At 35.5% G+C, this 144179-nt stretch overlaps 3 protein-coding genes across 3 annotated transcripts in view; 1 reads left to right on the forward strand and 2 right to left on the reverse strand.

Annotated features, from left to right (window-relative positions):
• Positions 1–1305: 1305 nt before the first annotated feature.
• LOC145663761 (pickpocket protein 28-like) lies at positions 1306–6183 on the reverse strand. The gene is made up of 3 exons (XM_081729849.1): positions 6046–6183; positions 5191–5282; positions 1306–1465 (listed from the first exon to the last, which is right to left on the reverse strand). Exons 1-3 carry the CDS (start codon positions 6090–6092, stop codon positions 1323–1325), a joined length of 282 nt encoding a protein of 93 aa, XP_081585975.1. The 5' UTR covers positions 6093–6183; the 3' UTR covers positions 1306–1322.
• A 4352-nt stretch (positions 6184–10535) lies between these two features.
• LOC145665480 (pickpocket protein 28-like) lies at positions 10536–76493 on the reverse strand. The gene is made up of 5 exons (XM_081732790.1): positions 76261–76493; positions 37264–37387; positions 13918–14188; positions 13713–13772; positions 10536–10552 (listed from the first exon to the last, which is right to left on the reverse strand). Exons 1-5 carry the CDS (start codon positions 76452–76454, stop codon positions 10536–10538), a joined length of 666 nt encoding a protein of 221 aa, XP_081588916.1. The 5' UTR covers positions 76455–76493.
• Positions 76494–92044: 15551 nt separating this feature from the next.
• The window catches only part of LOC145663762 (pickpocket protein 28-like), a 55309-nt gene continuing 3174 nt past the window's right edge, over positions 92045–144179 (forward strand). The window contains exons 1-8 of the mRNA XM_081729850.1: positions 92045–92281; positions 96565–96673; positions 103727–103863; positions 127570–127765; positions 134396–134666; positions 139014–139073; positions 140533–140716; positions 143167–143258. Coding sequence (XP_081585976.1) covers positions 92088–92281; positions 96565–96673; positions 103727–103863; positions 127570–127765; positions 134396–134666; positions 139014–139073; positions 140533–140716; positions 143167–143258 — 1243 coding nt within the window. The 5' untranslated portion in view covers positions 92045–92087. The remainder of the gene's footprint in view (positions 92282–96564; positions 96674–103726; positions 103864–127569; positions 127766–134395; positions 134667–139013; positions 139074–140532; positions 140717–143166; positions 143259–144179) is intronic.

Below are 144179 nucleotides of genomic sequence, written 5' to 3' on the forward strand. Positions count from 1 at the left end.
TATATATATATATATATATATATATATATATATATATATATATATATATATATATATATATATGTATAATTATGACATATTTGTTTTAAAATTTCCTAAAACATTATTTCAACTGGTAACAAATATTAGTTAATTCTCATTGATATTAACGTTATTTATTTCTATAACGGTTTTAAATACATGCTGCATTAACATTATGTTTGTTGTGTGTTGATTAATTTCAATCTTAACTGTTTAGTTATAATTTAACAAGACACAAGAAGTGAAAGACATTTATTTAGAAACAATTCTTTGGCAATAACATTCAAGTATTTAATACAAACATTTAAATATAATAATATTTTGTATATAAGAATATTGACGATACAAAGTAGAGTTTATGCCTCTTACAGAACTTTATAAGAGGTTGAAGAAGATTTTATTGTGTATATTTCTACTACATATATAATCGAATTTAATGTATATTATAATTTTCAAAAGAAATTTTAATCGAAAAGGCTGAGCATTACCGTTGACAGATCTGGAAGGTAACAACGACGGGGTGGTATCCAGAATTCAGACTATGGTAAGTATATCATGAGTTTACTGTAAACTTCCAAAAATGTGTATATAATAGCTTAAATTATTTTTCTCATTCAAAAACCGGGAGGGGGGTTCTAGGCCCCTCTGGTTCCGGGCTAGATCCTCTACTGAGCATTACATTACGTTAATACAAGAAATAATACGACATGAGTTCAAAAGCCAATGTAATTGTTGTCTTAAGGAGGCAGACTACTAAATATTTTTCAAAAGCTAACAATTTTTCTTTTGCCTGTTTTTCGTAAGTGAAAAGAGATAATGAAAGGTAACTTATCGCAATAGATAATGTTATTCTACACCTAAAAATACGAATCGGAAGAATAATCAGTGTTGCCATCCATAGAAATAACAGTATGGCCAAAATTGAATTACCCAAAAATCTTGATTAAGTCAGAGACTAGAAAAATAAACTCAACGATAATTGACGACTTATCATGATATCTCTTTTTCTTGTTAACTACTTTTTAAATAATAATTATATTTATTTTGTAATAACTTGCATAAGTTTTTACAAAATAAATAAGTTATTACAAAATAAATACAATTATTATTTAAAAAGTAGTTAACAAGAAACACATATATCATAACATTATCTATTATTGTGGTAAGTTACCTTTCATTATTTCTTCTCACTTACGAAAAACAGACAAAAGAAAAATTGTTAGCTTTTGAAAAATATTTAGTAGTCTGCCCCCTTAAAGTTTATACGCACTGTTTTTTTTTCCTTTTTTGGTAATAAATGGCTACTTTCCGCATGACATATTTCTACTATTGGTGTGTGTTTTGAAGACTTCAACGGGTATTCGTAACACCAAAAAGTAAACCAGCTCCAAAAGACTGAGTAAACTAAATCCAAGAAACAGGCTTAGTAGTCCACCACAGTTCCCTGTAACGAAAAATAATATTTTTATACACTATGTAACTGCTCCTGGATTCCATATGTACACTTGTGTCCAAAATTATTACCTCATGTCTATAAATACGAATTCGTCCGGTATTTCTTATAATGTTAGCATGTGTATAATCGGCAAAGCCATGTATGTAGTGAATTTCATGTCGAAAGATTTGTAAATAAGAACAATAAAACGAAAATAAAACTTTCTTGTCCATTTAGCAAAATTTTGTTTTACTCATCCTAATTTTCGTATTTATAATTCTTTTCCTATGAAATTTATCACAAATATACATTTACCGATTATACACACAAAATCAGTATTAAAAGTACCCTGCAAAATCATTATCAAATTATATTTTTACAAGAGGAAGTTATAGATATACGACAATAATTTTGGACATGGGTGTACTTTTGTTCCCAACTGTACACACGGAAAAGAAAGTATTTGATAGTTGACATTTTTTTTGCCAATAACCGGGAAACAAATGAATTAAGTTGGATCTTTTTGTTGTTATCCTTAGAATAGTTATAACTTGACAACTTGCCAAAGTCGGTACTCTAATAGATTAATTTATTGTTGAGTTATTAGGAAAAGAAATTTTGTCAACTGAAGAATACTTTCTTTCGTGACTGTACAAAGAAAATATGGAAAAATCCATTTTTTTTGTATGTTTGGAAGCCATAAATTAATGCACTTAATCTTATGTTTAGCGTATAATAATGAGAACTCTTTGTATATCTTGGCAAACATTGATGAGTAACCAAATCTTTAATTCATCGTAGCCACCCTCTTGATTGCAATCCTGCTTTCTACTGAACCAGATGTCCCAGAGAGGGATAGGCACTAGTCAGCAACATTGCTAATTAAAATTTATTTGAACTGAAATCTTATATATTGTTATCTATAACATTTAATGATTTTTTCTGCATTTTTATATAGTGAGTTAGAAACATTTCAAAGTAAATGAGAAACCATGGCAAAGAACCATACCATGAAATGCAGTTCTTAGATAATAGAAAATAAATTGCCGTCAACCTTTTGGTACTTTCTGGTTTGAAGAACAATGCATCAGCTAAATTTTGAGAAAGCACTCTTTGGTTTCAGTGCACGTCGACACCTCATCACATGACCCACGTTCACTTTTTCTTCTATGATATAGAGACTAGCTTCTGAAGGATAATATCAAACAAACGGTTATTGCAGTTTCCCTGTATTGTGAAATTGGAATTTAATTTTTGAAAAGCTAAGGTTATTTCAAAGAACGTTATCAATTGCATGAGAATTGTCATTTACGACAGCATCAAATATTGATTTCTGCATCGCCAATGAAATAACTATGTGTAAAGCTGTTTCCACCTTTTGTGATGTGAATAGTGTCAAAAAGTGGGAAAAATGGAATTGTAAGTGCAACCCATTATAAAAGGTGATTTCATTGGAAGTCATGAAATATCCTATTATTATTATTATTATTATTGTTATTATTATTATTATTATTATTATTATTATTATTATTATTATTATTATTATTATTATTATTATTATTATTATTTCATTTTTGATATTTGTAATAAATGTTTTCAGTGGAAACTTTCGCATATTTTTTATTTATGTGATTGCAGATGTTCCATGTTCATATTACATTGCATGTGTAAAAATCCAGGCATTCCGAACAAATTCGAGTTGCTTTTTTGAACCACCCGCGCCTCTTAAAGAACCACAATTGCGGACCAGGAACGAAAAGCAAGTGAATGATTGGTGAAAAATCAAATATCGTCCTCTAGGAAGCAAACCCAGAAGAAAGTTATAATTAATGGTTGTAACTATGTAAATAAAATTTTGAATATAATGAATGAATTCTTAAATATACATTGCAAAACGAAAATGATATATTAACGCTTTTTAAGTTGAGAGAAAAATAATCGTGAAACGAGAACAACAGACGGTCTCGTTTCGTGAATGTGTATAATAACCAAAGGATGATTCTTAGGCTAGTTTTAGACGGAAGCATTTCTCGTAGCAAAAATCGTATCATCGATATCCCACCGTGTAAAGTAGCAAATGCTATTGCATTTCCTATGTCATGGCATATCCTATGGCAATCGATAGAACCTGCTCCATTTCGTAGCATTTTCCCCAGCATTTCTGACCCGATTGCAGTGCCGTGGTGTGTTAAAAAGAAGCGAAAGATTTTGTGCCAAATATCCATGCTCTCTGTTTTGTATGGGAAATTGAATTGTAGTAAAGAGAAGTGAGTTGGAGTAGGGATGCTATTATTATGCTGATTGAAAAATATGAGGAGCATCCTTGTTTGTACAAAATTAAAAGTCCTTTGTATCATAATAAGCATATGCGGGAAAGGGCTTTAGAAGAAATAGTGACTGAAATCTCTGTTTTTAGTTTCGGAGCCATAATTGCGCTCTTGTCCAGTGATTTGTTTGCTACGTCACGACAAGATGCTTATCAAAATGCTACCGTGTAAAAGCACCATATACTTTTGATGCCATAGAATATTATACGAGATTTTTGGCAGCACATCTGCTACGAGAAATGCTTCCTTCTAAAACTAGTCTTAGTCTTTAAGAAAAAAAAAAGCTTATTCCTACTCTTTAAGAAAAATATTGATTTCCGCTCTTTTAAAGACAAAGATGGTGATTAGAATCTCTAATCTGTGTGATATATCATGAAGTTTAACGACTGTGTTCTACTCGGAATGGGCCCCAATCATGATACAGTTAAAGTGTAAACCAAGGGCCTGCGTGGTGGTATTGGCCAAATGGATGTTTTAAGATCAGAATCAACTCGAAATTAAATCTGGAGTAACAGTGGCGTATTTAGGGGGGCTTCCGGGCTTAAGCCCCCCCCGAAATCTTACTTACTATAGTAAAGTATATGAAATATCTTGCAGAATTTTCACATTTTCAGGGAGAGGCCCCCCCGAAAGTTAGCAAAGCCCTCCCCGAAACAAAATCGTAAATACGCCACTGCCGGTAATTATCTTCGAATGTTGTTCACTGTATCATTGATGAGAAAACTCCTTCTGGATTACCCCAAGTTATTTCGGGCACAGTTAAAAATACTGCAAGAATAGAAGAAATTTGCACTGAAAGAATATATATTTTTGGTATTATTTATTTGTTTTAAGTCCTTATTTATTTGTTATTGAACAGAAATAAAAAATAAAAAGTGCAATTATTTTAGAATAATCCAAATAAAAATGCCCGAAAAATTGGGTTAATCCATTTTTACATATTACCTGTAAACGCAATAATTTGGGTTAATCCCACAAGTGGTTAGTACGTAACAGCCCATCCCCACTGAAAAAGTTATTTCCCTTTCCCTATATATATATATATATATATATATATATATATATATATATATATATATATATATATATATATATATATATATATATATGTGTGTGTGTGTGTGTGTGTGTGTATATATATATATATATATACTTCATCATGACCACTGAATCATGATATTTTTCAATGCGAGTTTGTGGGAGGTAATATTATGTCGATGAAATATTGTCGTAAATGTTTCTCACTGTATTCAGTTCACTTAATTCCTTCATCACCATTAATTAGAATTTATCCCCGTTTGATTAACCACGTAAGATTTAACTTACTCATCGTATTTCTTGATACATGGAGTAATGTGACATACAATGTAAAATGTTTGCTGAATTCAAATAAATACTACCACTTACCAAAAAACTCAGTTTGGCCATAAACTTCTCTTCTGTTGCTAGCAATAAAGTGATCTTCTTTAAAGAAAATATTGACGATACCATAAGATCCCCTAGAATTAAAACAATAATAACAATAATGTACTTGGTAAACATATTATTAAGCTTCTAATATTTAGATTGGTACTTTAAGTACATTTCCAAGCAACTTCTTTCTCTCTAAAATGTGTGTTTTTTTACTGTGTCAATTGGGTAAAGATATCAAAATTCGCAATATGAAGATCGTCGGTAATTTCAAGGGCCAGAGGTCTTTTGGTTCTTTTCTTCAAATGAAAACCACTTAACCAAGTAACAGAACACACTTTCAGTATGTAAAAGTTTCAATACCTACAAATACGAGAGCTATTCATGAATGTCTCCACAAGTGATTATAGTGGCATAAAATAAAGTGAATTACACTTACTGTTTCTAGTTGTTTTTGCACGCTATTGTAACAAGTCTCCCGGCTTTGAAATCTTTACTAGAAGAAACGTTATCATAGAAACTTCAACGTCCCGTATATGGATAGGCATTATCATAAAGAAAGACCACAATTCAGTAACTATCTGTTTTATGTTGCAGGACGAAATACAGTCAGAAACCCAATGTCTCTCACGCTCCCAGAAAGTAGATTATAATATTTGACTACAAAAATCGGACGAATTACATTCAACTGACAAAAATGATTTTAAAAATCTTTGCAATTCTCCAGTAGCACCAACGAAACGCTATAGTAATGACAAGATAGCTTTCTTTCGTATTTATTTATTCAACGAACAACGAAATTATTACTTGAAACTAAAAGTAATCTGTAGTCATTAATGAACAAAATCTTACACTCGGTATCGCCTGTGCTTTGTATCTTTATCTCCTTGGTACTTCATCCAGTTGTACGTGGAAAGAGACAGTTCGAAGTCGTAATTAATCTCCACGCAGGCAGGGAAACAGTTGCAGAAGATGTTGACAGAACTATCTTTTCTTTCTTTCTTGAATGTCTCCGAAAATGAAATTTCTCGAAGATGATCTGGAAACAAACAAGTTAATATACAATAACTATTTTAAAATATTGCTAAAACCTTAAAAAATAGGTTCGCAATCTACTTAAACGTGACCGGTTTTGTGACTTAAAAGGCAGTTAGAAACTTCCGGAGGCATGTCGAACGGAGACCTTTAGTTTGGGTTGCGAACCACAAACAATTCTCATACATGAAATTACTGAATGGCCTTAAAATCCACCCAGTTCCTCCCAGAAGTAATTTAAAATAATGCAAGTCTTGGAGGCGTAGATAGCGTAGCTCAGAATTAATTAGAAACATGGGAGTAGAGATTCAAAGATAAAATTCGATAACACAGAAATAATTTAGAATAAGAATTTAATGAACTGATCTTGAATAATTGAATAATCACAGAGCATGGTATGGACTGGCATGACTTAAAGACTAGAGAAGACAATGCATAATCACTTACTTTCAGTAACGATGATGAACAGAACCTCTGATGGACAGAATGACGGAGTGACAAAACTAATGATGAATGATCTGACTTCGACGTCAAAATAGAACTTCCCATACCCGGAAGAGAATCCAATCCGGTAGTATTTATATGATTTTTCCGTCATGTCAATATTCTTGCACATTCTTTCTGAGTCTTCCTAGTTCTAGAAGTCATAGCCGGTCATTTGCATTGTAGAAGTCAAGGCACTCTAAATTTTCCATTGGATTATGAATCCTAAAGAATATTCAAACTGTCTCCACTTCATACATTGCCTATTTTATACACATTTAAAAATTCAATTAAATATTTTGTTTCATTACACATTGTGGTACACAATAATATGTTTCATCTCTATTTTTCATCTATTTAATATTACTAATCATTTGATTCATTTGAGCATAAGGTGTAGTGAATGTGAGTTTTCACTACAAATTCATATTTTTAAGTTCGCAGTTCTTACATAGCTACAAGTTCAGAGCATTCAACTACACTGTGACAATTACCTATTGCCTCGTTGCTGTCATCCTCATTAAGGCTACACTTAACCGTTGTTTTACTTATTTATGTACAGGGGTACCACTAGGTACATTCATGTCCAAAATGATTGTCGCATATCTATAACTGTCTTCTTGTAAGAATATAATTCGATAATGATGTTGCAAGGTTCTTTTAATACTGATACTATGTGTGTAAACGGGGAATGTATATTTGTGGTAAATTTCATAGGAAAAGAATAATAAATACGAAAATTAGAGTGAGTAAAACAAAATGTTGCTAAATGGATAAGAAAGTTTTATTTTCGTTTTATTGTTCTTATTTACTGCTCTTTTGACATGAAATTTTCCACATACATGTGTTTGCCGATTATACACATAATAACATTATAACAAATACCGTGCGAATTCGTTATCAAATTTATTCCTACAACAACATATTTATAAACATGCGACTATAATTTTGGACATGAGTGTACATAAGCAAGCATTTTGTTAACACATTTAACGAGACAGGCTGCTGGAGGTATTATAGCCGCACGTGAGCGCATGAATACTAAATAATCTATTATTGGAGATAGAGTCTACGTTCCAGCGTTTATCTCGTAATATTACGTCTGACACCTGCTCATTACCAAGAGTGGCTTCTGTATTGTCAAGGAAGATAGCAGTAGTAAGACGAATGGAAGGGTTAGTACTCATCTACGAGAATCGCATCTGTTTGAATACAATGATCATCTTATGCTTCTCCGTAAACACACGGGTGAATGGAAATTCAGTATGTATTCCCACTCATCACACATGATCTGCATCTAACAATTAGGGATTAGTTAAAACTCGACTCGACTCGAAACTCGAAGCGAATTCGAGTTGAGTCAAAGGTAACTTTCTCGAGTCGAGTTCCGAGTCAAGTTACTGTTTTGAGGTCGAGTTTCGAGTCGAGTCACTGTTTTAAGGTCGAGTTTCGAGTCGAGTCGGGTTTGATAAATGACTCGCTCGTTCAGCTCTTTTTAACTCGTTTTAAAATCATTGCTTGATTAGACTGGAAAGCGAAAGCCATGAGAAATGTAAGCAGTAATGTGGAATATTTTTAGTGTTCCTTACGAGATTGTATTTTTAGTGTTGTTCGCATCTCGTCTCGTCTTGATTAACAACATGACAGTGGATTTTTATAATGAGACAGCCTCAAATGTCATGAATATCAATATAAGTATATCGTTCTTATCATCAAGACTGAGACCTGCGCGCTCGAAGTATTGAACCAAAGCAGAAGCCCAGCCTGGGTAGTGATGTCAACCGACTCAACTCAATTCAACTGAGCGAACAGCTCGATCTGGCTCGGTTAGGATGAGCTACCGACTCGGTTCAGGTGAGCCATCGGCTCGAGCCAGCTCGGTTGGGTGAGCTGTTGGCTCGCCTCGATAGATAGGGAATGAGCTGTGAGCCAAGACGCTAGAGCCGTTGACAACCCTAAACCCGGGAAGAACAGTTTTGAACATGTTTGGCCGCCCCCTATAACTTTTAACAAATTTTGTCTCGAGCCCGAATACTTGCTCCTCCGGAACTCAAACCCAGAACTTCGCGAACGATGTCCTTGCCTCCTAGACTTCACGACTACCGAGGTCAGCAGTCAACTAGTTTTTAGTATTCAGACACAAACCAAATAATAATAATAATAATAATAATAATAATAATAATAATAATAATAATAATAATAATAATAATAATAATATGATGATGATGATGATGATGATGATGATGAAGTTGTAGTAATAGTGGTAGTAGTAGTAGTAAGTATAATTGATGATAATTGTATTGTCTATGTAGGATGCTTGAAGTACTTGGACCTACACACAACATTTGGCTCGTTTTGGCTTGACTCGATTCGAAACTCGAGTGAAATTCGAGTCGGGTTGGAGGAAATTTTTTCATCCGAGTTCTCGAGCTCAAAGATGTCTCTTTCGAGTCGAGTTCAGTTTCAATGAAAACTCGCTCGTGCCCATCCCTACTAACAATCGGGTATGGGAAAAATAAGCTATACATTCCACTCACATCTAATTTTCATTCAGAAAGATTTACGTACTAATGCATTTCCGTTCGTGTTCTTCCCATTTTCTGATCCTATGTGGAAATGTTGCATGATAATCCCCATCTTCTAGCAGAATAACTTACCTCCTCATGTTACCAGGGTGTTCCAAATGTGCGCTAATCAACACGTTCTTTTTATTTTGTTAAGTCTGCGAATCCAGGCCGCAAACTCAATTACAGCTATGTATTAATGAGTATCACACACTCTTAGCTCACAACGCCAGTCACATATTCTTCGATGTCGATACTCTTCTTTGTATCGCTATCACCCCAATCGCAGAGGCATGACGATACATTAGACTAGAGTGTGAACTGGTTAAAGTTAACACCTGATACTATATTATTTTGGACATACCAAATTCATACAAAACCAAATGTAGTTTAGTCAATGAAGCCGCCATTATAGAATTATATCTAGAGATACACTCCTAATTCTTTAAAACTAAAGATTCTTATGAATACAAACACAGTAAAAACAGGTAATTGAGTCGAGACGTCGGAAAATCAATCATGATATCATATGCATATATTATTGTGAAAAATCTTATAAAAATCGACATTACATCAAAAAATAAAACTAAGTAGAATATTAGACAGAGCTGGGAAACAAAATTAGATTATAAGATTATATAGACATTCAGAAAACTTTATATCACCAATATGGAACAATCTCATACGAGTCAAACATAACAGGAATATGTTAGTAACAGGAATAAATATTGTAAATATATTAATAAACACACGAAGACAAAGCTATAGGATATAGACAAAAATGAAATAAAATGGCAGGTAATTAAGGTATCTATTCACATACAAAATAAATAGTTTTCGTAGAAAAGGAAACGAATAATTCGTACATTCACATGAAAAATACACTACAAAAAGCTTCGGTTATGTATAACAATCAAATATGTACGCACATTCAACATTATATGATCAGCATTCGATAAGCACATTAATAATTAGCTTGATATTTATATTCATTTTAAATTCTTTAGTATAGTCTTTATCATAATCCAATGTAATTTCATTATTATAAATAATAACTTATCGTGGATTATTATATTTATCAATCTCTTATTCCCTGATAGCTTACTTACTTATTTCATCCATCGTATCATAGTATTATCATAATTATATTTCCGTTTCACTCATTAGAGCAGCTGGTATAATATAATTTGTCCACGGGATTACGAGAAAAATGACCTCAGAGTTGCAATATTTATATTTATTTTCATTTCCCATCTGAGATCATTTTTCGAGGAATCCTATGGAAACATAAGCTTAAACATAGTTTTATTGAATTCAGCGTTCACAAATTAATATGAAAACTGCAGTTATAAGTGTATTCAAGTTGTAGATACTTTTACTATTGTTATGAATGTTACTTTAAAGGCTCCAAAGGGCCTTTCCTAGTAAGATAGTGAAATTAGCTCTTGATACAAATTAGGTCGTTATTGACCAAAAATGTTAGTTTTGACCTAAAACCACCCTCAAAAATTTCGATCCCTATTCTCATCCCTTACCGAATGAGGGTATCATACATGCTCAAACTTTAATCTTTTTTTAAAAAAATTCTGATGGAGATGGTGTAAATAATTTGAAAGTTTCACAGATTGTAGACACTATGTACCTAGGCGTAAATGTGAATATTTTTCAAAACAATCGATGGATATTTTCTTGCCTTTTTTGCGTGTTGAAAAAAATCGTAGAAAAAAATTTCTGGGGAACACGTCGTTGATTTGTTTTGTTAAAATGCTGTAATAGCATTAGGTACAACATATATTTTCAAATAAATAAATAAATAAATAAATAAATAAAACAGAAACACCGTGTTTTCATAGTTTTTCCTTTTTTTTTAACTATTTTAGCACAATCAAAGTCAAAACTTCGAACATTTCTTTTCCAGAGTTCACGACTTTCCTTCTTCTTTCGTCACTAATTTAAAACAGGATCTAAAGTTGACAATATTCCAATCAACGAAGACAGCGACGAAGATTGAATGAATTAAGTTTTGTCTTAGTTTTACGTCCCACGATTATGCCGGCTATTGAATGAATTATCGCAAATTATATGGTGTTTTGTTTTTGATTTGTTCTTATTTTCAGAGAATATTTATGTGCTTTACTGTAACTTATTGTAAGTTATTGTACTGTATGTTAAAATAAATTAATATGTGTAGTAAATATGTTTATTCAAACGTGTAAAATGAAAACACATTGATATAGCTATAATCCAAATATCATTTCTCTTGCTTTTCATTTAAGTTAAATGTGCCCTTAATCTTATTTTTCAACTCTTAAACTATTTTTGTACATAAAGCTTTGTTAATTGGAATATTTTCAACTTTACACCCTGTTTTAAATAAAATAGTGACAAAAGAGAAAGGAAAATACTGAACTCTGGCAAAGAAACGTTCAAATTTTTGAACATGAGGATACTAAAATGGTCAAATAACTCAGAAAACACGTTTTTTCAATTTTACTTATTATTATTATTATTATTATTATTATTATTATTATTATTATTATTATTATTATTATTATTATTATTATTGACAATATTTCCATCACTTTCAGACACTGAAAAAATAGGGTAAGGGGAAAAACGAAGGAATGTCACAAAACTGCATTTACGAGAAAACGGCGTTTTAACATTCAAAACCACGTAAAAAGAATAGGGTTAGTTACATCTTTTGCCCCTTTCTACATGGATATTTTTACATCTACGCATGCATGGCATATACAATCAAATAGTACCAAGAGTCACCAACAGATAGGACAAAGCACCCGAAAAACCTCATACATGGACATTCCTTGTTTTTTTCCCTTACCCTTCATATGTTGTACCTAAGGGTATTACAACATTTTTAACAAAAAATTAGTGACGTATCCCCCCCCAAAATTTTCTGCATTTTTTTTTAAATTTTCAACATACAAGAAAGAAAAGAAAATACGCATTTACACCTACATAGTGTGTACAATCTGTGAAACTTTCAAATTATTTGGACCATCCTCTCCAAAATTGAGCATGTATGATACGCTAATTCGGTAACGGGTGGGTATAAAGGGTCGAGACATTTTTAGGGTGGTTTTAGGTAGAAATTAACATTTTGGGTCAATAACGACCCAATTTGGATCAAGGGCCGATTTCATTATCTTACAAGGAAAGGCCCTTTAATGTCACTTAATTTTATTCAAGCGTAGACACTGTTTACACGTAGACACTTGCACAACTTAAGATCGCTATAACTTTGAGATATTAGGCAATTTGTGCAAAGGAACAAGAACTGGATTTCTATCCGTCAACAATAAATTACTGAAAACGCCACGAAAAGGGCCCAAATTTAACATCTGTTAACATCTATGATTTAGTGTGTCCGTTAGGAAAACAACAGAAAATTCACGTTGGATGAAGCAACTGATGCAAGAAATTTATTAGTGACGTTTGTTTTATCTGAACAACTTAAAATAATGTTTATGTATGTACTGTATATACCTAAGAGAAAAGATCACTCTCACGTATTTGAACTATAATTATTGTAAAACAACCTGGTAAAACAACCTGGTAAAACAACAAAATATGTTACGTTTGCAAATGCAATTTACACAATAAATGACACGAATAATGGGACAAGCAGGGTAAGCAGAAAAACTGTAATACATATTAATTAGACCAATCAAAATATATGATCTGATTTATTTTATGTTAAAAGTATTGCACTGGACATACCGTACACATATAAATAGTAATTATTATTATGGTGTTATCACGTGCCATACGAAACATATATACACAATTCCTGAGAGTAATATTGAGATGCACAAGGCCGCAACTAGCTTAGAAAGTATTTTAAAGTCTAGTTGGGTGAAAAGAACTTAAAAACGAAAACACTTCCAAACTTGCACAGAACTTTTTTACTCAAAACAGGTTTTTTTCTTTAAAAACAATAAATAAAGACAACAACCATGTTAACTCACCCTATTTACTTCTGTAATTGAATATCAGTCAATGTTTATTAACTTCAATGATAACTTATAATTACTTGAATTATACATGCATCTAGTAAGTAATACTACGTATGTTGCCAATGTACGCATTTCTCGTCACTTGTGTAAAAACAGGGGTCTTATTCCATATTAGTCTTCACAAAAATTTTCAGACCGCAACGGAACACAAAAATATGTATTAATTTTTTTTTGAGAGTCTGTGGAAAAAATGAGCAAAATAAATTTTCGCACAACAAAATTTGCGTCAGTGACATTACATTCCGAAATAAGTATATGGTATCAAATATCGCAAAATTTCTGTTGCGGTGATGTAAGCTGATAAGGAATGAGGCCTCTGTACAATTTATTTTTAACGCCATTTTTGGAAAATATGTGCGACTTACATAAGCGTCGTGTAATTTTAGTATTAACAACGTACCTTTTGCCTTATTTACACACGGTAAATCTTTTGGTGTACACAACGAAGTTTGATTATCCCCTGCCAAAATAAATAACATCTTATATTAACTATATGGTCTAGTATTGCCTACAACAAACACACATATCAGTCATATATACAAACTGAAATATAAATCTATTACATAAAAATATTTCTTTTGAAAAATTGAGGAATTATAACTTACTTGGCATGTACCACATGGCACAGTTGCACAATTGTAGAGTGTAGTTGGTGAGGCATTCCATTTTGCAATTGTCTTGTGTATAGTAAGTAAAGAATCTGAGTTGTCGCTCTGAGTTAAAGAAACAACGGCGCCGCTCTGGTGGATAACTCCGAAGATTATTACTTGTCGTCATCACTCTGGGTTTCACAGCTAACACCACATAGTAGTCTAAAGGCACCCGAAAATACTGCTGCCCAATGCGCGGGAAACTTACAGGATTATGAAGAAGCATCTGAAAAATAATTATTGTACATTTGAAGCTGGAGATATTTGATACATGTATAGTTCTGCAACAAATGTTATCATTTTGTGATATGTACTCATGTATGTCTCTTTTTTTTTGCATAAAAAGATCCAATATATTTCAATCAAAATTTTTCTTGTACGCCTTATATCTGGAGAACTACATATACTGTAAACAAACCCAAACTATCACTTAACTCAATATGATGTGCTTTTCCGTAGAAAACACGAAAACTCGATTTAGGAGACGTTCAATAATTTTGTGGCCCCTGATCCAAAAACTAATTATTGGGCAAAATCGCAATCTTTTGATGCATTTCTTTATCATTCCTAAAATTCTTGGCCAAGATCGCAATCTTTTGATCCATTTTTGATCATCCCTAAAATTCTTGTTATGTCTAATGGGTCGATAATTCGCAGAAATAAACGAAAGCTCAAGTTTTACGAAAACAAAATATGATTTTTTAAAACAAATAACACGAGAATAGATCACACAGAAAAGTGGGACTGTTACACAATGTAAACCTTGGTAATAACTAAGGGTTATGAAATATTATACGGGCAACAAGATTGTGATTTTCATAACGAGGACACACATGGATATAGTGGTAAAAGCGTATGTGATATGTAAGATTGTGGTTAAGAAATATTTTAAATATATCTCACAATTCTCTCCTTTTTTTCGTTTTGTGTTGCATCTATATAGCCACGTTTTATATAGGCTCGGTGCTAAATGTGACGTTATACTCCAAATATGCGTTTTTTCCCTTCAAAATCTTATTTTCAAAAATCAAGAGTATCTGTTCGTCCAGAAACTATACTCGAAGCAAGTAAGAAAAAATGGCATTTGAAGGAGCATGTGCTGCTCTGTTGCCTTGTCATGATTATTTTCCTGAAGCGTTTGCCGTGGTCATTCCGCCTCGATTTACAAACGCATCTGAATGTGCGTTACAATGCGGCAAAGAGCAACATGATGTTGATCCTTTCTTAAGCTCTTTTCTTGTAACTACCACCAAACGTTTAAGGTTAACTCGTGTGTCACTGGCCTTAACAGCATTATAAAGTAGATTCCCTTCTAAACATAAATTTCCATGTGTCTGTGAGCTGTCAATTCGTTTGTGCCTAGTTTAGCTTCGTATATTATCTGTCACATAAAACAATGCCATGATTTTTTGCGGAATAGTATCTCTTGCTCCTTGAAGCGATGGAAGCTATGAGAAAATCTGTTCGCTTAACAATGTAATTGACCTGGTTAATAAGTTGCCCGCATCACTAAAAGATGAACATATTGATAGATTTAAAAGTAAGTTATACAATTGGTTAGTTGCAACGCCCTTTTATTCTTTACAGGAGTATTTTAATTGTTCAATAGAAGTGTAACGTATTTTGTAATCTCGTGTTGAGCTTGTATTTAAAATGTATATTGTTATTGTGATTTATTTTGTAATGTCATTTCATCATTAATTTTTTAAAATTACATTCTAAATTTTAATATGTAACAACCAGGTATTGTTTTTTCTAGTTATAACCACTACAATTTCATGAATATCAACCTATATCAACAACTATTTGGTGCATTAAGTTAAAAACGGACATATATAATATGAAAATGTAAATTAAATGACAAACCAAAGAACATAAAATAAATTAGACATGCAAAACATTAAAAGAAATATCCTCAACCTGTCATAGATAAAAAGTTAACCGAAATATACAAAATGATGTACAAAGAATCAATGCATTACATAATATACGAAATTCCAGGCAACACTGTGGTGTGAAATGTGATATAATTGAACCTTCATATAACAGTACTTGATGGTAGATGTGGCTAGCGTGGAACGGATTAACTATTTAAGATAAAAAACTTCTTCCATAATAGGAGCAGAGGGGAATGATTTAAAAATGCAAGCTGCGTTTCCCTGCTGAATTGCTGAACTGAGTCTCTGTATTAAAAATTGTTTGCTCTGCGGATCTCCTGTTTTCACAACCAGCTGTGAACCTATTTGTTTCACTAGATTCTTTGCCTCTTTGCTGAAAACACCCATTGTTTCAACAGCAAAGGGAATGAAAAAATGGTCTTCTTTTAAGCATTTATATTTTAAATGTTTTCGTCTGCACGCTGTTTCTGCCGCACTTCCAGCTTCCTTAGATGTTGATACGATATGAGAAGCTGCAAAAGTATCAACACAAGTGACATCCCATACTAGACATTGCCCATTTTCCCAGGGGATTAACGTGATTCCATCTGGTCTTTTCCCATCATCCCTTGATAAACCTGATGGTTCTAAAATTGAAGGCACGTCTATGCTGGCCAAAGCACGCTTTAGGATATCATTTAATTCAGCGTGACGGGACACTCTGCCTGCGTTTTTGGGACAGCTCAATGGAAGCAAACACTTTTCATTGACTTGCTCCCGACAAATGCATGTAAATTTTTTACACATATTCATGCCAAGGCGTAAAGTAACACAAAGACGAAAAGAATTGTTATCCATGAAAGTTCAAATATTCCTCGATGGAATTGATTGCAACCATGCGCCAGATTCTTTTTCTTGTAAGGCCTTAAAGCGAGCTATATCAAATACATTATCCAAGAATAGCTCTTGTTCAATAATTGATTTTAAGATTATTTTGTCCCAGCTTTTCTGTACTTCCAATGTGGATGGTATATCTTGTCCAAATAAGAACTTCCATACGTCAATTGCCTTTATCAAGTGATGAATGACCACATCAAAACAACCTGGTAAAACAACAAAATATGTTACGTTTGCAAATGCAATTTACACAATAAATGACACGAATAATGTGACAAGCAGGGTAAGCAGAAAAACTGTTATATGGTAAGACAACAGAAACAAAAATCACTAGCTGAATGTTTAAAGTGTATAGCAAGAAAACAAGCACCTGAGTATGTGACGTAGTGAGCAACGTTCTAACCTACTGTTACCTTATACTTTAGTATAATGTAACAATGTCCGAGAATTTGGAACATCCTGTATATATTCGCAAGATTTCGGTTAGTAGAGATTTCAAAAATATATGCCTCAATTTATCGTAGAAGTATAGGAGTAAGTCGCAAAATTTGCATAAATTTTGCCCAAACAATAATATTCATTTATATCCCATAAATATATATATATATATATATATATATATATATATATATATATATATATATATATATATATATATATATATATATATATATATATATATATATATATATATATATATATATTTAGGATTACCATTTCAGAATTTCGCCTATTTAATCGAAAACATTGCATTATTTTAGAAAATAAGAGAATATTTGGTAGTTTTAGTGGGTTTTAGTTTATTTCTAATGATATCTTGAAGTAAGGAATCTTCTTAAGAAAATCAAAAATTTTATTTCGTATATTCTTCAAAATTTTTAGTTCAGAAAAGTCAACCATAATGTTTTCTTGAAACATCTCTTTGTTTCAGTCAGAATTATCTATCATTGGGTCATCCGCAATCACAGCTGCGTTTCAGATTGTGCGGTTCTTTCGATGTCTAGTAGAAAAATTAGCGTCATATAGTTACGTCATCGAAAATATCCAATTACGGATTTTCTTCCTATTATCTTTGTTCTTTACCGGAAGCAGTGCTAGAAGTTAGACGTGAAGTTATTCTCGTCTGTAAAAGAAATAGTTTTGGGAATTTTAACTAGTGTCAACGAATAAAATTATATTTTTGGACCGTCACAGACACAAATGGCTGCAGTACAATAGTAAATAACGTTGTGTTGCTCAACAGACATGGGTTTTTCCTGAGTTCAAGCAAGTCCTGTCCACATAAGAACGCGAGTGGTTGAGGTAAGCCATCTTGCGCATATCCGAATTGAATGGCATGGAAGCAAAGGCCAGGAAAATCTATTTTCTGTGCACCGAAGTAGCCATTTAGTTAATAAATGGTGGTGTAATTTCATTATTTAAGAAGCCCTGCAGTGATTGATAGAAGAGGTACCAAATGAATATTTTTTTAAAGGAAGAATTAAACAAGTGAGTAAAGTAGAGGTAGTCCAACCAAAATTTCCTTCTGACAAGTATACCTTCAAAATTGTGGTGTTTTGACAGTGAAAAATGGTCTTCGTTTTGGAAGAATTTAACGTAATAATGTTGCACTAAGCTCAGTAGTTTCCCTAGGGATTATCCATATACAGAATCATAATGTGAATGTCATAGCACATTCAATGGGGGGGGGGGGGAGGGTGGCATAGCATCAGCAGCGACTGTCATAAGAATAACAAATGCATGTACAAACCCGTACATATATTTACCCAAAAGTTTAAAGAAATTTTAGTTTATAATTGGTAGAAATATTTTTTTTGTTTAACCTCGAAAGTACTGCTCATGATGTAATTTAACTTTCTTTTTTTTCGCTTATATGCAGGAAGTATAACCACTTCATTTTGGAATCTTCCCGGCTCAAGTAGACAATATGGGTGCATTTTCTTTAGCACCGCTAATGCGAGATTTTCATCAGTAGTTCGAACCTCGATCTATATTCTGATACCCATCTGAAGTTTATAGTATTTATGGAATAATTTTGTAAATTTCAAATTAGAAACATTAATAGTAATCAAATGAATAATCTGATAACTAAACGTCCTTGTACGGTAACTGGAAAAGATATTGTGCTATCATAAAATGAAGCACATGTGATATTGTGCTGTCATAAAATGAAAATATTGTGCTAGTATAAAATGAAGCATAATTATATGTGATTGTTTGTAGATTAAGTTAGTTTAGTTAAGGTTGGTTAGGTAGGTTAAGATAGGTTAGATATGTTAGGTTAGATGTAAGATATCTCTTTTCTCTCGAGGAACATTTTCTGAAAGAAATGTCAGTACAAGTTGTAACATGGTAGGTTGGGAAGACCGTGTTGAAAAATGAGGTAGCTAAGAAATGCGTAAAATCTTCTGGCCGGTCATCACCATGCAGAACTGACATTAATAAAAGAAAAAGAGAGAAAATGCATAGAAATAGCTTAATAGAAAATAAGAAAGAAAATATATTGTGATTTAAATACTATTGAAGTGTTGCAATCTCGGTATGATTTTATTTTCAACTTTTTATTCTTACTTTTTATCAATGTCAACTTATAATACTAATATATGCTGATTAAGTAACTTTTTTTAAATTTCAAAAGTAAACGACCTATATTGAATGAGACTGTCCAAACCAAAGAAATTTTAATAGTAATTTGTGAAGTTGAATTCTGATGGGTATGCTGATTTATGATATATTTGATTTGTTATTTTTAAATAATTTCCTGCAAACTTAAAGTTGTGAAAATTTTATTGATTATAGAAATAAAGTGATGAGCCGTGGATAGAGTATTTGATTTTTCTTTCAAACAGAGAAACATTTTACTTAAATTTAAGTAGTTGAGAATAAAGTAATGTGCAATGTGTATGAAATATTGATGAGGTTCAGAGCAGTACATGAACAATACACTCTCTAGAAAATTTGAATAGTACAGCTGTGAAGAAAACAAAAGAGGTGTTTTCTTAGTGTGACCGGAGACGAAAATATCCGAATTCTGAAGAAATTCATTCTTTCAGTTTATAATCATTTTCCTTTTCCAAAATTTCAGTTTGGAATATATATATATATATATATATATATATATATATATATATATATATATATATATATATATATATATATATATATATATATATATATATATATATATATATTTCCGTTGCGCTAAATTGAGTTTGGTATTGTATTGAAAGTATTTGATTTTGTCTGGTAAGGCCATTATAGACTAATTTTAAGATTTCCATAGTCCTCATTGCCAACTCCACTGGGAGGTCGACTTCCTGTGTCGGTAGTTTGTGGTTCACAACCTTTTACTCGAAGGGGTGCGGATGACGTACTGCAGGCCTGGATGCCGGGGTACGACTTGAGATGAAAGAGGACCTGAAATCATATTATTTGGGCAAATTTGAGTTCTATTTTCCAGAGACAACTGGGTTGGTGAATGGATCGGTGATTGTTGGTAGCATGCCTGCACCGGGCTCAGTAGGTTCGCGACCACCAGTCAGTGATACATTTACATAATCCACAGTCCGAAGGAAAGTGAACATCATACAGAAATCACACTACATTCATCATTTTACATTTATTTCATTCCACATTATTTCATTTTATATTTTATTTATTTTAATTTTTTTATTGTAAAATTACCAATGAGCTGATCCATGTTCTAATCTTTTACAAGTATACTTTTTCTTTCGTCGAAGGAACAGCCATTACTTGTAGTATTTACTTTTTTCTTTTCGTCGAAGGAACAACCATTACTTGTAGTATTAGAGTTTTATATATGGTTTCATTCTGTTAGATTTTTCTTATTCTTGTCTAAGATAATAATATAAGGCTGAAAATATGATTCTACCTAGGTAGATCAAAAGTAAAGGTGTTCTAGATTTCTTTCCATTAATAAAATATATAAATAAGCTTACATCCGAAACTAAATATGCAAGTAATTGAAAGTAGCAAGTTGGTGAGTCACCACTGAGCAGGACAACAAAGCAATATAACCTGAGGGTATTTCAAGTACTTGTCTTATCTCTGTCTTAACTGTAAACTGAACACACCATTTTAAAAAAAGCACACACAACATTATCAATGAAATACAGGTCTGTGTGACAACATAAAGAGAAGAGGAAAGAAACAATATTAGTACATTTTATTTTTATTATTAGATGTTTCAATATGTTGAAAAAGGAAATCATATTCATTATTTAATGAGAACATGATCAATAAACTAGTGTTCATACCAAGTGGAAAGACAGTATTATTCTGGAAGGTCATATTCTATTTGGGAATACTCACTTCAGAATGAAAAGAATGTAGCATTTAGGAAACCAACCCTATCAAAAGATTGATTCATGATGGGATTCATTTAGTTTTAGGATCCCAAGTTAAGTTGTAAAACCATGTGTCATATAGTTTCGGTACTGAAAGGGATGTTACATTCCCAATGAACCAACTGATCTATCTTAGAACTATCAGTTTGAGGAATGATGATTGGTTTGTGAACTGTGAAAAGTCTCTGTTAATCTATAAGCCATGCATGGAGCAATTTCTAGGTAACCCGAAATAGATTAAAGTCACATATCTGGGTATAAAAATTGACCGCTCGCTGAACCATTCTCCCCCTTAATTAAAGTTGATTTTCAGCTTCCTAAATTGTGCTTCTAGGTTCCTAATACAGGTTCAAAAGATTCGTAAATAGATTTAAAAAATCAAAAACATAGAATACACAACTCGTTTAAAAATAGAGGCTGAATCAATCTTTAAATGTCAGATACGAACTAGTTGAAATGCTCATTCTTCGAACCAGAAGAATAAGTTTATGGAAAAATTTGCGAAATATTCAAAAGTCTTTCCCAATAGAATAGCATATAAATCGAAGTAAAATGAAAAAGATCCAAGTGAAACAACTACTAAATATATTTTAGATTTATTTTGAATAACTAAAATGCTTACTCACTTTGGCCAGTTTGTGAACAAAAAATGGGAAATTAAGATATTGTAGCAGTTGCCTTTCTTTCTTTGCTAGAGTGAAAGCTTTGCTATCCGAAAACGATAGGTTTGTAAGGATGAGTTTAAATGCCGAGTTTCATCTTCCTATGATGAGAGATTCGTTACTAACTCTCTTTTTTGGAGTATATTTTAATACTCCTTTCTTTGCTTAGAGCATGTATTGTATGAAAGTAACATGAGAAAAGCCCGGAATGAGAAAGCAGACAGTAGTACACATTTAAAGTGTTAATATTACAAACTGGAGGAGTGCAATAGCCAGAAATAGTGGGGAAAAAACGTCTTAAAGATTCCAACTCGCCGCATGACGGCATGGCATAGGTAGGAGGATCCACGTCTCCCGTGGAAAGGGACCTGGATTCGATTCATGCTCGAGTCGATTTCTTTGTTTTTTGTTTTAACCAATAAAGTAGTCATTTGTAATTACAAGTAAAATATTAATTCATCATATATTTTATAATACATAGTTCAAATCAGTTTTAAAATCTTTGAATATGCCAGGTTAACTAGCAATAAAATGTAACCTATTCCGCGTTGTATGAAGATACCACGAGTTGTATTATGGATAGCATAGTCGTTGTGTAAAAATGTTCTTGACGCTTCGTGTCTATATCTGTGAACAGTATGCAAATTGAACGGACTTTTGCAAGGGGGATGGATTGTGCTTCAGATGACAATTACATGGCAAACTATGACAGTTGTAGCCAGGGGTACCATTTAGGGAGAGCAGCAGGGGCAATTGCCACTCAAGAGTATGAGGATTAAACATACTTTAATCGATTGCCTACTAATATAATAGTACAAAACGTGGAAGTCTTATTTCGGTGGTGCTCTTGCCCCCCGAAGCGAAGTCTGAAATGAAGCCACTGGTTATAGCATAAATCCAGTATTACCAAAGAAAATTCCTTCGTCATCCTCCTTGTAATTGGCACACTGTCCACAGATATAGACACGAAGCGTCAAGAAAATTTTTTACACAACGACTGTGCTATCCATAATATAGCTTGTGATATCAATATACAATGCGGAATAGGTTGCATTTTATTGCTAGTTACATTGAAAGACTTACAACTGATTTGAACACTTCTATTGTTTTATGCATAGTAAGCATATGGTGAATTAACATTTTATGGCTACTTTATTGGTTAAAACAAAACACAAGAAAAGTTGACTCGAGCGAGAATCCAACCCGGGACCCTTTGCACGGGGTTGGTAGATGTTCCTAACTCTGCCACGCCGTTGCTTGATAAATGTACGTGTCGTATCATAGATGCGCGAGTCGGAATTTCAAAAATGCTTTTCTTCAATATTTCTGGCTATTGTGCTCTCCCAGTTCGTAATATTAACACTTTGAATATGCACTATTACCTCGCGAAGGATGGACCCGAAGTTGATTTACCAAAGTCTTCTTTTTCCTTGTAAGAAATGGTCACCTGGTGCCCGCTGGTGAACTTGGACACCATTTAGAGAATGATCAATTATGCCTGAATGTAAAAAAAAATCAGGTAGAAATACACACGAGGAAAAGTTATGGGTACTAATGAAACTCAATAAGAAACAAATTTTAATGTAGCCGCAATCAGTTAGCACCAAGTGAGAGCGCAATTGAACACTTGAGACACGTAAGAAATAGTCGATCCGTTGGGATAAATAATCTGTTAATCCTGTCTTCAAACCTTATAAAAAGTCACTTTTGTTGTTGTTGTTGTTTGCGCGCATCTCATTCTGTTTTTCAATTACTTCCAATGCTAAACTTATAACCCGTATTACTTCTTTCCTCATGTTCACTTCCACCTGAAATGTATATTTAGAATAGTTCACCCTCCTCTAAATTGTATTGAAGTTTTGTCAAGTTTCCAGTGGACGTCAAACGGTTCATTCGATTTCCCGTGATGATTAGACAGACAATCACGATGCCACTTTTACATATTGATCAAATATTTAGAACTTGCTCCCCTTTCCCCTCAAAAGCGGATTTTTAAGGACAATGGAGGGTGGGTTCACATATTTTAAAATAAGATGTTTATGTCCATCTCTTCCTCTTATGATATACGTGTTAATGAATTATAAAAACCCGAATGCGCCAAATGGTAAATACAGTATGTTAAAAAGATAATTTCAAGTGCTTCATCCGTTTTACTGTGATGACAAGACACACCTCGATGTCATCATTCTTAAATACTGAGCAAAAATTATACAAATTGCCCCTATTCTCCACTTGATATCGAAATTTTTAAATATGGTCGGACACATACACACTCTTTTCAAATAATGCTTTTACTCTATATATCAAGTTTCATATCACAAACGTTATTATTCTGTTTTTGGCATATTTTTAACCTCTCTCCTGTGTTAGGATATGCAATTTAATAAAAATGGCGTTACAACAACCCTGTCCGAGGTAGGGGAAAAGAAAAATCTATTAAGAAGTAAAATGTTGGAAAGTAACACATGTTTCATAATACTAGTTAACAAATTTAAACTTTTTGTTTGTTACATGAGAAAAATCACCTGATCTTGAAGGAACTTTTTGCGCTGAATTCGAATATGCACTCGGTTTCTCTCCATCACGTACAGTTTTCCCGTAACAGAGGGATTTTCGGGAAATTACCTCAAAAATTTCCCTTTTTCAGATATTTTATTCCCTAGCTCCTGTCCCCTTACATATAGTAACATGGAAATTATACCTAAGTATACCTTGATTTATATTTAATAAACCCTAAAAGTTTCGTAAAAATCGCTTTGTTCTTTCTAGAGAAATAAATATATTTGTATGTATACTGTGTGCACTGTTTATTGCACCTTATAGTAATGCTTTCAGATCTCCTGAGTTGGGGTAAAAACGATTTGCTTTATTACTACAAACACAGACATAAAAAATGAATATTTACAATAGTCAACAACACACTTGTATTGCTCTCTGTAAATTAGAAACGTGTATAAAAATAGAATGTACTTCCAACGTATATTTTTTTTAAACGTACAGTATATGTATATCTTAATACATATATATACAATTCTCCAAGTTTTTTCGTTTTGTTCATGAAATGGTTATCAATATTTGTTATCAAATGTAACAGAATGCAAAAGAACTTCCACTTCCCGAGCCCCCTACCAACTGGGAAGATATATGGCCAAAAGACTCTGATGATGATCATGACCTTGATGAACCATCGACATCAACATGTACATTCAAGGATCCAACGTTCATCCCTGACTGTGTTCGCGAGCCACATTTCATCCGGCAATGTGAACTTAATGACCTAGTCCGTGATTTGCACCTGACAAAACAAGAGGCGGAACTTCTGGAATCAAGGCTCCAGCAGTGGAACTTATTGGATGCAGAAACGAACATATCAGTGTACAGGAAAAGGCATGTTCAATTTTCAAGCTATTTCTCAATGCAAGATAATGAGTGCGTATGTACGGATATAAATGGGTTGATGGCGGAGCTAGGAATTCCTTACGTTCCAGAAGAATGGAGGTTATTTGTCGACGCGTCAAAGGTCAGCCTTAAAGCTGTCCTTTTACATAATGGAAAAAAAACCTTCTATACCACTTGCGCACTCAGTGAAGATTAAGGAATCCTATGACACCATGTCAACTTTGCTAAATCTTATAAATTACAAGGACCATTGTTGGCAAATATGTTGTGATCTCAAGGTAGTTGGTATTTTATTAGGACTGCAGTGCGGTTACACGAAGTACCAATGTTTTTTATGTTTATGGGAAAGCCGAGCTGATGACAAACATTATGAAGTGAAGGAATGGGAACCTAGAGTGAATTACGTACCTGGAGAATGCAACGTCAAATACGCTCCTTTGGTAGATCCTAATAAGATATTACTACCGCCACTTCATATCAAGTTAGGACTTATGAAAAACTTTGTCAAAGCCATGGACACATCTGGTGAAGGTTTCAAGTATTTGCGAGATAAGTTCCCTAACCTGAGTGATGCTAAGATTTCAGCGGGAGTGTTTATTGGTCCCCAAATTAGGAAATTAATGCTTGATGATAGCTTTGATAGCAAGTTAAACAGTGCTGAGCTAGCTTCCTGGGCAGCATTTAAGTGTGTTGTGCGCAACTTTCTGGGCAATAACAAAGCTGAGAGTTACACAGAAATCGTAGAGGACATGATACAGAAATACAAAGAGATGGGTTGTAGGATGTCTTTAAAAATCCACTTTTTGCACTCCCACCTCAGCTTCTTTCCTGCTAACCTAGGTGCTCTCAGCGACGAACAGGGGAAAAAATTCCACCAAGATATAATGGCAATGGAGAAAAGGTACCAGTGACGATGGGATCCTTCAATGATGGGGGACTATTGTTGGGGTCTTGTTAGAGAATGCAACATTTCTTACAAAAGAAGGAAGTAGTGTACGTTTTTGTAACCCAATGGAAGTTTCATATATTGTGATAGTTTTGATTGTCTTTTCATGACCTTCTGGTACATTTGTATTATTGTTTATTGTAAATTGTCACACTTGTAAATTATATTGTATTATATTTTATATGTGTTTGTGGTAATAAAGCAAAACGTTTTACCTCAACTTAAGAGATCTGAAAGCATTACTATAAGGTGCAATAAACAGTACACACAGTATACATACAAACATATTTATTTCTCTAGAAAGAATAAAGCGATTATTACGAAACTTGGAGGGTTTGTTAAATATGAATCAAAGTATACTTAGGTATAATTTCTATGTTAGTATATGCAAGGGGACAAGATCTTGGGGTGTAAAATAAACGAAAAGGGAATTTTTGAGGGATTTTCCCGAAAATCCCTCTGTTACGGGAAAATCGTACGTGATGGAGAAAAACCGAGTGCATATTCGAATTCAGCGCAAAAAGTTCCTTTAAGAACAGGAATATCCTTTTATGTAACAAAACCTTTGTTAACTAGTGATAATTATTTTCTTTTGCATTTATATGTATTACTTGATCATTTGTTTTGTTTCACATGTGCGCAATATTTTAATTTTTCGTTATATCTTTTCACATTTTAAGAAATTATCTAAACATAAACAAGAATAAAAACTTACGTGAAAAACATTCTTGAAGAGAAGAAACGTGAAATGCAAAACTATCAAAATATTAGAACTTGAAATACATGTTTATGTCGGCTAGAGTACGACACTGTTTTAGAGCACGAAATAAAGGATTGCCAGCTAGAGTGCAATACCTGTGCAGAAAAGAAACTGTTTTGATATTTTGTGTTCATTGTTGAGAATATTTTGTTACAAGACGCGTTTGTGCATTAGTAAAAGTATGAATTGCTCGTATGAGAAATCACGTATTGACATTAATTGTAAATAAGCTTTAATTAAGTGGATACCAAATAAAGTTTTACTTTGTCATGTATGCTATTACAGTTTGAAAAATAAAATATATACATAGTTGTGTCTTAAAAAGTAAACATGTGTTGGACTTGGGAGCTTTTAGTATTTTATCAGAGGACGATACGTGCAAGGAAATTATGAATATATATATATATATATATATATATATATATATATATATATATATATATAGAATAACATAATATTTATAGTAAGAAGGAACATGGTCTTATACAGTATAATTTTAATAAAGTTTATGAAAGCGTTATGTTTCACTTGGTACTGTCTGATTTCGATTTTCCAAGACAAATATTTTTACATAAAGATTTTTTACACGGAATGAATATGAATACAGATAAATAATGTTAACTTTTGTAGGAAACTTATACGCATGCGTATTCGTTGAAAGTTTGTGCGCTTGCGCAGTCGTTTCTATATTTGTAAGAAGAATACTTAAGTAGAACAGTATTCGTGAAGATGTGTAGTAGACGAGTATATTTTCCCGAGAGGAAGGGAGAGAGAAAAATTAAACTTGCTAACCGTAAGAAAGCTATTTTTGTAGATCCTGACATTCGTGAAGAAGAAGAACACGATAAAGAGAACCGTCTCCCATCTGGTTCTCAACAGCTTCAGCACAGCTAGGACAGATTAAAATTTTGTCTGTTTCCCAGTCTTTAATAGATTTCAGAATGCATTTGGGGTCCACTTTGAAATTGCCGCGTTCTACCGCGATGGAATCCAGAAAGTTGTCAGAAGATTGTCGTTGCTGATGGGGACTATTTTTGAACTTCCAGGTACGTCGTAGGTGACATAGGGATGTTCGAAGGTGGTGGGTGAAAAAGCGACAGAACTTTCTTGGTTACTCTTACATTTTAAAGAGTATCACAGAGTGAAGTCACAATAGCGAAGCCTAAGACTATTCGAACTTCAGAATAAAATTGTATTTTTAGGGAGAACTATATACTTTCCATTTTTCTTCACTGTCGAAGCTTTCTATCCATTATTGCGTTTCTCAATTTTTCCTAAGTCCCTTAAAATTATTTCAGGTCCCTTAATTGTAGGTTTGGCAACAACGCATCTGAAGTAATAGGAGGGCAAGTCGTAGGGGTAAAATAATGAGACCTCCGAACATAGCTTTCAGTTCGCTGTTTGGAACAGTCAGCTTCTCATCTTTTTAACTTAGTGTAATAAAACCTTTGGAACAAAATAGTACCCTGACAAATGCAGAAAGCTTGTTTGTAGGTAATACCTATACGCTTTTCGACCACAAAATTCGTTAAAAAAAAAAAAAAGAACGAATTGTTAAGAAATTCGTTATCTATATGCATAACTGGAGGAAACCTTTGTAGTTTCGATAGCCATGCGTGTTAAATTGCTTCGTTCTGTGGGGATCTAATACTTTTGAACGAGGTTCGAATCCCACTGGGTGATTTTATTTTGTAACTTTTCAGTTATTCTTGCCGCACACTTTTAATGTATATGTATTAAACGGAGGTAATTGAAAACTTTCTAACCTATAGAAAAATAAGAGGTTATACAGGCGTAAAATCTATTCTGTATATTTCAATGTGATTCCTCCTTACAAGGTATATTCGCGAAGTGTTCCCTCGGGATTCGCATGAAATAGATTAAAATGGAAAGTTCTCTGCGGTCCAATGTGTATTGTACTAATGTTAGCGGCCTATACCGGTAATATGTATATTTATGGGCCTTCATATATATCCGGAATTCAACCATACACTACTATAACGCTCGAACACAAAAATGTTTTTAGTTTATTTAGATGTAACTGGACATGAATGGGGCGTATGCGAACAAATTGGATCAAGTACTGCTTTTCTGACACAAGTTACCCACCCGGGCCGCCATCTTGGATTCGCCATATTGGATTCAACTTTCGATTTTTCAAATGAGAATAGTGATACATCAAATTCATGTACAGTGCGCGGCAAAAAACCTTCAACATGAACGGCTAAGTTCATCGCGAAACTACGCCTAACAACCTAGGCAACCAACTAAACGTCTTCATGTCACTAATCATTCTAGGTAAACCTCGGCTTCCTCCCCCTGCTCACTTCTATTAGAGCAAGAAATGCGAACATCACATGACTACAAACCACTAATTTCGCACCAGAGGCATTAAAAGAATGCGATTTTCCTAATTTCTCTTCTCATCTCACATCTCGACTTTAAAGAGAGACGAAAAGGTGAAAGTGACAAAAGAAATAATAAACATAAGAAATACAAACGGAAATGAAATGAAGTATATATTAACAAATTACTCATATGCTTCAAAGAGGGCCGCGACATTTCTTTTAAATGAAAAGAGTGTAATAAGTGAGAGAACCAGCAAAATATAGGAACATAATTACATATAGTGAGTGTTACATTATACATATTTATTTAATCGAATAAAAGTGCTCGGAGAAAGCTGAAAATTTCTTTAAAATCTCAAACATAACTGATAGAAGAATTTACTTCTTTATTGTTTATTTTCGTAGCATCCATCTACATGGAGAAATGAGACAGAGATTCACGCTTACACAACATTGGAAAATTTTGAATGTAAAAATTACTGTCCTCTCCTGGGATTCGAACCCAGAACCATAACATTAGTAACACTAGCGATGTAGCTATTCTAACACGAACAAAATACACCTACGTCGTTACTCATGAAGAATCGAATGGACTCTGTAAAAAAGCTAAGTCTTAGATGTTCATGATAGGTTCAGAACTATATTATACATACAACGTCATACAATGTATTGAATGTATTGAATACTTTTTTCTATATTGCTTGCTATTGCACAAACATGGTGTAAAAGAATATCTAATGAACACGTTTTCTTGTTTTCTTACCTTCTTAGTAATGGGTTTAGGATTTAGATCACTGGGCTTTCGGCATCGATGGCTATTTAGCCCGTCACTTATGAGGCATGACGTCTCTCGACGAGCACACTATTTTCAGAAATTGATGGAAGTGAGCGACGTGAGACTTATAAGTTAGGTATTATCTGTCATAAAAAAGAATTCATGGTTTTCCCGGATAGTATCCTTGGCCTCTTACTATGAGAATGAAAGCTATACACTTTCATTTCTACCACTTCACAATTTTATTAAAGGTTTTAAAGGCTTTAAAAGCCGAATTCCCAACCAATCGGTAAATGCATGATATTTCTCTTTGCAGTTCACACAAGACAATATAGAAATATCGTAAACGTTAATAAAAAGCAGAAAAACGATGTTCATTCACAGCGTGAAGCTTACAGTTATTTCTATATATTACGGAACAGAGGACTTGAGTTATTTAATTCCGTAGCTCATTGAATCTGTGCAGAATTCCTATTCCCGCCACTCGCTTTCGGATTTTCGTATTACTTCGCTTGTACTTTTTTTTTCGATCTGGTAGGACTCCAATAAAAAGTAAAAATATTGTTACAGTTTAAGGTGTGATTCAATATTCTGGAAGTGTTTATTTATTTATTTACGGTCAAGTAAACAAGATGAAGTAGAGTTTTACAAGCGCAAAACTGTTTTAGATTTTACTATTAATAAAAACTATGAATAAGTTTACAGCTGAAAAATAAATTGAATTCTCTTCAATTGTAGTCCATAATTTGTTACGGTCAACGAGATGGATTTCAGTTATTTTGTGTGTGGTCAGCACATTAACTTCCATTATCTTTATTTCTGGAACAGAATATAATTATTTTTTTTTTCGTTTAGATATAAAATACTCACCTTTATTTCTTACAAAACAGTGAGAATAGTTCGAACAAAATGTCACTATGCCATTAGATTTTATTATATAAAGAAGTGAAAAAATACATTTATACTTGTAAATGTTGAAGATAATATGCCAAATATTATGAAAAATTCAGTAATAAATTTAAACAATGGTTTATAATAAACTGCAATGAAATGCAGAGCATTTGAAGTTAGCAAAAATATTTGCCCATATCTCCTGAAACACAAGTTTTTGACTTGATCGGGACAATTTACCTTGAAATATATATACCTTGAATTTGATTCTTTGATTCTTAATCTGAAATATATTAAGAACTTTAAACCTTGAAGAACGCAACACAAATCTGACGTCCCATGGTTATGATATTGTCCTTAAAAAGTGTTTAAAGTAGCGATAAATCCAGAGAGTGCCTTATTGAATCAGCTCGAGTTTCGCTATATTTTATATAAATCAACGTATCTAACGCTGGATTTTTGGTCAAATATTTTTTCCTTTGTATGTACCTAGATATTTAAGAAACAACAAGTAATGTCAACATTTTAGTAGTAAATATAGCTACCGATCACATTTAATAATGCCAAAAATAGCATACTTTGCTTGCTAGAATCTATTTTTTGTTGGAAGTTCCTACATATTTTTATGGCATTTTGTTTCGTCCTTCCTCTAGGTAGAAAGGTGAGGTGACATCTTAAATAGGATTATTCTCGTGACTAGAGTTGTAAGTTCGACCACTATTTGCAATTTGTGCACAGTTAAAAACAATTCCTAGGAACTCGTTTTTGGCCAATACTACAGCAGTAAGGACGTGTTTATCCCTTATGTGTTCATCAATTCTCTTCCAAACACGTCACGTTCCAAGACATTTACGAATGAAGGTTGATACGGATAACGTACTTTTGTGTTGCTGACATTTCACCTGTGAGGAAAGTCGTCTCAACTCTGAGATCCAGAGAAATTGAATATTTTTCATGTTAGTATACATCAGAAGTATCGGTTTTGTAAATTATTAAAAATTTTCTGAATTGCCACAGCCGGAATCAAACCCGTGACCCCAACATTGTAAAATTAACGCTTAAGCCACTACTCTAAGACAGAACTGTTCTATGAGAAGGAAAGAACTAGATGTGCAGTGAATTCACTAATTACACACTTTTACGATTACAATGTTATAATGATGAAACTTTCTGATTTCAGTCATAATAAAATAGTAAAGTATTATGCAGAACGAATAGTCCAGAGAATTCAACTTTAAATTGGTAACTAAAAGGACATACAAACACGCAAGACCATGAAGGAGAAATAGTCCTTTACAGTGCTTCGAACCCTTGTCAGGCAGAGTGCCGTGCCGTGAGGGGAGCTAGTGGGCCCACGGCTTGAGGAGCCAAAGTAAGGGAGTGCAAAATTTGGGAGGAAAGGAAAAGAAAACAAGGAAAAAGTATTGAAAGTGCTAAAAATCAGAGAACAACGGTTTATTTTTGAAAATGTTCTTGCGCCAATCATGGTGGCGCTTCGTAGCTTTTCTAGCGACCTCACTCATACGTATGTAGGCGCTACCGTATGAACTAGCCTTGGGCTCTAATTTTTCACGGCACGGCACTGGACAGATACTCATATTGATTGGAATCTTGAGTTTCAGGGCACTGGATTATTTTTTTAAAAGTTAACTAATTTGACGAACTTTTCTTAGTACCTTATGATTCCTATTTTTACGCTGGTTAATTAATTTTACTCGTTTTACACACTTTTACACTTTTTCCAGTAGCTCTTTAAGAATAGGGACAAAACCACAGAAACATTGAGGACATTAAAAAATCACAAACACTATTCGCGCTTTCTTCCCTTGTTTGAAGTAAAACACTACAATATGGTGGACACTCAACTTTTGGTCTTCAATTTTTTATGTGTTGTCAAATCTGTAAAACCAAACCAAATAAAAAGGAATATTAATACCCAAAACGCTCAATATCTTAGCTATTCATAACATCATGATTGCATGATCCGAATAACTAGTATATCTACATATCATCATTTTTCATATTTTACCCAAATACGTCATGACTTCTCCGACAACGTGATAGTTTAAATTTTGTTAATACGCAAAGTTCATTGATCTCATCACTTATTCACTTACTGTCTTATGATCATCAAAACATTTAGGGTACTTCCCATAGATATAGAAAGGTGAAATATAATATCCAAGCTTGGTGTAGCGTACAAATAAACAAATAAAAAGCAACAGGATATTTCCCTCCCCCAAACCCCCTATAATGGAGTGTGTTAATTATTCAACCAAAAAACTTGAAATCAAATCAGAAAATTCATAAAATATGTAGCCGTCTCGAATTGCATTATTATTATTATTATTATTATTATTATTATTATTATTATTATTATTAATATTATTATTATTATTCATATTAATAATAATAATGTTAAATGTTAAATGTTTATTAGGGACAAACAGCTACAGCCACAAAGTGCCCCCAAGAAAGATTATGCAAATATAGGGCGCTTACATTTAAATAACATAAAAATGAAACATGCAAAAAAATAATACATGCAATGGGTATTACAGATAGAAATACAATGAAAAGCATAATGAGAAAACAAATAAGCAGAAATATCATCTTAAGTACATCTCAAACAAGTACACCCTGTCATGAGACTAAAATAACATATTGATATGAGTATACAGTAGGAAAAAAAAAGTATATAACATATTAAAAGGAACATACATATAGTCAAAGTTACAAATGAACATACATGAAAATCATAAAATAATATAAGCATGATTTTCAAATCAATTGACTCATAGAAATAAAAATAAGATAAATTTACCAGAGAATACAAAATTAGCATATGGCATGTGAAACTCATAACCGAGATAATAATGATAAAAAGAAGTGCAGTATCCAAAAAAAAGCAAAGATTAAAGAAAAAAGATGATAGGAAAAGAGAAAGAAAGTTAAAAGAGAGAACAAGAAAACAACCTAAAAAAATTTAAATTTTCAAAATTAAAAAAATTCAAAATAATAATAATAATAATAATAATAATAATAATAATAATAATAATAATAATAATAATAAAGGAATGACAGGATTACAATATAAATTACGTAAAAATACCTTTCAATAAAGAGAAAATAATAAATGCCACGACGAGATTCGAACCTGGGTCGCTGTAATGGCATTTCTCTGCTTTCACAGTTTGCTATCAATTTCTCATACAAAGATAAGAAAATAAACTAGTAGTTATATTAGATAAACATAACACACATTATTTCTACAAGTCTTGATATAAGAATGTGAAAATAATTTCTACCGTCTTTTCTTCTTTGGAAACTAGAAGATAAAGAAGAATTATAATGTATATCGGGACCATCGCTGAAACTATGACGTAGCCTTAACTTGAAGAACGTTTCGTGATATGTTCCTGATTGAGGAACGTCTATATAACTTGTTTTTGGGTTAAAAGAAATCTCGAGTAAGTCATTGTTAACACTCACATAAGCAACGTCTCTTTATAGAGGGATAAATCATTGAGTCTTTTTAATTTGACCAACAGCGTGCTCCTGTAACCGTGTATATTCAACGATAACCGTTTGGGATAAGATGAAATGCGTTCGCCATATAATTTTATAATACAAGTAAAATTGCGAGTACATATTTATTTATTTCATAGTTCTCCCATATTTACTTGCTAATATTCGGTGGCAGTTGCCATCGAAATTCATAAATTATACGAATAATAATAATAATAATAATAATAATAATAATAATAATAATAATAATAATAATAATAATAATAATAATAAATATTATTACTAGGAATACAATTGATGTATCCCATTGCAATGAAATGAACTGAGCGAGCTTAAACTACGTAATCATTCCTGGCCATTATGCAATAATAAATGCCATTTTTAATTGTTGACAAAAAAATCGCGTGAAAACTTTTTCCCCATGTTAAGTCTATGCAAGCGTTTTTCGGTGATTATTCCTCGATGGTACATCGGATTTTTTATTTCGACCTATGTTGTCACTCAGCACGACATACTCTATCAGCGTGCTAAGTTTGGTTGAGATCGGGCAAACGGTCTAGGAGGAAGCGTTTTTCGGTGATTATTCCTCGATGGTACATCGGATTTTTGATTTCGACCTATGTTGTCACTCAGCACGACATACTCTATCAGCGTGCTAAGTTTGGTTGAGATCGGCCAAACGGTCTAGGAGGAGTTCGCGGACAACCAAACGGCTAACCCGAGTATAAGAGCTTCGCTTCGCTCAGCTCAATTATTATTATTATTATTATTATTATTATTATTATTATTATTATTATTATTATTATTATTATTATTATTATTATTATTATTACATACTACCAGTGAAGTAGAACTAGTTCCATTCGAACAGATATGTATGTTAGGGTCACCTTGGGTACGGCCACGGCTGTATGGACCCTTATAATTTGTTTTATCGAAAGCCTGGCTACGCTCTTCTAAAACGCGTAGCTCTTCCTCGCTCTTCTAGGAAGCATTTGTGCATCCAGGTTGGTCTGTACTTTTCATCTTTTCTTGGTGCCAGGAATCACTTCCCAAACGTTGTCGGTGTTTTTGAAACACCCTGTGTATATATATATACAGGGGTAAAACTGGATCTGAAAAGGTGAGGGGACGGTAGGTAGCGGCATGACGTCACGCCATCCCCTGCCTATCTTTGTATTTTTGTATTTTTTTTAGGAATTGGGGGACGCCGTACATATTGTTAGAGATGAGAGGACGGCGTTTGAAAATATGATTAACCGATTATTTACCCCAACCGCTCGGCTATTTCTTACGCGTGTTTGAAGTGTTTAGTTGCGCTCTCAATTAGCGCTGTCCATTGCGGCTACATTAAAATTTCTAATTGAGTTTTTCTTTTACTAAACTTCACTTCAATTCCCGTAACTTCTCCTCGTGTATTTCCAACTGATTGTTTTCATTTAAGCATAGTTGTTCATTCTCTAAACAATGTCCAAGCTCGCCTGCAAGCGCCAGCTGACTATTTCTTAGTTAATTATGGCCGGGCTTTTATCATGTTACTTACATGCAATACATATTGTAAGCGAGGAAAGGAGGATTAAAAATATACTCCAAAAGAGAGAGTTTCTGACGAATCTCTCATCATAGGAAGATGAAACTCGGCTTCTAAACTCCTTAAAAATCTCTGACCACGTGCTTCATCGTCATTCCAACTTTAGCAAAGAAAGGAATGCCACTGGTACAATATCTCAATTTCCCATTTTGTGTTCATTAACTGGCCAAAGTGATAAACCTTTTAGCTGTTTAAAATACATCTTCAAGAATGGTTAGCAGTTGGATTCACTTGGATCTTTATCACTTCACTTTGATTTAAATGCTATTTTATTGCGGAAAAACTTCACAAAAAATATTTCCATAAACTTATTTTTCTCGTTCGAAGAATGAGAATTTCAACTAGTTCGTGTCTGAAATTTAAAGATTGCTCCAGCCTATTATATATTCCACTTTTTTATTTTTAGAATATATTTACGTGTTGTTCTAAACCAATATTAGTAACCTAGAAGCACAATTTCAGGAAGCTAAAATCTAGTTTAATTATTGGTCACAATAATTCAGCGAGCGATCAACTTTTATACGCAGATTTGTGACTTTAATCTATTTCCTCCGATGCATGGCTTGTAGATTAATAGAGACCTGTCACAGTTCACAAACCTAGTGCTATGCCGGGGGCATATTTGCGGATCCCGAACGTTTCAAATATCCTATGATCTTATCGGCCGATATACATAAGCCATCAAGAGTCATTGCATGCATATAGAAGAAATCAAACGCAAGATGCTTTTGGCCCATGTAACTGAGCATACTAGTGAGCATACTAGTAATAAAAGTCTATTTTGGTGAGGGTTCAAACCCGATCCCAACAATTTTTTTAAATTTTCATAACACTTTTTTTCATTAGAATACTGAAAATAATATTAAAGAAAGTGATTTACTTAGTGGGATAGTAATGAAAGTCGCTTTTGGCGTGGGTTCAAACCCGGCTTAAGTTTTTTTATTTTTTAAAAATTTCAGAACACCTTTTTTATTTAAAAAATGGAAAATAATAATAATAATAATATTGGTAGTAGTAGTAGTAGTAGTAGGAACGGATTAAAAGACCCGCAGGGGTTGGTTGGGATTTGTTCTAGACATCAAATGCGCACATTGGGGGAAAAATTGGCAAGAACTGTAATATGGTATTTGCCACAAACTCACTCGTATGCGTATCTGACAAGCAAGAAAATAGAAACAGGTAGAGTGAAATCGAACTAGATGTGGTTGAACGGTTTAGTAGAATAGTATACTACTTAGAAGTTCTCGTGTTGGAACCCACCTCCCGATATTTATTTTTTCTATTATCGCGTGCTTCCACAACAAACGTTGCAAGTTCGAGTTCAGAGCCAATACATTTTTCTATACTTCTTTCCATAATCCCCATAAAATATGACTCGGAAAATCTAAAAAAAAGATACACTTGTTTATTGTAATATTCTAATCTGAATTTTTATGTTATTCTCTTCTTTCTTTATGTTATTCTCTTCCTCCACCGGGGCCGCGGTGGCAAGTGGTAGAGTGTTCACCTCTGGCAAGTGGTAGAGTAAATTCTTCTATCAGTTATGTTTGAGATTTTAAAGAAATTTTCAGCTTTCTTCGAGCACTTTTATTCGATTAAATAAATATATATAATGTAATACTCACTATATATAATTATGTTCCTATATTTTGCTGATTCTCTCACTTATTAAACTCTTTTCATTTAAAAGAAACTTCACGGCCAAATTTGAGGCATATGAGTGATTTGTTAATATATACGTTCATTTCATTGCCTTTTGTATTTCTTATGTTTATTATTTTGTTTTTGTCACTTTCACCTTTTTCTCTCTCTTTAAAGTCGAGATGTGAGATGAGAAGATAAATTAGGAAAATCACATTCTTTTACTGCCTCTGGTGCAAAATTAGTAGTTTGTAGTCACGTGATCTACGCATTTCTTGCTCCAAAAGAAGTGAGCAGGGAGAGGTAGCCGATGTTTATCTGGAATGATTATTACGTTATGTTGGTTGCCTAGGGGGTTAGGCGTAGTTTCACGATGAACTTAACCGCTCATGTTCCTGGTTTTTTGCCGCGCACTGTACAATTTTCTTGGAAATTCATGGGTGTAGTGAGTTTTACCGTAGCTTGCACAGTTTGCAACGTATTGCATGTTAAATGTCAGACTGTTCGAGAATACTGAACCAAATAGAAAGTTGTGCATGGCCCCGTGTGTATATGTAATCTATTACGTGATTTATCGTTGACGAAATATTCTCTGAATGTACATACATGCAGACACACAGACATCAATACAGAAATGGGGGTCTTCACCAAATCTTGTCGTATCTGGATTTAGGCATTTTGACCTTAATACTTTCTTGTTATAGTGCTTATGGAAATCCAGTTTCCATTAAATTGGCTGGTATTACAATATGTTGAGTATTTTGGTCGCCTACTGAAAAGTCTCAATGGGCACGAAGCTCTAAAACCCCACGCTTTTTAGATATCCGCTGATTATTATCGCCACTTAAAGGCATACGCTCCCTCGGAAACTGAAAATAATAATTAGATCTGCAGTCTACCTATGGAGTATAAGCGAGTATCCCTAGGGTATACTAGTGTTTTTGGGGTCGCTGATTCCAAATCCGAGGTCGGTTAAACTCCATCACGTCAGGTTCAAGCTCATTTGAAGGTCAAATCGAGAGGGAACATTGCAAATATATGAAAAAAAAAGTACATGAATGTTTATTGCGTCGCTAGATCCGATTATGTCATTCTCGTGACCCGACAAGATTATTTCAAGGTCTTTTCAAGGTCAAACTTGAAAAACTGTAGAAGAAATCTGAAAAAATGAGTTTTTTTAGTGTAGTTGATTTTGAATTCAAGCTCGCTGTTAATGGAATTTACCTTTAGTATTGTACTTTCCTAAAATTCTTCTTACTGGAGTTCTACCTAATCATCGAAAAAAAAAGTAGTATGACGAAGAAGGACAGCAGATAACCAAGAAAGTTTTGTCGCTTTTTGAAACATCCATATGTCACCTACGACGTACCTGAAAGATCAGAAATAGTCTCCATCAGCATGAACAACCTTCTGGGTTCCATCGCGGTAGAACTTGGTGCTTCGTGAAGCGAAGAAGGTATTAAGTGCATTTTGCACCTCTACTATAGAGATTTGAAGTAGCGTCCTCTAAGGTGATTGCCCAAGGAATGGAACAGGTGATAATCGGACGGTGAGATATACATGGCGGATGCAATAGTGTTTTGCATCCAAGGCGTAGAATGGTGTCCCGGGTCATCCTAGCCACGTGGGGCTTAGCTATATTCTATAACAGGAGAACCCTTTGGAAATTCAGCCCTGCATGTCACAACGGTTGGTGGACCAAGTATGGGCAACTATCGAGTTCTCGTTGAAACTTGGCGGCCTCCCAGCGATGATCTGTGATAGCCCCAATTAAGTTTTGAAAATTATACAACCAGCGGTAGAGACACGACGAAATGCCAATAACATATTTTGGGGAACAAACCACAAAGTTACTCCCCCAAAATATGTTAAATCACTTATATGTGTAATTTGTTTAGGACGAAAAAGCATGAGAAAAAATAAAATATTTCGATATTGTTTTGCTTTATCCGTATATAAATAAGTGTGCTAAATACCCTGTAGGACATCCTAGAATTTATCTACAGGGTGATGAAAATATACAGCCAATAAATAAAGTCAACGGATTGATCAAAATGACGATATTGCCAAGTCGCTATCTTTATGGTTCCTCACATGTCTGGTGACTGTTCGCCTCAATTGCTGCCTGAAAATCTTCATTTTGTCTTCTGGCATGTGGTGCATCTTTGTGTGTTTCGTCACCGTCCTTAAAGTTGTTAAACCACGGCACGGGCGGCGTTTGACCCCAGTTTGAACTCGTACAGCATGTTCACTCTGTCTTTACGCAAGTTCACGATGTGACTGAACTGCCACTACCAGGTAGTATGTTGGATATTGACCTTCGCCTTTTCTCCATTCGCATTCAATTCACGGTGTGAGGGCCAATTAAACACAGACCTCCACAAAAAGCGATAGAACTTCCTTGGTTACGTTTATAATAGAGCATACTTAAATACGAGAGGTTGTTACTACTGATGGAGGTTGTAATTAAGGAATTCTCTGTGTCTTTTTAATCCTGGGAAATAGTACTGCAAGTTCACTTGCTATACATATAGCTTGGTAATATTTATTGAACATTATTTCAGTTTGCGTATTGTTCTCTTTGTGGAAGAAGTGACTAACTCCATCAGTATTTCTTTCTTTTTGTTTGTTCATTTGCTTGTTTCTTACACACTACCCTTCAATTGCCATTTTATTCTGAGGCTAGAATACTCTGAAGCTTCGCTGTTATGATTCCACTTTGTGATACTCTGTTTGTGTGCGTGAGTGTAATTTTTCTTCTCTTTCTTTCCTCCTCTTCTTTTTTCTGCCGAATTTTCGCCCCTTACTTCAGTGCCCGGGGCCGTCGTCCCGCTCGCCCCCTCACGGAACGGCACTGATCTGCTATGTCGTAAAACAGAACAAAAATGTTACATAAGGTCATAGCCATTCTTGCAGAAACTCTATATGTAATTTTTACTATGTTAATAGAGGTTAAAAAGGTGGTCATAGACTTTCTTATGTAGGCGTTGAAAAATAAGTCATACTCTTGTATTAGCTCTGCCATGTTACATAGAAGTTTAAAAAAGGGGTTGTTCTCTTTTAACGTATTATCTTTACTAAATCGGAACTGGAACTGGAATCGGAACTAAGCAGTGTTGTCAACTCAAAGAAATCACTAAAAATCCGATAAAAATTAAGCTAGATCGGTTATTCTCTATCCTACTTTATTTCTTTAGAAAAGGTTGAAATTCCACTCTCTTACTTTATACAAGGTGTCCCAAAAGAAATGCAACCCTAATTTTGATTGAGTATACTATATTTGTTGAAGTAAAAATGATAGATACTTGATTTTTATGAAAAAGTTAGCGTTGTCTATAGAGATATTTTGAGAATAAAGCAAATGAGAATTCATTTCGTTTAATTTTAGTAATTGATTAAATGACTGAAAGTGTAATTTAAAAAAATTGCAAGTCGCTTATAAGCAATTGTGAGGAACAGAAAAAAAAGAATTGCGGTAATTCTTAATGTAAATGTTTAGTAGGCATCAATGTTTATAGGATGGGACAAAAAAAAACTGAATGTTGCTTTGCAGCGTTAATAGTTGTAAACGTTATTTTTAATGTATTAAGAAAAAACACGTTTTTGTAAAATAACGCACATGTTGGGCAATGTAATTTATCAATTACAAAATAAATTGATCTTTTGCAAAAGTAAAGAAAATAATTCTGCTCATAAGATGCACTATTGTCATTCTTCTTCCCGCTAAAAAATAAATGTTCCATTTAACTACCGAAAAATTGGTAATGTTGTATAAGATTACCTTGACTGACATAGGGGTGAAACTCGTACTGATATGTTTTATTTTAATTTATTTATTTCATGGTAATCGCCTTTGTAACACAATGTAACATTGTGGCGACATTTATTCAGATTTCTTTGATCCAAATTTAATTTTGAATCAACCTAGATATTACAACAAAATAAAGTGAGGTATGATCGTAATGTTATGGATACTTATGATATTATGTGCCCGCTTTCGAAACCAGTCAAATAATGAACTCTTTTCTGCAGCGTCATTGTCAGAGACCTAAGCTGGCGAAAACCTGTCAATTAATGAACTCTTTTCTGCAGCGTCATTGTCAGAGACCTAAGCTGGCGAAAAACTGTCAATTAATGAACTCTTTTCTGCAGCGTCATTGTCAGAGACCTAAGCTGGCGAAAAACTGTCAATTAATGAACTATTTTCTGCAGCGTCATTGTCAGAGACCTAAGCTGGCGAAAACCTGTCAATTAATGAACTGTTTCTCCAGCGTCATTTCTAGAGAACTTAGTCTATAGAAAGTGGTACCGTGGTGCTCACATTTCCTTAGTAGAGTTGGCGGAAACTAGCGTAAGCTACAACACCACCACTATCGTTTAAGATCCAATTCCTCAGATGTTTTGATATGGCATTAAGGGACCCCCTAGCAATTTAAAGGATTGCCAAAATACCACCATTCGGTAAAATATCATGCATATTCCTTCTGTTTTGAGTATGTGAAACAAGGCTTTATAAAGTCAAGATCAAATTTGGAGTACCCTAAGTGGCAATTGCTTGCAGAGGAGGGTGCAAGGTTCGGAAGATGTTGAACCAGCGTTGCCTAGTTGGGCTGTATAGCGGATTGGGTGACTTTCTCGTTACAAAAATTTCGAATTGGGTGACACTCTACTTTTTGGGCTACTATAATTTACCCTGCAGAAAATTCTGAATCGTAAGCTTCTATTTTATTTAACTCAATGGCCTATGGAGCTCGAAGGTTCAATGCCGCGTTCACGAAAGCTCTCAACTGACTTCTATCCTTAGCCAGTTGGATCCAGTTTCTACTTTTTATTCCTATTTCTGCGAGACCTATCTTAAGATTGCCCTCCCATCTGCACCTAGGTCTTTCTAATGGTCCTTTTCCGATTGGTCTTCCAGTTAAGATTATGAAAGCGTTCCTACTTTCTTTCATCCTGGCTACATGATCTGCCCATCTGAGACTCCTAGATTTGATGACCCTAGAGCCTTTCTGTTTCAAGTATGCTCCTTCTGTCGATATGTGGTTTCCCGTACCTCCCTCGAAAGAGGAGGAACAAGTTGCTATGGCGGAAATCTTTCGATTGTTGAATACGGAAGCGTTGATACAATGTATTACTTCTTGGACTTCGCGCTGTGCTCTGTCTTGTTAGCCATTCTAAATAGCTTACGATCTTCACTCAAGACGAAACGGCTGAATGACAAATTGGCAACACAGCTGATGTCATTCACTTCTTCTGTAAACAAAGGGAGGGTTTCCTCCATCAGAGGTTGGCAGGGGTAGGGCCGATGTATATTTCCCATATTTTCCGAGGGCACACCTGAAATAGACAGGCTCTAAACAGGTAAATTATGCAGTTATTCATATAAATTATGCAGTTCTCGTTATGAAGTTTCCGCCATTCCTGATTCCTTTCCTCTTGGGTCCGAATATTTGTCTCAAAATTTTATTCTCCAATACTTTCAGTCTACGTTCTTCCCTCAGAGTAAGTGACCATGTTTCGCTACTACACACAACAATAGGCAGGATTATCGTTTTATATACAGTAGGAAGTCGATAATTGGGACCACTGGTAGTTCGGATTTTCAAAAATGATCAAGAAAATGCGATTTAGGCTTCAATATACTGAACGGTGAGCTCTTTTATCGATACAGTACATACAGTAATTACAATAATGTAAGTTAGATAACTTCTGAAGAACCTGCTCGTACACTAAATTACCCTGTACGTTTTGTACAATGATGGGAAAAAAAGACAATTGACTGTAGGAAAGGTGAAATGCAACATGAGATGAGGCATTTAGAAGTAGAGGAAGATGGATCAAGAATTTTGAGGCTTGATGGGATTAAGACATTGTACAAACCGAATATGGCGGAGGAAACTCTACATTACCGCAAACAGCCCGGAGCTGCGGTCGCCACCTCACAGTTGCCACTCTTCATCTGGCGTATTTCAAGCTCCAAGTATAACCTATGGTATCATTATTCAAAATGCGAGTTATTAGTCTTAGCAATATAAGTCTACCACAAAATTGCGTTGCCTAGTAACGAATCCTATTGTTAAAACACTTGGGAGTTTATTATGCATTGTTATGCAATTTTGATTGTTAGCAAGAAATGGATATTGTTATGCACTCGTTCTTTATACTTTGTAAATGGACACATCACTGATCGCAAAGTGGTAAAATGTTTACAACAATTAGTACTACGTTTCTATGGTGATCAACCCGTCTCTATTAGTAAGATATGCACGTTTTAAATTTGGGACTTGAAACCTAATAGGAAGTCATTAAAATAAATTGATATACAACAATAAACCTTTAGAATGGTATACAACAATAAAATGTGCATATTCTTTTCACGTTTTTAAAAAAATAGGTTAAAAATTTTTTTCGTGCAAATTATTACAATGCAAAACAAATTATTTATATTTAAGCACTATTCCTCAAAGCATAAGAATAAAATATTAAGTTATAATGCACAGTTAAACTTTTAGAGAAACATCAAAATTAACATATTTAAACCAGCAAACAGTAAAAATTAACTTAATATTTTATTCTTATGCTTTGAGGAATAGTGCTTAAATATAAAAAAATATATTATTATTTCTTACACGTCTTTGTACGTTTTGCGCTTCTGTTTTTGTTTTACTATTTTTTGCTTTTTACACATTAAAGCTTTGTTTTTAGTTTTGTAGTTTGGCTTTTTGAACCTTAAGATTGTTACCCCATATTTGTTCCTCTGACTATCCTTGGTTTACCAACAATTTTGTTATTACCAATCATCAATATCAACATTTTTTCTCATTTACTATGGGCCAATCCTACCATCTTCTGATATCTGTCTGATATAAATATCCTCCTGACATTTTTCCGATAAGTGTTCTACAATGTCCTGATAACAATCAGGTGACTGATAAACCCTATCAGCTGGTTGGTACTTTGACAGGAAGTTCAATTGCCTGTTAACAACCATCAGCTTCTTGTTAGTTATCGTGTAGTGAACCATGGACGAAATCGAAGAATTGTTGATGGTGTCCGAGGACGATGAGGAGATTGTTCAATATATAGCGAGGCCTAGAAGACCATTTTAGCTCGAATATATGCCAATTTATAACGATAAGTAGTACCCGTTGGCTACAAGTGCCCGCACATAAGCGCCATGTAATTTGTGTAGTTAGAAGATGAAGAAATATATTCTATATAAAATATAGAGTTTAATTATTGAAATTGAATGATAGGGCCTATATAAAAACATATCTAAATTATTAATCTAATTTACATATTTTTAGAGGTGGAATATCAAATAAATGAATTAATTGAAAGCTCAGATTGTGTTATTACGTGTAGTATTATAAAATGTAGTTTATTACTTAAGTTTGTGTTTGCCTTTACGATAGTGTACCCCTAGACAATAACGTGCATAACAAAAAATACCGGTATTCATTTCTGTTTCCCATGTTTTCAATAGGATAATTTAAACAAGCATACCGAAAACTTACTTGACGTTTCAATTGTTTTCAGTATGAGCAACAGAAAACCAACCAATCAAATGGTCCGTTAAAACCTTGCTTCGGGTTAACTATCTGACAGAGTATATATCAGGCACAGTATATTGTAGAACGAACCACGGGTTAAAGTAACTGACAACTTCCTGATATCTAATTCTGACTGATAGTAATCAGAAAGAATATCAGGATATTGTAGGACTGGCCCTATGAAAGTTAACGATTTGAAATTTTTCAGCCATATTTGACAAATAGCGAATTACGCAGTGCTATTTTTTGTCTGATTTGGCCAAGGTGTTGCTACCCAATTCCTAAAAAATATTCGAAAAAGGGAAAATTTTTCGAGAACTTCAAATGGTAACTTTTTTTCCTTTCTAACGAGCTATATCATTTTCCAGAACGACAGTTATAATTATGTCTAGTAAAAATACTTTTCACTGGGGAGAAGTTTAAAATGGTTAACAACTTGAAGCTCGCAAACCGTTGAGAGTCGGACCTATGTTCATGGGAACGTTTTTGCTTAGAATCACCCATACTAGCCAGCAGGAGCGGATTAAGAGTAAAGCCAATGGAGCCCAGGCTCTGGGGCACCCAAAATCCCTCTCTTTAATACTAAAATACAGCAATCAACGTATCTATTGAAGCTTTCCTGGCGACGTATTGTGGACAGGTCTTCTCGGGCTAACAGCCAGGTAAATTCTGTTATATCTTGCGACGTTTCGAAGGCTGACATCGTCCTTCACATTGCAATAGAGTGTATGGAATATATATACTCATGTATGTATGATTGGACTCTTCTGATTGGTGGTTGAAATGGTGGCTTCTGATTGATGCTTGAAATGTCGGGATATGATTGGTGTCCATGTTTTACTCAGTTGAAATCCTGTGTCTCTATTAAGGTTCGTTTTTTTCTTGTGCGATTGCAACGGCTTCTTTTATCCTCCTGTCCCAAACTCTTGAGCATTTTGCTATTATTTCGGTATCTGTGAACAAAATCTTATGTTGCTGTTTGATGACATGTTCAGCCAGTCCGGATTTTTCTGGTTGGTTTAGTCTGATGTAACTGTTGTGTTGTTTGCAACTGTCTTCAATGGTTCGTCCTGTTTGTCCAATATAAGACTTACAACATTCACATGGAATGCGGTAAACTCCAGGAGTTCGGAGGCCCAGGTTGTCTTTGGTTGGTCGTATTAAGTTTTTTTTTTATTTTTGCTGGAGGTTTGTGTATTGTCCTGATGTTGTACCTGACAAATAGTTTGCTGACAAGGGAACCTTCCGAAAATGATAGTTGCAGTGAAAGATGTGGCCTATGCTAATTGAAAGAGCTGTAACAGAGATGAGTATTCCCAAAAAATTACTTGCCCATAGCAATAGGTTCAAGAAATATAAGGGGTGGAAGTTCGGGAAACAGCAAGGTTGGACAAGGGGGTAAAAGTGCAAACTCCGCAAAAAAGGGAGGCACGGCAAAATACAATGCTGACAAGTGATGTATAGAAAGAGACTTGCCACAATAGGGAACAAATGAAGGCCACCAGTGTGGTTAACAGTGTTGCCAACTGCAATGAAAAGTACATGTTTTGCAAAGAGCACTATATGAAGTGAGTGTAATATTCAGTGTCATGTAGAACATAAAATATCGCGTGTATAATCAGTGGTACAATCTAACAAAAGAGAATAGAAAAACAGAAGTACGAAAAACACGGAAAAGACGAAGTTGGCCATAATGCGCCATATTTGATCACGAGCTACGCATATTAGAATGAACAAAACAAGAAAACACCAACTATGCAGGAAACCCACGTACCTAGAGTCGAAAAGAAAAACGAGTTCCAAAGTTGGAAGGACTGGCCATGAAAATCCAGATAATTCTAATATAGTTAGGCCACTCGCTTCACAAAAGGAAAATTCCGGCAAGAGGCATTAGCCTTCGCATCATTTGTACATGCTCGTCCACATTGTACGTGCAATTGTTAGATGAGAGAATGGTCCAAACAGAAGATACATTTGCAGTGAGCACAGCGGAATACTGCCAATCCGCCACACATGGCACAATGATCGCCTGTGAATGTCTCGAAACAGTACTCTAGAGGTGTCGGAACCTTTGGTTGTCTTTCTATCACATATCCACACCTGTAGAAAGCAAACATAATCAAAGGCTTGATCTGCTGTGTGTTGCTGTCTGCAGTACTATCACCGCCTATATGATATATCCAGAGTGTCCCACCTAACTTATAACGTGCTTACCAAAGGTAATCGTCAACCCTGGTTCGGCTAATAATTTAAGTCAAATTTTTGTGGTAGTAATTATTCACACCTCAAAATATCTTCTGTGAGTACATTTACTTGTATTCTCACCTTTTATACTGAAATTACAAAACGGTGATACGTATTAAACAGTTTTATTCGTTGATTCTCTATGAACGAATATGCACATAGACTGTCTTCCAATCGTACATATTTGTTAGGTAACTATAAACAACTACATAGCAACTAATTATACAATAATATATATTTCTTACATATATTAAAAACATTATTCTTTTGTTATTTTTAAATTAACACTATATCAGGTATAGTGCTTGTGTATGAGCACTTTCTGCCCAAGGTACAGGTAATTATTAAACGATACAAAGTATCTCGTTGTATAAAAATGTCGCCCGACGATGGGACTGAATATAAAAGTTACAAGGAAGCTTGGCTTTTATATTTAAGAACCACTGGTCCGTTTATAATAATGGTATTACATTACTTATGTCCTTTACATTTTGATCGCCCCTCGTATATATCTTCATTAAGCTTCATATATATAAATACATTTATAATAAATCTTTCCTTCCATTATCATTTATCTTTTATTATAAAAACGTCGTCGTTTAATAATCTAATCAATGAAGGGTGCGAAGTCAAAATCGGTAAAAGGCAAATTACTTTTTAAAACATAAATCTCAATGACTAACAGTTTCAATCATTATTACAAACGGTGATGTAAAGGAAAAAAATGTTTGATCTTTCCAGGGCGCATTATATAATAACTACATTAGATGATGTTTTAAAATATACATTGTATCGATAAAGCGTCAGAATATAGAAGAATCTTATTCGAGTAATATGTAAGGTAGCGCATAAAGACAGTCGTCGGATAAATAGCTTAATAGAATGAACCTTATTCTTAACATAATCTTTGACAACAAATTCTCAACACAAATCCATATAATATAAATAACCTTTGCCTTTAATCACTTACAAATCGAATTATAATTCTTCACATTAACAAGAGAGAATTAAAATCATTTGAAAATTATCATTGGTTAATGAGAATTAAAGAAAATTAAATTGAATAAAAATAAAATAAATGTTCATGAAAATCTATAGCTGATATGGGTTTAACCCTTACTTCATCAATTGTAGTCAGCTTAAATTCGTATTTGCATATGATTCTAATAAAGTACATTGTACTGCACAATCATGATTAGGTTCCGTACTATTTTGTACATGTATTGCGTCGTGATTCTGATTTTGATACGAAGTGCCATCTCTTGAACAACGATTATGTCTATACATAGGATTTGTAGCATTTCTAGAATTTCGCCATGTATTTCGATTGTTTTTGTGTCTACTTCGGTTGAGTGATCTGACATAATTATTGTCACGATTGGTTAGGTTAGGTTGATTCCCAACATATCTTTGCCTATTTTGCTCGTTCTGATTGCTTAAATTCACTCGATTTAGGTTGTGTTCGGTATTGTTCACACTACGGATATTTAGATTTCGAACAGGTACAAAATGATCTGAATTATTTTTACTTTTACCTACTCCTGCTTGTTGGTTCAGAGCATGGTATTGAGTTTCATAACATTGAACAAGCATTAATAAGTGGTTGAAACTCATACACTGTGTAGAAAACAGGATCTGTTGTAACTTGAACGGTAACAAATTTCGAATTGATGCTATGATTCTAGATTCTGATTGTAATGGATTTACGACTTTTAATTCATTGTATGTATTTACAACAAACTCGACAACGGATTTGTGCAAACGAGGATTGAAATGTTGGTTTCTAATCGTGGCATCTCTATTTGCAAGCAAAAAGTCATTTTCATAATTTGCGATTAGCGCTGCTTTAAACTCCTCATACGTACTAACGTGATCTCGTACTGCTTTAAACCATAAAGAACATGGTGGGAGTAATAAATGAGGGATTAATTTCATATATTGTGATCTATCTATACACATTATATTGCACTCGTCCTGAAATTTTTCTAGGAAAGAAGTAGCATTTTCATTACACTTACCACTGAACTTACTCATGGCACGTATTTCACTCATCTTTACGCTTAACTTTACCTTCCTTTTATCATTCCGTGTTCTTCTTGAGTGACAATTCCTATCTATGGTGTGATGTGTAGTTACACCGTCTCTTTTCCGCCCATCTGAACTCCTCGGATGATTTTCTTCCAAAATAATGTCCTCATCAGATACGGGTGAAGGCGAGGTCATCTCTGGCGAACAAGGGAATTCCACACGATCATTAATCGTGTTGTTGGGGTACGTGTTGTCCTTGATCTGTAGTGTCCTAATTTCCTCTTGTAAAATAGCTATCAACTGCGTGTTCGCACGTATCTGATTGGAGTTATCCGTGACCTGGATCTTTTGTTGACGTACAGAAGATTCTATTACTTCTAAATCCCTTTTTACACCACTGACTTCTTGGATTAGATGGCTGTGACTATCTTGACAATCCTCAGATATTCTTTTTAACTTTTCGTCAAACTGCGAGGTGATGTCATTCATCGCCTGAATAATAAATTGTTTCGTCTCATCTGACTTCTGCTCCATCGTCTGCTTTATGACTTCCATATCTTCTTTTCGGCTTTGTTCTTGCCGTTCCATATCTTCTTTTCGGCTTTGTTCTTGCCGTTGTAAGAGTAGTAAGATTCGGTCTTCTAGTGACATTCCTGGTGCTGCACTTTGTTCACCGTTATCACTATCACTGATTTCTTTCTCCATTGTTTCCCCGTTCATATTTCTTGAGATTATTCTACCACTTCTCAGTCTTGTCAAGTTCGTATTCATTAACTTTTTTGCAGAAGTAAATTCACCCTTACTTAACTTCGGGAATTGAATTTACAAGTTCCCGGGTGAGGTAAACCAAATTTTTTTACAACGATTCACTCAAGGTAATCGTTAACCTGGTTCGGCTAATAATTTAAGTCAAATTTTTGTGGTAGTAATTATTCACACCTCAAAATATCTTCTGTGAGTACATTTACTTATATTCTCACCTTTTATACTGAAATTACAAAACGGTGATACGTATTAAACAGTTTTATTCGTTGATTCTCTATGAACGAATATGCACATAGACTGTCTTCCAATCGTACATATTTGTTAGGTAACTATAAACAACTACATAGCAACTAATTATACAATAATATATATTTCTTACATATATTAAAAACATTATTCTTTTGTTATTTTTAAATTAACACTATATCAGGTATAGTGCTTGTGTATGAGCACTTTCTGCCCAAGGTACAGGTAATTATTAAACGATACAAAGTATCTCGTTGTAAACTCTGCGACTGAAATAGTTTCAAAGCGAAAAAAATGTGATACATCCAATTGTGCAGGAATGTACCTATGTCAGCGGGCAACAAACTTCTGTGAGACGCAATTGCCCCCAAGTCCCCCATCATAGGGTCCCAGGGGCCAACTTTAAAATTTCAAATAGCACCATCGGTCGAGTTATATTTCTTTCGATAAATCATGGAATATGCAACAACGCATATCAGAAATATTTACTATATGGGATTTCAAAGTGGCCGCCAAAAATATCTGCTCGGTGACAAGAACAACGTGCATTTTGGCGACCATTTTGAAACCCGTGCTTCATATGGCAAATGTTTCTTGTAGGCGGTGTTGTATCTATCCAGAGAAACATCATCCCCCTTCTGTTCGCATTTGAAATGTTGCGGCTGACCCCTCGAGCCTTATGATGGAGACCCTGGGGACTTGCTTCTTACAAAGTTTTCTTGGCCCTCGACATGAGTACATTCCTGTGCAATTGGATTTGCAACATCTCTTTTCGCTTCGCAGCAATTTGAGATCACAATGTTCGATGCCATGTTAAGACACAACATATATTTGTGGCGGCCATTTTGAAAAACATGCTTCATATAGCAAATGTTTCCTATATGTGTTGATGCACATTCCATGATCTATCGAGAGAAGTACCACTCGGCCCCTGTTGCCATTTGAAAGTTTGAAGTTGGCTCCTGGGGCCCTATGATGGGGATCCTGGGGGCACTTGCTTCTCACAGACTTTTATCACCCCCTGACATTGGTACATTCCTGCACAACTGGATCAGTCACATTTTTGTTCGTTTCTCAAATCTTTCAAGTCACAAAGTTTGGTGGGGCACCCTGTATATTCCCACATACGACCCAACCATGACATAATTTTACTCCTATTATAGGTTGTTGGGTCAACAAAACCATTTCATGTTCCCCGACTTGGCATTGCCTCAATCACTCTAGCATTGATGCATTCCGAGTGATGCTTGTTGCTGGAATTTTCTTTTTGTGAAGCAAGTGGCCTAACTATATTAGAATTGTCTGGATGTTTATGGCCAGTGCTGCCAACTTGGGAACTCGTTTTTCTTTTCGACTCTAGGTACGTCGATTTCCTGCATAGTTGGTGCTTCTTGTTTTGTTCATTCCAATATGCATAGCTCGTGATCAAATGTGGCGCATTATGGTCAACTCCGTATTTTCCGTATTTTTCGTACTTCTGTTTTTTCTATTCTCTTTTGTTAGATTGTACCACTGATTATACACGCGATATTTTATGTTCTACATGACACTGAATATTGCACTCATATAGTGCTCTCTGCTAAACATGTACTTTTCCTTGCAGTTGGCAACACTGTTAACCTCCTGGTGGTCTTCATTTGTTCCCTATTGTGGCAAGTCTCTTTCTATACATCACTTGTCAGCATTGTATTTTGTCGTGCCTCCCTTTTTTTTGCGGAGTTTGCACTTTTCCCCCCTTGTCCAACCTTGCTGTTTCCCGAACTTCCACCCCTTATATTTCTTGAACCTATTGCTATGGGCAGCTATTCTTTTGGGAATGCTCATCTCTGTTACAGCTCTTTCAATTGGCATAGGCCATACCTTTCACTGCAACTATCATTTTCGGAAGGTTCCCTTGTGAGCTTTCCAGAAGTGTTCTTGGTGTATGGGAGGCAGATTGTGTTCTTCCTTTCTTAATTCACCGTTTGTTCTGCACTTTTGTCCTTGTTGTCAGTGTCCTTCGTTCTGGTCCTTTGCAAGGCCATATTTATATCTCCCATTGAGTGTCCATTCTGTAGCATGGTGTTGCGAAGGTGATTGAGTTCCTCTATTAAACAATCCTTGTCGAAGATAGAGAATGTTCTATGTACTAAGGTGTTGAGAACTCCAAACTGTTGACCTTTGTGATGGAAACTGTTTGCGTTCAGATATAAATCTCTATGTGTTGGTTTCCTGTATACCGTATGGTCTAGGCTGCCATCCGGTCTTATGTATATCATGATGTCAAGAAATGGTAGATGTCCTTGTTCAGCTTCCATCGTGAATTTAATATTCGGATGCTGGTTATTGAGATGCTGCAGGAATTCCTGTAAGACGGCGTCCATGTGGCCAGATGGTGTAGGTGTCATCAACATATCTATAGAAATGTACGGGTGCAAGTGGTGCTTCTTCAGTGCTTCATGTTCAAAGTGTTCCATATAAAAATTGGCTACTGCAGGTGAAAGTGTCGACGCCGTCTGTTTGTTCATAGTAGTGACCACGGTATAAGAAGAAGGTTGAAGTGAGAACGTGTTGAAAGAGATGCAATATCTCACGCCGGAAGTGTTTCCCAAGAAGCAATATTGTGTCCTTGATCGGAACTCTGGTAAACAATGGTACCACGTCGAAACTAAACATAAGATCAATGGAAGAGATCTTCATCGTCTTCAGGCTTTTTACAAACTCTGTTCAGTTTTTCACATGGTGTTCACACTTGCCCACGTATGGTTGGAGTAATGTAAGATACTTGCCAAAGAGTAGGTTGGACTTCCTATTGCACTAACAATAGGTCTATTGATTATCCCCGGCTTATGAATTTTTGGTAAGCCATATAGTCTCGGAGGTATGCTGCAGTATGGTGTAAGTTGTTTGCGTGTATCTTCGTTCAGTCCCGACATCTTCAGTAGTGAGGCTGTTCTTCTCTCTACTGCAGGGATCTCATGACAAGGTGGTATATGGAACAGGACGAACCATTGAAGCCAGATGCAAAGAACACAACAGTTACATCAGACTAAACCAACCAGAAAAATCGGGACTGGCTGAACATAACATCAAACACTAACATAAGATTTTGTTCACAGATACCGAAATAATAGCAAAATGCTCAAGAATTTGGGACTAACTAACTAACTCTATGGCCTATGGAACCCGGAGGTTCAGTGCCGCGTTTACAAAAGCTCTCCACTGACTTCTATCCTTAGCTAATTGCATCCAGTTTCTACTTTGTATTCCTATCTCTGCAAGATCCATCTTAATATTGTCCTCCCATCTGCGCCTAGGTCTTCCTAATGGTCGTTTTCCTATGGGTCTACCAGTCAAGACTTTGAAAGCGTTTCTACTTTCTTCCATTCGAGCTACATGACCTGCCCACCTAAGCCTCCTAGACTTGACGACCCTAACAATGTTGGGTAAACCGTATAAACTATGTAGTTCCTCGTTATGAAGTTTCCGCCATTCCCCATTCTCGTTCCTCTTGGGTCCGAATATTCTTCTCAGGATCTTGTTCTCAAATACTTTCAGTCTATGTTCTTCCCTCAGAGTAAGCGACCATGTTTCACAACCATACAGAACAACAGGCATGATTATCGTTTTATATATTTTAAGCTTCAAATTCTTCGACAGAATTCGCGACGACAAGAGATTTTGAACCGAATAGTAACACGAATTCCCTGCTTTTAGTCGACATTTAATTTCTTCGTGAATATGATTTTCATCTGTTAATATTGATCCTAAATATCTGAAAGTATCCACTTTATCAAAAGTATTATTTAATATTTTAACGCCCCCACAATTTGCCGTATTACGGTCCCGACGCACTTCCATGTATTTAGTTTTCTCTGCATTTACTTCTAAACCCATGTCCCTGCAAGCGTTTAATAAGATCTCTGCATTTATTTCTACTGTTCTCCTATCATCCCTTATTAAATTTACATCATCAGCATATGCCATAACCTGGTGAATGCCGTTCAACTCTAGGCCCTGGTTGCTATCTTTGATTTTCCTTATGGCGTATTTCAGCACAAAGTTAAATAATAATGGCGACAACGCATCTCCTTGTTTCAGGCCATTTTCGACGTGGAAGCTCGTGGACAAAAATTTTCCTACCCGGACTTTACTTTGGGATTCACTTAAACATATCTTAATTAATCTAATTAGCTTTCTCGGTATTCCAAGTTCTGTAAGAACGTTGTATAATGTTTCTCTCCTAACCGAGTCGTAAGCCTTTCTAAAATCAATAAATAGTTGATGTACCGGGGTATTGTATTCCCACTTCTTTTCGAGTATTTGGCGAATGGTAAATATTTGGTCGATAGTTGATCGATTTCGTCTAAATCCGCACTGATAATCTCCAATAATTTCATCTGCGTATGGGGTCAATCTTGCTAACAGAGTATTTGAAAGGATTTTATAGGATGTTGACAGAAGAGAAATGCCTCGATAATTATTACAGTCAGTTTTGTCGCCTTTCTTGTGAATTGGAACAATGATTGATTCTTTCCACTCTTGTGGCAATTCTTCCTTGTTCCAGATAAGGAGAATGAGTTTGTGTATCTTGTTCCACAATTTTTCGCCTCCAGCTAAAATTAACTCAGCCGGAATTTCATCTACACCCGGAGATTTATGTTTCTTCAATTTCTTTATAGCGGCTTCCACTTCTATTCGATTGGGTTCTGGAATATACGGTTCTGCGGTGTGTATCTCCTTTTCTCCACGCATATTAGTTTTTGGCTGCGTGTTCAGCAAATCGTCAAAGAAATCTTTCCATCTATTTAAGAGGCTATCCGTATCGGTGAGAACTGTTCCGTCAGATTTCTTTAATATATAAGCACGAGGTTGATAGCCTTTCTTAAATTCGCTGATCCCCTTATACATGTCCCGAATATTTTTATTTTTTACTATTATCTTCAAGTTCCTTAATTTTAGCTTTCAAAAAATCCCGTTTCTTTGTTCTAAAAGTTTTGGAAGTTTCCCGCCTGATATCTGCGAAATTTTGTGCAGTTGTTTCATTCGGGTTTTGTAGCCACCGTAATTTTGCCTGCTTTCTCTTCTCTGCTAGTTTAATGCATTCTTGGTCGAACCATGGTTTGTTCCTACGTATTTCCGCGTGTCCCAATTTTTCTATTGCTGAACTTTTAATGCTATCTCTAATTTCAATCCAAGTATCCTCAACACTAGTGCACTCCGAGTCTTCTAAAACCGCGAATCTATTCGAAACTTCAATCTGGTATTCCTCTCTTACCTGGCTCTCTTCTAATTTCTTTAAATTAAATCTCTCCGTTTTCGGACATTGAATATTACCTTTATTCAACGATAATCTCTCCCGTATTATCGCTACTACCAGGTAGTGATCAGTGTCACAATCAGCCCCTCTAAACGACCGGATGTCAGTTATGCTAGATTGTCTTCTTCTATCTACTAAAACGTGATCAATTTGATTATGTGTTTTTCCGTCTGGTGATGTCCAAGTGTATTTATGAACGTCGCGATGTGGGAATTTTGTACTCTTCACGATTAGGTTTTTGGATGTTGCAAAGTTCACGAGTCTAACACCGTTGTCATTACTTTCCTTATGCAAACTTTCGTTCCCTATAATCGGTTTGAAAATATCCTCTCGTCCTACCTTCGCATTGAAATCCCCTAATAGAATCTTCATATGGTATCGCGGGAGTTGGTCAAATATCCGTTCCATTTCTTCGTAAAAACTATCTTTTATATCGTCACCCTTATCTCAAGAATTTGGGACAGAAGGATAAAAGAAGCCGTAGCAATCACACAAGAAAAAACGAACCTTAACAGAGACACAGGATTCCAACTCAGTAGAACGTGGACACCAATCATATCCCTTCATTTCAAGCACCAATCAGAAGCCGCCATTTCAACCACAAATAAGAAGAGTCCAATCATTCATACATGAGTATATATATTCCATACACTCTATTGCACCATCATATTCGCCTGAAGATGAGGACGATGTCAGCCCTCGAAACGTCACAAGATATAACAGTATTTACCTGGCTGCTCCCGAGAAGACCTGTCCAACAATCAACTTATTATATTATAGGCTTGAAACCCATGCTATTTTTTCCCGCTCGCAACTCTCGCGGTATCGTTAGAGTTAAGTCTTCTTCTACCAGCGTCCTCACGATACTTATTTTGTGAAGGAGTGAACTATACTGGGATTCTATTATAAACCAAATTATTAGCTTGTGGTGACATTCCTTTGAAATATCTCTGTCATTAGTTAGAGCAAACCTACGAGGTTTTCCAAATTTCCTTTACTTAATTATTGTTTTTACAGGGACTGTTAACCATTTGGTTTGTATCTGGCATTGTGTTACACTGCCGTATATGAGCATTTAACTGTTAGTAATGAATGTAATTAAACTAATTATTGTAGACTTGGAGCACATTAAAATATTACAGCATAGTTCTCGGTGTTTGGATAAACTTATGAGGCTGTGGAAGTCAGCAGAGAAAATTTATGTGCTGGAATTATTCATAACATAGGGCCCCTTTGAAATAGTCGGCTCCAGGGCTCCAAAAGCCTTAATCCGCCCGTGCTAGCCACACCTAAAGTATTCTCACTTTCTCGTAAATCATCCTGTATATAGTACGACTATTAACATATGTTACAAGCTGACAGTTTATAATCGCTGAATATTTTTTTTGGTTCCCACGAATGAATTAGAAACCGTGAACTTCTTCTTTCGAACTATCTGATATTTTGCGTTATACTTGCCTATCCACTGTAAGCCTGCCTTCAGTTAAAGAACCGAGATAAACATTTATGTTTGAAAGCACGCGAATGCATTTCCAAATGCATATAACGTTTAGTTCCTGCATACCAACATTAAGAATAAATATTATTAATTTTGATTTGTTTTAAAATATTTGTACTCAATCTCCTCATTTCAAAGTTTTTTTCGTGCAGTTTTCGATGCTTAGGTTAAATCGTCTGTAAGTAGACAATGGTTGGCTTATTGATGAGAGTTAGCGTTCTTTGCAGCAGCAAGGATGTATGAAATGTGATCCTACTGGCTAACGTGGGATCCGTTCACACAGTCTCCCACGCCACGAATACGTCATTCATATAGCTACGAGCCTTAATCTTTATTTAGCAGTCAGCAGCAAGACTAATCCTTCTTTAGAATCCTGGTGATAAAACTCGGCAGTCGTGGATGCAAAGAAATCCGCGAGTGCATTCCGCACGTCTCCTTCATTTGCGAAGGATCCAGTGTGGCCATCCAGCAAAAATATTTCGTATTAACATATGCAGCAAAAAAAGTACTAGGCTAGATCTGGGGGAAAAGTACTAAAATTTTATCTGCTCCCGTTTCACCCTATTTATGACATTTTACAACATTAATATATTATTAGAAGGTTTCCGGCAGCTCCCCTCCCTTGTGGGTGGGGATTGACTCCCTTGTTCTTTCGAGAACCTCCAATTTTAAATTTTTTACAGTCAAAATTCGATACAAACCGTGCAAACCACTTACACCATTCCAATTTTGACTTTACACCCCCAAACTAAAAATCCTGACGGAATCTCTGCTTAATTGTCGTAATAGAGCTCACTGTAAAACCACTAAAGTAACACAGGTGTGACAAATATAGAGGATGTCGGGAGAAAACAAGAAATATCATAAAATAGACTTATTGAGAAAATCGAGTTTTAATTTCTTAATAATCTACTGTTTAAAAAGATCACTAAATATGTAATATTGTGTACGGTGGTCATTCATTAGTTGGAAGAGGCGACCGGACGGTACCCATGTCCTACTTCCGCTCTTGTAAATACCACTGTTGAAAAATAACAGGCAGAAAAAGTTACCAGAAGCAGTGAAATTTTCGTATATTGCCGAAGTTTCAAAAGTTTCTTTTTCTCTCTCAAATGGATTTATGAGAAAAGAAGGGGAGAATAAAGGTACTAGATTTGTTCGTGAACGTACTAGAACACTTAAGTATTATAAAACGTACTAGATCTAGTACGAAAGTACTAGCGGTAGTCACACATGAAATTATGTGTATTGAAAATATTAGTTTCCACAGAAGTGAGAAATTTTGCTATATTCTTATTTTATGGAGCATCTTTTCATTGTCTGTGCTAATACAATTATATAATCAGGATAAAGTTATTGTCAGAAAACTTACCTTAAACCCGTATTTTCGTTCGGCACATTTCAAGTCAAATTGTTCAGGCCAAAATTGTAATTGAAATCTTAATCCAGCTGAAGAGCCAGCTCCCCACGTCCTTCTAGGGTAAACGTCATCTAACGCAAACGATGGGAAATATCCTTCTTCCGGGTCCCAGCCTCTTAAATTGGTCCAGCTCGGTTGTGGAAATAAACTATATAATTAGAAAATATTACTTTATTATTAGTATATATTTTAAACATATTACGCGTACTAAAGAACAATGCGTGATGTAAAATTATGTGTTCCTAATTATTTACTATAGGGATGTTTACACAGAGAAAAATCCGTTCTCCGGACATAAATATATCGTACTAATATACGGTATCTTCTTGGTTACTATAGAAATCAGCACGGAGCATACGTTATCCGTATGCTACTTAGGCACTGCCCTTAGATGTTACATCATGTCATTGCAGGATGTCTGACATCTAACAGTTTTCCGTATATCACATGCATATACTTAGGTTACATTCGTCAGCTATATGTTATATATGTCCATTTATATGTGAGATCCTGACCGCCTACATTGTTTCATACGGAAAGTATGTATAGATGGAACACTTATACAAAAAGTATTATAAAACATGCGTTTTCAGTTATACGTCTGCTGTACGTTAAATCCAAAAACTACAGGAATTACGCATGTAACCTATCTTTTTAAGTACGCCACATACATTTTTTTCTCAATGTACAGCAGGCCATATTCGTATAATTAATTCTTATTTAAATAATGAAAACATCACATGTTATTAGATTTACATCTTTAACACAGAGATTATGTAAGACAAGATCTAATTAATTTTATGTGCTAGCAGCTCTTAGATTCATAGCCGCATTCACAGAATATATCCTTTGACTTCCGTCCATAGCTAATTATATTTAGTTTCTATTTTGAATTCCTATAACTATTTGGTTCATACTAGCTTTGCAATCTTAAATAACTTAAACTAGAGACATAAATCGCTAAGCAAAGCAACTATTTAAAAATAATAAAATGTGTAACAGTTCCGCCAACTTACTGAACATATTGGCTTCATCAGACACTGTAATGAAGACAAGAGGGAGTTGCGTATAAATATACCAGTAAAAGGATCCTATAAGCTAGTTCTGAACGCTGAATGGCTAATCAGATCGGACTAAGCCAATTATAATAGAAGTAGCGAAAAGTGAAACTAAACATCATAAATCTCTTTCCCCTCCCTGCTACTGCAGAAAAATAAGCTACAAATTAAGTTTTTCCAATAACTTGCCCCACTGTCCATCAATTTTAAGTATTGCATTCCAATTCATAACACAGCTTTGTTCTTTTTCAATAAATTTGGCCTCCTTCCACTTTCTCATTAACGGCCTTTGTTCCAGTCCTAACACTTCAACCTCGCACCAATTAAGATCATGTTTCGTGTCCCTCACGTGCTTAAAAATTGGCATTTCTTTCTCTTCCCAATCTTACATCATCTTGTTGTTTAAACCTTTCTTTCAGCTTTTCCTTCTTTCACCAATATAACAACTGTTACATTCCCTACACATTATCTTGTAAACCACTCCTCTTCTTTCCATCAGGTCTTCTCGTCCGATTAAGGGGGTGGTTAATAAATCGCAATAATAAAAGACAATCAACATCAGTGTTGAATGCAAAGGTTTCAGTGCCACTGAGATAAGGAATTACTTTCCCGATGCCATATTGTGGAGGAAGGATAACTCTAGTCCCCTTGGAGTGGGAGAAGGATACGTAAAATAGTCAAAGAGTTGAAAATTTAAATTTACAAAATTACCAACATTAGTAATTTTCGGGGTCATTACGCTGATTGGTGACAGTTTCGATTACATTAAGACCAAATTTCTTCAAGAACGGACATGTCAGCTGGCTCAGTTTGACTTCCCGAACTACACTGGGCCTCGATTCCCTAACAACTCCATAACGATATCTCCAAAAACTAAAAACTTTCTCTAGACTATAAATATCGTTCATTATTTGTTACTGTATGACTATTCACTCATCCCAAGGCAAGATGTTGTGGAAAGTTGTCATTGATCGTGATGATAGATTTCTCTCAGAAGATCATATGTTGCTTTGTTTCGAGTCTGACAGCTTGAAGACATCTTATTCCAACCAATGTTCCTTTACAGAAGAATTTGATTCCGGCACCCCCAAAATGTTCAAATGTCAGGAGAGATACTACGACACATTCACAAAAACTGTTGGTAACTTGAGCGGTTTTATCTTCAGACTCGAGCTGTCAGAATGTAAACCTTTTGACTCTTAGTTTAATAACAGTAAGCACGACACAGGTTTCAAGTAAACTGACAGAAGAGAGAGTATTTGTAATTCGGACTCTCCATCTCTAAAAACTGCCTGTGCAATTACAATTACACAATCGTGAGATCAAGTTCGTAAATGAAGAGATGATGACAGTGTTGTATAACTGAATTCCAACAACAATCTATTCAATTCGAAAATCCTCCTAACACATTCACGTTATGACCTCTTTCGATTTGCACGAATTGATGACTGTTAGTACTTTTACTGGGAACTCATTTGTTGACTTTTATGACAACATGTTACAAGCAACAGCGTCAGGCAACCTTCAAGTTTTACATTCGCTTGCGTCTCTTTCCAGTGTTAGTTGGTTAACAAGGCTGGGATTATCAAAACCTTGACGGAATACTTAACTGTCAAATCATACTTCATCCATACTTTGAGGGTGGAATGCAAGGCTATAGGTACTTTGTGTCTTGCGACAGAAGAACTCTTCTGTTGAATGTACATTGAATGTACAATAAACGGGATTCAGGAAAAATCAAGTAAAACATTTTGTATGATTTCCGTGATTTCTTGAGAACATGTTGAAAGATAGGGTAACATATGTCTGTGTTTAAACTCAGTTTCAATAGCCGTAACACACCATAAGAAAGACACAATCCTGGTCGGGGTTGTTGCAGTTGATGACGTTCTGTATAATAAACCTTTCTGTTTACAAACATGCATCAATGGTCGAAGACGTGCCTGAATTTCGTGCTTGTTAGCTTATAAAATAATATCTATAAAAATCCCAATATTTCAAATTAAGTGATTGAATAACCTTCTTTTTATCACACTGATGCTCTTTAATGAAAATAACTTTCCAGAAACTTCTTGGAAATGTATAATATACATCATAAATAAAAATTGCGTTGCTTAATTGTTTCACAGTTATATTCTGCTTTTTTTTCTCAAGATGTTCGTGTCTCACTTCCCTATCATTGTCTTCGAGTCATGAAAATGTAGTCGGATCTCAGGAGACGGAATACGTCTCTTCCGCAAGTTCCTGGTTCCTAGTTATACATGGTACGAACTTCTTCATCCCTGCTTTTTTTTAAATATACTAGCTGAACTTGCGCTCTTTACACAGCGCATCATTCACATATAGGTATGAATTTCCTTGTCATTCCTCACATCTGTACATCTCCCTTTATAGACTCAAGTGAAAGACGTCTTGATAAAATTTGGGAAGCGGTACCATAAAGGGGAGACTTTTTCAATACCTCGCACTGTTTGCAAGATTGAGCCTACTTCCGGTTGGAGTTTCTAATTCATGTATGACCAGTGATTTCTTTCTTCTTGCATGTAGTACGTAATAAGTAAATACATTACACACACAATTAATTATAATGTAAGCAATGTATGGTGTTCATTGGACAAAACACTACAAACAATAAAGATTCACCTTAGACTGGAGAAATGGTTATCCGTCATTTTTCATTATCATTTGGCCATGAAACAAACGCCAACCCCTGTATACAACCAAGTTGTTTTTGGAATGTATAACTCGTAGGATATGATACTTTGTTTTTTTTAAAAAAAAAACTTCAACACTTCCAGTGTACCCTAAAACATGTAATAAAGAAATAACGACCACGTTTTTTAAATATTCATATAGAGCTGAACAATCTACACAAAATTTGGAATCGACCAATGAAAACGACACGTTTCTAGCACTTGTGGTTTTTCAGATCTCATTGTCGAAAGGATTGGAGACAAACATATAAGCTTATCTTTGGAGACAAACATGTAAACCTAGAATTTTAATATAGAGATTATCCACTCACAACTATCAAACTCTCTAGATTATTTAAACATCGCTAATCACTTAACTTCAATTTTTGTATGTGATTGAATGTTAGCATTCACCATTTCGAGTTAGATATTATTACCTCTTTTACTGCCTTTTTCTTGAATTATAAGAGACTATTTGCTTGCCTATTTCTCATGATTATAATGCCAAAATATTCAATATCTAGCTAATTATTATTTTTTTTTAAAAAAAAGAGAAAAATAAATAAAAGGAGAGAAGTAGAGAATATACTTACACATAATTTCTAAACATATCAGAAGGTGAGAGTGAGTTATATGTTAAGCACAAACCATTTTCTGTATAAGCTAGTTTTGCGAAACCAGTCTTTCCTTGCCACTTCACTCCGTACATAGAAGAACGATAAGCAGTCTAAAAGAAAAACGAGAAAATATGATCAGATATTTATTAACTGAAGTGTTGGCAGGAACAACGTTTTAAGCTCTATTTATATTTTTCTATGTTAAGTCATTATCGTAAATCATTGAAAGATAATAAATTCTAAGTAACGGACGGATAGACGAATGGCTAAAATAGGGCTATATTATGGAGTTCGGCGGCGGCAGTGGAAATGATAACATCGTTTTACAGTAGTACTATGAAGAGGAAGAGGGATAAGTGGAAATTTTACACTTTACACCACCTATAAAACTCTTTACAAATACACATCCACACATAAACAAATACATCACACTTTTTATTTCACTAATTTTTTTACATTTCCACATTTTTGTTATGCCGACCTCTTTCACTGCTTGAACTCCCTCATTTAACACTTACACATACCTAATTTTGACAATTTCTTTTTATTTCTATTTTGACATTATCTATACATGATTCTGACTCAAATGAATCATTATTTCTACACTCTATCAATTACATAAATTCATAATTCAGGCAATTCAACCTTATGGTCGGCCAATAAATGCAAATGGCAGTGACTGCCACTTGTAAATTTTCTTACAATTTTTCAAACATATAATGCATTTTTTTTTCAAAACACAAAATCCAAATTACATACACTTGTAGCATATAAGAACATCGTATCTGGTGCACCTAATTAACACAGTTAACGGTGATGAGGAAAAGACAAAAATATGTTGTTTACTGTATACTTCATCCTGAGAACTTGGCTAGAAGTTGAAAAGCGTGCGATGCTTAGTGTCGTTACGGAAAATATTTTTAATTCTACTCAGGGATTACATTGCAATTTGCACTTATATACGTTTAGAATTAGTTTTGGAGTATTACAACTATTCATTTAAAAGACAAATTACAATATTTACGTATATGTGTTCAGTGTTCTTTTTGGAGTATTATAACGTTCCATTTAAAGGATTGATTAAAATTAGTTCAATTAGAAGATACATTACAACTGACTAATTTAAACAAATTGTACATATACAGGGTGTTAATGAACTATACCGACAAACTGTAAGAAGTGATTACTAGCATCAAAATAAGATAAAAACTTCATATGGACTTGTGTAAATAAGTGCATAGTTTTAGAGCTAGGGCTGTCCAAAATTCTGGAAAAGATAAATTTCAACATATACTATTTCGAATTCAAGTTACCATGAAGTGGCGGTCGACATCAGCGTAAAAGAGGTCATACATACTCAATTCAGAAAAGTAAATTTCATTAACATACAATGAGTGTATATTAATTTCGTCGTTTGTCTGGACGTTTCAGAGAGTATAGTTCAGTAGCTGATTTTACACGATCGTGAAGACCGCGTTCCACAAGAACACATCCAGTAATTGAACAGGTTCGGGGAAATGTCAAAGAAACACAGGAGATTTCCTCAAGAAGGCTTGTCGCTTTGAGAGATTGAGTCGGATGGCACTCAACTGCATTTTAAAACATAATTTCCACCTGTATCCATACAAAGTGCAACAAGTGAAACAAATAGATTATGCTTAACGCCTCAGATTTGCTACCAGTATTCAGGTGTTGGTTCGTGAGAACATGGATTTTCTTGACAATTTGATTATGAGTGACAGAGCACATTTCAAACTCCATGGGTATGCAAACAAACAAGATACAGATTCTGAGGTTCTGAGAATCCACAGGTTATCCACCAACGTTCACCACACCTTCTGAAGTACGTATGTGGTTTGGTGTGCTGTTACGTCCCAGAAAATAATTGGGCCTTTCTTCTTCGAAGATGGCAATGACCATCTACTGATCACCGATGATCGACACAAAGCGATGATTCAATAAATTTTTACGCGTTCTAGTGAAGAACATGCCATATGTTTGGCTCCTCCAGATACTGACACAACGTACACATTCAGAGATATAATCGCATTTCTATAAACCGTATTTGGGCATCGAATCATTTCACAAAATCCAGACATTCCCTGGTCACAACGATTGCCAGATTTAACACCACCACACATTTACTTTTGAGTCCAATTCAAAGGACGGGTTTATACAAAAAGACTCAAATAATACAGCAGCTCAAGGAGAATGTCCGTGCAGAAATCCAAGCGATAACGTTAGCAATTTTGAGAAGAGTAATGGCGAATGTTGTGGCAAGAGCTTATGAGTGAGAACTGCATCATGCAAACATTTACGTGAAATTATTTTACACATGTAGATGACAGAAGCCTCCCATACGTAATGTGTGTTATACCAGCAATGCAATACATATTGCTAACTTACGCAAGGACTTACGCTGTTTTAGAATCCCTTTCATGACTTATAGTCTACCCTGAATAATTCACATGTCCTACCAGTGGTGTATTTTATGGACAACCGGGGCTACCGGCGGCAGCCCTGCAACATTGATAAAGTTGATATAACAAGCATAAAATTTAAAAAAAAAAATACATTTACACTTTGTCATCTTCTTTTCATGGTACTAGTTTCTCTATATTTTCGCAAACGTAAATACGTACTAAGTCAGCCGTTAACGCTTAGAACGCAATCACTCTCGCTTACGTAGATACTGATGATTTGGCAACTTCTAGAATACAGCTGTCTACTGCTACCAACAGAAAGAAACGTATAACTGCTGCGCGCAAACGTAGATTCCTCCGGAACAGTGTGCTAGCGGCCCACGGACTGGCAACCAAGTAGATTTCCTCTCTGTGCATCGGTTTCTGTAGGCGGAGCGAGTAAATCGAACTTAAGAACAATGGCATAGCAGTAATTTTGGGGCTAGCTGAGAATTTCAGTGCATCATTTCGTAGCGCTTTGCGTCAACGCAGTGCAACATTTTTGTTTTACTTTGCGATTCTTGTTATTGTAGTTATAATTACTTATTGCGTTATTTGTATTGAGTGAATCCGTGTATTTTGTACCAACCGTAACTAAACTAGGCCTGCAGACAGTAATGTAGGTTGGAGAATATGCTAACGTCTATTACTCTGGTGAGCATTGTGAAAAATATCTAGCGGGAAAACGAAATGCTACGAAGAAAATTATCAATTTTTATTTTTGTTACAAAGTAAATTGATTATATAATGTTTTTTGTAAGGCTAGAATCAATACACTAATGGATTTAAGACCAAATAGAAAAATCACTATACATATTACGTGATGCAAATTGATGAACGAAAAATATTGTATGTGATAACTGGACACATTCCGTAACCGTTTGCGTTAACACAACGCAAAATATGTGATTTGGCTAGCTATAAGGGACATAACAATTATAATGATTGTCTGCATTTTTGCGTTACGTTGCTATACTCAGAATTTTTGCGAAGATTGGTACGGAATGACAACCACGTCAGTAACAGAGGCGACTCTTGAGGGAAGTGACATTGGTAAAAATTAACATTTTACGAATGCAATCCACGAGAAGTTAACTACGCAAATGTATGATGGAATTTCATTTACCGTTTGAAACATTAATGGTATCAAAGCAAACATTTAAACAAAACACACGAACCACTTTTTGTTCATTGTTATACATATTTCGTATATTATTATTATCATTATCATTATTATTATTATTATTATTATTATTATTATTATTAATAATAATAATAATAATAATAATAATAATAATAATAATAATAATAATAATAATAATAATATACTAAGTTCGTGGTAGCCCATGTCTTTAAACTAGTATACGCTACTGTGTCCTACTAAAGATATACACTACCAGTTACTTTCTTAGGTATATTACTTCCGTAATAACATCCACAACATCGTTCTTTCTCAAACAATTGAAGCGCTTAAGGTGTTCTATTTTTCAAAATGTTGAATTCTGGCGGTCCGTGCACGTCTTACATGTTAGTTATGCTATATAACACATCATTTAGTGAATTCTCGTCCCAAGAACGAGATTTACAAACAGTTAAGGGTGTATGTTAATAGACGTAGTTGTGAAAATCAAATTTTCCAAAATGTACAATATGTTACATACTACCTTTATCCTCTAACCGCTTTAATTTATGTGACACTTATCGATTTTTTCTATTTATAAGAAGTTTAAATTAATTTATTTGTAATCTTTATCAAAGCTTGACTTTTTTGCTTCTTAGAAGAACTTTAATTCATTCGTAATCTTTATCAAAGCTACTCCCTAAGTAATTAAAAGAACACGAAACATTCTAAATGAACTTGAATATTTCGTGACGTTAAAACTACTGAGATCGAGAATTTGTCCCGAAAAATTGTGAACAAAGAAAACAAAATGTTTCGAATATGTAGTCATCAATAATTTCATATCACACAAGAAATGTTTTCTGATAACTCTTGTTATGTACGATTTCACTAATACTTTAAAAATATTTGGATTTTAAATCAAAGAAAGAAAATCAGTTATTTATGAATTAAAGAAAAGTAAAATATCAACTTACACTGTACAAGAAATGGAAAAAATCATAATTATTAAAGGTAATATTTTTGTGCCTTAATTTTGCAAAAGTATGTCCACATATCATTGATGCCATAGCAAAGTTGTTCCACCTGAAACAAAATTTCCATAGATTGAAAGACAAGTAGAAATTTTAGTTTACGTTATAAACAGTTTTGAACTGAGTTAGAAGTTAACTCCTTAAACTGTCAATATCAGTTAAAACTTCCAAGTTTTACAACATAAGTCTGTATAGACAACATGACCAATGGAAGTACTTACTATCACTGCCCAAGTATGACATCTTTAGACTGGTCTAATATTCCTTAGGTATTCTGGGCATTCGACAAGGATTTCCGAATACATAGTGGCACGACACATTTAAAACAGTATGAACGGCCAATACTAAGAATCAATTAGGAGCGTAACATATATAAAAGATAATAAATATAAAATTGATTTATAACGGTGTAATGGGTAAAGTGTATTAGTATATCACAATAATGGAACGGGTAGTATAGTGGGATTATAGTTATAGTGTATTGCCTGTCACACGGAGACCATTACCCAAATAATCCATGACATTTTATTCAGATGTGACGGATAGTAGAAAAGAAGAGATTGAATAAAAATAAGAAGAAGAATGCATAATGTAATTAATTAATATTTAGAATAAAAGAAGGAATTATATATAAGTCAAATGCACAAATATATTACGGTACTAAAAGAAAGAAGCATGGAATAAGTACAAAAGCTTGTAAATTGCTTCATTTATTATATGATAAGCGGGTCAGATGAGACAAACATGCTAGAAACACTTTGTCTGTGCTCTAATACGTCAGGGTGTCTGTCGATTTCACAAAAGACACCTTGCAGAATAAAGATTATTTTCCTTGACCTTAATCCAATTTGCCAGCCAGTAGTGATGTCAACCCCTTTTAAAAAACGTAGGATTTTTTTCTTTTTGCAATTTTTGAAATAGGGAAAAAGTTAATTTTCGTTATAATTTGCAGCATGTACGGGATTTTTCATATATTTATTTCATCGACATGAACAACATTCTCTTTGAGTGCATATTAGGCTAATGACGCTTCAATAAACGTGAAATCACTGCTAATTGTCAAATTTTATTATTGAAAAGTACAAGTTAGTGTGAAAATGATTTATGGAGGAACTCGTAAATCTCAAAAAACGATCAACAAGGAATGTTAGTTGTACTCTATTAAAAAAAATCATAAACGGAAAATGTAAATTATCAAACGAGAAATTGCTAATTTTTAAAATGTCCCAGACAAAATTAACTAGAGAATGAAGTTCGTTAAAAAAAAAAAAAAAAAAAACATAACGTTCAGTAGAACATTATAGCACAAAAACATGATGGAAATACTAAATTCTGACAAAAAAATGTACTTGTTTTTATCAAAATTTCAATAGTATTTTTTAATTAAGAAAAATACTTATTAACAATTTTAAAGATCGGAATAAGTGGAAAAATCACTCAAATATTGGAGAAAGTAAGTAACATAGATCTACAGTAATTTCCATTTTCATATTTTATAAATTTTGAAAATTTTGTAAGTAGTAAAAATGAAATGAAATAAAATCTTTCAGTTTTACGACCCACGGTTATGCCGGTTAGGCTAAAGGAGACGGTAATTATGAGAAATGAATGAAGTGGTGGAATGAAGAAAGTGGAAGGAAACGGAAGAACCCCGAAGAAACCCAGGCACACGGTGTTTCTACACCACAAAGTTCACTTGGTGGGGGCTGGGATCGAACTCGGGACCTCAAGCACCAGAGGTGAACGCTCTACTATTGAGCCACCGTGGCCCCTTTGAAACTAGTATAGTATGTCTGAATTTTAAAAGAAAAATGGAAAGTACCCGTCTTTTTAAATGACATTTTATAAGGCTCCAAGTTGGTATCACTGCTTGCCAGTAACAACTTGTACACCAAAGAGATCGGGGAAAACAAGAGAATGCTTGAATGCAGCTTTGTTACAGCGGCATGCTTGGTAGCTGTGACAAAAGGATCATTTCTTCAATGTCAAGGTGTAGCGGCACACAGCAAACAACAACAGAGACAAGTACATTTAACCCAACTATCTTGAACAAGGCTGAATATATTCTTCAAGCTTATACTGATTGTTTGGGACAGTGTAAACAAGCCACGACATAGAAAAACTAAACTGGAAGGAGGAGGTAGGTTTGGCTTCTGTTAATTCAGTAGCCAAACGTAGTGTAAGCAAACTAGAGTTCTTACCTAACGAATGCACAAGACAGTGAACTGTCACCTAAGGCATCGTCCTATGGAGCACATTGACATTGTAATCAGTAGCGAAGGGTCGTAAGACGCCCTGAGGCTCGGCCTGCCCATTTACTTTCAGAAATTATAATTTATAATTCATTCATTTTCCTTGCAAAGAGTGTACGATAGTTTTCTAATTTCAAAAAGAAAATATTGTTCGATAAAGAAATCGTGGTTAGCACCACTGCCGGGAGGCTCACCCAGCAGTGTCTCAGGCGCCAGTAGAACTACTGCCAAGCTACTCAGAAAATTCCGCGAGAGAACGTGTTGGTAACAACGTGCGAAAGAGACCGGCCTCACCGCTTATCGACTTTCGTTTCTTCATAAAGCGTTTCTCCCGAGACCTTCGATTTCGTTTCCATTTGTCAAACAAATAAAGAGCAAGAGAACGTGGGAACCATTCCATACCAACTTTCATTAAAATTTGCGGACTCATAACGTAACGCAAAAGCTGGAACAAGCAATTGTAATGGTGCTACGCCTATTATCACAAACTAATGTTCCTTCATTCCGTTACGTTAGTGCAAACCTGTACGAAATCAGACTCCATGAGTTTATTAGAATTGATTGTTGTTGTTGTTGAGTTGAGTTTAGCGTCCTTGCAGCAGCGACGCTATATGAGACAGGACCTATTGATTAAGGTGGAATCCGAACCACATGATCTCCCGCTGGGAATTGAACCCGAGACTCCCACGCCAAAGGCTTAGCCACGAAGGAGCTCTTCATTGGAATTGAGTAGAGAGTGTGCGTTTTTGAGATATTGTGAGTGACATTTTTTCTTAGATTTGCAAAAGTGAGTGAGAAAAAATGTCAGTAATTGGAGCATAATTCCTATAAAAGAATCTTCTATGTCAGTGGTCTTTTGAAAATTAATGTGTTATTAAGGAACGAAGTGCGTTGAAAATAGAACAAACAGAGGGCAAGAGAGTTCTGCATGCATTGGTACAAAAAAAAAAAAAAAAGTAAAATGAAATAAATATATAAATAAAAATAAAAATTTGTTGTTGTTGAAATAAAGAGCAGCATATGAAAAAACATTTAGGTCTGATTCTGTTTTTAAAGAGGAATTAAGTGATACAGAAAATGGCTTGATTCAGGATCGGATTAAGGGAGGGCCTTAGGGAAGCTATAACCCTAAGTTGACAGGGACCTCCACTCTGTTCAATATCTCAACTGGCTATCTGAAAAGAATCATGAAGATACAATCATCAGCATAAAATAAAACATGACCAAAAATATGAAACATATTCCCTTAAGTTTCCTACTGTGTTTTCACAGAAATGTGTTAGGTGAAGTCAGCAGGGGCCATATATTTTTTCTAGTCCCGGGCCTGCAGATGTGTTAATCCAGCCCTGGGTTGATTGAATGCTTATCATGTGTTTTGAACAATATAATTAAAGACGAAAGTTTACAAGCTGAGTTTGTTTCAGTACAAGTAGAGTAAATTACAAATGTTTCTTGTTAAGATAATGTGATTGTCCATCTTCCCCACCCGACCACGCCAAATTAAAATTATTAAATTGCATTACGGCGAATTAAGATAAACTATGAGTCACATACGTGAATTTCGTTATGAAAATTGAAATCCGGATCGAATAAGTGCTGTCGATGGACTACAATTACGTTAAATTTATGTGAATTTGTCTTCTTGTGTTTCTGTAGTAAAATATTTATGTCTAATCTGTTTCATTATTATTATTATTATTATTATTATTATTATTATTATTATTATTATTATTATTATTATTATTATTAGTAGTAGTAGTAGTAGTAGTAGTAGTAGTAGTAGTAGTAGTAGTAGTAGTAGTAGTAGTAGTAGTAGAAGAAGAAGAAGAACAAGAAGAACATTGGGTCTACCCTCTTGAAACTATCACTTTTCGCCATTGATTAGAATACACTACTACAAATGCTCTCAAAATATTGTCGATAGTATTCCAGGATACTTGTGCGGCGTTCGGCGTATGAAGGTAATACAAATTCTTCATTCACTCATACAAACTGGATATGAGTATCCATTGGTTGAATTGAAGTTTAGTATCTATTTCCAACACAAAGATTATATGAGGCGCAGACTACAGTGTTTAAGGTGGGTTCCAAATCAACATAATGCGTTCAAAGTTCACAGCCTTTTAAACGGGAATCGAACCCGTGAACTCCTGAGACAAAGGTATGCGTGCTAGCCACTAGAGTAAAGTGACGACGTTCAGTAAGTTATGTGTGTGTGCAGTTGCAGTACAATATAATTGGAGTACTCCTTACTAATTTTCAGGGGTATTTCGCAGTAGAATAGGGATTAATGTTTCAATAAGTAGTAATAAACAAAATACAATCAATATTATAGTGACAAACTCAAGTTATTCTTTTTTTAATTTGTGAGGTATGTAAAGAATATTTTTTTTTAAATGTTGTAGTTTCCCAAATCCCACTACTACCGTGTGTCCGAAATCGCACCAGTGATATTTTGGCTCCCGTGATGAATTGATTTTCCTGGTCTCTTTCTCGTTACAGTTCACACAAGGTGGGCACATGGCAATATGGAAAATGGTCCCCGGTATCTATGAATCTTGCTTTGAAAAAAATATATAGAAAATAAAGTGACATTGCCCAGCCCAGTCGCAGGAGGAAATAGAGCTACCAACATGCAATAATAAAGAACAGAAGTACTCTCATCAAGTTCTTACAAAAAACATCTTGAAGAATAATGGCAAAGGCAATCAAGAGTATCCAAACGTGTGGAGAGGCTTAATGTTTCTGAACCATCAGCTAGGTCTGCATGTGCTTCAGGAAACCTTAACACCAAAAAGTGTATTCGAAAAGTAGATACATCCAAATCACGATACTCAGAGCTACATATTCATAGTGTTTCAAATTTGTCTTTTGAAATTTATGAACAAGATTAATTTGCGTCCTTTGTCAACAAACTTTAGTCGAAGATGTGGTACAGAGTGTTTTGTGTAACGTCTGGATACATGAGTCTTGTGCGGGTGTTTCAGGAGATGAACGTGCATTCCAATGTGATTTTTGTGCGCATAAGGTGTAACTGTCTGTTTCCCATCAATATAAATTCTTTATGTTTCATAGGATTATGAACACTATTGCTCATTGGATCAAGCATATGGATATTGTTTCTTTAATGATATGTTCTTCCTCGTATTAAAAACACTGAGATAAAAGAATGTAATATATCATAAAAATATTAATTTGTTTTACTTGTAGATTGCATTTCTACTTAGCTTATTTCTAAGGTGCTATTTCTGTACTTGGATATTTACATTGCAATATTTTTCCCTTTAAAGATTTATTATACCTCATCTTAATATAACATATATAAAATAATGCGATATTCCATGGAAGTGATACTTTGTTTTACCCATATGCATTACTGTAAAAATTTTCATATATCGGATGTTGCAAAATAAGTGTTACAACTCTTTGGAGGTGACTCCTGCCACTGAGACAAGAAAAAAAAGTTCTCTTCAACTTTCGGCTATCGGACAAAGTTTCGGATCTACAAGGTGCCGAAAGCGTAGGAAAATGACTTTCGGACGCCAATAGTTCGGAAACTATCCAACGTAAAGACGGTGGGTAAAAAATTCACTGAAGAAGTCATACCTGCTGATTGAATTTTGCATGTTTCACAATCCTACCATGCACGCGCAAGGGATTCCCTAAAGGAACGTAGGGAGTCCCGGATAATCTGCCAAATGAAAATTGGTCTAAATGGATATGAATTGATAGGGTTTCTACCAGGTAACAATAATTCGTTTGCATTCGTTTGTCGATATCTGTAACAAATACAAAATGGCGGACACCTTCAAGCCCGTTGTGTGTGGTTGCATAATCGCCAGGTATGGATGCTGGCCAACAGTGACGTTCTAAGTATTAAGTGTAGCGAATTTGTACTCAAATGCTCTAGAAAGACATCTGGAGTGTCGGTAGAGCACAACAGATGAAGCAGGAGGGTGATTCACATGTGTGGAAACACTTAACAAAAAATGCCCACAAAAGCACTCGTACTCAGTAAACGTGATTTCAAAGCGTCGGAAATGTAAGGATTAGCGTCAAGAACATGAAAGCCATTGCCAATTCACCAATAATATTCCCTCAAACCGATGCAATATGATGTGCAACTTTGCATACCACAGGGATGCAACAACTGAGGCCAAGTTGAAATTGTGCAATTGGACTCACTAAGAAACTGGGTAAACTAAATGAATTACTAGTGGGATTGCATAATCGATATTGAATTGTGGCCAATGTGTGTGTTGATATCGACATGTAACTAATGGATAAATGTCAACATATCCCACTACTGCTGGGACACCGTCTCACGTGCGGAAACTAGGAAAATAACGTTGTACATTCTGCTATTATATCTCGTGCACTTTTTGGTAGAATGTAAGTAGAACACGATTGTATCAATGTCCTTTTTTGGGACATTGTCCAACAGTCGACACATATGAGAATAAATATCTTAATCCATGGTTCAAATCCTGATAGAGCGTGAAAATAACAAACTTGTATCATGTCTCACGTCTTCTGGGACATATGACGAACTGGAAATATATTAAAATACCTCCAGAAATTAGTATCTTACACACAGTGCACATGCCAAGACAAAGACGAAAATGAACAATTTTTTCACATGTAACACTACAGCTGGAACACCATACATATGAAAAATAAAACGACATGAGAAATAGGAAGTATCGTTTTAAAGCTATGATTGTTTACACCTGTGCAGTAGGAGTAACAAAATGAAACACACAAGCATTTCGGGAGGCTGTACAAGAGCGCTTGCCAAACAAATTGGGTACTCCTCAAAGAAATAAATACAGAGAAAGTGAAGCTCCCTTGAGTCTCAGGGCTAAAGCGTTGGCTTTCGGTCGTGTGGTCGCAGTTTCCAATCCTACTGTGAGCCCACGAACTCAGATTCAAGACTTTAGAAGTTATATTCCTATTTTTCGCACGTGGGACGGTGTCCCAGCAGTAGTGGGACTTGTTGACATTTGTCCACTAGCTACATGTCGATATCAACACACACATTGGCCACATTTCAATATCGATCATGCGATCCCAATAGTGGCATTCATTTAGTTTACCCAGTTTCTTAGTGAGTCCCCTTGCACAATTTGAACTTGGCTTCAGTTGTTGGATTCCTATTGGTATGCAACCGTGCAGATCATATTGCATCGGTTTAAGGGAATATTATTGGTAAATTGGCAATGGCTTTCATGTTCTTGACGCTAATCCTTACATTTCCGACGCTTTGAAATCACGTTAACTAAGTACGAGTGCATTTCTGGGCATTTTTCGTTAAGTGTTTCCACACATGTGAATCACCCTGCTTCATCTGTTGTGCTCTACGGGTACTCCAGATGTCTTTCTAGAGCATTTGAGTACATATTCGCTATACTTAATACTCAGAACATCACTGTTGGCCAGTATTCGTACCTGACGATTATGCAACCACACACAACGGGCTTGAAGGTGTCCGCCATTTTGTATTTGTTACAGATATCGACTTAATACAAAGGAATTATTATTACCTGGTAGAAACACTATCAATTCATATCCATTTAGACCAATGTTTATTTGGCAGATTATCCGGGAACCCAGTGTTTTTTAGGGAATCCCTTGCGTGTGTATGGTAGGATTGTGAAACATGCAAAATTCAATACAGCAGGTATGACTTCTTCAGTGAATTTTTTACCCGCCGTCTTTACGTTGGATAGTTTCCGAACTATTGGCGTCCGAAAGTCATTTTCCTACGCTTTCGGCACCTTGTAAATCCGAAACTATGTCCTATAGCCGAAAGTTGAAGAGAACTTTCTTTCTTGTCTCAGTGGCAGGAGTCACCTCCCAAGAGTTGTAACACTTATTTTGCAACACCCGATATACAAATGGCTTTGCGATTTTGTCTTCATATAATGCGATTTGGGAAACCTGTTGCGTAAATCGCACCAATCGCAGGCTTCTAAAATATCATTTTTATCATGATGTTGATAAGATATCGTTATGAAATCACTGTAAAAGAATGGAGAACTATAAAGTTCAATATGATCAAAAAATCATTTTAAATTTCTTCAAACGTTTCGAATTAAAACCATTTCTGTAAAAAGTAGTGCGATTTTGGCTACTCTTCCCTACAATCTATACTAATAGCAAAACTAACTTAACACAAATGTAAATTTCCAAGATCTTTTTAATTAGTAATGCGCTAAAAAGTAAGGGGATTTGATTATGGTAAGAGAAATATTACTCTAAATGCTAAAATAATTTATTACTCATATTGACCTTAAACATTTAGTAGAGGGTATGTAGATTACTTACTTGCTTTCAGTCCATTTATTAGAGGAGCTTAATTCTTTACAAGCTTCTGTGTAATTAAAATACCATTGTAAAATTTTGTTTTCCGAGCACACTGTCACAGCTGGAAAGGGGATTTCAAAAACAGGCGTCATTTTCTCTGAGAAGGCCACCATCACAGGAGACGTGGTCCATTTCAACCAAATGGTATGGATCATGTATCCGCAGCTGCTGAAACTGGCTACTATTGCAATTAACCAACTGATTCTGGAATTACATGAAACATTTTCTTTCATTACCAAATAAGCGAACTAGATTAAGTATAAACAGTACTAGGTTAAAATTAAGACTTGTTGTTTTATCTGTGTGTACACTCAGCCACAAAAGTTCCCCCCCCCAAGTGCTCTAATTCCATTACTTTGGGTCCAGGACTTTTGCAGTTGTGAGAACGCCTAGATAGATGCAACCCAACTTACACGCAACTTTTCTCGACACTGACAGCAGTTGGTAGCCCTGATCCAGGTGTTTATCCAGGTAAAATTGTAAAGTAGGTGACTAACGAAACAGTTCTCCATGCTGAGATGAATCTCTATGCTTCGAATCGTGCTTTCCAAAGAACACCATAAATTTATCTTAATATTGCTGTGTATGTAATGTATTATTTCTTTTATATACTGTATGTTTAGAGAAATAAAAATATTGACCACGCATGAGTCAGAAAATGCTTGAAAGTAGCTGAAAATATCCAATCTAGAACGACTGCTGGAAATAAGTTAGTAAATGATTTTGCCTTCATTGAAAGACCTTCTCCAATTTTCCTCATTCTAACATTTTTTTCTTTCTGGAGGAGAGATCTTTCTTGTCACACTGAGTGTGTATTGAAATTGAAACATTTGAAAAAGTTTCAACCTAGCCAGGATTCGAACCCGGGCCCGCCGTACAGAAGCTCAATACGCTTACTACTTACCTACCGCGTCACTTAACCTTTAATCTAGACTTTTAGCCACTTAAATCGTTGCATGTAAGGCTATACAAACTACTAATGCTCGCATGAGAAGACGTTCCTTATGAGTGTCACAATGACTTACTCGAGATTTCCTTCTTTAACTGAAAAGCAACTTATATAGACCTTCGTCAATGAGGAAAATACCACGAAACGTTCTTCAAGTTAAGGCTACCACATCGTTTTAACTGCTCCCGATTTACATTACTACTATTCTTCCTCATCGTAACTTCTAATTTCCAAAGAAGAGCCGGCAGCATTTACGCCGATCCCAAGAGTTTCAGTATTCGCGCGCTACCCTAGCCAGCTGTTTGAAATTGGTCATGTAAAATATACAGAAAAATTTGAGCAAGAGAACACAACCTAACCAACCCCCGCGGGGCTTCTAACCCGTTCCTACTACTACTACTGCCACTACTACTAGTACTACTACTACTACTACTACTACTATTATTATTATTATTATTATTATTATTATTATTATTATTATTATTATTATTATTACTTTTATTATGGATCCGTATAGTAAAACTGCAAGCTTATTTTAATGAAAAAAGTGTTATGAAAATTTAAAAAGGACAAGCAAGAAACAATTTCCTTTACTAGAACGTTGCCCTAGAACACTCGGCCACTAGGACCGACAGCAGTTGGCCTTAATTTCCGCTATATGCAGTCATGACTTTTGATATTTTATCTGTATCGGCCTATAAGATCAGAAGATATACGAAATTCTTGAAATCTCCCACACAAAAAGGTCTGCGGGGTCGCTAGTTACGCCTCTGTGACCGTTCCATACACGACAAATTAATTAAGGGGACAATATTGACAAATCTGATAATAATAATATACGAATATATATTATTTCTAATGTCCCTAATAGTAGACTTTTTTTTTTTACTGAAATGGGCCCACGACTCATTATTGTTTTATTTACCTTTATTGTGCTGTTCTGTTTATGTAATGTAGTGAACCTGTTTGATGCTTCACTTATAATTTCATTTCCGTATCGTATATGGAGTAAGACAACTTTGTATTAAAATGGGAATCCCTCGAACAGCGGGGAACTTACTGGGGGAAGCAGTGGCCCCCTGCCCCCACAAGTCACGGCCCTGCGTCGTGTCAATCATTTTTTCTTAATTGGAAGGTATTCTTTACGTAATTGATATTGTAATTCTGTTATTTCTTTATATTATTATTATTATTATTATTAATAATATTAATATTATTATTACTATTATTATTATTGCAAAGTCGAGACTTGGCTACATATTTTATATTTGTGAATTTTCTGATTAGATTTCAAGTCCTTTTGTTGAATAATCAACACACTCTACTTTAGGGGGTTTGGAGGAGGGAAATATTATCCTGTTGCTTTTCATTTGTTTACTTGCACGCTACAAAAAGCTTGATCACTATATTTCACCTTTCTATATCTACGGGAAGTACCCTAAAGGTTGTGATTACCATAAGAGAATAAGTGAATAAGTGATGAGATCAAGGAACTTTGCGTATTAACAACATTTAAAGTCTCAGGTTGTCGGAAAAGTCATGACGTATTCGGGTAAAATATGACAAATGGTAATTTGCAGATATACTAGTTATTCGGTTCATGCAATAGTTATGTTATGAATAGCAAAGATATTGAGCGTTTTGCATATTAATATTGCTCTTTGTTTGGTTTGGTTTTACAGATTTGACAACACAGAGAAGATGGGAGACCGAAAATTGAGTGTTCACCATATTTTAGTGTTTTATGTCAAGCAAGGGAAGAAATCGCGAATAGTGTTTGTGATTTTTTACTGTTCTCAATGTTTCTGTGTTTATGTCCCTGTTCTTAAAGAGTTACTGGAAAAAGTGTACAAGTGAGTAAAACGAGTAAAATTAAGTAAACCGCGTAAAAATAGGAAACATAAGGTACTAAGGAAAGTTAGTTAAATTAGTTAACTTTAAAAAAAATAATCCAGTGCCCTGAAACTACAGATTCCGATCAATATGAGTATCTGTCCAGTGCCATGCCGTGAAAAATTAGGGCCCGAGGCGAGAGCATACGACAGTGCCTCCATACGTATGAGCGAGGTCGTTAGAAAAGCTGCGAAGCGCCACCATGACTGGCGTAAGAAAATTTCAAAAATAAACCCTGTTTTCCCCTTATTTTGAGCACTTTCAATAGTTTTTCCTTGTTTTCTTTTCTTTTTCTTGCCGAATTTTGCACTTCGTTACTTGGGCGCCTGGGGCCGTAGACCTGCTCGCTCCCCTCACGAACGGCACTGTGTCTGACAAGGGTTCGAAGTATCTAAACTTCAATTTCTTCTCCATGGTCTTGTGTGTTTGCCTGTCCTTTTAGTTGTCAATTTAAAGTTGAATTCTCTTGACTATTCTTTCTGCATAATACTTTACTATTTTGTCATGAAATCAGAAAGTTTCATCATTATAGCATTGTAATCGTAAAAGTGTGTAATTACTGAATTAACTGCACATTAAGTTTTTTCCTTCTCCTAGAACAGTGATGTCTTAGAGTAGTGGCTTAAGCGTTAGTTTCACAATGTTGGGGTCACGGGTTCGATTCCCGCCGTGACAATTCAGGAAATTTTAATAATCTACAAAACTGATACTTCTGATGTATACTAACATGAAAAATTTTCAATTTCTCTGGGTCTAACAGTTGAAACAACTTCCTTTACAGGTGAAATGCCAACAACACAAAACATCATCAGTATCAACCTTCGTAACTATTTGTCAAGTAACGTGTTTGGACAAGAATTGTTGAACACATAAGGGCTAAACACGTCCTTAAGGCTGTAGTATGGGCGAAAAGTGAGTTCCAAGGAACTGTTCCTAGCTGTGCACAAATTGTAAATAGTGATCGAACTTACAATAGGGATCGCTAGTCACGAGAATGATCCTATTTAAGATGTCATCTCACCTTTTCGCTTAGAAGGGCGAAAGAAAATGCATTACTGTTAGCAGTTTACAAATCTTTATATTTCATTTGTTGTTATCATAAATTGATAATTCTATCTGTAAATCCATAAACGTAATAATATTATTGCATTCATGTGTAAACATCAGAAACATCTGACATACTGTAATTCTTTTCTGTTTCTATGAATACCTTTGACTATGTTACTTTTCCTTTCCGTTATTACAATACAAATTACATAAACATTATCTTCCCATTCACAAAAATTAATAATTACCACGACGGAATTTGAACCCAAGTAGGTGCAACGGGAGTATCCTGCTTTCACACTTTTTTTAAAACAAATCGCCCCAACCGGAGTACAGTATTGTTCGCCACTGGCACCTCATGTCCTTTCAACGTATTCCAAACACTACAGGAACACGAACACAGAAATACTGAGGACAATTAAAATTCCTACCTTGCTCTTTAGAGGAATTCGAAATTCTAGTGGTTTGAGCCTCATGGTCAGAAGCCGAACGCCCGGGATCACTCGGCTAGTGCCATCGGTTCAATTTGCCACAAACTCCTCATATGAATATAGGAAAATAAACTAGTAGTTATGGAACATAAACATAGAACTGTCTATTTCTACACGTGTTGGTACAATTCAAAGAATGTGAAAATAATCTATGTCGTCTTTTCTTCTTTGGAAATTAGAAGTTATGGCAAAGACTAAATCGAGACCATCCCTGCAACCGATGACCAGTGCCGTAACTTAAATTCTTCTCTGGGGGAGGGCAAGCATTAATAAGCTTATTCGGGCCCCCTAGAAAAAGTTGATTTTCTAATTATTGGCCCCCCTCTCTCCAACTTTCTCTTAATCTTTATGGCCCCTCGGAGCCGTGGGCCCTCCCGAACGGCAAGGTCTGCGATTCCGTTAGTTACTCCCTGGGCCCAGTCCATACATGACAACATTATTAAGGGGACAATATTGATAAATCTCAAAGCCATACGAATAAATATTACTGAAATGGGTCCACGACTCATTTTTGTTCTATTTACTTTTTGTGTGCTGTTTTGTTTATGTAATGTAGCGACCCTATTTGATGCTTCATTTCTAATTTCATGTTCATATCATATATGGAACGGCGGGGAGCTTCTCTGGGGGGCAGTTGCCGCCCCACAAGGTACGGCTCTGCCAATGACATAGGCTCAACTTGAAGAACAGCTTGTGATATTTTCCTTATTGAGCAACGTCTATATAACTTGTTTTTGAATTAAACAAGGAAATCTCGAGTAAGTCATTAAGACACTCACACAAGTTGCTTATATTTTCTTATTTATATTTTTATTTATATTTGTATGTTTTTCTTATATTTGAGGATCTTGTTTATATTTTTCCATGAAACGACTTTAACTAGGTATTAGTTTGGATGGAAGTTTAAATGGCGCGGTAGGTGGGTAGTTAGCGTATTGAACTTTTATTTGGTGGACCCGGGTTCGAATCCCCGTCATGCTGAAACTTTTTGAAGTGTTTCTGTTTTAATTTCAATTTCAATGCATACTCAGTGTGACAAGCGAGATCTTCTCTCCTCCAGGAAGAAAAAGATGTTGGAATGAGGAGAATTGCAGAAGGTCTCTCAATGGAGGCAATCATTTACAAAGTTATTTCCAGCAGTTGTTCTAGATTTGATATTTTCAGCTACTTTCAAGTATTTTCTGATTCATATGTGATCATTGTTTTTATTTCTTTGAATATACAGTATATAATGAAAAAATACATTACATACACAGCAATATTGAGATTAACGTACGATATTCATTGGACAACACGCTCTGAACCAGAGAGATTGATCTCAGAATGGTGAAATGTTTCGTGCATCATCTACTCACAATTTTACTACCATAAAGACTTGACTCAGTGCTACCAACTGCTGTCAAAGCCGAGAAAAGTTACGTGTGCGTTGGGTTGCATATGTCTAGGCGTTCTCACAACTGCAAAAGACCTGGACCCCAAGTAATGGAATTAGAGCACTTAGGAGGGAGATACTTTTGTGGCTGAGTGTACAATATTGTAATAAAACTAAATTCTTGCTCTTGCACTACGTTGCACTATTAATGTTTTCGTGTTCATAAAGATATGTTCTCGTTAATGTGGTCCTTCAATTGCATTTTTCTCCTCCTCATTTTTGTTTACAAAATTACGTTCTTGTTCTTGTTCTTGTTCTTGTTCTATAACGACAGTTGTGGTTTTATATTATTGCTGCAGCCATTAGCTATGTCAGCTATTGCGCTATAAATTGTTAAAAAGTAGAAAATTGTATTAAACAAAATTAATTTTCACTATAATTGTCATGGTCACAACCGATGTTGCAAACCAAAATGGCGCAGACATATATTCTAAAATCATCCATGTTAAATAGTTTGTTATACATCTAAAGTAACGTGAATATTATAAATAGTAAAGCCAGGAATATCCACAATCTTTAAAATTTCCATTAAACATAAAAGAATTACAAAGCAATTCTTGTACACCAATTAAAACTTTGTATTAAACTGGATATCAAGACAGTTCTTCTTATCTCGACGCCATTGTTTGTTATAAAACCAAAATTACGTTACAGCAATATTGACATAACTGATAATCACTGATGAGTAAGTCCCTTGCACTACTGCATTGTTGTTCTATGTTGCTGTTAACCTTTTCATCTTGATAAGAGAATGATTGTTTCCTTTCACCAATTGTAAGGTTGTTCTTCTTACCTCCCTCTTTTCATTCTAGATTGTTCTCTATTTCTTTTGTGTATTACTTTCTTACTGAGACACTTTCCTCAGAAATTTATCTTTGAATGTTTAATTTTATCTCATTTTGTTATTCTTATCCTTTCTCTTTGTTTTAGTATTTCATTTGTTTTTTCTTCCACTTTTCTCCATTTTCCGGCATGCTTATGCTTTATACAAATATCACCGTCTAATCAAATAGTTTTCGCACTGGTTTTGCGAAGTAGCCTACAGACTCTTGAGCAGAATAGAAACTACATTGAGATTTCATTTCATTTTTAGGGAAATGATAATTTGCGTAACATCTTTCATGAAATGTAGTAAATGTCTTTTCTTTTTTCATTTCCGTATGGTAAGAAACATATTTTGCTTAGATATTGAATTTATAAACTTTCATTTTGTAACTAGTGTTTTATTCCAGACATGTTTTTTGGGGGGACATTGCCCCCCGGAGGAGACGAAAATAATTTGTCTAAAATATTATTACAAATAGAATAGTGCCGTGTTAAAATATATGTACCCCCCCCCCCGAATACTAAATATGCTCCCGGTAACATTTTTTCTGAAAGAAACACTGTTTGCGACTATTTAGTGCAGGCATGTACGCAGAAATCTTTTTCCAATGAGGAGTTCAAAGCTTTTTAGAATATTCCAAATTTAATACGAAAAAATAAATATTTAATTTTTTAAAATTACCCCTAAGCTAAATTTACAGAAAAAGTCGATTTCGGAGGGGATCAAGACCACCAGGGCTCCCCTATTGCGTTCATTCCTGAGTTCGTAGAAAAATTCGAAAGTAAATATGTTGAAAAAATTAATAAAAGTAAGTGTAAACTTTGTTACTTAGCTATACACTATCTTCCCAAGATCTCCAGTTTGGTTCTTTTGTTCCTCTCTCTTTCCAGATGCCTTCACTACGTGCAGATATTAATTGTCATTGTCAACATCCTATATTAGTTCGACAGTGGTGTTGATTAAATTTGTTTTTATGCGTAGATCAATGGAACCTTCATCGTGAATACTCTAATTAATTTGTTATGAGCACATTTAATATAATACAATTAGGTATTTTTTAAAATTAGTAACTTATAGAGATACTTTATTTAATTTATTGTAGTAAATACAATATAATGTATGTTTACCTGTTTGCTGCTTTTTAGGATATAAAGGAGCTGCCTGGAGCCACCAAATTTTGTACAGATCTTCACGAAGCCTAATCACGTACAAAACCGTTTTCTTTTTCTTTTCTTTCTTCCTTTCTTTTTTATTTCCAGCTCGGAAGAATTGGCTTGGGATGAAAATTTTGGATGTCTCTGATTGTCTCTGAGAACATCTTGCCTATATGCAACCTGATATTACATATCTGTTATGTGAGGTTACATAACAGCAGAGGATAAACCGGTCAATGAAATGGTTATAGAAACATTCCTTTAACAGCATCCTCCTTCCGCTTTTCCCATTGAGGTATTCTGAATTAAGACAAACGCTTAAAGCTAGATATTAACATCATTCTTACATAATTGTATGATATTGTATTGTAAACAGACTATTATCTTCTGCACTATGTCCCAGTTATGAAATGCTAGAATTTATTTCATAGTACGATGGGCCATAACCAAATTGTTTATAAAGATTGTTAATTCAATTCTCAAATTTAATTAAAACCAATATGTTCTTCACATGGTAAAATAGGGAGTGATCTAAAGATTTAATATCTTAATTTTTAGGATAAATACTAGTTACCTAGTGAATCAAAACTTTAGTCACGAAACTTATCTCGAGTTACAAAGAACACATTTTCAAGTAGGCAATAGAATATTTAAAAGTAAAAGTTTGGTTTGGCCTAAAACACAATGTTAATGCAGTACCTTTCTATTCGATGCCGTTCTTCATCTCCTAAATATTGACAACCATGAAGGCTAGAATGGCTCAAATATTCTTTGATTCCGACCAGCACTCGTGCACGTAATCTACCTTCCATTTTCATGTTACCCTAACAAGTATTCAAGGTTTAATAAGACAAATATTTTTTTTTGAAATATACACAGTGCCTGTGCTGTTGGTTAATCATATTCTTGTTGACATTCAAGCATATTGATCCATCACTGATAATATACAACATTAAGTTGAAAATACTTTTGTAAAGTACAGATTAACGTTCCAAACTGTCAATAACGTATCAAATCAAACAACATGTGTTGTTACTGTACACATAACATGTTAGAAGTATTATTTCCTTATTAAGTTGAATCTAATTCTTAACAACTTTCATAAGTGACTGATGAACATTTATAATTATATTGATTGGTATGGTTAGCTTCATTTGTAGCTCAATTTCGACTTAACTATATTTTCTACATTTGGGGGTGCTCGCTACACAAAGGATTCAAGGTCACCTTTTTTTTTTTAATGATTTTAGACTTATATCATATTTAAGATCTCTACCTGAAGCCCGTTTTAATTCTTAAAAGATTCCTGTCCAAAAATTGTAAAACACTCGTATAATGTACAAAAATGTTCATTTTTTCCCCTGTATTTAAATGGAGCGTATATATTTATGTCGTTTTCTCTAACAACTTCGATAATAGGACTTGAATCCAATGTCCTCTGAAAGCCATATTTCTTTTACATAGCATTCAATAATGTTAAAGTAGTGGTGGGCACAAAAACCGGTTTTTCGGTTTTCGGTTTTTAGAAAAACCGAAACCAGTTTTTGAAAATTTTCAAAAAACCGGTTATTCGGTTTTTCACCGAAACCGGTTTCGGTTTTCTTTAAAACCGATTCCGTTTTTTTAAATTTGTTCTATTTCTGACCAGAGTGGTGTTTCGTTGTTCTCCGGAAACCGAATCCATTTCCACAGAAATAGTTTTATGTGTCGAACCGGTTTTGGTAAAAACCGAACCGGTTTTGGAGAAAACCGAAATGTCGGTTTTTCGGGTTTCGGTTTTTATAGAAACCGGTTTTCGGTTTTTATAAAAACCAGTTTTGCCCATCCCTAGTTTTAAGTCAGTTAATGTCACATTGAACCCAATAACATAAGAGTTTAAAGGTGAGACAACATTCTGCACAAGGTAAACAATGTACTTGTAATGTTTAGTACAGTTGTATACACTAACGAATCCAGAAAAGGAAGCGAATCGCCTGCTGAATGAGGTGTCTATATACGACATAAATAATATTATGAGTTTTCAACAAAAATATGAGAAATAAATTATATACAATGTTTGTCGCCTTTTTCTTGGCAAGCTCTATTATACAGGTTGTCCCTAAAGTCACTTAACATTTTACATTTATACAACGTAAGGACAAGCATACGGAAAACTACATTCACTATGAACATGAATCAGTACCTTGTAAGAAGACTGTCTGATAACTGTATCTTTCACTCTAACTCTAATTCACACTCGAAGGCATACGTACACTCATGTCCAAAATTATTGTCGCATGTCTATAAATATGTTGTTCGAGGAATATAATTTGGTAACGGATTCGCACGGTATTTCTTATAATGTTAGTATGTGTATAATCGGCAAAGACATGTATGTGGCAAATTTCATGTTAAAAGAGCAGTAAATAAGAACAATAAAACGAAAATAAAACTTTATTGTCCATTTAGTAACATTTTGTTTTACTCATTCTAATTTTCGTATTTACAATTCTTTTCCTATGAAATTTACCACAAATATATTTCCCGATTATACACATAATATCAGTATTAAAAGTACACTGCAAAATTAATATCAAATTATATTCTCACAAGAAGACAGTTATAGATATGCGACAATCATTTTGGACATGAGTGTACATAAGAAATCAATAGATTCCAATGTGATGCCTTGTAATCTTGCTCATGTATCCCAACGCTGTTCTGTGACTCAAAAAAACTCGTTCGAGCATAGATGTGTAATTTCTTCCGCAGCTGCGTAGATCTTTGTTTTAACTGTTCCATGTTATTAAATTTTATCTGATGTACACGAATATGAACGAAATTCCAAAGAAAAAGGTCCATTGAGGTTGAGTCGGGTGATCGGGATGCCCAAGTTGTTGTACGACCAATCCACTTTCTCGCAAAAGTGTACTGATGAGTTTCCGTATACTTAGAGCTAAAGCTGTTGGTACCTCATCCACCTGGAAAACAACAGTACCCAAAATACCATACTGAATCAATTGGCACTACTAGGTAGATGTTTCCCCTCATTGTTCGCTTAGTAAATATGAATGGTTCATACAGTTTCCTTTTGGTAATGCTTATCCACACATTAATCTCGGGTGCTTCCTGTTCCCACTATAATAATACAATCGACTGCTTAGGTGCCTAAATCTTGCAATTGTATTTGTTTGACTAACCTGCACGTGCGGAACGTGGATTCATCACTAAATAGAGCATTTTTCATTAAGCTTTCAAATTTAATAACCTGCAGCAAATCATAACACAGCCGCTCACGCTGTTCAGTTTTCTGCCTCTGACTTATGCAGAATTTGCATCTGATAAACTCTTTCAATGTGAAGCGAAATCATTTCCAAACACTACTTGAGGAATGAAAAAAACTGCCCGCTGAGTCTTCTTCTTAACTGCCCCCGTAGACTGAGTCACACTGTCGTCAATGCTACCATGAAATGATTAAAAATTTGAAACGAATATTCGGACTCAAGGGAACAGGAATGGCTGAAAGTTCATAATGACAAACTGCATTGTTAATACCGTTTAGCAAACATTGTGAGGGTCATCAAGTCTAGGAGACACAGGTAGGCAGGTCATGTAAGCAGAATGGAACAAAGTAGGAAGGTTTTCAAGGTTTCAACTGGAAATTCAATTAGAAAACGACTATTCGACATGTTTATACCGTATTCTCGCGTGTATAAGCCGCACTCATGTATAAGTCGCACCCTTAAAATTTAACTTTACTTCCGTTAAAAAAAAATCTTTTGTTCGTTTACCGGTAATTATTGATTCAAATCAACAATAGCGGTATTTGAGTTAACGTGTTTGTTCCTATATTGAATTGTTGTTTCGTCTGATTGTGGCTTTGTGGATTTGTTTTCTATACGTGTTTCGTGTGGTGTACGGTAAATACCGTACAACAAACGCAAAAAATTAATACCGTAATTATCTTTAAGCCATTTTAAATCATTCGCGTGTATAAGCCGCACCCTACATTTTCGTTTGCTTTTTCGTGAAAAAAATGCGGCTTATACACGCGAGAATACGGTACTTATCTTCCTTCTACACATTGCTTGAGACTCGACAACCTGTATGTAACACCTGATATTGTATCAAATATCGTTGATGTTACTGCTTTCTCTAAACTTATTTAAGATCATTACGCGATAATAGGTCTCCGAACATTCTCTATGCATACGCCATTCACCCGTGGCGCCTGGTATTGGGAAATTAATAACCACCTTATAAGTTTCCCGGACACCATTGCTTGTTCCAGTGTCAAGTAGGATAGGTGGTTACGTATGCAACTGGATTACGGGTACGTGGTCTCTTGGTGGAATGTCTTTTTCAAGATCAAGATAGTTCGGTATTTTCCATGGAGAAGAAAACTTGTACTCCTAGAGAACGTTCACTTGTATGGGTTTTATTATCGAGCATTAGATGTTTTATGGAATGGGGTTGCGTCTGTCGCTAATAAGCGTAGCATAGAGTAGCGTAAACAACAACTAACAGACTAACATGTCAGATTAACATCAACGAGATCTTATGATCTTACGGTACATCTGGTTATCCGGTGAGGCATATTTCCATGTGAGTCAGAACATAACTGGCATTCGAACGATAGTCAACCCCTCATTTGCTAGATAAATCCATAGAAACGATTGCTTCAAATGTGGTGGTATGGTGTTTAATATGAGGCGCCCTCTTCGTTCAACCTATATTCATCGATTCTACTTGCCGTCGACGCCATGTATGGTTAAACCTAAGAAATCATTAATCATGATTAGGAGTAAGGTTCTTATGTACTAACGTGTCGAACATAGCGTAAGTAGGCTATATTATAATGAAGAAAGTTTTGCAAGTGAAGTAAGTTCTTTTCGAATGTATTTCTTAATTTGTATTTTTTATCCCGTCTTTTATTAGAACCACGGAAGTTTGCCTCATAAGATTGTTATGTAAGTACATCCGTTAATTGCCATGATAACTCTTGAATGAAAGCAATTTTTTGAATTCTTTTTTTTTCGCTTAAGCTAGAACGGTTATCTCAGCCGAGTTCTTTAATGGAATAAATCGGTTTACGTATTTACGCGTAACGATAATTTTAATTATGGCTGTTCATGTGTTCATATCCTATTTCCTACTATTGAGACAAAAGGTTATAATTGTAGAATGCTAGATGTTACACATTGCCCGTTAGATGGCAGCAAACATGCTCCAGCGGTTGACATCTACCGGACGAAATTGAAACTTCTACAGATTACAGATTTACTGTATTTCTAGTTGAACTTAAAATATAACGTTTCATACCGTTATTTGGTACAACATTACACGTAATTAGAATTTCCTACAAGATAAGACTAAAGGATGACTCGTCTAGAAAAGGTTTGAAAATAATATCTCGGCTCTAAAAGTGAATATGTATCCATTGGTAGAACTCCGTCTCGTCTCGAAAATTGTTACGCTTTGTTTCGTGAGCAACCCTACAGATGGCAGTGTTGTGTTCGTAGTTTAAGGGAAATTTCCCTAATCTAGGGAAACTTCATAGGTAAATTTAGCAAAAACGGAGGCTTATGTTTAGCAGAAGGGGTCCAGCTCTTTTCTCTTAAAAAAATGTTACAATTTCGGTAATGTCTGTTCACATTCGGTTAGTTTAGGGTAGGTTAGGTTAGTTAAGTTTATGTTATATTAGTGTAGGGGTCCCGCATAATTTTCCAAAGAATAATAGAATTTCGCTTATTTCTACTAATATTAGGTTAGTTTAGGTTAGCTCAGGTTAGCTTAGGTTAATTTATGTAAGGTTAGGTTAGATTTGGTTACGTTATGTTACGTCAAAGTACTTGCATCATTCATTTCTCCTGTAAATTTCCTGTTCTTTACGTGCTTCTGAACCCCTTGTACTAAACATACTCCAAAAAGGAAAAGGGAATGCTTCGATAAAACGTGAAAATCTAGGGAAATTCTCGTACTGTCTAATTGACCACTATAAATGCTTACTTTTCCTCTGTTCTTGAGAAATAAATCAACACAATAGCAATAGTATGTGTTTGTGTATGCGTGTGTGTCCAAAGTAGCACAATTTCGACTCATTGTTGTGTGTGTGTACTTTTTGCAAAAAAGAAAAATAAAAGCAAAAAGCAAATGAATATAAACAAATGTAATTTGCACTTCTTTTAATATGGCCAAATTAATTTTATCAGATAACTTCTGTCATTGAAATTGGTGGAAGCTAGGGAAATTTTGATAAGAAAAGGGAAAATTTTGGTCAGATGAGGAAAATTTTCTTAAGGAAATCTACGAACACTGACAGATAGTGACTTCAAACATTATTGAATGGTAAGATAATGTGAAAAATGTAAAACCAATATTGTAAAATTAAAGACAATTATTCACTCAAAGCTTTTAAATTAAAAAACAAAAATTTGCAAAGCATTTGCGGGAAATGTAAAATAAATAAATAAATGTCAAAGCTTTCGAAGCATTAAGTCAAAGCTTCTAATATGTTATGTGTACAGTGGTAATGTATGTCGTTTGATTTGATATATTACTGGCAGATGGTTTATTAATATGACAGAGTACTTGAATTAAGTATTTTCGATTTCCGTTATGTGTCATCAGTGATGGATCAATGTGTTTGAGTGTCATCAAGGATGTTATTACCAAAACACACAGCAATTGTATATATATTTCAATCATTACTTATTCTATTGTTCAATCTTTCATGCTCCAATGGTTCACATTAACATGGAGAGCGGATTAGGTTCACGGATTCTGGGCGACATGAAAGAATACTTTCGCCATTCTAGCCTTCATGGTTGCCAGTATTTGGGAGATGAAGAACGGCATCCAATAGAAAAGTATTCTAATAATATATTAAGCGTTTTATTCTCTTCTGACCCGTGCAAATATTTTGTGTCCATTTCTTGAGAAAACTAACTCAAATATGTTTGCATTATAACGCGAAATAAATGTAGTGTATTAAATTTGTTATGGTAACAAAATACCATGAAATGATGCCAGAGAAATACAAGCATTTATAACTTAGAAGTTGAAATTTAAATTTATAAGCCAATTTTTGCTAGATTATGTGGCTTTGTATAGTTTATTGAACCGAAATCTCGACTGAGTCGAATGGTAAAAGCTTGGCTACGTTCTGTTCTACTTGACTGTTGTTGTATTTACATCGTAAAAGGAAGGAAGGGAGAAATAAAACAACACAATGCACAAGATAATCGGCAGAAACTTATTGAAATTGAAATAAGTGCACTCCATTTTTTAGTTTAAAAAATGCTACTTATATCTACACTGGCAAATGTTAGAAAATTTGCGATGTTGTCAGAAGGAAAATGAGGAAACTGATTGAAGATATTAAGGAAAACAATTATTTGAAAAGACGATGAGAATAATAAGAAATAAAGATTTTACTGAGATAATAACAGTTAGATGTATCAGAATCAGGGGCGCATTCTTGCTTGAATCCTTTGGGTTCGAACCCCTCCGAGAACTATGTAACTTAACCTACCTTTGCACACCTTCTTAACAAAACTGTAGTTATTTAGCAGAGAAATCATTAATATAGCATAAAGATTTAATCTTAACTTCATCTGTATATTTCATTTTCTTATAGAACAATCTAGTTCTATCAAGTTTTCTGATAATATAGGTGACAGTACATAACAATTACTGTACTTATCGTCTTTCTTGGTATAGAATAACGTCAGTTCAATACTACATAGATGTAATGTTTGCAGTATTGGACTCGGCCCCCGAACGTTGAACTCCTTTCAACAAAGATTTCTAGCTGCGCGTCTGATCAGAATATTGCATAAGTGTGATGTTCATGATGAAACAAAGAAGTTGTACATTCTCTTGATTAGATCATTATACGTTTATGTTAGTTCTGTAAATAATTTACTTATGTAATAATGAAAGAAAATATGTTTCATGTAATTTCAGAATCAGTTGGTTAATTGCAATAGTAGCCAGCTTTGGTAGTTGTGGGTACATGATTCATACCATTTGGTTGAAATGGACCACATCTCCTGTGATGGTGGCCTTCTCAGAGAAAATGACGCCTGTGTTTGAAATCCCCTTTCCAGCTGTGACAGTGTGCTCGGAAAACAAAATTTTACAATGGTATTTTAATTACACGGAAGCTTATAAAGAACAAAGCTCCTCTCATCAATGGAGTGAAACCAAGTAAGTAACCCCATAAATCAACCAATCACGGAAAAAAAAGCAATATATGGAACAAAATATTTCACGTCTTACAACAACATTTTCGTTGTCGGGCTAAAACTTATTTAGTATAGTGCATTATTACTTAAATTTATCATTATAAAATATACATTTGTTTAAAGGTAATCTACACTCTATACTAATGATTTATTTATTTATTTATTTATCATTCACCTATAACAGAGCTGTTGCTCTTTTTTTTTTTTTTTTTTTTTTTTTTTTTTTTTTTTTTTTTTTTTTTACAATAGGCTTTGCAATAATTGAAATAAATATCAATACTTATTACAAAAGTGAAAACAGTAAAAGAAACAATTCTAATACAATCAATCAATAAAGAGTTGGTTGAGTTGATTATAGTTTAGCGTCCCTTTTAGCAGCGAGGCTATATGAGACGTGGACCTAATCATTAACGTAATCCGAACCATCTGAGCTCCCGCCAGGAATCGAACCCGGGTCTCCCACGTCAAAGGCGCGTATGCTAACCGCTTAGCCATGAAGGAGCTCCAATCAATAAAGAGATGTGCAGAAAAAAGTTATGTTCACACACACACTCACATGTCCTCTTATACAGGGTGTTTCAAAACAACACTGACGTTTGGGAGGGGACTCCTGACACCAAGATAGTACAAAAAGTATAGACCAACCTGGGTACACAAATCCTTCCTTTTTGGAGTTATAGGCCGCCGAAAACATGAAAAAATGAACTTTAAAGGTCTATAGCTCCAAAACTATGGGACCTATCGCAGTCGGGTCAAAACTTCAATTAGAAACTAATATGTGCCCTATCCACATATCCAAGTTTCAGAATCCTGTGGTATCTTCGCAACAATCTTTATAGAGATAGTTGGTGAGTACTTCAAATTACAAGCCCGTAGCCAAACTCCCTCTATAAAAATTGCTGCGTGGGTACCTTAGGAATTCTGAAACATGTATTTTTAAATACCGCACATATTAGTTTCTAAGTGAAGTCTAGACTCGACGACAGTAAGTCCCATACTTTTGAAGCTATGGACCTTTGAAGTTCATTTTTATATGTTTTCGGCAGTCTGTAACTTCGAAAGGAAGCATTTATGCACCCAGGTTGGTCTATAATTTTTGTTTCATCTTGGTGTCAGGAATCAACTACCAAACGTTGTTGGTGTTGTTTTGAAACACCCTATATAGTCTAGTTAATATTAATTGCCGCTAGATGTCAATTGTCTTCTGTTTTGCTTGGTAACCGTCATATGTTTAAAATGGGTACTCCGCAGCAGAAATCATTTGGTGTTCTCGAGTTTGCGAAGTGCAATTCCGTGATTACAGTGCAAAGACGCTTCAGGTTGATGTACCAAATTGATCCTCCGAATGGGTAAAGCATTCGCAGATGGTATCGACAGTTTGTAGATACAGGATGCGTATGTAAAGGAAAGAGTCCTGGCCGCTCTCGTGTTCCTGAAGGAAATGTTGCACGAATTCAAACTGCTTTCCATCGTAGTCCTTCAAAATCAACTCGTCGTGCCAGTCAGGAGTTACAAGTGCCGACAACAACAATTTGGCATGTTTTGAGACATCGGTTGGTTATGAAGCCGTAAAAGTTACAGCTGTTACAAGCTCTGCTTCCCGATGACAAACTCAAACTTGTGGCATTTTGTAACGAGATTCTGGATGCTATTGGCAATGATAACACTTTCGCACAACGGATCGTGTTCAGTGATGAAGCAACTTTCCATGTTAGTGGTCAGGTAAACAAACAAAATGTTCGAATTTGGGGCCTACAGAACCCACATGCATTCTTTGAACATGTACAGATTCGCCCAAAGTCAATGTGTTTTGTGCGATATCCCGATCATCTGTTTACGGCCCATTATTCTTGAATGAAAATATGGTTAACAGTCAGCAGTATCTCGCTATGTTACAAAACTGGTTGTTTCCGAGGCTGCACGAAGACAACTGCACTTCTTAACAAAACGGGGCACCCCCTCACTGGAGTCGCCAAGTGCGTGAATATCTGAGTGAAACTCTGCCGAACCGTTGGATTGGTCGTCAAGGAGCTGGCGATTTAGCATGTCTCAACTGGCCTCCATGGTCGCCGGATTTGATACCCTGTGACTTCTTCCTGTGGGGTTTCATTAAAGACAACGTTTATGTACCACCACTCCCACAGAACCTGGAAGAGTTGAAGAACCGGATCCGTACTGCCATAATATCAGTGACGCAGGACATGCTTGCCCAAGCTTAGGAGGAATTTGAGTATCGATGTGATATTGTTTGTGTCGCTGATGGAGAGCATATTGAACAACTGGGATTTGAACTTTGAACTGTTATTTGTACTAGAGAGGTTCGTAAATATGTGTGTAAAATTTCATATTCGTATGTCTTAAAGTTTAATAATTATATGCATTCGAAATACCTATATTCTTTTTGAAACCGGGTGTATTTTACTCTCGTAACCAATCGGGGTACAACTTTTAGGTGAATCGCTCTGTATAATGTTAGTTTAATGTGAAAATGTTAGTTTATTAGAGGTTCGCAGGAGATCGTTATTTTTCCTATAACCATCAGTTCCTTCGTGGCTAAGCAGTTGGCGGACGCGCCTTTGACGCAGGAGACCTTGGTTCGATTCCCAGCGGGAGCTCAAGTGGTTCGGAGTCCACGTTAATCAGTAGGTCCACGTCTCATATAGCCTCGCTGCTGAATGGGATGTTAAACTCAAAATCAACTCAACTCCTTAATCATTTAAAGTTCAGCCATTATCATTTCGGCACTCTAATACTACTCATACAGATTATACTTTCTTTAAATTTCATTAAATTATCGTAGGAATACAGAAAGTATCCTTTCAATTCCCAACTCTTTTATGTCTTTTCATCCCATCATTATCTCATAGCCCCCAACTACCAAATAAATAACGGAAGTTTAACCAATTGTTATTTATCTCATTAATACAAATGAATGCAATAAAGTGTAGTCATATTACCGTATGTAAATTTTGATTATTTTTTATAATTGTTTAGATACACCGTATATCTCTATGTGTGTAGATTGATGGTGGAAAAACAAACATCAACATTTCAGGTTTAACATACCACGCGCATGAGCGTGGGGAAGAGAAAACTTGTTTTGATCTCCTATCAACTTATCTCGAATGAACAGTAGGCACGTTTTGAAGGGTTAAACAGGAGGAAACTGGCTTAACTTCCTTTAAAGCATTTCCCAACAGCAAAACTTATCGAAGCTCACGTGAATGGTTAAATAAATTTTATTGTGTGTATTATTTCTAACGCCTACGCATCATTTTACTCAAATGTCTTCAATAAAAGAAGGCTTTTTTCTTTTAAAAAAAAAATATTTTATGCAGCAATGGTACTTGATATTTTGTTTTTAAACTTGACTATCGATGATCGTATGATGAAAAATTTCGTATGCATTAATTCAACTTTTTAGAAGAAAAGGATAAGAATCTAAATTGACTTTTAAGAATGGAGCTTTGCTCGCTGAATCTTTTCTGGACTCTGTTTCGCTATCGATTGCATGAGAAAAAGCCATGATGTACACTTATGTCCAAAATTATTGTCGCATATCTATAACTGTCTTCTTGTAAGAATATAATTTGATAATGATTTTGCAGGGTACTTTTAATACTGATACTATGTTTATAATCGGGAAATGTATATTTGTGGTAAATTTCATAGGATAAGAATTATAAATACAAAAATTAGAGTGAGTAAAACAAAATGTTACTAAATGGACAAGAAAGTTTTATTTTCGTTTTATTGTTCTTATTTACTGATCTTTTGACATGAAATTTGCCAAATACATGTCTTTGCCGATTTTATACATACTAACATTATAAGAAATACCGAGCGAATTCGTTATCAAATTTCATTCTTGCAACAACATATTTATAGATATGCGCTAACAATTTTGGACATGAGTGTACCTACACCGTGTATTCGAATAATGACTCAATTTTGGAGAGAGTTGATTAGATCAGCACGAATCTTCTGCACCCTCAACTTAAGACACAACATTGATTTTAAATTTAAAAAATAAATATGCTGATGACAGCAGCGATACCAAATCTGTCGAATATAAACAGAACAACTTTCTGTATATTTGTGATTATTTTTTAAAAGAAAAACCGTGAAGGACGAGCAAGGTATTTACAGGTCAAAATAAAGATGCTTCAAAATTTAGCTGATTATTTAATTGTTGTTAGCGGATCTGTATTTTCTTTCTCTGCACATAGTCAAATTTTCTTTCAGATTGAAGCAGTTTGCCATTGCATCAATGGTATGTGGGCACAGAATTTCAAAGTTTCTAAAGCAAAATATCACTTTTAAAGATGAGGAATTTTTCGACTTCTTGTTTACTGTAAGTTGTTATTTGATTTTATTTAATCCCTGAAAAATATTTTTTTTCTTTAATTAAAACTCAAAAAAAGTATTTTAAAAATGCTAACGATACCAACAGAAATAAAATATTATGAGATAGTTTTTCGTGTGTAGCACCAACATTCTACGTAAATTTGTGTAAAAATGTACTAATTGCAATTAACATTTTTTAAAAATTGTGTGTCTCAAAATTAATTGTGCAGGTGAAATTTTGAAGCAACAATATAACGTAGTCAATGGCGTTAGGAATATAACTTGTATCTTTCGTTACAGCGTGTGGAGTATATAGATATAAATTGTAAACATACTTTAGCAATTGAAAGAATAAGAACATTTTATTTCATGAATCCTTTAGTGCAGGGTTTCTCAACTTGGGGTCGCCAGCCGTAGGAAGTAGTGCTCTCAAACGGGTCGGGTTACGGATCGGGTCGGGTCAGGTCAACTCTTGTCGGGTCAGCTCGGATCGGGTCAGTCGGGTCAGCTCGGGTCGGGTTATTCGGGTCGGGTCAATCGGGTCAGCTCGGGTCGGGTTGTCGGTTCGGGTTATTCGGGTCGGGTTGTCGGTTCGGGTTATTCGGTTCGGGTTGTCGGGTCGGGTTATCGGGTCGGGTCAGTCGGGCCAGTTCACTTTGGTCAACTGAGTTTAGGTTGAGCTTAAACTCGGCTGGAGTAGAAAACTGCTGTTTTTCACTAGCTGCCTAATTAAAAATAGCAATTTTCAATTGATTTTATAGAAGTCATTTCATTCATTTCTCATGGTCACCGTATCCCTTAGCCTCGGTGCAGGATCGAGGGATCTTAAACTGAATATTTCATTTTATTTCACCAAGCCCAAGGACATCGATACAAGAACAAGGTAAAGATTGGGTATGCAAGACGACTTGCATAGTAATCTTGCTCTTGGCATTGTTTTGGTGATCACCAAGTAGCGATGAGCATATTTTCTTGCTTTCGGTATAGTATGAAAGACCATAATCAAAATCACACTTGGTCTTCATTTGTACCGATGAGGCGAGCATTCTTGACTCTTGTATAGCATGAAAGACCACCGCGACTACGAAATACAGGACCAAGACTTGACTGCAAGACAAAGAATAAGACGCAGTATTGATGACGAAGACCCAGGGAGCGAATTGTTTGAATTTCATTTGTTGGGCTGAAAGTGATGAAATAAAATTAGTATTTTATAATTAAATATCATACTGTATTTTTAAATTTTAAATTACAAAATTCATATTATGTATCTTCTTACGTGCAAATATATACTGTAAAATACGTTTTAATTACCGAGAAAGAAAAATCAAAGTGGCACGGGTCCCGGAATCATAAGAACCTATTTTGGAATGAAAGTTGAAGGGTTGGAAATAATCACAGGTGTTCTTCTGTTTCCTCAACCCTTATCATTGTAGTTAAACGATTTCCTTTTGTCTCCGCCAAGAGACTCTTGCTACTGCCTTCCGAGAAGACCCCCTGCCGTCCACGCAAGTGAGAACACTGACCTTGAATAAAAATTTCGTCACATAGAACTAAAGCAAGAAAAAAAAATAAATTTCTCCCACGTCGGACATTGGTATCAGTTATAAAAAGAAATAACCAAACCTCAAAAGTGCCAAATATTCATTAAGATACATATACAAATCCCCCGCTTGATCTAGCTAGTGGTTAACGTGTAAGACTTCGGTACATGTGGTCCGGGTTTAATTCCCAATGGGAGTGCATTTTGGCGTTCACCCAGTGTCGTGACTATAGTGCTCTCAAACGGATCGGGTTGACCCGACTCGGATAGGGTCAGCTCGGGTCGGGTTACGGGTCGGGTCGGGTCAACTCGGGTCGGGTTGGGTCAGTTGGGTCAGCTGGGGTCGGGTTGTCGGGTCGGGTCAGCTCGGGTCGGGTTGTTGGGTAGGGTCAACCGGGTCAGCTCGGGTCGGGTTGTCGGGTCAGGTCAATCAGGTCGGATCACGGTTTGGGTCAGTCGGGTCGGGACAGTCAATTCGGGTCACGGGTCGGGTCGGGTCGGTCTTCAACCCGACCCGACCCGACCCGTTGAGAGCACTATAGGGAAGTCACGAGTGGGTTTCATGGGGGTCACGAACATAAGCGAAAGAGATAAATATAATTAGAATCTAATACAGGAAAATATTTCAACTATTATTTTGAAATATTTGTTGTGATAGGCATATTTTTATACATACTGTTGAGAAAAAATATAGGTCTACTAAACATTTTCAATAAGTTTTTTTTTATCATATGACCCAAAATTAAGGAAGTTGTGAAATTTTGAAATTTTCAAATAGCTTCCATTTTTAAACAGTATGACGGGTTGGATTCAATATTTATAATATGAATGAACTGACCAAATTTGGTTTTAATCCATTTGCTTTTAGGAAAGTTTACTGTGTCCACTATATACAAGAAATTGATTCTACTATTATAGTAATAGATGGATATTGTGAGCCTCTGCAATAGGTATAGGTATATGGGTATTAAAAAATCTACAAAAGCTTGTTACAAACCACAAATTATAAGGGGTCGCTGCAAGAGGATGTGATAAAATGGAGGTCGTGATAGGAACTACGTTGTGAACAACTGCTATAGCGTTATAGAGAGTGAGTTGTTCTTAAAGTTACGGAATTTTCCGTTATGAGAAGAAACTGTTTCTCATATTGATTGCAAAAACTTTTCTAGCAGCCCTCGTATGCATGGGGTAAGAACCCCTAATATGAGGATAGGCACCTAAATTGCGACACCTTTCTATCTTGTGAAGCAAGAGCTGCAATCTAGTGGAAGCGAGCTAAAACAGAAGAAAATAGCCCACCACAACATAGGGGTGTTCGATAAGGCTGAGGACCTATCGAACTTCGGGAGTGAAAATTTATCGAGTTGTCATCGGTTACTCGAAACCGTTCGAGTATTTGAAATTATCGAAGTTTCGGGTATTATCGACATTTCGAGTATTATCGAAATTTCGGGTATTATCGACGTTTCGAGTATTATCGAAGTTTCGGGTATTATCGAAATTTCGAATATTATCAAAGTTTCGGGTATTATCGAAAGTTCGAGTATTATCGAAGTTTCGGGTATTATCGACATTTCGAGTATTATCGAAGTTTCGGGTATTATCGACATTTCGAGTATTAAAGAAGTTTCGGGTATTATCGACATTTCGAGTATTATCGAAGTTTCGGGTATTATCAAAAGTGGTGATGGACAGTTCGGTTCCTTCACCTCTCCAATGATTCCTTCTTGCAGCCAAACTAGTCAAACAACTTTTTTCATCTAATAAGTTATTGCAAAGTTGTATTTGTCGAAATCATACGTAAAATTATTTTTCTGCCTGCCCCGTTATTGGTGCAATCGGCAAAGTGACTATTAGTAGACTAATGGTGTCTTGGGTTCCAATTCCATTCGGGTGATGCATGTTTTCTCTTCCTGTTTCCCTCTTCTGACAGACTGCTTAAACCTTGTACAGATCTGTGGGGAAAACACTTCCTTCACTTCATTGCTAAGGAGAGACGTTTTAATATGAACACCCTGCATATATGTAATACATATTGTATACAACTATGATAACTTCGAATGCGTTGTTTCTTCCGAACACTCCGATAATCCCGAGCTTTTCAAAATATTCAAGCGACTCGACAAATGCGATCATATTGATATATTTCTGTATTTGGTGCTTTCAAACAATTCGAGACTCTCGAACAGTTCGAGTGTCTCGAAGTTGTCTAATGTTTCTTACATTTCGAGTGCCTCAAACACCTCGAGAGTCCCGAACATTTCGGGAGTCTCTAATATTTCGAGAGTCTCGAACATTTCGGGAGTCTCGACCATTTCGAGAGTCTCGATCATTTTGAGAGTTTCGAACATTTCGGGAGTCTCGAAAGTTCGATATTTCGATAAAATTAAAATTCTTTATCGATGAAACGGTTTTGAAATTTTATCGAATTCTAATCGATTACTCGATTATCGGAACAGCTCTACCACAGCATCGGAAGTCACGTGAGTTCGTTATGTGGAGAATTGTTAGAATAGTGGAGACTGGAAAAAATTGTGTCCCTAAAAAGTTTTTTTTTAACGTGCACACATCAGGCGCTGAAAATGGAGAAGGTAAATTGATATTCGTTCTATCTTTACTTTCTTTTATACCAGTGAATATGTGTATTGCGACATGTAATGAGTTACCGGTTTTCTTCCAATTACATTTGAGATGGCGTTAGTCATTTGTTTATCAGTCGAATGTCTTACTGTGAGACCCTTAACGGGTTCAGTATATGAGACCGGTCTCATAATGTGACCCGTATAGTAATATTGAGTCTTATATTAGGAGCTCATTTGTATCGACATTTCTGTATTCACAAAGTAGTCTCTTAGACTTAGTACTGTACATAGAGCCAATGATTTCGTTAGCATTGTGCTGTCATTTTGGACACATTTCTTATCATTTGGTACATATTTGCACATTAAAAGAAGTGATCAACAAACGTTGCAGTTTATGTGCACAAAAAGTGTAAAATTTTACAATGCGTATATTCTAAAATTGAAAAAAGTGAGTTAGATTGGAAGTGTAAGGCTTTATACTTTTGTGCCATCACTTGATTTGGCTTAAAGACAGTGTTGAATGGTGAATTAATAAAAGAACTCTTTTAATATTACACAAAAAGCCGGGGTTTCTTATTAGGTACCCCTCATAAAAATGGCACTGTAGCAACTTTGGTCACATTTTTCAATATAATTTTTTATTGTTATATTTTTATGTATTCCAATAGTCTGTATCGTAAATTAGACATTCCAGAGAATATATTAAAGTAACAACAGTGTTTGTTTATGCTATAATTAACCAGTATACAGCATCCTAACTTTTAGGGTCTCATATTCGGGGTTCTTACCCTAAGTATCGGAAATCTTATAGAACAACTATGTCCGTCTGTCCACGTGTATCAGAGTGACAATAGTACGAGATATCTAGAAGAGTTATTTTGAATCGATTTATCGTCCCAAGAATAGGTTTTGACTTCTCTGTAAACCTAAACCATAGAAGAAATTAATCACTTTCGATTTTAATGTCGTTCGCCATAGAAGAACAGTAACAGATAGCGACAAGTTGTTTCTTGGGATTCATACATTATCTCAAGAAAATGATACCAACTTCAGCTACGTCTCTCTATTAAAACCAGAAGTGGCATATATTTAGTAGTACTTCGGGTTTCTCTTTAGTTTTAATAGAGCGGAAACGCTATATGTAGTTTCAACGTCAATATGCATAAAAGAGCAATAGACAGATTGAAGAAGTTTTATGGAGTCAATCCTGTGTCCCAAGAGTAGATTCTATTTCAATTGTTATTCTTCTAGTTAATCCAGAAGTGCTAGATATTAACTATTTCCGGTTTAAATTACTATAGAACACACATAGTAGTAGATATCGAGAAGCGCCATTTTGATATAGATTTCGTACCTCAAGAATGTATCTCATAGAGGTCTGCACGAGCTCAGGTCGAGCCCGCGGGCCGGACTCGGGCCTACAAAGTATATAGCAGATCGGGCCCACTCCGGGCTCGGGCCTTAAATTTTTAAATATATAACCATATTTCTCGGGCCTTTTCGGGCCTAACTTTGTAAATGTACTCTACAACGATATTTATTGGACCGTTCATTGTGAAGAACTTTTAAAGCAACTGCAAAATTAAACGTCTAATTGCTGTCAATAAAAATACAATATACGTTACTTATTAAGTTTCTGTAATTCGGGCTTATTTCGGGCTCATTTGATTATCGCATAAGCTGGGATCGAGCTCGGGCCTAAATGCTAAAACATATTGCGGACTCGGGTCGGGGTTCACATTATAAATTCACGGGCCGGGCCGGGCCTGGGCTAAAAATTCAGGCCCGTGCAAACCTTTAGTGTCTCATCTTAGAATTCAGTAATTTTTTGTAACTGAAAGTGGTAGACATCAACTTCTACCTCAGTTTCAATATTACTCTTCATAAAGCAAAAACAGCAAGGTATAACGAGTAATGGCTTTTTTTGGTATGTATTCAGCGTCCGAGAGACAAGTTCTTTCTTTGGTGTCATTGCTATATGGCAATCAGAAGTTACAGATGTACTACTTTTACAAATGCACTACTTTCTGTAGTTTCAGTATTGAATTGGCATAGTTTTCAAGTGGATAGAATGTAGTTTTACACTGTGATACAAGATTTACTTGTTTTCAAAGAAAAATTAAGTGAAAGACGAAGATAAAAGTTATATTCACCATCGTTTGTTACTCACGCTGCCCATGCTGACGTGAGATATTTTAGTAGCTACAAGTGTTATTATTAGGGCTCGGAATTTGAAGACCTAAAAATTGCCTAAAAAGGACCTATAAAAAGATCTAATACTATCTTTAAAAAAAGGAAGTTATAACTAGAAAAAAGGACATTAAAATAAGACCCAATTTAATTAAAATTACATATTTAATGAATATAATGCTCAAGAAATACAAGCTTCTGTTAGATTAACTGTCTGTCCTTCCTCTACAAATTGAAGTACAAACTAAAACAAGAAAACTTTCCGGCCCTCACCTCCCCCCCTTCCTTGTTGGAGGACATTGTTACGCCTCCTTATCTTACTTGTAATTGTTGCCCTATATCTCTATATGTGTCTTATCAGTCCAGTCGTTAGAGAATGTCTTATCTCTTGAATTTTCTTTACTAAAGAAAAGATGTTTAAAAGGTGATGGTGCTTCGAGTTAACGGCCAGTAAATTTATTGTCGAAAGATGAAGTGCACAAAAAAGACGTTAAGACCTATGAAAAGCTTAAAAAAAAAAAGACGAATAAACAAAAAAACGCCGAAAAGGCAAAAAAGAACAAATAAAATTCACCATGTTCTGACCTACAATGACCCAAAATGAGCATATATTATGTTAAACCTCGTCTTCGGGCACTCGTAAAAAAAAAAAAAAAAAAAAAAAAAAAAAAAAAAAAAAAAAAAAAAAGAGGATTTTTCCTCAACTTCCGGGCCCTAGTTATCATATTTCTTGATTCTTTTTCAGGCTACTTACCGCTATTCTGTACACAGTGTAAAGTGGCTAACTGAGTCTGGTTTTTTTCCTGACGTTACTTATACAGAAGATGGTCTATGCCTTACATTTAACTCACTCTCACCTTCTGACATGTTCAGAAACCATACGTAAGTTTATTATCTAATTTTCGTTTTCTGTTTTGTTTAAAAGAAAAAGCATAATCATCAATCGTTTTAACGGATAAAAAAGGAGGCAAAAGTTGTTCAATGTTGCTGATGGTCGCAAGTGCAGACACTAAGTATGCAGTGGATAATATTCTCAACTACACTACGAAAAAAGAAGTTGAATGATACAGTCAGTGGCGTATTTAGGATTTTGTTTCGGGGGGCATATGCACAACACGGGGAAGCAGGGGTACAGTTGCTCACCTGATTCTAAAAATTAAATATTTTTCAATTTATTCATAAATTGAAGTTTTAATGAGAAGAATTGCAGACCAGTATATCTTATATGATATAATACACAAAAAAATTAGCAGTGTATCTAACCTTTCATTCTATTCGTAGAAGAAAAAGGAAGCATCCTCTTGGCCTACCTAATTTCCTGGGCTACTTATTCTCCCCTCTTGATTTTCTTTAATTTCAAGATTTCGTAAAAGGGGGGGGGGTCCGTGACATGAAATACTGTGGTCATCACATCAGGGGCTCGATCATTCTAAAGTACTTTACTGGCAAGGTATATTGGTTCTTTCGCCAGGATCTCGTAATAGGGGGGGGGGAGATATATGAAATACTGTGGTTGCCACACCAGGAACTCGATCAATCTAAACTATTTTACTTGCAACATATTTGTTAGGACAATAAAATGAGGTTATGTTAGTAAGTATTTTAATAACAAACTATAAAGAAATCTCGAATAAAAGAATTAAAAAAATGTATTGAAAAAGATTTTACAATATTTACGTTCCTTCCTTTGTTCATTCGAATATAACAATTTTCCATTCATTATGACCTCAACTATTATTAAAAGTACATATCCACTATAAAAAAAGCACATGAACTACGTATCCATATTATAAAAAGTACATATTCAATAATGCCCTAACAGCACAATTACATAGCAGGCGTATGCTTATCATGTTCCCTCAGGTACATGATAATGTGTTCAGTATGTGCCTTATGTACCTCTGAGAGAGAAATCATTTGGATGGCAAGTAATAGTCACAGTCTATGTCCGCCCCTAGGCACATGCCTGACATGTACCTGGGGAACATGCATAGTATATTCTAGGTATGTTCCTCATGCCGTAAGCGTCAATGAACCACAAAATTAACTCCCCCAAAATATGTTAAATCGCCTATATGAGTAATGTGTTTACATTTAGGTGAGTCTAAAAAAACACTTTAAACAAGTAAAGAAAATGTACCCCAGGGTGGGCGCGAACCACCAACCTTTGGATTACTAGCCGCGTGCTCTTCCGGCTTGCCCACGAAGTCGATAAATAAAACGCTGCTTGTAGAGGGATAAATTGTTGAGGTCTTTTGAATTTGGCTAATCAGAGTGTTCTTTAACCGCTTATATTCGACGATAACGGTTTGGGATCAGATAAAATCTGCACGCCATGTAATTTTATAACAAAATGACGAGTGTCTATTTACTTTATTTAATGGTTCTTCCACATTTGCTTTCAAATGATCGGCGACAGTTGCCAACAAATAAAGTTGATGTGTTTGTTGCTTCTAGTACACAATCGCTTAGAAAAAGAAGCAACAAATGCATCAAATGTGAGTGATGAATTTAGAATACCTAAATGGCGCATCTCTATCATATCTTGTGCTCTTAGGGTGTATGAAAAAGTATGTACCTAAAGGACGTACCTAGAATATGACAGATATATGTCCCAAGTGACGATATAAAAACAAATGACTGTTAGAGTGCGAAACTGATTCAGTTATATAAATGCTATATTTGTGGTACATAGTTGCAAATATCAATTAGGTGTAACAAGTACCTAAAACTGTAGGTAGCTGAAGTACATACTTAGCACATGAATATCATATGTAAGTGTCGGGTACCTAAAAAGTAGCTGCGTCACCTAAATGACACATGCCTAGCACATCTTGTGCGGTTAGGGTGTCTTATAAAATATTTTACAATATCTGCATTTCTTTCTCTGTTGAATCAAATGTTAACGGAATTTTCTTTCAACATAAATTTTGTTTTTGTTATTCCGTCAGCTACTTTCTGTTCCAAATGGCATGTTAAAGGAGCAGTAGAAAACTGTTTCTGGTTTGGAATAACATGTTAGATACTGTAGAGAAGCGATGACGAAACATTATGATAAAAACATATCCACACTGTTACAGAAGGGCACTATGCTTTCGAAAGTTTGAAATTTTCCTGACTAGTAGCAGAAATTCTGAGAATTCCGTAACTTTTCGAGAAATTTCAAATTCCTTGACTTTTCCAGGATATCCCACTCATTCGCCATCATATACTGCAAGTCATACAAATCTCCTCATAAGAAAGAGTAACCAAAAGCTTGCTGTAGCTTTTTATGTTTAACCTGATTCTTCTTTTCCTCGTTTCTTTCTCTCTCATCCTTCCATAACTTTTTCATTTCTGATTTCGAAAGGAGTGTTAATGAAATATAGGGTGTTAATGAAATATACCGACAAGCTGTAAGAAGTGATTCCTCACATGAAAATAAGTCAAAAAGTTCCGGTGGACATGTGGGGAAAAATGCATGGTTTCGGAGCTAGGACTGTCCAAAATCACGAAAAAGTCAAATTTCAAGAGGTCCTATTTCGAATTCAAGAAATCGTGGAGTGGTGGTGGTCTCCATCAGCGTAAAGGAAGCCACGCATACACAATCCAAAAAATATATTTAATTAAAATTCAATAGATGTGCAGAGTGCTCCCTGCAGGGTGAAATTCCCAGACATGCCATCAACCGAATTTTGAGATATGCTGTGACTTTAGGATTGGTCCAAAGTAGGCAAACGATAAGCTTTGACAGCAATGAACACGGAATCCTTTGGCGCGATATCGGAAGTGTTAAGGATTGTCAACAGCACAGTCTCTCGTACTCGGGAAAAAGCAGGCTGCGGTGTTTTCTTTCACTCTTATAAGTAAACAAAACTTGGAATATGCCGTGACGAAATACATCAGAGCACACGTTATTCCGAACACACACACACAAAACCATGGAGATGCCGGTCCCTAACACTTCCGACTTCCCTCCGAAGCACTGGGTGTCGATTGTTGCCAAGGTTTACCTCCTGTCTACTGTGGACCCTCCTTGAAATCAGAGTATATTTGAAAACTCTATTGAGAGTATATTTGAGAATTATACCCTATACAGAATACCCTGCACCCCCGTCGAAAATTGAAGTAATATGCGTTTTTGGATTGTGTATGCGTAACTTCCTTTAGACTGATGAGGATCACTGTCCACAAATTCTGGAATTCGAAATAGAGCCTGTTGAAATGTAGCTTTTGCTCGATTTTGGACAGCCCTAGCTCTGAAACTATGCAGTTTTCGCAATATGTCCATATGAACTTTTTCTCTTATTTTGATATATAAATTAGGGTGGCAACGAAAATTCACTTTTGCATTTTTGATGGTCTCAGGATCAAATTTTATTTTTATTTTTCTCAAATGTTTACTACAAAAAATTTGAAGCAATTGCACAATATTTAGTGGTCGCTCAACGCATCAATATATTCGCTTAAAACCACTAATATGTGAAAATTCACATATAAATACTATGAAATTCAAAAATGTGTTTGGAAATATCCTTTAGTATTATTTATGTTTTACGAATGTATATTTTTTCAGGATTTAAGTTTTGAAAGTATATTCAACAAAAATACTTTGATTGAGAGTGAACTTACTTGGGGTAAGTAAATTTCTTTCTGTGCTGGTGTACAACCTGGAGAAGAAATTGGGCCTGATCTTCCTGATTGGTCAGTTTTCCACTGAATTTTGAATCAATGCAATTCCTTGTTCTGCCAGATCATTTACAAACATGCAGAACATTCACACGCTCTCGAGTCTGAAGGAAAGTATCCTTCGCTTCCCATGTTTCAGGGTTTTCTAATAAAAAAAATCGGTGGGAATCTCCAGTGCTTCAAGTAACTACTGTGCTGTCAAAATGTCTTGAGCCGTGGCAAAAATGCGAATTAACGCTCACACCCACGCGTTGAGCCAATAATGGTTCAGCTGTTGCTAAGCAAGAGAAAGCGAGTGGATTTCCTTCAGCCAATAGCAGCGCTTGCTACGGAAAACTAGGGATCAAGTCAATGTGGCATATTTATAGCTTTTTTGTGTTAATGGAAACGAAGTCCTAAGGCTTTATCTTTGTGGTCTCCTCCTATCTTAAGCGCATGAGTTCTTCTCCTTCACTTCCACCCTTAAATAACGCTATAACCATGTCTTCCTTCACTGCTGCGTGGATTTCAGGATCAAAGAAACAAAGACCAGTTAGTGGTTCGTTTAAATATCACAGATGTTGTGAGAAACTGTGCATTGCTGCTTCTGTAACTTTTATTCTTGTAGGACTGAATGCGCCTTAAGAGATTCAGGTCACTCCTTGGAGCTGAAATTGGAAGAGGAGAGGAATAGAATGCCTTCAAATACACTGCGACGACAAATATGTTGAAATCGCGAAGCTTCTTCAGCTCATGAGAGAAAAATATATCTTCAGGCAATAATTCAATTTTGCCACCCATCGTGCATGATGGTAGGCTCCAGGAACTAGAATGTGATACCTCTTGGAAGAACTTCGCCAAGAAATATGAGAGCAAAAAAAGTTGTAGAAGTTCTCTGTAATCATCGCTGGGTTGATAGTGCGTCAGTTGCTACTTGAAGAAATATGTCAGTTCATACTTTACTGGGTCAAAGCCTCTACTACAACCTCGTCCTAGACTCCGGTGTCGAAATTCAGCTTGTCAATTGAGCTCCATGCCTCAGAGAAACGTTGAAAGAGTATTATGTGTGGACCCATTGAAGCACCGAAAACCATGTCTAACACTCTCGCCACAATTAGTTCCATAATGTGATGCCTGCAAGGGACCCTGATCAAATCTTTCTGCATTTTCTGTTCCAAAAGGGTATAAGCTCCATTTTGTGACCCCGTGATATATGATGTTGTGTCAAAGCACATGAAATGTACACGTGTGGTTAAGTTCCAATCCTCCAGCAATTTAAAAACAGCTTCCGACTGGAAGGTACCACTTCCATTTGGAATAGCAGGTACTCCTAATAGTTTCGTGTCACTATTCCCAGAAACAAGAACCGCTATGCGATTAACTGGTTCCTTAGAAGTGAGAGCAGGTAACAACTCCTTATCCCAATGCACTGTTAAGTTGACTACCAGATGGAAAAGACGAACAAATTTTACTAGCGAGTCCCATGCGGTTCTTTCTGCGTGCTCTTCTAATATATTCCTTATTAACACAGATTTCTCGTTAGCTGTGGCCCAAAGCTTCAAGCTGCAGCAGCTCGAATATGAGTGGCATTTCTTGTCACTGATTTTTCGCACGATCCAGTGCTGAAGACAGTTCTAGTGTAATTATGTTGGCTGGTCGACATAACTTTGTCTTCTTTGTAACGGACATCCTTCGGGATGTCGCTCCTGTTTCGTACGCATTTTCCGTCGATTACCTCCAAACTTTATTTCTAGAATATAATCTTATCTCGGTGATAGCGTCCCTCAGCGAGTTCTCCTTGGAAAGAACAGAAATATAGCGGCCAGTATCTTAATAGAATTACTTTCCGAAAGTGTATTCATGATTCCTAAAGTGTATTTCACATTGTATCTTGTTTTCAAATGTCAAATAATTGTAACAAATGCTAGGTTTGAGAAGAAACTCTCAGGTAAAATAAGAAAGTCAAATTACGGCACAAGCGCCCAATGTAATATACTCGTCACACACCCTAGGTATGAGACCTCTAAACTATCATCACCAAACTTTACAATACCTTGTGAATACATCCGGAGATCACATATTGTAAGTCTGAAAACTGCAAGCCCCATCAGGAAGTTGCGGTCGGCAAAAGAGAAGACCGGTAGGCAGCCGGCATCCGTCAGCGGCGGCACGACGATCTACTTGTTCAAAGTTGCCGGCCTTTTGCCGAGGCGGCAAGCGGTTGAAAATCCTAAAAACAAATACCTTTTGCCAACTCTTCGTCAACTGTTGTCGACCGTCAGAGTTGACAAAACAGTCGGAAAGGCCTCTTTCTGACCCTCTGCCGACCCCTTATGCCGGCCTCTTTTCGACGGCGGCGCCGGTGCATTTACTGAGCCTTTACGGCTGTTTGCCGACTGCTTAAAAGGACTTCTTTTCGATATCATATTCCCGATTCTCCCACAGGTGGCATCCGACCTCTTGCCGCCGTCAAAAAGTGGCCCTTTGCCGACTGGAAATCAACCTTTCAGAAAGGCAAAATTTTCATCACCTTTTACATTAGTCTTGCCTAAGTCTTCACCCATGCTATGATTTCTCGACAAGGAGCACTCTTGCAAGTTCTTGAAGTATAATACTTGCATTTTTTGTGTGTGTCCCAGTATAAAATTTCTTCCTTTATGCTTTTTAGCAGCACTCCAAGTCAAAAAAGAATAAATTGAATAGGACATGCAAGTATTATATACTTTCAGAACTAGTAATTGTGTCCTTGCCGAGAAATCAAAGCACAGAGGCAAACTTAGGCAGAGCTACTGTAAAAGGTGGTGAAAATTTTGACTTCCTGAAGGGTTGATCCCCAGTCGGAAAAGGACCACTTTTCGAAGGCGGCAATAGGTCGGATGCCGCCTGTGGGAGAATCGGAAAGCCGACATCGAAAAGAGGTCCTTTCGAGCAGTCGGCAAACAGCCGGAAAGGCACATAAAATGCATCGGCGCCGCCGCTGGAAAGTAGCCTTTCCCCGAGCAGTCGGCAAACAGCAGAAAAGGTGCGTAGCATGCAATGAAAATCATGGTGGATTCCCACCAGTAATGTTGCACTCGGTACACACGCAATACATTTCTACAATTCTTAGTACGATTTAAGTGCCATATAGAGGGAAAGTATCTGGAAATGACTTACAAATGCTTGAAAGCGGCCAAAAATAACAAGTAGCTAATAATGCCCGTTAAGAATAATTCAATCAACTCGTCTGTGGGCCTAATATGAGAAACTTATAACACTCAGTACATTTTCCTTCTGAAAGCACAATTTTCACTATCAGGATCACTAGGAACAACACTGTTCTATGTATTCAAAATTTGCTAGTTGCAAACTCCTTCTTCGGAGAAAAAAAGCCGCAGCAATCCGTCGCAATACGGACTTTTCAGGCTGTTGTTTTCCCATCAACTATTTGAAAAAGGATTTTAAACGTCAATTTTAGTTTTTATTGGCGAGCATGGCCAAAAATCGGCGATATAAACAAAAGAATAGTCATGGTCTAATTTATCAGATTTTCTGTTCCACTAATTGCCTGTCAAAAAAATCTTTGTAGTCGGCACGCCACCAGCGTTTCTCATTGACAATCCGCTGGCAGGCCAAGAGCGGCCAAACATCGGGCCTCAACCGATTTTTAAAAGACCACAAATCCGTACGCAGGCAGCCGGATGAATAAATGCCTGAGTCTTAAGGACCAGGTCCCGGAGGAACCAAATTAAAGTACCGCTAAATATTACCGTTTTTCCGTAATCAAACTGAAAAAAAAACTCGAAAAATTGCTCTGTAGGAACAGCAGTGTGCATGAGACAGTTATCACCTGTCGGCTAACTGCTTTCGTTAATGCGAATTCCACAAATTTCTGCTTAACGAAAGTAGTTAGCCGACTCGTGATAACTGTCTCATGCACCCTGCTGTTCCTACAGAGCAATTTTTCGAATATTTTTCAGTTTGATTACAGAAAAATGATAAAATTAGCGGTACTTTAATTTGGTTTATGAAACCCCTTAACACACAGCAACACATGTGTTACGGTAACTATAGCCATTGGGAAGAAACCAGAGAAGAGACACAGTTATAAAGAAGTAAATCAATCTCTGTAACTCTGAGACCGTACGAAGATCCCAAGAACAATTGACGAAGTACAAGAAGCCTTAAAGATTAAAAAATAATAACTGGGTTACCTTACTGAACATTAGGTTGAAAGAAGGAAAAGAAATAAAATAAATTTGATGAACTTTATCTAAATAACCAAATAAGAAAATACAGAACTGTTTGATTTTTTATATAACCAAACTTGTATATTTATTGTTATTTGATGCAAAGAATTTCTGCAAAATTGTACTTAAAAAGTTGGGGAAAGTATTATTTTCTAAAGATATTTTCGTAATTGTTAACTTTATAATCTCGCCAGAGAACACACACCACTGTTCGCGCACTCTAGCGTGTGAATTGAAGGAAGGAAAAATATGGCGAAAAGTTATTTTCTAATTTTTTAAAATACAAGGGTCCCACTTCTTCTGGAAAATGAGATTTAAATAAAAGTTAATGAAGTAAAAATTGTAAATAAAAATATTGTAATAAAAGGTATGTGGTGGTGGAAAGATTAAAAAATAGGCCTACCACTCACCGCGCTACTGGAGTACGGATTTCTGCTTGGAAATAGCGTTCTTTTGATTGTAATATAAGGGTGCAACCTGTATACCGCCTCGCTTTATTAAGTATTCTTGCCATAATAAAACGTTTTAGGTCACTTTTTTACTCTATTATGCAACAACTATTCACAAAAAGACAAAATCAAGTTATCGCCTCTAGCAGTAAGCCAGAGCTCTTAATCTAAAAATTATCAACACTAACCTAATCTAAATTTAGGAAATTACCGCTATATCTCAGGACCAATTTGAAAATCGAAAAACAATGTACCAAAACCTACTCCAATCGGTTATATTTGGTTGGATTAGATTAAGTTACGTTCGATTCCGTGACATTAGGTTAGGGGCAAAAAAACTACACTGCAAAAAACACAAACCAACCTGTGGTAGTTGGCCACTAAAAAGCACGAATGCTATATAACTCAGTCAGGGCAGGGCGACGGTGGTGGCCCCGTGCGGTAGCGCGGGGGTGTGTCCAAAGGGAGCAGGTGCTTCAGCGACGTTGTGTATACGCGTAAGCGAGGGTAGTGAAAACATGTGGGCTTTGCTAATCATACATATTTCAATATTACTTGTTATGGTTTCATACTAGTAACGCTTCAGTTGTAAACATGAAATACAGCTTTCGTACACTGTGCAGAAATACATTACTGTTGACTTAGAAGCCACTTACCTTCAAAACTAAGGCTTGTAAATTTCTACAATTTCAAGAAGAAAATCGTGTACCACAGTTTCTTAACCGTCGCTCTCGTTATTTTTAATAAAAATCAAATGAAATCTTTAAGTTTTACGTCCCACGGATATGCCGGTTAGGCTGAAGGAGATGGTGGAATGAAGAAAGTGTGAGGAAACGGGAGAACCCGAGAAAACCCATGAACACGGTGTTTGTCCACCATAAAGTCCACACGGCGCGAGGTGGGATCGAACCAGGGACCCCAAGCACCGGAGGTGAACGCTCTACCACTGAGCCACCGCGCCCCCTATTTTTTAATAGTTCTATATAACTCACACATGATATGTCATTCCCGTGACATACACGCACCATTTCCACACTGCCTTTCGCGCCACTATATCATAACAAGTGTACTTCTCCGCGAAATAGTCTGTCCACATACAGTGAAGCTTACATAAAAAACAACCACTTTCTTAACTTTTACTATTCCTATTACCTGACATTTACTCATTCTTCCTCACAAACTTAAACAAATTCTCCAATTTGCCCGGTAAATTTCCTAAAATTGGTCCGGCGATAGAGTAATTAACCCAAACTTAGTACCTTGAGTCGTAGTCTTACCCACTTATTCTTATTGCGTGTCTTGTTCAGACGTAGCTGAGAGCGATTATACAATCATTCTATTGCGCGGAAACATACTATATCCGAATATTTTTCTTGCACAGGAACAATTAACATATGTAACAACATATAAAATTAATGACAATTTGAAATTTATATGCATAATATTAAATTAACTCACCACATCTATATAGCTCTTCCACTTCGTACTCAGGCCACGATTCATCAGGTTTCACATGGAATACTATTAGCCAGTTAATATTTAGTTTCTTCGTCGTCTTCCCCACCAGGGGCACTTACACATCATGTTTTCATCATATTTGCTTAACCAACAACTTGGTACAGTTGCCAATGAATGAATACTTTTTCACACGAAAAATCTTTTCCCATTTGTAAACTCACCTTCACCTATTGATAGGTGTTGTAATTGGCAGAGTGCAGACAAAGTCTGTTTCACTCACATCCTTTTGTAAACGTTTGAAGACACTGTGACAAATGAAGAACGTGAACCGAACATACAGGCAGCGCGACCAGACGACAATTTCTCCAATCAGGATCTTCAGGGGCAAAGGTTATCATCGCTGGTGGGCCGCCATCGGGAAAGGGCTGCAAAACGGCATAAGCGGAAAATGTCAACATCCCGCCTTGACACCACCTCTGTTGGCAGCCTGGTCGCTGAAATAGGCGGTCCGCCATCAACGGCGGCAAATTCTCAATGAGGGAGGCCTATACAAGCATTAACTGCCGCAGTCGTTTCGTCCACTGTCTGCCGACCCTTTTCCGAGTTGTTTTAAAAGGATCATCAGCTTACTGTATTAGCTGTGAGACTTACTTTCCATATACTGTTCGGCTCGCAGGTCCTATAGTACAAGAGTTATCTTACTAGTCGGCGAACCGCCGGCGTTTGGGCGCCTGTCCGAGCTTGCCGAGGTCGGTCCGTCCGCTGTTTGCCGACCTTCTTTCGGCTCGTTTACTTGTCAGCGCGCCGTCAGCATTCCGGCGTCTTTCCGACAAAATTTGCCACGGTCGGCCAGTCCGCTGTTTGCCATCTTCTTCCAAAATGTTTGTCAAGGATTCTCTCGTACTTGTAATTTAATTTTTAAAAATTACTTCTCATATACCCTTTACGTGCAGTACATTTCTTTCAATACATTTACTTTTTCTATGGTCGACACACCGTCAGCGTTTCGACGTCTTTACAACCATCATTTGCCGATTTCGTTCCGTCCAATGTATGCCGACTTTCTGCCGACTCCGTTTTCAAAAGACATATTTAATGGAATTAGTGTCCACCCACAAGAAAAACCTTCAGACAGTTTAAATTTTTACTTCACCATTAAAGAACATACAGGCTCTATTCATTTTCCAAAATTCGACTCCTTGCCGCTGTTACGCGATATTGAAACTTTCGCCGACGTCGTTTTTCAAGAAATTGCTGGCAGTGTCTTTTTGCAGTCGTCGTCCGACTGTCTGCCAACTATTTCGAGAAAGCTTTATACGAGTGAAATATAAGCCCTAATTCGTATTTTAAAGCAATAAATTACCTTCTAACTCTCTTTGTTTTCTTTTGGTGAATGACTCTGTGTTTGCTCGTCGCGATCGAAAATCGCGCGAAAAGACGCCGGTGTCCGGCGCCGGCAAGACTGTAGGCAGCAGAATCCTGATCGGGACTCAAAGAGAAAGAGTTGGGGTGATCCCAGTTAAGACACGCTGAGTTTCGCATGTAATGCTTAAGCAATGTCAACGTAGCTATAAAATTTAATGCCTTGAGCGACCTTTAAATATTAAATATTAAAATAATTTCATGAAATTTTGCACGCATTCTTAAATAACCAAAAGGAATAAATTTAGGGTTTGAGACCCTGTTAAAATAAATTTCGAAATTCTCCCTATTACTGATTGCCACCCTAATATATATACATAATATTAAACTATACATAATATTAAACTATACATAATATATATACGGGGATGCAAATAAGCCCCGGGCGAGTGGTTCATCGTTGCGGGCGAGTACTTAATATCATATCGAAGGTAAGTAAATGATTTCTATTGTGGGATGTGGGCTAGTAACATTTTTCTTGGGCGAGTAAAATTTTGCTGTTTATTTGCATCCCTATATATATATATATAGGGTGTTAATGAACTATGCCGACAAACTGTAAGAGGTAATTCCTTACATCAAAATAAGAGAAAAAGTTCATATGGACCTGTGGGAAAAAGTGCATAGTTTCAGAGCTAGGGCTGTCCAAAATAGCGAAAAAGCCAAATTTCAAGAGGCCTTATTTCGAATTCGAGAACCTGTGGATGTTGATCATTATCAGCGTAAATGAAGCAAATTTCAGCTGGAAGGGAGAGCTTGTAGAATACAAATTTTTCACAGCCAAAAACAATTGACCTATTTGAAGAACATTACATTGCTCTGTACTTCGAGAACATTAATAAAGGGTGGGGGAAAGGTAAATTTTATTTTAACTGTCTTTATTCTTAGAAATTCCTACAGCTACAGGATTAAGTACGATCTCTCAGAAGAAAGTATAGACGTTTATTAAAGAAATAATAAACACTTCTGACCAGAGTATATACACTTGTTTATTAAAAACTAAATTCCAGTGTAACAGTTTCGACAACGTAACGTTGTCTTCATCAGACACTAACTGAAAGAGATATCTTATAGGCCGTTTAGACGTTATGATAAATCATCAAGGGTAGAGATAAATTTCAGAAATCATCACATCTAAATTAGTTTATCTCATGATATCTCTCCTGCATATGATACGATGCGATAAGTTCGACATGTTCAACTTATCGCATGCAAGCCAGGTATAGCCCCCAGTAGAGAAACAAAGGAATGAATAGGTCACCGCTTCCAACCCTTCTTCGCTGCCAGCTTCTTGGAAGGAAAGCGGAAAAAACAGGTTTTGCTAAGAATTTGCTTATACCTGTCGTCCTGTGATCTGTTCTGTTGACAAAAAGGAAAGAAATATCTTTTCCCCATTTTCTGTTCATGAAATGCGAATAGTTTTCCAAACTACGAAAACTACAACAAATTAGCCGTTCGATTTGGTTTGCTTTGATTTATGAAATTTAACCTCGGCTAAAGCAAAGATAGATCCATAGTTTAAAATGAGATAAAACCGACTAGCACCGAGAATTGAAACCTAGACCGCATACATCAGAAGCGGCACGTCCTTGATTGAAACCTTTGTCCATATCTTCGAAACAAGTCATTATAAACCTAAAATTAAATACAGTATTTGCAATAATACGTCCACATAAATTTACTGGGGACCAGAGATGGACACATCAACCATGGTCTACTAGTCTATAAGTAATTGTGAGAGGTAGCCCACGTTGGTCTGTCTTACTGTTTGTATCAATCAAGCATACCAATCTCGATGGACTGATTGCTAGTTTCTGATAACAAATGAACGTTTCTGAGAAAATCAAAATGAATTAATTAGTTTTTTAAATATTTAAATAATCTTAATTTTATGAATCGTATTTCCTTTTTTTTTTTTTTTTTTTTTTTTTTACTGTCCATTACGTCCTCATTATTAGTCTATATTTTAATCAGTAGATCGCTAGTGATTTCAGAAATGAAAAGTAGCGCTCAAACTTAAGAAAGGTTAGCCACCCTTGTTGTAGACCTATTCAATATTGTTTTATTTTTCAGTTCTTACTCTGGTTTGTCAATCAAGCGTTTTAGTGCTTACCTCCTGTTATTGCTGAACGGGACGTAAAACCCAAAATCAACTCAACTCAATTCAATTCCGAATTCAGAAATCGTATATAGATACTTCATAACTAGAATTTCGAATTTTGAATATATATATATATATGCTTCATACTTATTTCACTTCTATATAAATTGTATTTTAATTTACAATGTCAGATTAAATATTTTAACCAAAGGCGAGCTCTTTAACCAATAGTAACCATTAGGCTAGAAAGGTTTATCTTCTTCCAAGAACACTTAAGATTATTATAATATAAACTATGGGTGTTCTAAAAATGGTGCCTACGGACCACAGAGCACTCTTCTGCAGGTCACAATAAAGCGAAAATGTTGTATGATGAAATGCCCTCCGGGGCCTCCTTCAGGCTCTATGGGGAATCAAAATTTTACTATGTGGCAACGTCGCAGAGTAACTTGAAGCCATTAGCATTACTCTACGAATACAACAAAGCGTTAAATCGATTGCTTCACTAATAAGTGATGCCAGTATCAATCAATATCGACTTTAGTTGCCATCTGGAAAAGAATCGATATAACTATTTGATAGATTGATACATCTAAATCTATGGTTCTTTATTTGCGACGTTGCTACATAGTGCAATTTATGTCTCAGTGCAATTTATATAGTGCTACATAGTGCAATTTATATATATATATATATATATATATATATATAAATACTGGCGGATCCAGGATATGATCAAGGGAGGGGTTAAACCATAGTTTGCCGCTTTATCCTGTGTAAAGCAGGATTGAAGCCCTTTAATCCAGTGTATACCTGAGCGTCAAGAAGGGGGGGCTATAGCCCCCTCCTTGGATCCGCGCCTGTATATATATATAAGGTATGGGTCGCGGACATAAGCTTACCAGTAGTAATATAATTGTATTATGAAATAATTAATGAAAGGAAAAAATACAATAATGATAACTAATTACACTTATACGTTAACTAATTTATACTAATTGCAAAGGAAAATAAACATGAATAAAATAAATACAAGTAAGCAATGGAAAAATGGTAAACGGAAAATATGACTAAAATCCAAACTAGACTTTGAATATTAATAATCTGGCAAGATAGCCCCGACTTTAGAAAATTGAAACAATAACTAGGTCATTCGTTTGTACTATGTTTGTTTTTGTCTATTACAGCGCCATCTATCACGTAACGAAAAAATGTTCAATACAGAAGTTACGTATTTTTTCACGGAGAATCAGAATATGCGATACAAATGGGAGTTCCTATTTAAGATTTCAAAGTTGCCCCTCCCTCCCCCGGGTGGTGGGGGCAGGGGGTCGCGTGTGGTATCTTTGGATGTTCCCCTTCGAGGTGAACAACTTTTGTTGCAACTTTTTTAAAATCCTATTTGCAGTTTTCAAGATATTCCCAAAAACAATTTTAAATGCTTCACCAAATATATATATATATATATATATATATATATATATATATATATATAGGGAGGATTGGACAAAAATCTAAAACGTTTACAAAAGTGTGAAAATCATACCTAGTATGGTGTGCGGCCTCTTTTTCCGTACAAAACAGATTGGATCCGACGTGGAATGGACGTATAGAGCTCCTGAATCGTGGTGTGTGGAATTTTGTACCACCAGGGAACAATATTTGGGCAATGGGTAGAACCTGGTTCCCCAAAATGGCCTCATACTCCTTAGTATTCATCATTCCATGCAGGGCTATGATGGGACCTGCAGAAAACCACGATATCACTGTCCATACTGTAACAGAATCACCCCCATGCTTTACAGTTGGGAGCAGACAGTCTGTATCCTAGGCCTGCGACGGTGTTCTCCATACGTAAACACGACTGGTTGTTGGAAACAAGGTGAAGGTCGATTCATCGGACCACATTACGTGTTTCCACTGCTCATAAGTTCACGCCTTGTGGTCCTTGCACCACTGGATACGCCTCTTCGCATTTACTGCTGTGACTAGGGGATTGGCGATAGCGGCCCTGCCATGAATTTTCATTTTATGAAGTTCCCGTCGGGCTCTGTTTTCGATGAAACCAGGTTCTATAGGCCGGAATTGAGTTCAGACGTAATTTTCATTGCAGTGGTATTCTTTTTTAGCTGCTACAATCCTTTTTAATGCTCTCCGGTCCCTATCTGACAGTACCTCCAACCAGACGGGCACCAACGATCATGCCTCTTTGGAAGTCTGTCAGGTCGCCCATTTTACCGCACCACTTTCACACCACGACACTCACAGGTGAACTTGTTACTGCTAACGGAAGAGGAAGGTCCACATGACACATTGAAAACAAAAGAACGATCGGCAACCGGAACACATGTTGTACAGTGGAGGGCCAAACTTACGTGTCCTGTGTGAAGTGATTTTAGATTTTTTGTCCACCTCTGGCCCGGATATATATAGGGCCCGATCCAGGAATCTCTGAGGGGGGTACACTAATAACTACCAGTACATTTGAATTAAATTTGAGTTTTTTAAATGCCTTTAGGCATCTGTGATGTGAATGAGGAATTCCTTTGGAAATGCTAAGTGTCTGCTCTCGAATTCTTTTCCTTCAATCTTCAGAAAATTGACTTAAACTATTGATTTTGCAAAACTCTCTGCTAGCTTCTCACTTTAGGTAGTGTATATTTACAACGGAAGGGGGTGCACGTTTACCCTTGCACCCCCTAAATCCGGCCCTGTATATATATATATATATATATATAGTAGGTGACTTGTGTATCTTATTCCGTAGCTCATTGGGTCCCACTTTTTTTTATTTTTATTTTTTCATTGATCAGACAGGACTCCAGTAAACAGGAAAATATAGTTACAGTTTAAGATGTGATTCGATATTCTGCAAGTATTTATATATTTATTGTCAAGCGAACAAAATGAAGTAGAATTTTACAAGCGTAAAACTGTTCTAGATTTCAGTATTAATAAAAACTACGAATATGTTTACAGCTCAAAAATAAATTGAATGCTCTTCAATTGTAGTCCTTAATTAGCTATGGTCAAGAAGATGGATTTAAGTTGTTTTGTGTGTGGTCAGCTCATTGGTTTCCATCATCTTTAATTCTGGAACTAAATATAACTAATTTTATTTTTCGTTTAGAAATAAAATAGTCACCTTTAGCTCGTAACGAAAGAGAGCAAAATGTCACTATGGCATTACATTTCGTTATAAAGAAATGAAAAAAAAATACATTTATAGTTGAAAATGTCGGAGGTAATTTGACAAATATTATGAACAATTCTATAATATGTAGAATTAAGTAATGGTTTATAATAAAATAAACTGCAATGAAATGAAGTTAGCAAAAATATTTGACTCTATGAGCTGAAATACAAGTTTATTGAATAGATGGGGAAACTTCACCTTGAAATATACACCATGAATTTGATATTCGATAGACTTTGAAATATGTTAAGATCATGGGATCATTTATCATAGGATCATGTTTTATATCTCATTTTGTTCAGAATAGAATATCCTTTCCAACTGTACTACTCCTTTGTCCGTATTATACACCAGAAACTGGAAAATCGAGGAAAACTGGGAGATTTTTCGATTTTTCGAAATTTTTGCATCCCTCTAGTTCGAGCCTGGGTTCACGTAGGGATATGAATTTTTTATGAAAATACGTAGTTATGTACACAATACGTGTGCTAAATTTAAATCCTGCAAAATTTACATTATATATATAATTTACTGCATCGTTACTATTTGGCCTAGAGTCATGGTTTAAACGCCATTTTCTTCAGTATAACAAACCCTTTCCAACGATACCACTCACATGTCCGTATCATACACCTGGACCGGAAAATTCGGGAAAAACCGGTTTTTTTAAAGGATCCCCCCGAAACACTTCACCACTTTGGCCAGTGGCGGCTCTAGCCCGGGGGACCTAGATCTAGGATTCTCTGAGGGGGTGCACCAATAACTACCAGTACATTTGAATTAAATTTGAGTTTTTTTAAATGCTTTATCTGTGATGTGAATGAGAAATTCTTTTGGAAATGCTAAGTGTCTGATTTCGATGAATTCTTTTCCTTCAACCTTCAGAAAATTGACTTAAACTATTTATTTTGCAAAGCTCTCTGCTAGCTTCTTACTTTAGGTAGTGTACATTTACAACGAAATGAAATGAATTTTTTTAGTTTTCAGCCCCACGGTTATAACGGTTAGGCTAAAGGAGACGGTGAGAATGAGAAATGAATGAAATGGTGGAATGAAGAAAGTGGAAGGAAACCCACGTACACGGTGTTTGTCCACCACAAAGTTCACTTGGCGGGAGCAGGGTTTGAACCAGGAACCCATGCACCAGAGGTGAACGCTCTACCACTGAGCCACCGCGGCCGATATATTTACAACAACGCGGGGGTGCACGTGCACTTTTGCACCTCCCTAAATCATGCCCTGCCTAGGACCCCAGTTTTTTGAGTCAAAAAATAATTTATTATTTATATATTTTTGAAAGTTTATAGTAAAGTCATGATATACCTATCATAGTCTGGGGTCTGGCTGGCTCCCCGATTTTTTACCTTCTACATCCGACACTGACTCTGGCCCGGCCCTGGGTTCACGTAGGGATCTGAAAATTTCTTGAAAATACGTATTACGTACACAATGCGTGTGCTAAATTTCAATCTTGTATCTTGAAAACAAAGGGATGAAATTTTTTTGAAAGTCTGAATTTAGGCCACACACGCACGTATAACTAACCGGTTAGCGTACGCGCCTTTGGCGTGGGAGACCCGGGTTCGATTTCCAGTGGGAGCTCATGTGGTTTGGATTCCACGTTAATCAGTAGGTCCACGTCTCACATAGCATCACTGCTGAACAGGACATTAAACTCAAAATCAACTCAATCATATTATAAAAATTTACTGCGTCGTTACTATTTGGCCTAGAGTCATGGTTCAAACACTATTTTCTTCAATATAACAAGCCCTTTCCAACGGTATGACTCACATGTGCGTATCGTACACCTAAAGCGGAAAAATTGGTAAAAATCAGAATTTTTTCTGAAAAAATCGCCCCCTCGGAATAGTTGCGACCCTCAGCCTCGGGCCCGAGTACACATGGATCTAAAGAATTGAGAAATAGGCCTACTCAAAGGTGCACACAATCCGTGTGCAAAGTTTCAATCTGGTATGTTAGAAACTAAAGGCTTGAAAAAGTTTTGAAATTTCCTCAAGGATAAGTCACTTCCCTCTGTCCCCACTTGGCGCCACCAAGATGACCATCTGATTCCAAAATGCATCATTTTTTTGACCAATAAAAAAGCCGGCCTAAATACCTGTTATAGAACCTAAATAAGCGGTCAAAGACAACACTTACGCAAAGATACCATGAATCCTAAAAGATTTAACGAGAAGTTGCGTAGTTACGGATTAGTATACAAGGTATATATATTAAAGGTAGTATATAAGGTATATATATATATATATATATATATATATATATATATATATATATATATATATATATATTAAAAACCCCAGCAATAAAATGACACTCGTCTTTCAGCTTACTATTAACGATTCTTAAGTGTCTAAATAGGCAACACCGTTCTATATTTCTTTTCTTTTTTAAACATAAACACAATTATATCATTGCTACGGACATGATAATTGCAAAAGCCGCATAATAGTTCTTTTCCATTTCAAGCTCTTTATTTTACTTCGGCGGGAACACAAATTACCAAGAAACAGGAATTGTCCTTTCACAAGTGGCAGGTAGAAACGCACACACACACACCACAAGCAAACATCGTGGCCCTGTATTTTTCTGAAATAGTTCACATAACCTCCGAAAGATGTCAGACTCTATTGACCTCTGTGAGGAATATCTCCGAGTGATATCGCCGTGTGTGAATAGAAAATATCTCTCTTGCATATGATAAAAAAAATCTCCACCCTTGATGATTTATCATAACGTCTAAAAAGGGCCTTAGAGCGCAGATATTTATACTAAAAGTGAAAGTCCTTGTGTGCATGAGAAGCCACCTGGGTCGTACTTCCCCGGGCGTCATCTTTCGGCCACCTGCCCTGACTTAATTACCCTCCCACCTGTGTTTATCTTTTCCAGACACACCTGTTGTTTATACTTGACCAATTGCCTTAACACTTTCTCTTAATCTACCTCTGATGCCTATTAGAAATAAATAACAGACTATACTACATACAACTGATTATAAATAAAGCAATACAAATATATATATATATATATATATATATATATATATATATATATATATATATATATATATATATATATTGAGAGAGAGAGAGAGAGAGACATAAAAATAAACTATAAAATATAACAATATATAAAACTCTATATAACTATATACAATATTAAACTATAAATATTAAACTATATTAAATATATTAAATATTAAATATATTAAATTAAATATATGAATATAAATTACATATAAATATGTTCAATCTTGTTTTTTCACTTCAATTTGTTCCAATAATTTATCCCATAGATCATGTATTAACAGTCCATTTGTCCAGTTCATTAATTTGTCACTTTTCTCTTTTTTTATCGTGCTTCCTTCCATTTCCTTATCATTGGTCTATTCTCCCTTTCTAGCCCCTTTACACCTTCCCAATCTATATCATGCCCCGTTTCTTTAACATGTTTATATATGGCATTATATCCTCTCTTAAGTCTTACATCATCCCTATGTTGTTTAATTCTCTCCCTAAGTTTTTTCCCTGTTTCCCCTATGTATATCATATCACAATCCTTACACGTCACATTATACACTACACCTTCATCTTTCTCACATATTTCCTTCGTTCTACTTTTTGCTTTCTTAATCATTTCCAAAATTCTTCTTCCTCCTTTCCTGTACGTCTTCACACCACCTCTTCCAAGTAAGTTTTTTAGTACTTCTGTCTTCTCCCCGATGCTCTCTATCCCATGCCATTTGTTCTCCTCCTCTTCCTTTCTCTCCTTTCTCCTTCCTTTCCTTCTTTCCTCTTCAATTCTGTTCTTCCTTAATTTCTGTCTGTTGTACCCGTTCTGTTCTAGTAAACTGTGGAACTTCCCTATGTCCTCCTTCTTTTTCTCCTCTTCAGTATCTATTTCTTTTATTCTTCTTTCCATATTCCTTATGAAGTTTCTTTTGGTGCTGTAATCCACATCACTTCTTTCGTGACAGTAAACTCCTGACGCACATTCTTTCCTATACCATCTTGTTGTAAATCGTCCATCTTCTTCTAATGGTTCTAGACAGTTTCCTCTACAGTCCAACACTGGCCTTAGCTTAATCTCTTCCTTGTGAATCTTCGGGAATCCTTTCATCTTTGGAATCCTTCCTTCTTCTTTCACTTCTTCTTTCAAGAAGAAGCTATCATGGATGTGAAAGACAAAGAAGACAGAGAGAGGTGGCGATAGTGAGACAGAATGTTTACGTTAGAAAGGGGAACCTTAGGAACGAAGAAAGGGAGGGCTAAAAAAGACTGAGGAAGAGGAAAGACGTTGTTATTGAACAAGCGGACAAAGGAGGTGCAGTGGTAGTTTTGCAGAAAGAACGGTATGAAAGAAATTGGATGAACTTTGTGATGAAACGTATGAAGTCATAGGAGAGAAGAAGATTAAGGATGAGGTACTCAAGGAAGTGGTTGAGAACGGAAGAAGAAAAGGGTTTATAAAGAAGTGGGTGAAACATCATTAAACAACATAGGGATGATGTGAGACTTAAGAGAGGAAATAATGCCGTATATAAACATGTTAAAGAAACGGGGCATGATATAGATTGGGAAGGTGTAAAGGGGCTAGAAAGGGAGAATAGACCAATGATAAGGAAATGGAAGGAAGCACGATAAAAAAAGAGAAAAGTGACAAATTAATGAACTGGACAAATGGACTGTTAATACATGATCTATGGGATAAATTATTGGAACAAATTGAAGTGAAAAAACAAGATTGAACATATTTATATGTAATTTATATTCATATATTTAATATTATGTATAGTTTAATATTTATAGTTTAATATTGTATATAGTTATATAGAGTTTTATATATTGTTATATTTTATAGTTTATTTTTATGTCTCTCTCTCTCTCTCTCTCTCTCTCTCTCTCTCTCTATATATATATATATATATATATATATATATATATATATATATATATATATATATATATATATATATATATTTGTATTGCTTTATTTATAATCAGTTGTATGTAGTATAGTCTGTTATTTATTTCTAATAGGCATCAGAGGTAGATTAAGAGAAAGTGTTAAGGCAATTGGTCAAGTATAAACAACAGGTGTGTCTGGAAAAGATAAACACAGGTGGGAGGGTAATTAAGTCAGGGCAGGTGGCCGAAAGATGACCGCCGGGGAAGTACGACCCAGGTAGCTTCTCATGCACACAAGGACTTTCACTTTTAGTATAAATATCTGCGCTCTAAGATATCTCTTTCAGTTAGTGTCTGATGAAGACAACGTTACGTTGTCGAAACTGTTACACTGGAATTTAGTTTTTAATAAACAAGTGTATATACTCTGGTCAGAAGTGTTTATTATTTCTTTAGTGAGTTCCAGAGTCGTGATGGATAGAGTTGCAGACGTTTATTCCTTAATCTCAAGTGCTCAGATATCAAGAATGAGAACTGAGATCATATGAGTGAAATAGTGAGGGTTATTTATATTTGAAACTCGTACATACCATTATTAACAATTGTCGATCCATTGCTGGATGAAGGTCTTTTATTTTTTTGACAACCATCTATCTTGGATAATTTGTTTCCAAGATATTCGAAGTGCAACATACAGGGGTTGGACAAAAAATCTGAAACGTTTGCAAAAGTGTGAAAATCATACCTAGTATGGTGTGGGGCCTCCTTTTGCGTCCAAAACAGCTTGGATCCGACGTGGAATGGACGTATATAGCTCCTGAATTGTGGTTTGTGGAATTTTGTACCATTGTTACTTCAAATCGTGCTCCACTTCCTTAAGGAATGCTGGCGGAGGATAATGACGCCTTGTGGTCCTTGCACCACTGGATACGCCTCTTCGCATTTACTGCTGTTACCAAGGGTTTGGCGATAGCGGCCCTACCATGAATTTTTCATTTTATGAAGTTCCCGTCGCACTATTTTCGATTAAACCGGTCTCTGTAGGCCGGAATTGAGTTCAGACGTAATTTTCATTGCAGTGATCTTCTTTTTAACTGCTACAATCCGCTATGTGTTCTGTATGAAGTGTTTTTAGATTTTTTGTTTATCCCCTGTAATTTCGTCACAGCATTTGTATGCTGTGTAGATCGCTACATGTCACAAGAGAATTATATTTATCTACTTACCTATCTATCTACTATATCTCTGATATATACATGCAGTATATATATATATATATATATATATATATATATATATATATATATATATATATATATATATATATATAGGGCCGGATTTAGTGGGGTGCACGTGGAACCCCTTTCGTTGTAAATATACACTATATAAAATGAGAAACTAGCAGTGAAAATAACATTTTCCGAAATTTTCTGGCGTTATTTTTTTCAGTTATGGCTTAAGAAAAAGCAAAGCTTGCAAAAGCAAAAGTTTAAGTCGTATTTGTGAAAGTTGAAGGAAAAGGATTCACCAAGCAAAAGACTACAACATTTGTCAAGTCGGGAAGAAAACAAGTCAGGAGGAGAGAAAAACATTTTTCTTACAATCACTTGCAACCCTCTTTAAAATACTCCATCTCAACCTCCATTCTATGTACCAGCGACTCTGGAAAGAATTTTTGCGGTATGGGGAAAGACGTGAGAGGGCAAACTGAATTTGAAAATAGGCCACTGACAAATTTACATATATATATATATATATATATATAGTTGTTTAAGAAATGTAAATTTAGATTACGAATCACATGTATTAATAATAACCTTTAGCTGTTCTTTCTTCGCTTAACACGTTCGCTGCTGAGGACGCCCATCGGCATTCAGTAGTGAATTTGGCATTTGCGCCGGACGCCGCTCGGCGCTTGTCCCTGCAGTTGATTCACTTTCCCGCCAGCGCTAGTGCAGGTATTGGCAGGTATTGAAGGGAAAGTGAATCAGCTGCAAAGACAAGCGCCGAGCGGCGTCCGGCGCATGTGCCAAATTCACTACTGAATGCCAATGGGCGTCCTCAGCAGCGAACGTGTTAAATGATAATTAACTATACCTGTTAAAACATTTTTAATACTAAATAAAGTAATATGTGTATATCTTGATTTATTTAGTCAGTTAGCATGGCACACATATCGCCGTTTAAAAGGTTGGGACCCGGAAGAAGGATATTATACATCGTTTGCGTTAGATGGCGTTTACTCTAGAAGGACGTGGGGAGCAGGTTCTTCAGCTGGATTACATTTTCACCTAGAATTTTGGCCTGGTCCACTTGATTTGGAATGTGCTAGACAAAAATATGGATTTAAGGTAAGATTTATTGTTATAATAAAGTTTTTTTTTTTTTTGTTTTACTATTATAAATGAGATATACAGAATGTTATCAAAATAATGGAAACAATGGCTGGGTAAAATCACCTTTCGTCATAGAATGGAAAATGCGTAAGTCATGAATTATTTCCATACCATTCCACAAGTAGTGCGGCGCTTAGTTTGGTCTGCGAGGATGGAATAAGATATCTGCTCGAGTCTGAAGTCAAGAACTCACAACAGCTATTCAGTAACGTTGAGGGCTCAGAATTGGGTGGCTGGGTGACCAGGGAATATGTTACGAATTAGTGTTGTAAATAGAAAAAAAACGGTTCGTATTTTTTCAGAAATGTATGTTTTTTTAGAAAAAAAACATTGCCTCTCGTTCTTTTTCTAAATTTCGTTTTTTTTTTAAACAGTCATTTGTAATGCATCTTACGTCTATTTAAGTATGAAATATTTTTATGTAGGTGTAATCACCGTAAAATGCAACATAAATTGAACGCTAGATACTGATACGCTACAAATATTTTACAATTTACATGAATACCATACCTATTAACAATTCGGGGTTCAGCAGTTTTCATTAATATCAACTAAGAAATAAAAGTAGAAATGAAATTTTGTTTTTTCGTGAATGCAAGCCTTTAATAAGTACGAAAATAATGTCACGAACAGTATAAAATTCCAATAACTTGTCTAAAGGTAAAAACTAATACTAATTTGCCTAATAGTATTTTTCTAAATGTCATATATAAATAATTTGTCGACTAGATATATATGATATGCAGAGCCGGCTCTACCATATATGCAGTGGCGTATTTACGATTTTGTTTCGGGAGGGGCTTTGCTAACTTTCGGGTGGATTTCCCTGAAAATGTGAAAATTCTGCAAGATATTTCATATACTTTACTATAGTAAGTAAGATTTCGGGAGGGGGGGCTTAAGCCCGGAATCCCCCCTAAATACGCCACTGTATATATGCAACACGTGCATTTGCATGGAACGGCAAGCTTGGATGATCCGGCAAAATCTGTCATAAGTATATTATTTAAATTAAATAGTTCTTGTTGGAAACATACTTTATGATGATGGTAGTTACATTTACTAAGCTAACCTTCTATTTGAATACAACATTCATAAATTATGTTTAGGTTGCATTAGTTTAAGGCCACATGGACAATGCTAAAGCAAATGGTCGAATAAATCCGAGCACAAATTGCTTGATTGTTGTCAAATGCAAGAATTCAATTCTCGAATAGTAGTGAATATCTGTTCCATTTATTAAGTTATCACAGTTTTGATATGAAAGTATTGTTTTTGTCAGAAGCAAGTTCCTTATCATTGAAGATAGAAACAAGTTTTTTTTTAAAAAAAAATGTTAGAAGATGTAGAAGAAAAATCAAGAAATAAAGATAAAAGAGCTAGTTGCACTGGAATTGCAAACTGATACATTGAGATTGAAGCTCGATAGTGAATTCTATAAAAAAGATTGCCATCTTTCCTCTGCAGGTGTGTTTGCTTTATCTTTCACTATTATAATAGATTAACATTTAAAGAAAAAAAACAGACGCAACGGAATTGCATTTTTAGTAAGTATTTAAGCTTTTCTGAGTGCGACTGCATTTACCCTCACCTTTGTTGTTCATGCTGGAATAGCATACTTAAAATCATGACTTCTAAGATTTGTTCTTTCTAGAGAAAGGGGAAGGCAGCAAATTATGTCATTGAACGAGGCGACAAATTGACTAGGACCTGAATATAGGATGACTAAATTTGAAGTAATGCAGGGTGTTTCAAAATTAACTTAATATTAGTGTTTTGAAACTTTGTAGTATCTATTACAAATAACTTACAATTATAAGTATTATATCAAATGAAAGAGCAACTCAAACAGTTTTGTACGCATGCATGTACATGCATTGTTTCTTCTGTCTGCCGTTAGAAAGAGCAAGTAGCAAAGATGGAGACTAGAGAGCAGAAAGTTTTTGAACCTGTACAGTGCAACCGTCTGTGTGAAGAATATTAAGGAGACGCTTGCAACTACGTCTTTATTGTTTGTAGTTGCTACAGGTCTAAAGCCTAGAGACTACGGTTTACGTGTCAATTTCGCAAGTGAAATATTCCTGCATAACAATGAAGATTTTCTGGATCGTGTCGTCTTCAGTGATAAATCGACTTTTTACCTAAGAGTTAATTTGAACACTCATAATGTTTGCATCTGACCGTCAGCAAATTCTCAGGAGATGGTACAATTGAAACGAAACTCCCTTAAATTGAATGTGTTTTGTGCCATATGGTGGAAAGTTTATGGGCCTTTCTCGCCTATCGACCAGATGTGTGCCGTGTGATGAATGAATCTCACATTGAACACTTTTAGCAAAGACTGTTTGAGGTGCTCTTTTACTTAATGTATTGCTTATAATTGTACGTAAAATGTAATAAGTACTACGAAGACTTAAAACCACAAAATTTATTTTGAAACACCCTACATTTCTCAGCAACAGTGTTGGAACTAAGATGTAAAAAGGAGAGAAAATTTTCCTTATAAAGTTATTGTTTACAACGATATTATTATTAGTCGAGACTATAACTACAACAACAACACGAGTTAGTAGTCAAAAAAATGTAATCAAATGTATACTCGGTGGCCCAGGTGGCCAAAGTGGCACACACAGGTGTGTCACTTGTTTAATCCGCTCCAGTGTGGACACTAATTAAGATATCGGGATATTATTCTTCAAAATGTGGTTGGACTATAGTTTAACATATTAATTTCTTTTTCTTCTGGTGTCGAATTTACTTCTCAAATTGCACCCCAGTCAAAAATTCGAGAATTTTCTAATTTCGAATTTTCTTTACTTTTTCCCCCCTGTAGCTTCCTTCGTTGTAGAAAGAGATCCTTAAGACTTGCCAGGTAGATACCTCGGATGGATACCTAACTGTTGACATCAATTAGACGGGCCTGCGCACAGTGTTGCCAATTAGGGAAATTAAAATTCTCCTATATTTGGGCAAAAAATTAGAAATTTTTGTTTATAAATCCCTACCTATACGTCTGAGTGCAAGTCAACTTACGCCAATCGAACATTTGTCCTTACTTAACAAACGAAAGTACAGATCGTTACAGTGGGGTAATTAGGGGGCGCACGTAAAATTCGTATTTAGGTTCTAGTCCTGAATTTTTCTAGTTTTCCCTTACTTTTCTGTTTACCGTAATATATTTTTGGTAATTAGAAGCTTTGTTCCTTAAATATCGCCATAATACTTGTAGGATATATTAGTGGTGTACCAATGTTTAATTTAAGATAGTTTACGTCTGTTTGATAGCAGTATTACCAGCTACAGAATATTTTAATTCCAGATTTTAGGGGAAAATTTTGGGAAAATTATATGTTTTGTTTCTATTATTTCCCTCTTATTGGCTATATCGGAACAAACGTACCAGTATCTGGAAGTCTCTTCTTTGCTCTACACAACGCACTATAGAAAGTTTCAATAGGATAATTAGGGGAAGTACAGTTAGGTTTACAGTGGACCTTGTTCTCTAATTGGAAAGATAACTGTGATCTTTTTAAAGGTAGAATGAGATATTTTTTATTGACATGCTTACTTTATTAGATATCGTCACAATACTTGTAGGATATATTAGAGGGATACCAAAGTTTATTTTAAGATAGTTTGTGTGTGTCTGATAGTAGTGTTGCTAGCTACAAAAAATTTTAATTCCAGATTTTAGGGACAAATTTTGGAAAAAAATCCCTTTTTTATTTCTATTATTTCCTTTTTGTTGGCTACATTCGAACAAATGTACCAGTGTCTAACAGCCTCATTCTTAGCCTACACAGCGCACCATAAAAAGTTTTACTAGAATAATTAGGGCAAGTACAGTTTAGGTTTATAATAAACCATGTTCTGGAAATGGTAAGAAAATGGTGAATTTCTGAGGTAGAATGAGATTTTTTTTTAAAATTCATGCTTACTTTGTTATATATCGCCATGATACTTGTAGGATATATTCTTGGAGCACTGTCTGATGGCAGCGTTTCCAGCCAAAACAATTAATTCCCGCTATTAGGTGGAAACCTCGGAAAATTTCCCTTTTCCCCTCTATTATTACCCTCTTGCTGCTACATTGAAACAAACGTACCACTACCTGAAAGCTTCTCTTTGCCCTACAGAACGCACCATAAAAAATTTCAATAAGATAATTAGAGAAGCTGTACCCCGGCATATTTGATTTTTGCTTCTGAGGCGTAAAAAGTGTCAAAATTTCAAGTGTATGACAGAATTTTTTTCCCTCTTTGAATGGAAGCCAGCGACTTCAAGATTTCACTGTACCTTGTCAACGCACCAAAGATTTGTTTAGGTGACTTGAACCCATATAGCAGCAGTGGTGCTAGATACAAAAAATTTTTGAATTTCGGTTAGGGAGTTTTTTGTAAATTTTCACCCCTACATTTCCCTCAATAATTTCCCACCCGTTGGCAAAACTGCAATACAACTTACACCAAAAAATAGACACATATATTTTCTTAAAAACAAGGCCTTAACCATATCAATCGAAGGAATAGTTTTTGAGCAATAAGTCACTAACTGGAAATGTAGGAAAACGCCAAAAATGCCCTGAGGTCGAAAGGAATAATCACATAATTTTGCTCGTATAGGTTCAAAGAAACAAACGATTTGTAAGTTACGAGGGCTTCGACTCAAGTTCTGTTGATTATTTCAATAATCTGCAACATAAATCAATAAATAATAGTTGCCAGAAAAAAACAGACTTTTGAAAAAAAAACATGAAAAAGAACGATGTTTTTTATTGAAAAAAAACTTCACAGAAAAAATCCGTTTTTTTTACAACACTATTACGAATCAACCTGATGTTTATTGAAACCATTCTTCAACAGTTTGAACAGTGTGTTTCTGTACATTCTTATCTTAGAAAATTGCATCATTGTTTGGAACAACATCTGGGCCTAAGATGCGTGTGCTTGCTTAAGTTGTTAGATAATTACAGGCAGTTTTGTGTCCTGTGAACATATTTATAGGACCCACAAAATCGCAGCTCACAGCTTCAACAACAACAACAACAAAAAGCTGCTGCCATGTTTCTCGGTAAGAAGGAAACAGTTCGGAGTATTTGCTTCTTTAGATGCCCCAGTCCGCTATTGATAAGAAGATGCTGTTGTTCGAAATAAGGTGGAAAAGGGCTCATATAACCATATTACGTGTTTTTAAGCATGAGTGATCAAATTTGTATGTTCTCGGTGCTTAGCAATGAAATTGCCAGGCGATCACTAATTTTGAGGCAACGCAACTCGAATTGGACTGTGATTATCCCAATAGGTTGTTCCAAATGTTCATTGGTGTTGCTTTTCCACGAGATCTGTAGACTGTCATCACCACACGATACACCTAACACACTGACAAAAGTTGCAGGAAGTAATCCCCCATAATTTGCATATTTGAAGCTTAGAGAGGTTTCTCATCTGCATCACTACCGCCTCCTGCTTCAACATAAGCCCCCGTCTACTCAGCTTCACGTGGTATAGAGTGATCTTTAACACAACGTTATATCTATAATCTATCTATAATCAACCATCTATCTATAATCAACTAACACAACGTTAATGACATCCAGGCGCTGTACATGTATCCTTAGCGTTACTACCTCAAATACCTTGTATGATCCATACCACAGATGTTTCCATTACTTTAAAATACAAGATAAAGGTATTGGAATGGATACCACTCATACATACAATTCTGAAGTTTGGCATTTATATCGTTAAGTTAATATTTTGAAATATCAACCTGTTTAAAATTCTATTTATTAATACCAGGGGCGTAAATAAGGGGCCCGCAGACCTCGCATTGCGGGAGGGCCCCAAGCCATCCCGGGGCTCCGAATCGTGGAGTAGGACGTAGAGAAGGGGCCCCATTCCACGCTGTCTGCAGGAGGGCCCCGAAGCCTTTAAAGTTACGCCACTGATTAATACTACAGTAATGTTTCGTCGCCTCTCAGTTTGAAATGCTTGAAATTTTATACTTTTGTCTGGACAAAATTGTAATGCTGCCGATTATTTGTAAAGATTATAAATCGGACATTTCTAGAGAATGAAAGAGAATCCACAATATTCAATGGCTATGAAACATTGGCTTCGAACTCTACATGGCTAGTGTTACGCATGAGATGAAAAATAAATATTTATCTTCTTGCCTCGTCTCGATTCTCGGAAAGCGTATCCCGTCTCGTATAGAAATGTTTCTTATCTTGTTTTGTAAACTTATGTTCTTATTTTCCCCCATAATTTCATCTAGCAGTTGCCAGGATCCTTCCGTTTCATGAGAGGTCCAGCAAGGGTGTGATATAGCAACATTCAAACCATATTTAGTATTATAGTGTACTATGCTTGTATCTACAGTTTTTTTTATACCATGACTTATCTAACACTAAAGCAGTCTCTGAAATCTAAGATGTGGGTAAACCAATGTTGCCAACGAGGCTAAAAGGATCTCATTTCGTCTCATAAGCAACACAAGCGTGTTGAGCTGATAATTACCAACAGTTCATATACGGTCCCAGCAAACAATACTTTTCCATGTTCGTAATATGTACTTATATTTCAGATGCTTCTTCACAATCCTGCAAGTTTCCCGCGCATTGGGCAGCAATATTTCCGCGTGCCTTTGGACTACTATGTGGTCTTAGCTGTGAAACCCAGAGTGATGACGACAAGCAAAAATCTTCGAAGTTATCCACCAGAGCGGCGCCGTTGTTTCTTTAACTCAGAACGACAACTCAGATTCTTCACTTACTACACACAAGATAATTGCAAAATGGAATGTATCACCAACTACACTCTACAATTGTGCAACTGTGGCATGTGGTATATGCCAAGTAAGTTTCAAGCTTCTTACACTTAATTTTAGATAGGTACGTATACAGATATGTGTAGTTAATCTATATCTGAACTCAGTACTATTATATAAAAGTATAAATATGGGTGACTCATCATCGCCTGCGTCATGCTACTGTACGTAAAAACGTAAAATTTGTAGAGAATACTCCTTTTGTCACGGGAGTAACAGATAAGGAAGATTTTTTTCGAAATACTCATCCTAAGAGGGGTAAAGGGTTCAAAATTTCCCCCAACAATAGTGTGCTTTCCGTATAGGGCTATCTGGAGTTAAAGAGATGAAACTCGTCATAAGAACTTAGAAAGAAGGGAACATATACTCCAGCGCTTTCAAAAATCACGCTCCAAAAGGTGGAAAGGGGCACTATAAAATTCTCAAATTTCCCTTGTTTGTTTAATTAGAAAGTACTGAATGTGAGAATTTGCTTAAGATGGAAATCTGAAATTCGGTATATCGATTTTTAAATAATAATAACAATAAAAAAGAAACACACATGGCAGCGTTTCTGATAATTCTGCTCCAAAGTGGATAAAGGGATCGATTTCTATAACCTTGAAATTCCTCTTTATTTACTCACGAAGTGCTGAATGTCAGAACAGGCTTAAGTTGGAAATACGAAATTCAATTTTTTTTTTTTTAAATTTTAAATGAAAAATAGGGAATATTGTTTCAGCGTCTGCAAAAATTCCGCTTCTAAGGAGATAAAGTTGGATAATTTCTATAACATTAACATTTTCCTTGCTTTATTCAGTCAGTGCATGTAAGATCTTAAATTTAAAAAAAAAATAAGAGAATACGTGTTTCAGTGTTTTAGAAATTTTCCCTCCTGAGAAAGGAAAGTAGACAATTTCTATAATATTGAAATTTCTCTTTATTTGTTTACAAGGTATCGATTATGAGTCGCTAAAGTTGAAAGTATGAAATTGATTTATAATTTGGAAGTAGGAGAACACGATTTCAGTAGTTTTGAAAATTCTTAAATAAGGAATAATATTGAAGTTTTCCTTTTCAGATCTATTCAAAATGATCTTTCGGATTATAAATTTTAATAACTCATCTTTCTAAAGCATGTATATTCATGAAAGTGATATCAAGGGAAAGAGATACCCAAAAAAAGTTTTAGTGTCTAGCAAAGCTGATGTATTAGCTGCGCAGCTCGCCACTAGGGCGATAGTAACCCAAGATGGCAAGAAATAAAGACAAAGAAGTCTTTTCTGCTCTAAATTTTCATAGTAATCAGCCTGTTATTAGTGTCTCCAAAGAAGTTTAAGAACTAAGTTTGGAAAAGAGCCCCGTATCTTGCATAATATTCGTAAATGGTACTTCGATTTTAAACGAAGAGGATGCATTTGCAAGAAGAAATTATCCGACCATCCATCGGCAAGTGCGGTCATGAGAAGTCCACGAAAATCTACGGTAAAAGCAAGCAGATCAGATACCTCCGGCAACTGTGTGGAGGATTATCCGTAAGTGACTGAAAATTTATCCATACCAGTTGACATTGTTGCAAGCCTTGAGACTGATTACTATGAAAAGTTACCACACATAAAGCTTTCCTGTCTTTATTTGCTGCCATCTTGTACTATTGTCACCCTAGCGGCGAGCTGCGCAATTAAATTCCTCAGCTTTGCCAGATACTGAAACTTCTTGAGTTTCTCCTTCATTTGATGTCACTTTTATGTATGTACGTGTTAACAAAAGTGAGTTATTAAAATGTATAATCGGGAAGATCATTTTTGAATAGCTCTGCATTTATTTACAAAATGTCATATGGGGGAATTTCTTAAGTTAGAGACATGAAATTCAGTATATAAACTTTTAAATAGAAACTAGCGGAACCTGCGCTCTTTACACAGCGCATCATTCGCATATGAGCATAAATCTCCTCCTCATTCCTCACAACATATGTACATGTCCCTTTACAGAGACAAGTGAAAGACATCTTGATTTTATCGGCAAGAGGTATCATAAAGGGGAGATTTTTTTAGATTATGTTTTCTCAATATCTCGCACCTTTTGCAAGATTTGAGCCTACCTCCGGTTGGAGTTTCTAATTCATGTATGACCAGTGTTTTCTTTCTTCTTGCATGCAGTATGTAATAATCAAATGCATTACATATACAATTAATTATAATGTCAGTTGTATATGGTGTTCATTGAGCAAAACACTCAAAAAATAAAGATTTATGTTAGACTCGAGAAATGGTTATCCTTCCTCTTTCACTTTTATTTGGCCATGAAACAAACGCCTGAGACATATACAACCTCAATATACAACATTGTGGTATTGGAATGTATAAGGCATAGGATATGATGTTTTTTTTTTTAATTTCAACGCTTCCAGTGTACCCTAAAAAATTGTAATAAAGTAATGGCCATTTTTTTTTTTTTTTTTTTGAAAAATGTTCAATTAGATTTGCACAATCTACGCAAAATTTCCAATCGATCAGTGAAAACGTCATCTTTCTAGAGCCTGTAATTTCCGAGATCTCATTGTTGAAAGGATTGACCACAAACATATAAACGTCCTCAACATATAGTTTAAAAGAACTCGGAGTATGGAAGCACAATTCACATGCACTGGATTTAGAGAAGGTTTATTAAAATACAAAGGCTTTGAACAATAATTTTATATCATAAACTTTATAAAAAAGATATAGTTAACTAATTTAGACTATTTAAAGTACAAATACTTAAAATGTTTGTCTCTCTTAAACGTGAAATCACACATAATCGTAAATGAAAGATTTGAAAGCTAAAGTTATAGGTTGGAGCTCAGGCGTTTTTAATTGTTATTGTAGCATTTTAATAGATAGATAATACTACACGTATTTCAGCATCTTGAAGAATCCCACTCCTTAGCGGGAAAGGTGGTCATTACCTATAATATCCTAATTTACCGTTACTTATTAAGAAAGTTACCCATGGTGAGAATTCGCTTAAGTTGAGGATATAAAAATCGATATATGAATTATTATTAAAACGTAATACATAATTAAATAGAGATTTCAGTGAAAGCGAAAATTCCGCGTGTAAAGGAGATAAGGGAGTAATTTCTATAATAGTAAGATTTTCCCGTTATTTACTCAAAAAATGTTCAATTTAAAGATTCGCATTAAGTTGGAATTGTAAAATTCGTTACATAAACTCTGAATTAAAAATTAAGGAAAGAACATACTTTGTGTTTTCGAGTGATTGAAATTTTGAGTTTCTCCTGGGGGAATGAATTTTCTTCGGGGGAGAGATTCCCCCGGGCTACCCCCTGAATTCATCCCTGATTGGGAGTACTCCGAGAAAACCCACGGACACGATGTTGTCCACCACAAATTTACTTAGCCGGGGATCGACCCAGGGAACACATGTATTAGAGGTAAGCGCTCTACCACTGAGCCACCGCGCCCCCATTGTCCAGAATAGAGTACCACAGAAGTCCTTAAAATTAGGAGATGAAACTTGGCATAGAAACACCTTATTAAAAATAAGGGGACCCATGTCTTAGTTTAAAAAAAATAAAAATAAATCCCATTTTAGGAAGAAGGGGGCATTTTCTACTTCACCCACCTCCCCGAATCGAAAGCCATGTAGTCTGTTGTTTGTGGTCAATTCACAGGAAAATAACTGTAAACAGAATTTTGGAACAGTATCTACTTTGAGCTAGATTTCAATCACCATTTTGATTAAAGGGGGCTATGCTAAAGGAGTATTGAGTTCAAAATTAATGCGAACAATAGAGTATTTCACGAACTACTCAAATTAGGAAGATGAAAATATGTATATCAATTCTTTATTAAATATAAACGAACATATTCGATTTCCGGTGCGAGTTCATGTAATTCGAATCCCACGTTAAGCTGTAAGTCCACGTCTCATATAGTCTCGCTGCTGGAAGGGATGCTAAACTGAAAAATAAAATAAAATAAAATCAATAAACGAATACGTGATCCAGTACTTTCCAAAATTCCACTTTTAAGGGGGCCATGCAATTTCTATACTTTCTCCCCATATTGGAATAGACATTATCCGTGATCGCATCCCGGAAATCGGGTTACAATTTTGACATGAATCTTGAAACCCTGCCCCTGCTTCAAGTTTTTTTTATTACGTCACGTTGATTTAAGGACGTATCCTTAGGAGGTAGGGAAGTTCAAAATTTCTGCGGAAAATAGAACATTTTATGGGTTTTTAGAATTATTTTTTCATTGAAAAGTGTATCCTAAGGAAGAAGAAGGTTAAAATATTTTTCCATAAATCTGTTCGCCTGCGAAGAATGGGCATATTTCAGCTAGCGTATAATATAAGTAATATAATGTGTTACTTATTTTCACAGGGGATAATGAAACATCTTTGTGCACTCCGAAGGATTTACCTTGCGTGGATAAGGCTAAAGGTAAGTTATTAACTATAATCTATTTATATACTTTTATCAGTGTATATATATTATTACTACAATGTTAATTTTATATGAACACTGAATAACCATTAAGGTGCATAAGAGAAATTACGCTGGAAGTTTACCGAAATATTACATAACTGAAAGCAGATAAGAGTAAATTGATGCAAAATGAAATATAGGTAGCCAAGAGACAAGTAAATTTGACACGAAACTTGCATTTATATCAGAATAAAAACCATTATAAAATGAAGACAACATGGTGCAAATAAACATATGCGTGCAACATGAAAATTTAGTATTGTTAAGTAAGAAAAATATCGGGTAGGCCTACTTCTGTAGGTATTGTTCTCTTTCTTTCTTTCCTTCTTTCTTTTTTTTAGGAAGATTTCTATTGAAAACAACAATTTTAAACCATTGTAATACTCTTTAAACCATTACTCTGATTAAAGGACAAGGACGCCATCGATTGAATAGACAATACAGATGAATATCCGCAATTCCTGCAAGAACCAGGCCTTTTGACTAAGTGAAATTAGAACAATACCATTTGATGTACCTTCACAATCCTGAATTTCCAAGGAGTTTCACTCGCCAAATCCACTGACTTGGTAATTCTAGAAGATCGTGCTTTGAGAAATAATATTAACTATTATTTAAAAAATCTGTGATCTGTGTTACACAAGAGAGTATGAAAATAAAAGGGAATAAAACAAAACTTTGGCTTAGAAATTCTGTCCTATCAACACAAAGATCAAAGAAGGTAAACTGTTGGTACAAAAGGTTATAAAGAAAAAAATTCAAATGTTACCATAACCAGTGAAATTTTTATTTGGTTTATCCAGAAGATGAGCAATTATGCATAGGTGTACATAATATTAATTCAAATAATGCGAGGAATACATTTTTTCAACATCCGTTAAGCCGCCAGAGTAGAACTACGTAGTGTTGCCAGATCCAAAGATCAAAAAGTAGCGACGCTGTGCTTTAAAAGTAGCGGATCTCAACTATTTGTAACCCAAACATAAAAATGAATTATTTTGCAGCTATATACCTTTACTATTCGTATATATCCTTATCGTTGTCATTTTAATAGAAACACCTGGAGTTGGTAATATGTCAGATACATGGGCTGGCAACAGTCAGGCAGCGACTGTAGTTGGTGGTGGTATGTTAGAGAGAACAAACTCCATACTACGTCAAGAACAGTAGAACTGCAGTGTGGAATGAACTTGGTAGATGGTGATAGTATAAACCCTTTCTGAGCAACCTTTCTCAGCAACTCTTTTCTCTGATAAAATGGGCAATCTTTCTGATGTGAGTTTCAAGTAGACATGTTTACTTAAGAGAAAGAGAGAGAATTCAGTAACGAACTTTTTAATTTCGTTGAAAATAAATGAATAAATTAATAAAAGCTATTATAATAGAGTAAGTATTAAACGTTGTTTGTTTTCAGATCATTTTCATGAGATTTCATTCTCAGGGAGACTGAGGAAAGAAAGAAAAGATAATTATGCCCAAAACATCTGCAACTGTTTCCCTGCCTGCGTGGAGATTAACTATGACTTTGAACTATCTCTTTCCACCTACAACTGGATGATGTACCGAGGAGAACAAGATTCAAAGCATGAGTACCGAGTGTAAGATTTTATTATTTTTAAAAATATTAATTTAATGTCATTTTAAGTCTCAAGTATGAATTATTTGGTTTGATGCATAAATATGTAAATGCGGAAGCAAATTATCCTGTCGTTAAACTAAGATATTACTTGTGCAACTGAAAAAACAGTTAAGTAGATTCCTTTCATTATTTTGGTCAGTTAAATGAAATATTGTTAAATGTTATACAAATACTTCCAGGAACCATAGGACATGGTCATTACTAATCACAAGACTGGAAATCCAATGAGTTTAAATCGCGCAACACAAAATTGCGTTAGCGTACTGAAAGATTTTCCTCCTTCATGATAATGCTCGTCCTCACACTGGACATGCAACATAACGGCAATGAAGCATTTCTACTGCAAAAAGAGCTCAAAGTTTACCTTACGGAGGGAAGGTCTCATAACTTCGGTCCTTATGACATATGACAAGCAGAAGTAATAGAAACGGTAGGGAGCCTGAAACGCACAGTTACCCTCGTTTCCGTGTAACACTAGAATTCAACTGCTAATTATTCAATAGGACGTATGTACAAATGTTTTCGATGAGTATTAAACGTTTCTTTTACATTCACTCTTCTGACACTTGATTTGGGGGCACAGTAGGTCAGTGGTAGAACACTCAGCTCTGGTTCATAGGATCCTTTGTTCGATATCAGCCCACGTGAGTTTACAGTTGGCATCATCATCATTTTCACACATTTTCTCGGGGTTCTCCTGTTTCTTCCTACATTCTCATTCGACCAATTCTTTCATAATCCTTTATCTTCATTAATCACCCATCTCCTTTAGTCTATAGAACATAGTTCTACCAGTTTGACGTAAAAATGATAGATTTCCTGTCATGTGATTGGTCAGGTTTCATTTGGATAGTTTAAACAGCTACTAAACTAGAAATTAACTAGTGACTGTCAAATAGGCCTATACTTAATATCACTTCCCAGTTACCTCAGTTTTTATTTTAAAAAAAACTTATTTCATAGATATGTATAACAAATTACTTAGAGACATTATTAAATACCAGTGCTCCCTTGTGGCTGTATGCATTGCCAGATCCAGCATATTACTACCAATAACTACCAGAATAGAAATAAATTTAAACTAAATTTGATTCTTTTTAAAATGCCTTTAGCCATCTGTGGTGTGAATCAGGAATTGCCTTGGAAATACTGTGTCAGGACTCGGGAATCGAACCTATGACTTTCAGAATGCAAAGTCAACGCTTTGCCAACTGAGCCACAGCCACTTTGTATTGGTATAATTTGCAGTATATATTTAGCTTTAGATCAGGAATTGCTTTAATCATGAACCTTGGAATATGATGGATACTTGTATCATACAGAATCCTTATGCAACTGTTGGTACTTTTCACTGCTAGCTTCTCATTTTAGATAGTAGATATTTACAACAAAGGGGGATGCATGTGCACCGGTGCATCCCCTTAAATCCGGCCCTGGCCACATGGCTAGCGTAAGTGCTTTTGGTGCGGGAGATACGGGTTCGATTACCAGTTAGAGCTCATGTGATTCGAATTCCACGTTAAACTGTGAGTCTTGGTTTCATGTAGCCTCCAATTCAACCAACCAATCATTAAGCACTAGTCTAAATATTAGAAATATGTAGATAATTAGAATCTGGTAGTTGAAGAGGCAGATAACTGTTCACTGTTGTCTAAATTAGTTGTTTTGAAACGCCTACTAGCAGCAGCGAACTGTATTCCTTCTATCGCTTTCTTCCATGATAGATAATACAAGTATATTTAAGTCTTTGCAACAGTAACTACGTCTGGAAATAGCTCCATTGCATAACAACCCTGTTTATTGCACTGGTGGTGGCCACGGTATAACAACACTATTTGCAACACTACGTAGGTAGTAATAACCGATGACCGGATGACATTAGAAGGCATCTCAACACAATCGGATACCGAATCCTACAGTATGATAATAGTTTGGTAGAGCCCAATCCGAATTTGGACACTAGCTTCTGTAAAGCAGGAATGAACTTATGTCCCGATCTTGCCTGAGGTACAGCTTGCATTATGGGAACAGACTGGCCGGAAATCACCAAAACATTTCGTGAATGAAAGAAAGAGAAAAATAGGGCAATGTACAACAGAGTTTTATTCGTGATATTAAATTTATTTTTCTAGAGAGTGTCAAAGAATCCTATGACAACCTCACAATCGTGGCAGCATCCTATGGTTATGTGCAATGTATTGAAAGAACATAACCAACATTTGTAGAAGAGCACGCGATAAAGCAAGATATTATTGAATATAGCTGTCGAAATTCGTGAGTTCAGTAGTAAGAATTATTTAAAAACTCAAAATAAGAGTTCGTTCTCATATTTCAAATTTCATTTGACCACATCTTAAAACTGAAACGCGAAATAATAATATATCAAATACATTATTTCTTTCATTCTAGGGGATCTTACGGTATTGTCAATATTTTCTTTAAAGAGGATCAGTTTATAGCCAGCAACAGAAGAGAAATATATGGCCAAACTGAATTTTTTGGTAAGTGATAACGTTTATATCAATTTAGGTAAAATTCATGTTTTACAATGCCAATTTATAAGTTTCATTCAACTAGGACTAGGGGAGAATAAAATAAATATTTCTTTTTTTGTTCTATGGTTATACTAAAGTAGACGGATAATAGAGTCTAAGATAAGACAATAAAAGAATTGGTGAATATGGAGAAGTTAAACAAAAGAATATCATTGATGAAAGATGAAAGATTACCATTTTTCATTTTTGTATGTTTTCAATGACCTGAGGTGAGGGAAACACCCCAGCTATGGGCACTATTAAGAGCACCTTTGACAAAATGTGTTGTAGATGAAAGAGAATTGTAGTAATCTTGTTGTTTCGTAGTGGTGGGCATAGTTTACATTTGCGCCTGTTAAATCGTAGTGTACTGCTATAGAAAACTAGTAGAATGTACTATTTGAGTTGTTCTTGCAACCATATTTTTGCAACCAGTGATGAACATTAAAAAAGTGGATGGCCCAGTTAAGGACGTCCAGTGATAGACATACAAGAAAAGCCAGTAAATTTTGACGTCTAATCTACTGAGATGTAATTTAATACAGGGTGTGATTGAAAAGTGCCGGAACTTTTTTTTAGAACAACAGGTTTATTGAACGTTTTTACAAAAAACTGTTAAAATTCTTCAAAATACATTCCTTGTGCGTCAATACAACGCTGGTAGCGGTCTTTCCAGTGTTCAAAACAATTTTTGTAGTCGTTTTCCGGAATGGCTGTAAGCTCCGCGGTTATACTCTTTTGTATCGCATCAACCGACGGAAATTTCAATGACTACAATAGTTATCTCAAAATTCCGGCCAAACTACAATGCATTAAAAATTTCATGTCATTTAACAATTTACAATCATTTAATAATATACATAATAAATTCGGTAAAACTCTTAATCT

This window comes from Thermobia domestica, chromosome 11 (assembly GCF_964235325.1).
Source record: "Thermobia domestica chromosome 11, izTheDome1.hap1.1, whole genome shotgun sequence".
Lineage (NCBI taxonomy): Eukaryota > Metazoa > Arthropoda > Insecta > Zygentoma > Lepismatidae > Thermobia > Thermobia domestica.

What these genes read in the sequence shown, in the direction of transcription:
- LOC145663761 (XM_081729849.1), bottom strand. Translation starts at nt 6,092, where the DNA reads ATGAAGTACCAAGGAGATAAAGATACAAAGCACAGGCGATACCGAGT. An exon ending in AAGCACAGGCGATACCGAGT is followed by an intron (nt 5,283 to 6,045) that starts GTAAGATTTTGT and finishes TTTTAATTCTAG; the next exon opens with GGGATCTTATGGTATCGTCA. An exon ending in TGGCCAAACTGAGTTTTTTG is followed by an intron (nt 1,466 to 5,190) that starts GTAAGTGGTAGT and finishes TTTTCGTTACAG; the next exon opens with GGAACTGTGGTGGACTACTA.
- LOC145665480 (XM_081732790.1), bottom strand. Translation starts at nt 76,454, where the DNA reads ATGATCCATACCATTTGGTTGAAATGGACCACGTCTCCTGTGATGGTG. An exon ending in GAAAAAATAAATATCGGGAG is followed by an intron (nt 14,189 to 37,263) that starts GTGGGTTCCAAC and finishes ATTATTTTTCAG; the next exon opens with ATGCTTCTTCATAATCCTGT. An exon ending in TGCCATGTGGTACATGCCAA is followed by an intron (nt 13,773 to 13,917) that starts GTAAGTTATAAT and finishes TTATTTTGGCAG; the next exon opens with GGGATAATCAAACTTCGTTG.